General features: G+C 40.3%; 1 protein-coding gene across 6 annotated transcripts; it reads left to right on the top strand.

Annotated features, from left to right (window-relative positions):
- Positions 1-44,210: 44,210 nt before the first annotated feature.
- SMAD2 (SMAD family member 2) lies at positions 44,211-122,120 on the top strand. Of its 6 annotated transcripts, none has more exons than XM_072829510.1 (12): positions 44,215-44,354; positions 44,719-44,802; positions 67,516-67,802; positions 94,136-94,225; positions 95,255-95,448; positions 96,379-96,513; positions 99,323-99,397; positions 108,678-108,731; positions 110,100-110,264; positions 112,950-113,087; positions 113,265-113,409; positions 117,143-122,120. In XM_072829510.1, exons 3-12 carry the CDS (start codon positions 67,567-67,569, stop codon positions 117,264-117,266), a joined length of 1,356 nt encoding a protein of 451 aa, XP_072685611.1. In that variant the 5' UTR covers positions 44,215-44,354; positions 44,719-44,802; positions 67,516-67,566; the 3' UTR covers positions 117,267-122,120. The 6 variants fall into 6 exon arrangements, with proteins under 6 accessions (XP_072685612.1, XP_072685610.1, XP_072685614.1 ...); XM_072829507.1 differs by having other exon boundaries at positions 44,219-44,354; positions 110,052-110,264; XM_072829511.1 differs by lacking the exon at positions 44,719-44,802 and having other exon boundaries at positions 44,211-44,354.
- The last annotated feature ends 22,059 nt before the right edge of the window (positions 122,121-144,179 follow it).

Genomic DNA, 144,179 nt, shown 5'->3' with positions numbered 1-144,179 from the left:
GGGCAGTCTGGAGGCAGGGAGGACACAGAGCAGCACCAACACCCTGCCAGCTCCCATGTCTACCAAAACCCCCAGACTGCAGCGACTTCCAAGTTTCTGCCCTTATTATCATGTGTCAATCTCTGTCACATCCAATCTCCTTAAAACTCTGCGTTCCTTCTCTCTCTTACCCTCTAAACCCATTAGCAGCCTCTGTACCTTGAGTCCTTTGGCCTCCTAGATCTCTCCTGTCCATCAGACTTTCCTGGGAGGAAGGGGGTGAGCCCCATTGTCTGTTCCCCTTGAAAACTTAAGTGCTCAGGGCGTCTTTCTTGTCTAAGACGCTGATCTCTTGGGACACCCTTATCGGGAGGTTAGATATAAAGATACCAAAATGTGTCCTGTTGCTCCAATGCTTAATCCTTGCTTATTTTTAGCCTATTTGAATTCTTAATGAAATTCTGTTTAAATATACATATATATATATTAGAAGCATCTTAAAATATTTAAAATCCAGACTATTGTCAGAGCACTCAACTGAATCTCACTATTTAGCACTAATTATAAACAATCCCGTCTAGCCTTTGTCTTTAATGGTTTTATAAGTGCTAGGCTTGTCTTTCTAATTAGACTATAAACTGGTCTTTTGCTTCCCTAATATCTCTCAGAGCACCTGCCACAGAGCGGGTGTGCACAATAGACATTTAATGACATGTCTCAAGCTACTTCACTCTGTTTGCTTCTCTCTCTGCTTAAGTGGCCCCTTCCCAACCCAGTCCTCACCCTCCATTAAAAACAGGCTCGGTTTTCTCACTCATGGCTTTTAACATCTGTATCCCTCAATGGACAAGTTACACTTTTTAAATTTAATTGGCACGTCATTTAGAATCACACTTTCTTAGCTATTAAGTATGTCCAGAATGAATTCCCACTTCTCTCAAAATGGGGGGCGAGTGGTGAGTCGCCCTGATTTCCTGATGTCTGTGAGAGTGTTTTCAACACTCATTTAGTTATTCACCAATATTGGTGTCTCTAGAAACCTGTAATGGTTCAGATGAATTAGGTTTAAGACACAGAATCCAATGTGGAAATGGAGGAGCCAAGGCTGAGGGGAATTAGGAAACAAGCTGGGGTGGCAAGCAGAGCCACTGATGGTAGGGTGGCCGGAAAATACACAGGGTGCCCAGTTATGCAGAGCAATGCCACACAATGTCATTTAAAGAAATAAAATATACATTCTTCCTAAATACAAAAGTAACACAAACTTTAAAAATACAGAAAAGCCCAGAGGCAAAAAACAAAAACCAAACTTTAATTATCTCTTACCGCAATCATTATTTCATATGTATCTTTCCAATATTTCTCTATTTGGATAGATATGTATCTACATACACATGAATACATGTGCATAAATATATATTTTTTTTATCACAAAGCAAAGGCACACAGAATTTTGTCTGACTTTCTTCATTAAGCAGCATAAAATATTAAGCAAACATTTTCTTGTGACCAGTCCCTTATTATCAAACATTTAGGTTGTTTCCCCTTTTTCTGTGTTATAAGTCATGATGCAATAAAAGTTCCTCCTTCATCTTGTGCCTCTGCGATATTTCCTTAGCAAAGGACTTCTTAGACAGGAAATAGTTGGTAATACATATTTGTAAGGCTTTAAATATTTAGCTAAACTGTCTTAGAGAGAGGATTGGCTAGTTGTTACCCTCTGCCCATGGGAATCTTGGCCAGAAGGTGGATGGTTTTGCATTCCTCAACCTATTTACTCAAGTCACTTGGTGGTGGTGGTAGTAGAGGGGGGTGACAATGGCTCTTTCTGGGGATCCCCAAATGCTTGAGTATTTCTAGCCACCAAATTCCATTCCACCCTTTCCTTTAGGTGCATTGATTCTTCCAGCCAACAAAATTTGTTTTGAGCATTTACTATGTGTCAGGCCCTGTTCCAGGTGCTGGGGACATGGGAGTGAGCAAAACCAAGGGTCAGTATCAACTCTTGTCCTAGCCCACAGAAAGCCCCTATGTCATGATTTCTTTAGGACATTTTCACTGGTTATGAACGGAATACCCAGCACTGTACCAGGCTGGGGGGTCTGGGGGGTGTGGTGCACAGGAAGTTTAGGGTGGGCCTCTGCCCTCTCGAAACCTCCATCAATTTGGAGGAGACAAGCCTATGTCACACATATCAAACAAAATAAATAAGCAACCAAACAAAAAACCACCTAATCTTTGGCAAGAGGATGTAACCGGGTGCTACACCGTTGGGTATGGATTATTAAATGCCGCAGGAGTTCAGGAGAGAAGCGGTACTTGTAGTAACTTTCTTTCTTTTCTTTTGCTTTCTTTCTTTCCTTTTTAAGATTTTATTTACTTATTTGACAGGGAGAGAGAGAGAGTGCACAAGAAGGCAGAGCAGCAGGCAGAGGGATTGGGAGAGCAGGGTCCCCACCGAACAGAAAGCCTGATGCGGGGCTCAATCCCAGGACCCTGGGATCATGACTTGAGCCAAAGGCAGATACCTAATCAACTGAGCTATCCTGATGCCGCCCCCCACCCTAGTAACTTTCTAGATGCATCAAGGGGCCCTTGACATGCTCTATCTGATCTAGTCCTTTCCTTTTCTAGATGGGGACGGTGAGTGCCCAAAAAAGGGAAGGAAGCACATCCTTTACATGTACACCTTTGTCCAAGGCAGGGATTTCTTAAGGGCCAAATACAATAGAGGGATAAAGCAGAGTGTTGAAAATATCTCAGAAATTTAAAAGAAAAGTAACCCTTTGGGAACTGACCGGCACTCCCTTTAGAACATGGACCCCAACGACTGTGGGCCGCCAGCTTTTCCCCATGGGGCCTGCCAGGACATGCCATTGTCATTGCCTATGGTGGGGCCTGAAAGGTCACAGTAGGATTTTGGCCTTAGTTTATAAACGGAAGCAAAAAACAAAGAAACAAAAAAACCACAGCAACAGCAACAACAGCCACAGCAAAGCTGATCCTGTTTCCAGGGCTGTTCTACTCCCCTTTGAAGTGAAAGGGAAAGGAACCATTATCACCTATTTGACACTTGTAACACTTCTTCTTTGAAGTTTCTATCTTTATTCAAAGTTATACACATACAAGATATGTTTTATAACACTTCTAGCTTTGCTCTAAAAAACCCACATATCATTCCATTGCTTGCCTCCCCTCATCTCTCTCTCCCCAGAAGCACTTTTATTCTCTCCACTAATTATTTTTGTATTTTCACCTCCGTCTCTAGTATCCCTGTATTGAACTTTCTGCTTGGAGGTTGGGCCTTTTTTTTTTTTTTTTTTAAGGTTTTACTTACTCATTCATGAGACACAGAGAGACAGACAGAGACATAGGCAGAGGGAGAAGCAGGCTCCTTGCGGGAAGCCCGATCCGGAACCCGGGGATCACGCCCTGAGGTGAAGGCAGATGCTCAACCGCTGAGGCAACCTGGTTTAGCCATTCTTTAATGCCCTATGACCAGGATGGTAAAGACTCTGCGGTCCCCTCCCTACTGCCCCAGCGCAGGTGCGCTCCCTGCCCAGCCCCCGCCTCGCATCTAATACCACCACCTGTTGAGTCGGATCAATGTCCACTCTGGACGTTATCTGGCTCCGCCCAGCTGTGCACTAGGCTGTGATTACCTGTCTGTACTCTCTGTTTTCACTGGAATCGTTATCTTGTTTTTTTCATTTGCGGAGTGGTCTGCTTTTTCCAATTCGAACTCAAATTCTCCCTCCAGTTGTGTAGAAGCTTCTCTCTAGGGGATCACCTGTGTCAGTTTCTCTAGCGCTGGAATCTGCAGGGCCCCAGCGCAGGGCCGTTGCTCCTGCTGCAGCCTGGAGCGGCTGCTCCCCCACCGGGGTCCATCTCTGCTCCATACTCAGGTGATCCTCAGCTCTCCTGTGGCCCGCCTCTCCTTCTCGGTTTACACTCTCATTTTGGTGGAGCACATCCTCTAGCAGCTGCCACTAAACACGGTGTGGGAAATAAATTCCCCTTCAGACTTGTGCGGTGTGAAAACGTCTTTCCCCTTTCATGTTTAATGCGATGTAGTTTTGAATAGCCATGACTAATATTCTCCAGATAAGCTCATAAGCAAGTATTTGGAAAAATATATATTCAACAAAATATCTTTTGTTCCATTATAGACTTACCAAAAATTTTATATGTCATTCCAATTTTTTTTCACGTTTTTTCCCCAGCTTTCTTAAGATATATTTTATGTATTGTATAAGTTGTACAATGTGGTGATTTGATGTACATACTCATGTCTGGTGAACTGATAATCACAGTAAAGTTAGTTAATGCAGAGAATGTCTTGCTTGGTTATTTGGCTAAGCATGGAATTCTAGCTCAGAGACTATTTCCCTCCCAAATTTTGAAGACTTTGCATCATTACTTTCTTGCCTCCAGTGTTACTGTAGGGAGATCATGTGCCTTCTCATTCTCTGCTATTTTACACCTGATTTTCCCCCTCATTGGAACTGGCAGGAGTCACTCTAACCCGGTGTTTTGAAATTACAGGCACATACCCCTGTGTCGGTCCATTGGGACACTCATGGGCTTTCTAGTCTAGAAAATGTCTCAGGTCTCTAGGAAATTTTATTGAATTATTTCTTTGATTTTTCTTCCTTTTTTAAAAATATTTTATTTATCTATTTATTCATGAGCGACCCAGAGAGAAAGGCAGAGACATAGCCAGAGTGAGAAGCAGGCTCCCTGCAGGGAGCCCAAGGTGGGACTCGATCCCAGGACCCCAGGATCACAACCTGAATTGAAGGCAGATACTCAACCACTGAGCCACCCAGGTGCCCCATTCTTTGATCTTTCTATTTTCTCTTTTCTCTCACTTTCTAGAGCTTCTATCCTTGGTTATGAGAACCCCACAACTGGTTTAATTATCTTCTCCTTTCTGTCCAATTTTTCATCTATTTTACATTTTACTTTGCTTTCTCGGAGATTTCCTCAATTTTTACTTCTAAGCTTCTATTATGTTTTTCAGATTTACTCTTGTATTTTCAATTTCCAAGAACTCTGTGTGGATATGTATATATACACAAAATACATACATTTTAATATATTATGTGTTTACATGCATTTCCACAGAAATATATTTTTATATTTTATATAAAAAATGGGGGGGGGATTGCGGGGTTGGGTTTTGTTCTCAGTAGCAGAATCTCCAAGCAGCTTTATTTTGTATTTGTTTTGGTCTTTACTGGTCCTTTTAGAGACTTTCTTTAGATGTCTGATAATCTTTATTTTGTCTGTGTTGCTCTCCATAACAATAACTGACATAAGTCCTCCTATGTGCCAGGCACTGTTCTGAGGACTTCACAAGGACCATCTCATTTTATCTTTACACCACTTCTATGGGGGTAGGGATATTGCTACCTCCACTTTAAGGGGGGTTGTTCATATTTATGTCCAGGAAACAACCTTACTGAAAGCTCTGGGCTAGCGGTGAATTTTTCAAATGTAGACCTCACCTTGGCATGTTTGGGCTCCTTCCTTGTTGAAGTCCAATGTCAGTATCTTTAGGTCTTTCCTTTGGGACTGATCAGATCATCAGAGGTGACTCTATCAAGCTCTTACCTAGAGGGTAAAGGTCTGGCTGCCAGTCTTCCAGGAGCTGGGTGGGGGAGATGGCACCTAGGGAGTTTGGCATCCCCAGGCCTCAGCAGTGCCTGCCTCTCCAGGGCCAGAGATTCCTCCTCCTGCCCTCCCTCTCTTGTCTTTTTCCAGAATGGGAGAGAGGCAGGCACTTGGCTGCGTGGATTTGGGGAAGGAATCTGGAAATGTGACTGCTTCACAAACAGACCTTAAGCCAGTTCTAATTTTAGCACCCCTTGCCCTCACCCACACTCCCAAAGGTACCCACTGCTGCCAGTTCATGATCCTTATGGGGATTCTGGCTTACAAATTGGGGTGGTTTTCCACATTCCACACTGTTAGGTTGGGATTCAATTTTCTCTCCATTTTCTTGGGCCAGCTGGGTAAATTACCCCTTCCCTAGCTGCTTCTCAGCTTTCAAATTTTGTTGCTGTTTTCTGCTCTCCCATTTTCCCCATTCGCGTGGGCTCGTACCTTAAAAAAGTCTCTTTACTGGCATCTTAATGGGGTTTCGGGAGGGAGTGAAATCAAGTGTTTGCATCTTTACACAAAACTCCCTGCTGTTCAAATTCCCCCTTCTTTTCCTCATCCACTTATTCTTCCACCTAGAAATCAAACAGTGAGAACACAAAATGCATAACCTTGGTCATAAGCTGTACAGCATTATATTTAGTGAGAGTAATCAAAGCAGTGAGAGTGAGGACGGACAGGAAGGACATGAATTGTGTGTATATGTATCAGAAAAGTATATTGAGCATGAACATATCATCTTAATCTTGATCCTTTTATAATAATACACATTCTGAAAAGCTGGGTTGAACAATGTCTTGGTTTATGAGATTACACTGAAATTACAGCAGTTCTTCCCTGAGGATTACACACCACTAGAACTTGATTTCAGAATCCCCAGGGAGACATGAGATTTTTTTTTTCTTTGTTTGTTTGTTTTGAGAGAGAGAGAGAGAGAAAGCATGCAGGCACCTGTGTGAGCAGGTGTGTTTTTGGCGGGGGGGGGGGGGGCGCAGAGGGAGAGGAAGAGAGTCTTAAGCAGACTCTGCACTAACCATTGGGCTAGACTGAGGGCTCAGTGTGCGACTCCATCCCAGGACCCTGAGATCATGACCTGAGACAAAAATCAAGAGTCAGACACTTAACTCACTGAGCCACCCAGCTGTCCCAAGAGATGAGATCTTAATTTTGATCTAAAAGGGGCATGAGTTAAACAAAACAAAATAAGACAAAACAAAACAAAACAGGAGGGGGTGCGATTGGACCGAGCCCTGTGCAAATGATGATGCCCTTGGTTACACCCCAGACTCTGGCTCCCCAGGCTAGAGACCTCTTTGGACAGGCCACAGGCCACGCTCAGCCCACTCAGTGCAAACCTCAGCCAGGTGGCTTGTAGGTATGCTTATCTCTCTTCTCCAGCCTTCTATAAATTGTTGTTAATGTAAATTGTCAATAATATAGTCTTTTCCTTTTTGGTCATGTCCATTAAAATTGATGTTTTAAAACCATGGCTCTTAGCTCCGTGCTGTGAATCTCTGGTAGAACTTTAGAAAAGATTCTCAGACTTCAAATGAGAACTAAATTCAACTCTCTGTGGGCTTGGGAACCACTGCTGGACAACAGCTCCATGGGGGGGGGGGGGGTGTGTATAGAGAATCCAGGAACTTCTGGAAATCATAGGCAACATTAAATCTGACTTTTCTCTTTTCTTTCTTTTTTCTTTCTTTCTTTCTTTCTTTCTTTCTTTCTTTCTTTCTTTCTTTCTTTCTTTCTTTCTTCCTTTCTTTTCTTTCTTTCTATAAAAACACCTTAGCTTTTATCATATTCTTGTAAGGAAACTTCATACTACTTTATCAAATACTCTGCATTATATATATTATATGACATCGTATAATTATTTGTTAGCTTTCTGTTTTACTCATTACAAAAAGGTGGAAACTTTGTCTATTGCCTGTATCACCAGAGCAGAAATAACCCTCTTTCCAGTATTAGATAAATAGTGGTTAAACGGATGAAAGAATGAATGAATGGAAGGAATTGATGAGCTGCCCTGCATCCGGAAGGCTAAAATTATTCCCTAGAACAAACTGGCATGGAAGCTCCAGAGGGAAATGAATTCTTTATTCAGATTCCATGGGCACGGCGCTGCCTGGACACTGTGGGGTGCACCCAGGGACCCGTGCCTCCATCCCTTACCCTGAGTCATCTGCAAACTCCTACCTACACTCTCATTCAGGATGTTTCTTTGGTGGGGGTATTTTTCAACAAAGACACGTTCTGACCACTCTTCTGGGCAGTTCACCCTGGCTTTATTTTTAGCTTCTCTGATCTTATCAAATAACAGAAGGGACCCTCTGTCTCTTAAAAAACAAACCATTGTTTCACAGCCCCCGACTCTGGCTGCTGTGCAAATGTTCGTCGTGGTGAGGTGTGCTGCCCTAAGAGACCCTAACAGGGACTCGGTCCCATGTCTGGGGTGAGCTGTTTTGCTGGTTCAGCCCAGCAGAGGTAGGATTTTGCTTATCTCCAGAGTTTCAAGAATGCTGACATAGGGAAGGGGAGGTAAGAAGTAGCGGGGAGAGGGCAAGGGAATTAGCAAGGTGAGTACAGTTTCGTTAAGAGCTTGTATGATAGTGATTTGATCATCAGAGAATATCATTCTAAGAGACCACAGTTCCCACTGCAAATCCTTGAGAATGCCCCAGAAGAAGCAGAAATAACACAAACTGGTATACTTCCTCTTTACTGTCTTCTTAGCTCTCTCTTGACATAGCACAGCTAATACCTTCACTTACTGCTTTTAACCAGCTCTCAGTGACACCCCGACCCCTGAGGACCTCTGAGATGACCAGGCTAGTTCCTTCCTTACAGGGCACCCAGTGCTAGTGGCCTGGACTGAGAAGGCTCCATGCCAGGGGGAGGGGAGGTCACTTGTGGCAGAATTGAGGCAGAGCATAAGGACTGAGGTGCTGGGGGAGTGGTGATAGAAGAGGGGATGGGGAAGATTTTATTTTTTAGGATTTTATTTATTTATTCATGAGAAACACAGAGAGAGGCAGAGACATAGGCAGAGGGAGAAGCAGGCTCCATGCAGGGAGCCCGATGTGGGACTCGATCCCGGGACTCCAGGATCACGCCCTGAGCTGAAGGCAGATGCTCAACCACTGAGCCACCTGGGTGTCCCTAGGGAAGGTTTTCCAAGACCAGTTGGTATGTGGCGTACCTGGGCATGTTAGAGGTGACTGGCTGGGAGTCAGTGTGATGGGGCAGGAGTGGGGGTGGGTGAGAAAGAACTGCCTCAACTGGCCTGTACTTTAAAAAGAGGCCTGGGCAGCCCCAGTGGTGCAGCGGTTTGGTGCCGCCTTCAGCCCAGGGTGTGATCCTGGAGACCCAGGATCGAGTCCCACATGGGGCTCCCTGCTTCTGGAACCTGCTTCTCCCTCTGCCTGTGTCTCTGCCTCTCTCTCTCTCTCTCTCTCTATGTCTCTCACGAATGAGTAAATAAAATCTTAAAAAAAAAAAAAAAAAGAGTTGCGAAACCTGTGTGCTGATCCTGTCTCTGTCCCTCACCAGCTTTTCTGGACCTGGACCTTCTCATCTCTACAATGGGAGGGCTCCCTTCCAGAGAGATGGCAACATGCACATTTGCATCACTGCTGTCTTTGAAACCCACCAGAACAAACCAAGTCCAAAACGAAGACAAAAAATTTCGACCCCATCTCACACAACAAATTAAAAAAAGACTCATTCATTCATTCACACTTCACTTATTCACCAAATATTTACAGAGCGCCTCTGAGGCGCCAGCACTCTTCTAGACGCTGGGGGTTCTAGCTGCCAGATGTTAAGAAAGCTGAGCCTACGGGAAGGCGAGCCCCAAGGTCTGGCACCTTCTCCCCCTAATTTGAAACAGATAGAGATTTAGAAACTACGAGTGTTTGAGTGTTCGTAGGGGCTGCGTGTGAAGAATCTACTGTTGCCCAAAGAGATGTTTGGTCTTTGCCCTCTCCTTCTGGGAGGTAATCTCTAAAGCCCTTGGAATGTCATGCCTGCTAGGAATGTTTTTGTTTGTCTGGGAGCCTTGGGTCACTCCAGAGAGACTAACAATGCGTTTTAGGTGGGGGATTTGGGTCATGAGGTATCAGCCCTCTGGAAGGCCTGGAGGTTGAGAGCAGTCACCTGGGTGGGTGTTCACCCGCGCCCACGTGACCGAGCTCTGCTCAAAGCCCCTGCGTGCTGAGGCTCCTGTGCGCTGCTCTGGTTGGCAGCACTTAGTGTGGGTCATCAAGCAGCAACATTAGGGAAAGTGGCACTGTCCCCAACACCACTGGGACAGGACAACTGGAGACTGTGCGGTGAACTCTCCTGGACTCTGCCCTCTGTGCCTATTCCCTTGGCCGATCTTAATCTGCATCCTTTTGCTGTACTAAACCATAACTCTGATCGTAACAGCTCTAGTTCTGTGAGGACTTCTCATGAATTTTTTTAAAAGATTTTATTTATTTATTCATGAGACACACACAGAGAGAGGCAGAAACACAGGCAGAAGGAGAAGAAAGGTCCTCACAGGGAGCTTGATGTGGGACTTGATCCCAGGACCCCGGGATCACACCCTGAGCCAAAGGCAGATGCTCAACCCCTGAGGCACTCAGGTGTCCTGAAGCCTTCTAATGAATTATTAAACCCACGTTCCATAAGTTTGGGGACCCTCAGACCTGTGATTGTTGCAATTGTTGAAGTGAGGGTGTCATCGTGGGCTGCTGCTCCCTACTGTTAGAGGATCCCTTACCACAGATGCGGAATAGGGGGCAGTGAGCAGACAGAGAGGAAAAAGGGAATGTGTTGCTCCAGGTCCATTTCCACGGCAATGAAAAGTCAGGTGGGCCTCGAGGGAAGCTTCAAGGCTATTGTCTTGCCATTTCACTGAATTTCCTACCTGGGAACACCCTGCAGGATGACTGGCTGGTCCCAAAGTGAGGAAACAGTCCAAACCAGGTCTCATCTTACATGGGATGAGCTATGTGCAAAGGAGGGAATACTGACGGTCTTTTCGGGCCCCTGCCTGCTACCGCTCCCTTCCCGCCTTCCCTGCAGGCAGAGGTCACCCTCAGAGGCTGCCCTTGCTACCCCGAGCTCCCACTCAAATTCTAAGTACACGTGGAGAAAAAGGGAGAACAATTAAGGATGATCCACACACAAAATTCTCAGGCAGGTAATAAGCTGGAATAGAATGTTGTATCTAAAGATGAATTAAGACACTGCCCCGCACTCAGATTCCTATGCATTAATACTACAAGGAAAAGAGAGGGAAAGATCGTAAGGAATATATCAACTACACGTCAGATAAAGAGCAAGAGAAGAATTACTCTAGAAAACAGAACACGGTTTTAGATTCAACCTCTGCAATATTAAAACCATAAAGTTTTCTAAAACAGGCTAGAAAAGAGACCCCACCACAAGATGATAATAATAAAATCTGCGTTTTATGTGTATTAGTCATTTAGCGCCCACAACAATACTATTGTTACCCCCATGTTACAGATGAGAACGGTAAACAACCGTCTCAGGTTTTCTGGTTAGTGGTGGAACTCGGCTTCCACCCCAGATGCTTTGCTCTTAACCTCTGTGCTAGACTACCTGAAAGATTAGCAGATTTTTACCAAATAGGCCACAATGAAAACCTAAGTGACTCTTGAGAGGAACAGGCTTTGTTGACTCTATTATCTGACTGCAATGAAATAGTGTAATGCTTGCAAGAATAACTTTTTGCTCCTCTATCCTAAAAATTGAAAAATCTGAATGAAATAGACAAGTTTCTAAGAAATTTAAATTATTCAAAATGAATGAATAAAAAAGAAGGCCAATTCAAATTAGTGACACGAACAAAAACGATTGGATACACTGAGAAAGAAAGTTGTTGAAGCACCAGGCTGGAGAGTTTTATGGGTGAACACTTCAAGGAACAGAGTATTTAAGTATTCCAGAACATTGCTAGATAATGGCAATTTTTCTGCTGTCCTTTTTACCCCCCACAAATCCAGCATTACAGTGGTGCTCAGAGCTGATGTGTATGGCAGGCGCACACGCTGATGAGATGAGATGCTCTGAGTTACGTGTAATAGAATCCTTGAGTAAAAGTAACTAACGTACCAAGCCATTTATTATTAAACCTTACAGAAGTTGAGGGGTAAGTGTTTTCATTATTGGGTCAGACATTTAATGAGGCCATCGGGGACCACAGTCCCTGTGGTCCTGGCCTCAGAGGTGGAAGAAGGGGAGTCGATTGGTAGAGGTAGATCAAAGAGCCAGAGCCGACCCTGGAATAGATCTGTGTGGCCTGTACCCACCGTATGTTCTGACGTGCTGATGCCCTGTTCTCAGTGATTGGGGGTGTCCAGGTTGCATCTGTTTTAAAATATTTTGAATATCGGGGTCCCTGGGTGGCGCAGCGGTTTAGCGCCTGCCTTTGGCCCAGGGCGCGATGGTGGAGACCCAGGATCGAATCCCACGTTGGGCTCCCGGTGCATGGAGCCTGCTTCTCCTTCTGCCCATGTCTCTGCCTCTCTCTCTCTCTCTCTCTGTGTGACTATCATAAATAAATAAAAATTAAAAAAAATATTTTGAATATCATTCCTGAATATACCAAAGATTTCTGGACATTTAATGTCTTCTAAAAATATTTCAAATCAACAGGGAAAAATATGGCTTCTAGAAACACCCACTTCAGTATTTAGAAGAAAGTAAAGTTGGTTCCTTCTCTCACTTGTCCTAGGGTTCATTACTGATAATTTAAAGATTAAATGTTAGAGAGGACATAAGATTACTAGAAGAAAGTAAGAATGACTTATTTTTATAATCTTGCAATGAGAAAGGATTTTTTCCTTTTCCTTTTCCTTTCTTTCTTTCTTTCTTCTTTCTTTCTTTTTTCTTTCTTTCTTTCTTTCTTTCTTTCTTTCTTTCTTTCTTTCTTTCTTTTTCTTTTTTTTTTTTTAGAGAGAGAGAGGGTGGGGAGGGGCAGAGAGAGAGGGAGACAGAATCCTAAGCAGGTTTCACACCCAGCATGGAGCCCAATGCAGGACTCAATCTCATAACATAACCCTGAGATCATGACCTGAACCAAAGTCAAGAGTCGGTCACTTAACTAACTGACTGAGCCACCCAGGCACCCCAAGAAAGGATTTCTAAGTGTGATAAAAAGCATAAAATTTGATAAATTTGACCACTTAAAAAACTAAAACGTTTTACATGGAAAAAAAAAGAACATTTTCATAAAAACATAGGGGCACCTGGGTAGCTCAGTGGTTGAGCATCTGCCTTCAGCTCAGGGCATGATCCTGGGGTCCTGGGATCGAGTCCCACATCAGGCTCCCCACAGGGAGCCTGCTTCTCTCTCTGCCTATGTCTCTGCCTCTGTCTATGTCTCTCATGAATAAATAAATAAGAATCTTAAAAAAAAAGTCAAAAACATTGAAACACAGCAAAAACTTATTTACAACACATTTGACAGGTAAGGGGATAATTTCCCTTATATAAAAATCAATGAGAGCTCTTACCAATTAAGGTCTAATAATGAAAAAAAAGTATACAAAAAAGGTAGCAGGCCAGACTTGGTCCATGGATGATGTTTTGCCAACTCCTGCTATAAAACTTACACAAACACAAATAGAACAATAATGAGATTGGTTTGTCCATTAGATAATAACCAATGTTGGCTAGGGTGTGGGAAAATGGACATGCTTACATAGTTGTTAATGTAACTTTTTAGGAGGCAAATTTGTCAAGTCTATTAAAACTTTAAATATTTATACCTATTGGCAGACTCATTCCTAGCAACATCATTTGTAGCTTCATGAAATTGAAAACAACTCAAATATCTATTTATATGGGATCAATGAACCAAATAAGAGTACATTTATTAATTCAACAACATGTTGGCTGTCTGCCGGCTGGTGAAGCCTGCATTCTTGTGGGAGGGACGGCAGATCAAATGAGGGAGCAGAGAGCTACCCAAGGTTCGTGATAGACGCTTTAAGGAAAACAAACATGATAATGTTTTATAGCAAGGGTGGGCAAAATATGGCCCCCGGACCAGATCTGGCTGGCCAAATTTTTTGTCTCATTAGGAATATAGCCATGCCTGTTTGTCTGCACAATGGCAGAGTTGGGTCGTTTTCATAGAGCAAAGCCTGGAATATTTGCTATCTGCCCCTTTGCTGGAAAAACATGCTAACCCTTGTATTAGAGGGGAGTAACAGAGGACTCAAGAGAAATGAAAACACGTCCGTACAAACACTTGCTCACAAATGCTCAGAACAGCATTGTTTGGAAAAGCCCCAAAGTGAGAATAACACAAACACCCATCAACTACCAATGTGGGTCAATAAAATGTGGAGCTGCCTACTTGGTGTCCATGCAATATTCTTTACTGACTTAACCCTGAGTAGCACTGTGTCTGCCCCTAAAAGACATTTCTTGGCATCCCCTCCCTCCACCCCCATGCTAAGGGGGGAACCCCCAACATAGAGCCTAGCTCTGAGACCTACGTGAAAGTGTGCTGGGAATTTCTAGGAAAACTTTTTGTTTCTTCATCTAGATGACAACCTTTCTTCCTTGTGGCTTCCTTCTTTTTTGTTCTGCCTGGACAGAGGACAGAGGAGGCAAGAGATTGGATAGTCATTTTGCAACCATGACTCACCAAGCGGATGAAAGCCACATGCTAAGGCTAGGGGTATAGAATGAGGCCACCTGGGAGACTAGGGACACTGGAGAGCCACTGCACAGTCCTGGACTTTTTGCTTCTGCATGACATATGATAGAAGAAAAATGATCTGCATTTTATTCAGTCCTTGTAGTAGGATTACTACTTTGTGAAGCTAAATGTAATTCCTAATCGATGCAGCAAGTTAGAGAAACCAGAGAGAGAAGGGAAGGTCAGATAGCTAAGAGGAGAACTAGAGAGGGTAGCATCCCAAGGGCCAATGGACTAGAGTCTGCACCAAAGAGTGCCACTTGCTGCCAGTCGCCGAGTGGGCCAATGGCGGAGGGGGCTGGCTAAGGCCCAGCTGTGCCCAGAGCAGAGCCGGGAATGAGAACATGCAGCTGGCGGGGTGGCTCCCAGGGACTGGAGGAGCAATCCATGGAGTTGAGTAGGCCAAAGTCAAAGCATTTGTCAGGTTGTTGACGTAAATGTTGAAAGTGACTGGGATGATGGCAGCTCAGAGAGAAAGAATGAGAGTCTGGTGCCAAAGAGTTAAGTGAGGACTTTAGGAAAGGGTCCCGAAGAGCAAGACTGGGCATTGCATTTAAGAAGAGGAAGAGCCAGCATCCAGTCAGGGTTTTGCCAGCCACTCTGGTCTCAGTAGTTTCACAGCAACTCAGTTTGTTTCTACGTATCGATCTATTGGCTAGAGGCTCAGAAATAGGCTCTCACTCTTAATAAATAGGTGGACCTAGAAAGCCAGGTGCCTACTGACTAACTCAGGGGCAAGCACGCCTTGCCTTTGACCATCAAGTGCAGAGTTTGGTCTGTGGCTCTTGGCCCCCTCTACCTGTATCCAGGTAGCTGGGAAACGGAACCCAGATTCAGAAGATCGATGAGCCCAGAACCAGAATAAAAGCATTCCTGCTTGAGTTCATGTGCTTTCCGCAAGAGTGGCAGTGCCAACGACCCCCTTTGGCTTCCCTTCATCTGGGCTGTGTGCGTGTCTCTCAGCTCTGGTCCCCAAGCCTTTCTTGGGTCACACAGAGCCATCACTGCTGCCTGGACTATGGTTTTCCTCATCCTGTGATCCGAGCAGGACACCCCTTGGTCACCTGGGTAGGTCTGATGCAGGTGTGTCCCTTGTCTTTTTGGCAACTAATTTAGAAGCCACCTGTAACTCAGTGGAGAGACTTCTGTGGTTAGTTATTCTTTTTTTTTTTTTTTTAAGATTTTATTTACTTATTTGAGAGAAAGAGAGAGAGAGAGAGAGAACACAAATGGGGGAGGGGAGGGTCAGAGGCAGAAAGGGAAGCAGACTCCCTGGGAGCAGAGAGCCCTGATGTTAGGCTCGATCCCAGGAACCCGGGATCATGACCTCAGCCGAAGGCAGATACTTAACCGACTGAGCCCCTCGGGCACCCCTGTGGTTGGTTATTCTCGTCTGTCATGCATTGATTAGTACCATTTTCACGTTCAGGGAGTGGTAGTTATCCAGCCTCTTCCTCAAAATCGGCAGTGCAATACTTAGACCCCTGGGAACCGATGACAACTGTGGGTAGTTGTCACTTCAATTCTTTCCAAGTCGACATCATAACTTCAAATCACAGAATCAATACAATGCCTCATGGTGGCCACCTGTCTTTTTCAGAGACAAGCTATGAACTTCTAAGAGCCGGGAACCCTTCAGCTGAAGAACCAGCCCACCTGTGCTTGTGCTTGCTCCTTTTCACCTGGTGGACAATGTGTGTACTTTTTTGGCTCAGAAAATATGGCCACTAATGCATGGGATGACGTTTGTTCTAGATGTTTTCAAAGTAAGTAGAGAAATATTTGGAAAAGATGAGCAAGGTCTCAAGCACTATCCTTCTGTCCTTAGGCATAACCCTGCCAACTGCTCTGAGCTGGCCAAGCCCCCTCTGTGTGGCCCTACCTGGTCTGAGCACCTCTTTTTCAGACAATATGGCAGCAAGGCACCTGCTCAGGACAGTGGGGGTGTGGATATCTGGGTGCTTCCAGAGAAGGGCGATCTGAAAACAAGACCTGGGTTGCCATGGTAGCAGTCATCAGATTCCTGAAAGGAAGGCAAGCTTTTCCTTGGTATAAGAAGACTGTAAACACCATGGAGTTAGGATGGCTTATTTTGGGAGGAAATGGGATGTGCATGGAGCTTACCTCAATAGAGATGATGTGACACTGTCAGGAAAAAATGTGTAAGGGATTCTTTTTCTGGGCAAAAAGTCAGACCAAATGACATTTAAAGTCCCTTCAAACACCGAAGTGTGACCTGATATGATGGCAGTTTATAGGACTTGTACAAGAAGCATGGCCAACATTTATGTGTGCGGATGACTTTGTATCCTAACCGTTAATTGTTAAAAATACTCCCAAATCTCATCTTGAAAGGAATAGAAAGAAAGTACTCATATTTGGTATTGAAAATCCACAGCTGCCTTGTTTTGTGCGTGCTAATGCAGAACAATAATCAAGGTATAGCAAGTGAAAACAAAGCAAAGACAGCAGTGTAAATAGTATACTTCCCCCCATTTTCAAATGACATATTTGTATATAAATATGTACATTTGTATATTCATGGAAATATGAAACATGGAAAATATATATATATTCATGGAAAATCTGATAATAGCAGTTGTATCTGAGGATGGGAACTGAGTGTCTGAGCATGAGAAAGAGAATCACTTTCCACTAGATATTTCTTTGTTTTTATGGGTGTTTCTTGTTTCTACATCTGTGTAATGTGCTTATATCATCTATCAAAACAATAATAATAAATCTTAGCTGTCTTACTGAGAGACCCCCATTAATGGCAAGTACTGGGTGGGGGGCTCTGGAAAGAGCAGCCTTTGTGGGGTGGGGGGTTCCCAGGGGGAAGAATGCTTGTATTTTAATCCAATGCCAACAGTGCCCAAGGTTAGAAATGGTTTGTGGTATGTTCCTTGTGGGACTAGATTAGTTTGAACTTGAACTACCCCCAAATGAATCATAAAAATGAAAAAGGGTTTCATGACTGTTGATAGGTAAACAAATAGTATTACCTCGGGTTGTGAGCATTTTCACCTTATTTCTTGTACTCCTGGACGTGCAGGTCAGACACCCGGGCAGGATCTTCATTCCACCACCAGCCAGCGGTGTGACCTTGGGCAAGACATGCGTTGCCTCTAGCCTCCTAGAGAAGTAACAAGCATACGAATTCATTATCTAATTCATTCTGTCTGAGCCAGGGTGTGTGTGTGGAAAAACCACGCAGAGCAATAAAAACCAAAGGCTGGTCTTGGGAAATCAGAGAGCATATCAAGGAAACCACAGCCGAGTTGGGCTAAGCCTCGAGAGAATTACCATATCCTGTTTTCTGTCAGACTCTCGCCAGACTCTTCACCAGGTTCCAGTGAATCACCAAATCTCTGTCCCAGGCTGCTCGAGGCACAGCTCCCTGCACAGATGGCGCTGAGAGCCGAGCAAGCCTCGTTAGATGGTAAATCTCTCCTCCGGCTTTAATCCCAGTAAGCATATGCTTAATTAGGAAGGGTGGGTTGGCCTTCCACAATGCAGATGATTGGAAATCAGTGCAGGGGATGGCTCACTCTCATTTTAAACACTCACTCACACACACACACTGAAAGATACACATATGGATAAGGTGTAACTAAATCAAGGAGGCCAGCTTTGTTAACCTTTGCATTTTTGTTGCATACCTAACTTCACAGAAACTAATTTTCACTGAAACACCGCCCTAGATTCTCTTCTGATCTCGTCTAATGTACAAACTCTTTAAAAATATTTCTTCCACTTTTTAATTTCCGAGGTAATGCGTGCTTTTGTAGAAAGGTGATTGTATTTCCAAGGCAATACAAGCGTTTTATAGGAAAAACATCAGAAAATGCAGACATGGGTCATCGAAAAAAAAAAAAACTTGTGATAGGAAAAGAAAGAAGATAGCGTGTGAGCAGGGTGGCGAATTACTCAAGCTACACTTAGTTGTGTTAAGAGACTGATGTTTCGTTGTGGCTTAAAAATACTCTGATTTTCCTCACAAGTGCTGGATGGTGGGAGCCCTGAGGTTTGCCAGTGAGCAGTATTCCTGTGTCCTCTGGTTAAACATGTACTTTGGATTTACAAATTCAGATTTCTCAGAGGTCAGTTCCCCGCAAGATGTCCGCTGCTTGGGGATTGGAGTGATCTGTTACCTGAGCCTGGTCCTGCTGATGTGCACCTGCCCCACCTGGCCTCTTGGGATTCTGTGCTAGCAACCATTGCTCAGCCCACGAGCCAAGCAATTTAGCCCCACTTTGCTTCTTTGGTCCGTCAGCCCTGTTCCCACTAAGGCATTTGGCTTCCTGTGGATCCTTGGCTTGCAGCAAGCAGGCCGTGGAGAACAAAGAGCTTACAGTTTGCTAACTGCCCATCTGCCTGTCCCACCTCAGCGCCTCTCTGTGCTTGAAGGGGCCACAGGTGGGGATTCCCATACACTTTGCATCTGTAGAAGTGAGCTGCTGGCTCCAATGGCCTTGGGCTTCTCGAAACTCATTTGGAGGTTTCAGTGCCTGCCTGGCATGAGCGGAGAGAAAAAACCAGTCTTTCTCCTGTGTTCTTCCCACCTGAGCAGAACAGGTCTGCCTTTGGGCTCTCTGCTGTCCCTGTAGCATACCCTCCCTGTCCCTCAAGCAGCAGATCTCAGAGTTTAGCCATCACAGGCAGAGGTAGACAATCCTCCTACAGTGGAAGAAACTGTATGCTCTGACCCTTCTTGGATTAGTTCTCTAATCTGGTTAAACAGGCGCTACAGGAATTTAGAAATCCTGTTTTTCCTGACAAAGTGTCTTTCAAGACCTTTTACTGGTATATATCCCTATTTTCCATATCAAAAGCAAATTATTAACTCCTCCTTTTTCTTACACTGAGCACTCCCTGGGCCCCTCCTGCCTCCTAGACCCCCACCTCCTCTCCTTCTGCTCCACCCAACACAGATGGGTTTCACAGGCCAATCAAAGTCGAACTCACAGGACAATGAGGCAAACAAGCATGTTAGTATACTTGGAAATATGACTCCAGTTACACGATTTTTAAAGTGTAATTTTTTTGGTGGCTAGTAAGATTGAACATTTAAAAAAATTTTAATATAATATTTCCTATAAAATAACTTTGGTCCTATAAAATGTTTTATGTAGACAGGTATATCATTCTTGTATTTCTCTTGTAATTTTCTACTTAGAAAATCTGTTCCAAGACCATTTAAAATATTCACTCACGTTTTTCAATCACTGAATTTTTTATGATTTTAGTTTTTCCTTTTGATACTTTGTGAACATACTTTGTTAACGTACTTTAGAATGTAGTATAAGGTGAAGATCTAACTTGACTCTTCCTAAGTTCCCAATTTTTCCAGAATCATTTGGTGAATATTCTAGAAACATAAATATTTATATTGCCGTATTTGGTGCAGATGCATTAGTTTATGCTTTTCATCACTAAACTTCTTTCAAATGGTAAGCATATACAGCCTCTTATACCCAAACGGGTGGTTCCCCTTCTGAGTAATCTCTTTAGAAGACTACATAATTATTTCAAGGATGCTTCCATTTCTGAAAAGTTCTTTGCTGATTTCCTTTGGAAATTGTTTTCAAAAACAGCTTGTGAGCCACATAGAAAACCAGTCTTATAACTTAATAATACTTTTTTTGGACTCAAAGTAGCATACTGCAGCTCGATTACCCACCTTATTTGCCAGATAATGTGGTTCCAAATTGTTCCTTCCTATATCCAGAGAGAAAATGCACTTTTGAAGCATTCTGAAGATGGAGAAAGTTATGCTGTGTTTGTTTTAGAACTAGCCTTATAGCTTTATAGTCGCATTTGATCAAGTTTGTGCGTGCATGTACGCAAATAAGGTTTAAGCTTCCTGCCCTGCCTATTTGTCTGTAACTATAAATTAAGTCCACTCTGACAAAGAGAAGCCTAAAGAAGGGTCATGTGCACTTGGGAAAGAAGATGGCCCATTAAAGATACTGACCTTTAATCTTACCCATTGGTCTTCTTCTCACTCCAGGAAGAGACTCATCAGACCTTGATCCTCCTAGAGTTAGATTCACCAATGGGGATAATAAGCCATTCTTGGAACAGGATGAGCTCTGTATAAACAGGATGAGCTCAGTAGCAAAGCCCATGGTTCCATTTAATTTTTTTCTAGGGCCTTACACATTTCTAAAAACATTGACTAGAGGAGAGAAATGCCAAAATTGATATCCCTCTGGATTTTATACATTTCCCAATTTTCTAATTGCTACAGCTACTGCCAACAAAACGCACTGAAAGAATGCCCCATGAGGAGAGGTCTCAGAACACACCACAGGATAGGATTGCAAATTTCAGTGATTACAAACAATTAAAGTGGGCAGCCAACATGTAATTTTCTTTTTAGGCATGGACATAGAATGAGAAACTACTTACTGGGTTGGAAAAGATAGAAACAGAGCTGTTTCCCTTAGTGTAAAAATCATACTTGATCAAGTTGAGATTAAAGCTAATGTGCTCTCCCCCAATTTGCTTTTAAAATTGAGGGATGTGGAAATTAGTGAAATTAAATTCACAGCTGCATTAGTTGCAAGTCACACACACAAAAAATCTATTTGATCCTGCATAAGCGAAAAAGAGGAATGTTTGGCTTGTGGGGAAAAAAAAAGAGTTGAACATCCAAACAATGAGAGAGGCAGGGATACAGTGGAGCCTCCAGGAACAATTGGAATCATAGCCCCAAATATGACCAGAACCATCTCCCTCTGTTCTGCATTTTGGCGTCTTTCCACACACTGATGTCATCCTGTCTCACTGCACACCAGCCTTCTCCGTGTGTCAGAGCCCGTGTCTGTCCTAAACTCCTGAATGTTATTATCTTTGCTACTGGAGAGACTGCTATCTTACTGTTTTTGGTCTGAGGTTTAAAAATCCTGCCACAGGGAGCCACTGCACAAAGCCAGGGCACCGTTCATACCATGAACTTTGTAGGTTGCAAAAATTTTCTCACAGATGGGCATGAAGTGTGTTGAGGAAGGGAGGCCTTTTCTAATTTCCACAAAGTTGCCATATGGGCCGGTGCAGGGGGCTGCGGGTAGGGTTCTGATTGGCACGAGTCAGGTCGGTCAACTGTGGCTGTAGGATTGAGGTCATTGAAGAATATGGCAACCCCTATGGGATCTTTATACGTGAAAAGGGAACAGTTTGTAGAAAAGGGGGTACAGTTCCATAAAGAAACGGATGTACTGGGGAAGTGATGCATTAATTCTCCACCACACTGCTAAAGCAGTTTCATGAGCCTGTTGTACATTTCCTTCTCCTTTGAAAAACTCCTTGTTTCGACTCTCCTTTGCTAAATTTAAACTCTGGTAGGTTAATGATGGAGGCTCCATGTGTTCCCGGAGCCAGGGAAAACACTACTTGTTAAAAGGATACATCCACTCATTTATTAGGTGGTTAGTCTGAGTATGGAACATTCTCATTGAATTGATTGACCTACTTTCTTTGGCCTCTGTGCGTTCCAAGCAAGGTTTGCTGGCCCATGTTCTTTCTCTTGGGAAGAGAGGCAGTTTAATGGACTTGGGCAGGCAGTGGAGTTCTAGTCTTGGCTTTAACTTAGCATGATACCTACCTTAGGTAATTAGGTAGCTTCCTTAGGATGGGTACTTCAACTCTCCGTGTCTCTATCTACTCTTCTGAAAAATGGGGTGAATCCTACGTGCTCAGATGTACCCCAGAAAGGTGTTGTAAAACCCAAAGAGCAAAATTAACAGATGCGAAAGTGTTGGTAACATAAAAAAAACACAACAATCTGTGTTAGAAAATTAAGATTGATCTTCAGGTATTATTTGGTAACATGATTCCCTTCATCAGTACAAGTAAGATCCCTAATTATAGATTTTTATGCTTTCATCAATGCGGCTCTTGTCAGACAATTGTGATGTGGCCATTGTTACTTGGGAATTAAAAATTGTGAGTGGTTGAATTTGATAATCCTATATCACATCAAAGATGTTCACCTGAGGAAAGAGAAATACTTTCTACTACCAAATCATATTGTTCCTGCTGTTATTCTGGACTTGAGTATCTTGACACATTTTCCAACCAAATTTCCCTTTGTCTTTTCTTCACCTTCCTTTATCATAACTCTACATCATTTTCTATTACTTAATCACATTAATATTATTTATGGTACTAGTTGTCCTTTACTAAATTCTACAGGTAATATTAATAACCACTTACTGAATATTGTGGATGTGTCCAACACTATGTTTAATTTTTATTCCAATCATTTCTTCTAATAACCTCATTTGATAAGTACTATTATTATCTCAATTTAACAAAGTAGAAAAAAAAAGGCATATTAGACAGGAAATGGTAGAGCTGGGTGTGTCTGATACCAAAGCATGTACTTGTCTGGCTAAGTAATAAAGTAAATTGTTGCTGGACCATTGCTAGCATCTCGCTTATTTAATTTAATTAATTAAGTTATTTATTTATTTTTAAAAGATTTTATTTATTTATTCATGAGAGACACACAGAGAGAGAGAGAGAGACAGGCATAGACACAGGCAGAGGGAGAAGCAGGCTCCACGCAGGGAGCTCAACGTGGGACTCAATCCCGGGTCTCCAGGATCAGGCCATGGGCTGAAGGCGCTGCTAAACCACTGAGCCAGCTAGGCTGCCCCCAATCTTGTTTCTTTAAAGGTAGGTTCTATGTCACTGTCTTTGTAATTTTTACAACTACCATTATGTTTTGCACATAGCAGACACTCAATATGGGCCAAGCATTTTGTTAATGTCTTCATAGATATTAACCAACAACTTGATTTTCATAACAAAACCCAGAGATATATATCTTACTATTATCTCAATTTTGTAGAATAAGAGCCTGGAGTTTAAGAAGATCAAAGTGACTTGGCCAAAGTGGCTCAGTCAAGCCAGGGGCCGCTGTCTTGAGCATCTACCCCTTTACTAGGTCCTTGCCCCACAGTACACACCTCTGGGACTCTGTCCTGGAATTCAGAATTGGTGAGGCCTGGTGTGCTGCCTGAGGATGCACCCATACCCCAAAGCTCAGGCCTGTGAGTGTTCTTGTATTCTTCCACAGAGCCTGTAAACCAACCTCCCAATCGGCAGGGTTTCTCAATAATCTATTGAATCAGATTTCTTAATACTATTATTTCAGTCTCCTATATTCTTTCTATTATTTTGTCTGATCAGTCTAGCAGTTTCTAAAACAGGCAGGTAATATTTCACACTATGATTACAGATTTGTTAATTTCTCCTTGTGAATGTATAAGGTTTTACTTTGTATGTTTAAAGGCTGTGTGGTTAGATGATCATGATTAATATATATTCTTGTTAGATTGTTACTTTTATCATTGTGTGGTGTATTCTTATATAGGCCTCATGCCTTAAATTTTATTTTGTTTCATATCATTACTGCTGTCCTTATATTCTTTTGGATAGTATTCACATGGTATATTTTTTCCATACTTCTATTAACTTTTATTTCTTTTTTTTTTTTTTTTTTTAGATTTTATATATTTATTCATGAGAGACACACACACACACAGAGAGAGAGAGAGAGAGAGAGAGGCAGAGACATAGGCAGAGGGAGAAGCAGGCTCCATGTAGGGAGCCCAACATGGGACTCGATCCCAGGACTCCAGGTTCATGCCCTGGGCTGAAGGCAGGCGCTAAACTGCTGAGCCACCCAGGGATCCCCATTATTAACTTTTCTATATGTATTTGTTTAGGTGTATCTTATAAATAGCAACATGTGGATAGATTTTTTTAATCCAATCTGATAATCTCTGCCTTTTAATTTGTAAATATAATCCTTTTCTATATAATAAAATTGTTGATATATTTGACCTTGCTTCCACCATCTTCTTTTGTGCCTTCTGTTTACTTTCTTCTTTGCTATTCTTCTTTGCTTTCTGTTTGCATTCCTTAGTTCTGTATATAGATAAAATTTTCTATTTTTAAGTCTATATTTTAGGAAGCTCTAGGTATTATTTTTATTCTTTAAAGCAGTTATTCTAATTATTTAATTTGGGGCAGCTGGGTGGCTTAATGGTTTGGCCCAGGGTGTGATCCTGGAGACCCAGGATTGAGTCCCACGTAGGCTCCCTGCATGGAATGGAGCCTGCTTCTCCCTCTGCGTGTGTCTCTGCTCCTCTCTCTCTCTCTCTCTGTGTCTCTCATGAATAAATAAACAAAATCTTAAAAAAAATGTTTAATTTGTACATATTTAACTAATTAGCCAATATTTCTATCCCTCTTTAAAGATGGTACAAACATGAATACACTTTACCTATTGAAAAATGTGTTCCCAATCTTCCTATTATTGTCTAGAATATCAATTTACTCTCCCTTTGTAAATATATATCATCATTTATTTTTATTTTTATTACAGCCAGATTTTTATTAAATTTATAAAAACATATCTTCTTGTTCTGTGCTCACAACTTTTTTCTGGTATTCTAAGCTTTGCTTCTCTTTCTTTCATTTTTTTCTTCCTTTTATTCATTTCTTCCTTAAATTAAAAAGTACACTTATTCTCTTTTAATGAGGATTTGTGGGTGGTAAATGCTTGGATTATGTGTGTGTGTCTATATTTTGCAGCTCTTGAATTGCAGTTTAGCTGGGTATAAAATTTGAGCTTGCCAAATATATTTTCTTGCATTTTGAAGCTATTATTCCATTGGTTTTTGGTGCATATTGTTGACAATAAGAAGCCTATTCTTAATCTAATTGTCATTTATTTTTAGGTGACCTTTTTTTCTAATAAGATTTTCTCTAAGACATGCCTGGATGGCTCAGTGGTTGAGCATCTACCTTCAGCTCAGGGCATGATCCTGGGGTCCTGGGATTGAGTCCTGCATTGGGCTCCACAGGGAGCCTGCTTCTCCCTCTGCCTGGGTCTCTGCCTCTCTCTCCGTGTCTCTCATGAATAAATAAATAAAATCTTTTTAAAAAATAAGATTTTCTCTAAAATCTTTTTCTCTAAAAATACTTTTCCTTTATTTTTGATGTTCTGGAGTTCTTACTTGGTACTTGGTACTTTCAAATCAAGGACATGTAACAACCCTTAGTTCTGGTAAATTTTCAGCTACCACCTCTTCAATGATTGTCCTTCATTTCCTGTTTTCATCTGGAACTCTTTTTGACTCTATTGTTTTGCTTCTTAATGTATTCTCCATGTCTCTTCACTATTCTTTAAAATTTTGTGTTCTGGGTGAATTTTGTGATAACGTTATCTAACCCCCTAAGTTGCTCTTTAAAAGTACCCAGTGACCTATGAAGTTTTTATTTTTTATTTTATTTTTTTAAAGATTTTTAAAAAGATTTTTTATTTTTTATTTTATTTTTTTTTAAAGATTTATTTATTTATGATAGACATAGAGAGAGACAGAGGCAGAGACACAGGAGGAGGGAGAAGCAGGCCCACGCCGGGAGCCTGCGTGGGACTCGATCCCGGGACCCAGGATTGGGCCCTGGGCCAAAGGCAGATGCTAAACCGCTGAGCCACCCAGGGATCCCCGCCTATGAAGTTTTTAATTACAAAATCTATTTTTCCTTCAAAATTTCTGATCAATTTCATTGTGTAAAGCTGTTCTTATTTCTACCTGTTCGTTTTTTTGTCTTTATTTTTATGAACCTGGTTTTAGCATACTAAACATACTTACATTTAAGTCTTTCCTTAGAATACCTCTACAATTTATTTCTAATGAAACAAATTTGCATTTTAAATTTGTGGTCATGATTACGGTCTTCTTAACCCTGGATTTCTTCAATGCAGTAATTTTAGTTTGTGAATTCATTTGAAGAGGGAAATTTGTTTCTACCTCTCTTCTCTATTTAGTTCATTTGTGAGTGCTTCCTATTAGTTTTCCCCACCTTCGCCCAGGTATTAGAGTTTAAAACCAGATCTTGTTTATGGATGGAATTTCTTGCTGTATGATGATATTGAGGATTTTCAGATTCTGTAGCTAGACCAGTGGACAGATTGTTCTAGTTTCTGCGTATGGGACTGCGTTTCTGTCTCCTACCTCCCCAGAATTCCTTTCTGCCTTTATAAAGGCTGAAAGCTCATACATTAGCCAAGAACAGTTTTCTTTTCCAGCTTCTCTTGGTGGTCAGGTAGGTATTTCTGGTTTCAATACTTCATCTCATGTGGAGCACACTTTGTCCCCATTATTCTACAGGAACTGACCTCCTAGTCATGGCTGTGCCTCTAGACCAGAAGCCCAGGAAGCCATGGCTTGAGCCCTGTTTACTTTTTGATGTTTTTATTTTGTTTCTGGGTCATGGAAATTTTTATTTTGTTTTTGAACCCAGTTGTGTTATTTTAGTTTTGTTTAGTCATCTATTACTGCCATATTTTAAAGAGGATGTTTCAGATTTGCCATCTCTGCCAGAAATTTTAACTCCATCATTCGACAGTGAAGAGGCAAAGGGATACTTCTCAGGTTGAATACTAGTATGTGTGCTTATTTATTTATGCTTTGCTTTATTCCCCAAACAATTTGAGGAGTTTTTATATAACACTTGTAGAACTGAAGGGTTTATTTTATTTTTATTTTATTTTATTTTATTTTATTTGAGAGAGAGAGAGAGAGAGAGAACAAGCACAAGGAGGAGGAGCAGCAAAGGGAGAGGGAGAAGCAGACTCCCCACTGAGCAGGGAGCCCAATGTGGGGCTCGACCCCAGGACCCTGGGATCATGCCCTGAGCTGAAGGCAGACACTTAACCAACTGAGCCATCCAGGTGCCCCTTTATATAACACTTGTAATTAAATAGTAAGGTATAAGTAAGTCATAAGGAAAATACAAATTAGAATAGAAATTAAGATTAGTAGGAAAACATATTCACAAATTCACATATGCAGATTATATGACACATCATGATTACAATCTTTCTGTACTCTCAGCTCTGAGCTTCCAGGTGACCAAAGTCACTTGGTCACCAAATAAACACAATTGATTACTTAGTTATTTCTTTTGACAAAGAAAACCTTGCCAGTTCTTTGAGAAAAGTGAAGATTTTTGGCCACAAACTCTAAAGTAAGTTTTCCCTGTGTGCATCATAGAGAAGTCACTGAGAGGTGAGTAGATATATCTTCAACAACTTTGCTACAACATAAATTAGCTAGGCTGACTTTTACAGAATCTCCCAATGAAATGCTAAGGCATAATGCTCACTCAACAAGCAAATGGCTGAGTTGAGACAAACTCAGGTACATGTTTTCCTCAGATATTCTTTAAACTGCACAAAACTTCCTTCCCTCTAGGCTTGAAAAGATCTCCATGTATGAACTTTGTATTAGATCCCTTTGGCCAGCATGAGGCAAGAGGTTAATTCCCTTAATTCCCTTCAATTATTTTATTGTTTTTACTGTCATAGAAAGTGATAGGAACTCGACTCAAACTAGCTTAATCGAAGTGAAATTAAAGATTTTACAAAAGTCTAATTGAAACCAACTGAATAATTGTAGAGAAGGCAGGGTAAATCTGACTATGGAGACAACTGTCTTTAGAGAATCACACACTGCCAGGATGTCTCTTTATTCTTCTCTCTCCTCTGCCTTTATGATGCCTTAAGTCCTTCGTTCTCTCTGTGGGGCAGTATAGGTGGCCATAGGCAGCTGTGGCCTTTCCATCTTGCACTCAAAGAGGAAAGAGAGTGTGCGTCTTTCATGGATTGAGTTATAACAATCTTCGGGAGGGATTGCTGGTGCGGTTTGAGTCATATGCCCACCGAGGACCTCTACTATTTGTTAAGCACTTACCATGTGCCAAGTTCTCTACTAGCATCTTTACGGAGATTACATCATTTAATATTCAGAATAATGCTATCAGAGAGGTAGAAGGCATATAAAAAATAATCATTTATGTAGGTCATTTTGCCCTCTTGGGTCCTTGATCACCTGCAGTGACTTACCCTCCACTGCACCAGTCATGTACACTAAAGTTTATCTTTACCTATAACTGCATAATCCCAATTTCAAGTGTCCCACTCTCCAATCACTACTTCAGGTACCCTTACTCCAACGTTCTTGGACTTCATTGGATCTTCCAATCCACTGATCATATCAACTTTCACTATCTTATCAACACTTCCTTTTCTTACTCTGCCGTCATATTCTTAAATCTCTCCTCAGCTTAAAAACTATGGTTCATCATCATCCTAATTTGGTTCTCTCAGAAACTGACCCTGACACAAGGATTTTAGTGTGAGTAGTTCATTTGGGAGGTGATCCCAGGAAGCATTGCTAAGAGTTTAAGAAAGTCATACAGGGAATAAAAGGAAGAGAATAAAGAGAATTTATTGAGCAGATATGCAGAATACTCCTCAGGGTTGTTGTCCCCTCAGGGGCAGAGAGATGAGGATATTCTATCCATCATTGGCTGAAGGTCATTCCTGGGGACACTGAGTTACTAGTACTTCTGGCATGCCTACAACACAGATCAACAGGAAGTCCTCAGAGGGAGAGTTGCAGGTGTTTGGTATAAAGGGCCAACATATTTATTATTATGGGGAGCACGGAGAGTGGGTAAGGCATTGGTGACCATTCTAGGCATCCTTTTGGATACACCTCTGCCCATATCTCCATCCACTGTATTCCCCTAGTAAAATCTCAATCCTGATGAAACCCAATCTCTTCCTGATATTAGCAGCTGTATGCGGTTGGACAAAAGCACACAAACGTGCTGAACCATCGCAGATTGAAAGGTCCACCAATATCAAGTTAATTCTTTTTTTTAATAATTTTTAAAAAATTTTTATTTATGATAGTCACAGAGAAAGAGAGAGAGAGAGAGAGAGAGGCAGAGACACAGAGGGAGAAGCAGGCTCCATGCACCGGGAGCCCGACGTGGGATTCGATCCCGGGTCTCCAGGATCGCGCCCTGGGCCAAAGGCAGGTGCCAAACCGCTGTGCCACCCAGGGATCCCATCAAGTTAATTCTTAATTAATTCCCTCTACTACCCTCCAAAACATTGATTTCAAACTTTCTCATCTCTGGTCAAACCCAAAACACTCCCTTTCTCCTCCTCACATTGGATTCTTCTTGTTTCTTATTTCACAAACAAAAGAGATGTTATCAGAAGACAGTTTCCATATGTTCCCTTCCATAGGAACTCACAGGTGGTTAGAGAAATACCTGCTGGTATCTACTCATACACTCTACCTTCTCTTCAGTTATAATAGGCCAGTATTTCCCAACTGTTTTTTCCCTTACCAACCCCCTTAAGAGGTCTTTTTGGATATATTTTTTACTAATTGCAATGAAATTTTATCCCCAGAGATATACTGCATATCTGTTCATATACTATAGGTATATGAGCTTTATACCTTAAAAGAATAAGAAACAATTTTCGTCCCCGTTGAGAGGTATGTATGTGCCACACATGAGCCATCCATGCTGCCACCTTAGGCTAAACCTTGCCTTGTGCACCGGGGCCCAGCCCCTCTCACCAGCTAAAAGGCATCATTCCCACCATTATGCTCTCTTTCCTCTGCCATTATTTCCCTTCTTCTACTAGATCATTTCCTTCAGCCTACAAAAATGTTATATGTTCTTATTATAATCTTCCCTTAGGGGTGCCTGGGTGGCTCAGTCAGTGAAGCATCTGCCTTTAGCCTGGGTCATGCTCCCAGGGTCCTGGGATCTAGCACTGCATTGGGCTCCCCACTTCACAGGGAGGTTGCTTTTCTTTCACTCTGTTCCTCCCCCTGCTGTGCTCTCTCTGTTTCTCTCTCTCTCTCTCTCTCTCTCTCTCTCTCTTTCTCTCTCTGTCAAATGAATAAATAAAATCTTAAAAAAAAAATCCCCCTTAAATCTGTGTCTCTCTTCACCGGTGTGTCCCATTTCTCTGTTACCCCTTATAAAAACCTCAAAAGATGTGCCTATCTTTGAGGCTTTACTTCTCTCCCTTGTTCTCACTTCAACTCATTGTTATCAGGCTTTCATGGCCATGGCTTTACCAAACCCGTCATTGTCATTATATCAATGTTCTCTACCTTGCCATATCCAAAAGTCATTTCTCAGCCTGCTTGTCCTGACCTCTCAGCAGCAGTAGGCAGAGTGGATCATCCCCTCTTTCTTGAGACAATTGTCACCTTCTCCTGGCTTTCCTCCTACCATCTTATTCTGAGTGGCTAGATTCTCTTCCTCTTCCCTCCTTCTAAATAATGGAGTTGTCTTCCAGGTATGTTCCTATGGCTTTTTCTTTCCCCTTGGATGAGTTCAATTAGTTTTGTGTTTTAAACATCATTCTTCTTTGATGCTTGTCCCATCAAGGCATGGAGGTCTATTCTTTCCCCTTGAATCTTGGGCTCTGCAATTGCTTGACCAGTAGCACATAATGGAAATGGCATTGTGTCAATTTCCAGATGCAGGCCTTAGGACACCACTAGCTTCCACTTTCTCTCACTTAGGACACTCACCTTGAGAACGTTGAGTGGCCATGTATGCTGTCTGAGGCCTCTGGGTGTCTGGGCTGTGGGGAAGCAGGACTGCACGAACAGACCATGTGTAGGTGTGCTGGCCGACAGCCAGCATCACCCGCCAGAGTGAAGATGTCTCCAGACGATGCCAGCACGAGCTGAGTCAGCCCACTCTCCGACATTCAAGTTTCCTAGCAGAGACCCCAGACATCGCAGAGTAGAGACAACCCATCCCCACGGTGTCTTGCCCCAATTCCTGACACATAGAATCTGTAATTATTGTATGCCCTTGTGTTTTGACGTGGCTGGTTACACAACGGCGGTAACTGGAATAAGGCAGCATTGTAATTACTCCTTGACTGCTCTGCCCCTCTTCCAATTCCTTATTTTCACGTGACAACCCCCCCACCCTTGGGACAGTTGGATTAGTTGGCTAATCCAACTCTCCCCTTATTCTACCCCTGCAACATCACAGTCACATGTTGGAAATCTCACTTTACTCAGATAGGGCGGCACAATCCCCAATACATGCCCATGCCCCCCTCTCCCCACACTTTCCTTGCCCACTCTGCCCCTCTTTGCTATGCCTGAACTGTCTTGCCTGGCATGCTCCTGCCTCAGGACCTTTATTATATTCACTGTTTCCACCTCCTGAGAGCCTCCTTCCCCAGCAGGACATGGTGGGCTCCTTCACCGCCTGCAAGTCTTAGTTTTGATGTTACCATCTCAGTACGGACTTTTCTAACCAGCCTGCTAAAACCTGCAGTGGCCCTCCACCCCTGTTCTCCTCTCCTGTTTTATTTCTCTCCACCAAACGTAACACCCCATGATATTTGCTGCTCACTTTCCATATTTTCTATCCCCCCACCCTCCACCCCAGCTAAAATGCAAGCCCCGAGAGGATGGAGATTTTTTTTTGAGCTTCATGTGCTATTTGCTGTTTTCCAGTATGTAGAACAGTGCTTGACACCTAGTGCATGCTTAGTAGATATTTTGGAATGACTCCCATTGGACCTGTCGAAACAGTACAATACCAACTCCCTGGCATTAGTAAGCCTGTCTCAGGCTTCCGTAACTTCTTGCTGGGAACAATTCCGCTCCCAGCCCCTCTGAGATGCGGTCCCTTGGCCACTCGGCACTTTCTGGACCCTCTGAGCAGCATTGCTTCTATATGTAGGCAAAAGCGCTCTGCTTCCGGCTGCAACTCTTGGCCTTCCCTCCATCCTCACCATGCTCCAGTTCCCTGTGCCCCACGATACAGCCCATCTTGGGAACTCACAGGGGCTTAGTTGGTGGGGGTGGAACCCTGGCCTGCAAGCAGTATGCCTGCCCTTGTGCTCCTCCCAGGTGCAGCAGTAGAACCAAGGCCTTACAGAAACACCCTCATTTCCCTGGTGGTCCACTAGCCCAGCCTCAGGTTCTTTCATAACCTTCCCCAGAGCTAAGGAGTGGAGATGCAAATGAGATTCTTGCCCCACTGAACTAGGAGGTTGCCTGAATATCTGCACTTGGTGGGTATTTCCTGGGTTATTATCTCAATTGGAAATGTCTACTGTAGCTTATTGATTTTAGGCAGGTTATTTCCCCTTCCTGGAGACTTTGTTGTTTATATGAAAGATTCCTTCTTTTGGGGGTCATTTGAAGATGAAGTGAGATATGAACTGTAGGAGCCTTGCATGGTGATGGCACTAATAATAAAGGTTCACTCCTTTCCCTCCCCTCTCACACCACCTCCCATATTCTCAGGTGAGCGGAAGTTCATGGAGAGAAGGAACCACACCTGCCACTTTATGTTCTCCACAGCCCACAGAACAGTACTTCGGACATAACGTTTAATAAATGCTTAGTTATTATACCCCCAGTGTTCCATCCTGAATTGGAGTAGAGGATACAAAGATTTCCAAAGAAAAAATATTTCAGAGACTCAGTTGAAGGTCTCTTGGTAGAGAACTCTTCAAAAAAAATTGTATGAATTATAATTGTGCTAATGGGAGAGGTTAGTGCTGATACCGTTTGAATTATTGTGTAATGCTTATTCCTCTAAAGAAATTGTTCCTTAATTATATAATATATATATATTATATATTTTCTTATATATCACTTGACTGGCCACTTCATGCCTGGAAGAAGCCAGCATTATGAGCCATTTTATAGCCTCAGATATCAGTGTGATCTCCTGTACACAGGAGGGCCTAAACACATTTATTAAAGAATAAAATAAAATAATTTTAGACATCACTGTTATGACAGATCAGTACCAAATCCGAAAAGTTTTGTTAAAAGAGAAACCTATTTGCTTCTAACAAGAAAATTAAAAAGTAGCAATCCATGAGTCCTTTTTCACACTGCACATTTTTCAATAAACTCTTGTGTCTGTTTTTTTTAGAGGGTCAAATACTCAGTGAATGTTTAATTTTGGTGAATTTTGAACCCTTCCCCTTCAGGCTATGGATCTTTTTTTTTACCTGGCATTCAATGCCTTGAATGGTATGGCTTTTCTGCCTGGCTCAGTTTCATCTCCTTCGTCTCCCCCCTCCCCACACCCTCCCTTCCCTCTCTCCCATCCACACCTCCTCTTTTCATATCCGAGCCTTTGCAATTGCGTTTTCCTTTGCTTTCTGTATTTTCCAGATGGCTAACTCCTAGCTGTACCATCTTAGCTACAGTTGCTTCTTCTTCTGGAAAGTCTGCCCTGACCACAAGGACCAGGTGAGTGCCTCTCCAAAAGCTCTCTCTTCTAACACAGTAGAAGATTTTGCAGGGCAAAGAATTCTCTTCCTGCACAGTGCACATTCCCTAATACACAGTAGAGAGATTCCTCAGAACATATAACTATTTCGAATGAATGGAAAACCCGACTCCCTGGCACCTTTGAACAGAAGTCAGAAAATGTCACTGGAGAGATAATCATTTTATTATTTCATTAAAATATTTTATATATTGGCAGCCAATTCCAACAGCAGCAAAGTCTTACGTTTGCCAGCCCTTCAATATTCATTAATAACCCTTTGTCAAAAAAAAGAAAAAAAAGTCTGGCAGGATCTTGTAAACTGATAGGCAGCGTACTTAGAGCATCAGAATAGGGGAGGGCATTTTAGAACAGTTATTGTGACCTAGAAAGTGGCAGAGACACTTCCACATGAATGGTCATGACAGCATTATTCATAAGAGCCAAAAAGTGAAAACAACTCAAATGCCCATCAACAATGTGTGGATAAACAAAGTGGGGCATATGGACACAGGGAATATTATTTGGCTGTGAAAAGGAATGGAATCCTGAGACATACTACTGTGTGGATGAACTTTGAAAACAAGCAAAGTGAAAGAAGAGAATCACGAAAGGCCACGTACTATACAAGTCCATTTACATGAGATGTCCAGAATAGGCAAGTCTATAAAGGCAAGAAGGTAGATTGGTGGTTGCCTAGGGCTGAAGTAAGGGGAAGGATGAGGATTGAGTGCTAATGGTATGCTAGGATATGAGTATTCTAAAGCTAGATTGTAAAAAATAAATAAATAAATAAATAAATAAATAAATAAATAAAGCTAGATTGTGATGGTGGTTATGTAGCTCTGTGAATAAACTAAAAACCACTGCATCATGTAGCTTAAATGGGTGAGTTACATGGCGTATGAATTATATCCCAATGACACTGTTTTTACACATTAGTAGAGAATATTTGTTGCAAAGTTATATCTCAGTAGGCTATGACTAATTTTTTTCTGTATTTATACTATTATAAATAGTATAATTTCTACTTGAGGCCTCTTGGTAAGTGAAAAACCAAATCTCTACAACTGAGGCCTTTGAAACCCTATGCTCATAAGCCAGGAATCCCGCTCATTGTTGACCAGGCAATGGGTCAGAAGTCACAATCACAAGATGCTGAAGATGCCAGTGAAGCAGGTGCTGTATAATGAGCTCAAGGGACACAGCTGCACAGGAAATAAGTGAAAAGATTATTCAAGGGGCGTCAGTTAACCGTCCAACTCTGGTTTTGGCTCAGGTCATGATCTAACGGTGGGGAGACTGAGCCCTGCGTGGGGCTCCATGGTGATGTGGAGTCTGCTTGAGACTCTTTCTCCTTCCCTCTCCCTCTGCCCCACTTCCTCACCTTATGTTTTCTTTCTTTCTCTCTCTCTCTGTCTCTCAAAAAAAAAAAAAAAAAGATTATTCAAAGGACACAGCATAATTAAGAAGGAAATAGCAAAATTGTGTGTATAATGTAAAGCATAAACACATACCTGGAAACTGACAGCTGTAGAAATTATGATTGCTTTCATGTGGACTTCTTCCTGGCTAGCTGTCACCTCTGAGGAGTCTTCATTTCAGACACTGATGTGCTTGGTTTAATTGGAAGGAGTGCTAATCTGGGACTTAGGACACCCTATTCTGGTTTTGGCTTTGTCATTTATTCACCATTCAACAAACAGCTATTATAAGCCTTCTTCTGTATGCCAGGCATTGTAATTTAGCTTCATTGACCCGAAGTTCAAAGACACAGGCTCTACCTCAAGCATCTCATTTTTCAGAGAAAGACAATTCAAAAGTATAATAAGTGTTGTAACAGGAAGGAAGGGACCTATTCCCTCTCGAGTAAAGAAGAAGAGATGGGATGAGGAATAGGCTTGTCATTAATTGAAGTTGTTTCTTAGTTAATTGCTGTTGGACGAGCACGTCAGCATCTCGAGGAAAGGGGAGACTTTGTCTTGTTTTTGAAGCCAGCTTTATTGAGACATAATTAACACACTGCACAAGGCATCCATTAGAGTACACAATTCAATAGTTTTTAGTATATTTAGATTTATACATTCATCATCCAATCTAATTTGAGAACATTTTTGCTCTCCCAGAAAGAAACCCCATACCCATTAGCAATCACTCCCCATCCTGCCCTCCTCCAATCCCAGACCTAGATAGCCCCTCTAGTCTACATTTTATAGGTTTGTCTATTCTGGGTGTTTCACATAAAAGGAATCATGCAGTATGGGCTCTCTGTGACAGACTCTTTTCGCTTTGCACAATGTTTTCAGGAGTCATCTATGTGGTAGCCTGAGAACTTCATTCCTTTCTTTTTAAAAAGGAACTTTTTATTTATTTATTTATTTATTTATTTATTTATTTATTTATTTATTTTGAAAAAGGAACTTTTTAAACTTAACTTTTTATCTCTACACCCAACATAGGGCTCAAACTCACAACCCCAAGATCAAGAGTCCCATGCTCTACCAACTGAGCCAGCCAGGCACCCCTAGAACTTCATTCCTTTTCATGGCTGAATAATATCCCATTGTATGGACGTGCCACCGTTTGTCCATTCATCAGTTGAGGGGCATTTGAGTGGTTTCCACTTTTTTGGCTCTGATGAAAAATGCCACTGTAAACACTTGTGTACAAGTTTTTGAGGGGACATATGTTGCCATTCCTCACATATGTTGTATATCTAGGAGTGGAATTGCTGGGTCATATGCTTACAGTTTAATCTTTTGAAAACCTACTAGATTGTTCTCCACAGTGACTGCCCCATTTTATATTCTTCCCATCAATTTCTCTACATCTTGGCCAATGCTTGGTGGGTTTTTTTTTTTTTTTCTTTTGGACCACTGGCATCCTTGTGGGTATGAAGTGGTCACCTTATTCATTTTTGTATCCCTAGTGCCTTGGAGAGAACCTGGCATAGGCAGATGCATAATTTATCTGTTGAGTGAATTTGAGAACATGGTGAATATATGCCATTTGGGGGCTCCCTAGCATCTGACCCACTTTTCTTTGGGGTAATCTAATGATTATTGGAGAGAAACAGATCCCAATTACAATATAGAAGTTAGAAAAAAAAAAAAAAAACTCAGCTCCTTGCTTCCCCAGCCCTGCCTGCAACTAGAACAAGAAACATATGCTAAGCTTAATAAGCCTAATAGATTTGACCCAGGCTTCAAAGAGGGAGCTGTAGTAATGCAAAGCAGGGTTGGTGCAGAATCCATTCTGATGGCAATAAATGGCACTGCAGTGACATCTGGTTCCAGGAGTCACAGAGCTGGTAATGCCAGTGGGAGGTGGTACCAGAGTCCATTGCCATTGAGCTGGAAGCGTGAGCTGAGGGATCCTGTGCTGAATGGTGGTGGCAGCAATGCCCCTTGACATGTTGTGCCATAATCTTGGCTGTGACCCTAGCTGCTGCCCAGACTTCCTTGTTCTTGCTTATCATCTGGTCTGCTTCTGCAGCCTTCTCAACTACTGTGTCAGCCCGCCAATATCCTTTCACAAGTGCCCTTTCTCTTAAGTTTGGTACAATGAATACCGGTGGGGGGGGGGAGGGGGTGTCGGTGGATGGACAGAAGCTGCAACAGCTGAATGGTGCTTCATGGAAATAGTGCTGAAGTATATGAGTAGAGGCTCATCAGGTACAGTTGTACTCCAGGCAGAACCCAGAGCAAGCACAGTATAGGCACAGAGGAGGGAGCCAGCCTGGTGTCCTGCTGGGAGTTCAGTATGGCTGAGGTATGAGGAGCAAGGTGGGGGAGGGGTGAGGTGTAAAGCTAAAGAGACTAGCCTGGCACAGATCATGAAGGACCTTTCAGGCTATGCTAAGGAGTCTTGATTCTATCCTGAAAAAAAAAAAGAAAGAAAAGAAGAAAAGAAAACTACCAATTTAATCAAGATAGTGACATTATCAGATTTGCATTTGGAAAATATGCTATAAAGAAAGCAAATTTTGGCAGCAGGGAGGAGAATGAATTGGAAGGGAATGAGGCTAGAGACAGGAAGACCAGTTAAGGAGCTATAACAATAATTCCAAAGAAAGATGATGAAGTCAGAATCAAGGCAGTGAGCGTGGAATGGAGGCACTGATCTGAGATATATTAAGGAAGTAGAGCCAAGAGGAATTTTGCCCCCATTTCGATATATAAGAATTAAGCAAGAAGGATGATCACAGTGGCACCAAGTCTTCAGTTTTAAATAAGTCAGCAGATGGTGATGTCATTTATACATATATCCACTTATTCAACTAAAATTTGATTAGCAGTAATCATAGGGTACAATGCAGTGAATAAAACAGTCCTGGTCCTACCTTTACTGTAGTCCTCCCTTTGCTTTTTATCAGGTTCTGCTTATGTGTCTTCACAGATTTTCTAGGCCTCTTCTCTGTCTCAGCTGCCATGAGTGACTAAGTTAAGTCTCTTGTGATTTGACTGAGGCCAACCAGCCACATACCCACAGACTCTTCACCCCACTCTTGGACTCTAGGGCAGGGCACCTGGGTTTCCGAGTGGCTATCAAGGAATATGGACAACACAGTGGGAAGTATGGGAAAAAGTGAGCTCGCTATGGGTTAAACTTTGACCAATAGGAGACAGGAGACATGAAGATAAAATTCTTTTCTTTCTCAGATTGCTCCAAGACATGACTTTTCCTTTATTGTCTGTCTGGAGCTGTCCTGTGTGGTCAAGTGGTAGCACCTGTCAGGAGACTGGCTGTATCTTTTTGAGGCTTAGCATGAAGCAGTGTTTAGCAGAGGAATGCATGGAGGAATCCATCGTGCCTTGCTTTTTCTCTCCTGGTCACTGCCCTGGAATAATATCTCCTAAATAAAACATCAGCATCTTTGCATCAAACTCTATTTTCCAGGAAACTGGGCTAAAACACACTGCGAGAGGAAAACAGGAGATGATGGCTTCTGTTTTCATGTGCTGAGTTTGAGTGAACTTGAGTGAAAATTATCCATCTATTCAAAAATATTTATTGAGTGCCTCCATGTATGCTTACATTAGGGATAAGATGGTGAACAAAACAGACATGCCTGAATAGGGATACTGTGGTGAACAAAACAGACGTGTCCTGCTCTTATAGACCTTGCATTTAGTGGGAAGAAGTGACAAAATGATAAATCAGTACAGAAATAAATGGATGTAATTCCACATATTGAGAAGAGTTTTGAAGAGAAATTTAACACAGTGATATGATGGTGTGGCAGGTGTGCGTGTTTGAGGTGGGGGGTGTGTGCTAACCTAGAGTAGGTAGTCAAAGGAACAGAGAATAGGTGGAAGGGAAAGCCTTTTTCAGAATGAAGGGCAGGAAGTTGTAGGAAGGATAAATCGGGAGACAGACCCCCTCTTGTCCTAGGGGTTTGGTGTGGACAGGAAATTTGCCCTGATTTTCACTGTGAAATAGTTGGTCAGTGCACAGAGGGTGATGGGAATGAAAGAGTAGCAAAAGCCTGGGTGAGAGTGCAGATCAGGGACAGGGAAGAGAATTAGTGGGCAGTGTCAGAGCAGGAAAGGTAGATGCCATGTATAATTTCTGGCACTAAGTGGCCATAGGACTTTGGAGAAGCCTGGGACTTGGTTACTCGATCCAAGAATAAGGCACTGATTAGGCTCCATGATTGTATGAAGGCAAGGAAGAGCTGATAGGAAACTTCAATGTAGCTATATAATTGATTCCTTGAAATCCGCCATTGACGCCTTTAGGAACCAATAGCAGTTGGCTCTTTCCCACCATTAAAGATATTCTAGCCACTCATCAGCAAACTCAATTGTCAGACTCCTTCAGCAAAATGTCTTTTTCATAGCTGAGGACTGTTTACAGTAAGGAAAAACAACTGGGGCTCATTAATTCAATCATTAGGACACTGATTATGCATCTATTGTCTACTCTAGTCAGTTATGTTAAGTAAGCTCTTCATTCTTCATCAGAGTAATTATGCTAACATGCTTGAAATTTTCCAAGAGCATTATACCTTTATACACTAATCCTGCCTAGCAGCAGTCTGGCTTAGTCAATATTGTCACAGAGGCAATTATAATCAAGGCATAAGGCCCTGTTGTTGACATATGACTACCAGATTGTCCCTCTTTACAATAGAACTTTAAATAATTTGTACATTGTTCTTTCAGCATTTAAACATGGGCCTTTGTCTATTTTTCCCCAAATACGTAGATCTCAAAATAATATTTAAGTGCCTTTATGGGTGTGCTCATTGCATTAAAATTATATTGTAATTTACCAAGCAATATTTGAGCAATCATTGCATTAGCTCTCCTGATAATCAGTTGATCCAATGAGTATTTATGCTATTAAATGTATAGATACATATAATACTAATTATCAGATGCCTGGACAATAGTAACACTATAACTTTAGTTTTCACTAAATATGTTTTTCTCAACCAACTTCTCAATTCCTTTCTCTCTTTAAATCTAAAAAACCCTAGTGCATATCTTCTTTTCTTGAGAGGTTTTGGCCATAAAATGAGAATTTCCCACCCTGCTTTTATGGTAGACCTATCACAGATACCAGCTAAATCCCAAATTTAATTCTTTGTTCTTATACATACTTTATTCTTGTCTCCAGCATTTCCCATCTGATGTTAAACATATTGTAATTTTTTTAAAAAGATTTTTTATTCATTTATTCATAGAGACACACACACACACACACACACAGGCAGAGACACAGGCAGAGACACAGGCAGAGGGAGAAGCAGGCTCCATGCAGAGAGCCTGACAGGAGATTCAATCCTGGGTCTCCAGGATCACGCCCTGGGCTGCAGGCAGCGCTAAACCGCTGCACCACTGGCGCTGCCCCATACTGTAATTTTTAATAAAAACTATGGGTGAATACAGACTGTGTGCCCAGAGGCAGGTGTACAGATCTTCAACATAAGTTTAAAACATGAAATTTCATTATATTGAGATAAAAATCCAGCTATTGGATTTCTTCATTATCATTTGCAACAAAAATAACCCCACACATTTATCCTTTACGATTTTTACTTAGGTTTTCTCATTGAATCAGTGTCCTTTTAGTTGCAAATAACTGGGTCTTTCTTTAAGATGCAGTAATGCTCATTGCAATTTGGTTCCATTGGGATGAGCAAATATAGAGACTGGATGCTGACAAACAAGATACCTGACACTTGTATGGAGGGCAACTGAATGGGTGGGGCAAACCTGTGTAGAACACCTGCAGACCCGAAACACATAGAGCTCGTTTCTGCTGTACAAATGCTGTATATCCCCTTTCTTTGATTACTTAGTATTTTTTATCTTAGAGTGTGGGAAGACAACTGAGAACAAGATGCTGTCCTCGTCCTTCAGGACTTTACAATCTAAATGGGGAGACAAAACATACACATAAGAAGTTAAACTGCTCAAGACTAAACTAACAGTTCAAGACATTAAAGTGAAGTCATGGTATGTAAATCATTGTGACCATGAGAGAAAATTCATAGGTGAGTGGTATACCCTTTGGGCTCGGGTAACCAGGAAGGGCTTTATAGATTTTTCGGAGAAGAGATAGGAGTTAAATCTTTAGAAAAATCGGTACAAGAATATATTTTCTACAGATTCAAACTGCAGAAGAATTAATGATGAAATTTAAGTTTTCTACTCATAGCTCCAAAACTTCCTAGAACAACCAGCATTACTATCTTTCCTATATATCTCTCCCATAAATTGATTCTGAATTAATTTTGCTTTATTTATTTATTCATGAGAGACACAGAGAGAGAGAGAGGGGGGGGGGGCAGAGACACAGGCAGAGGGAGAAGCAGGCTCCATGCAGGGAGCCCGACGTGGGACTCGATCCTGGGTTTCCAGGATCACACCCTGGGCCAAAGGTGGTGCTAAACCGCTGAGCCACCCAGGCTGCCCCCTGAATTAATTTTGTTTTAAATGATTTGGAAATGTCAAGAGTTAAACCTGTTGTCTATCCACATAAAAATAAGACCCGCTTGATAGGATTTATGCAATAGGGACCTGTCTGTCTAGGTCTATCTTGAGGTACCCTAGTGGACTTCCAAGTTGATTGTCCCCACAGCAATCTCTGCTCCACCTGTCTTTAGTTTCTGTCTTGACCCACTTTGGTTTAGATGCATTTCTAGCAGAGGGACGCAGTAGGCATGCTCCCATTTCTAAGCCCGTTGGGGACATCGTTGAGGAGCAGGTTGTCCCTCTTCCCCTTTCCTCAATCCTAGAGATCCTGGAAAGCTTCCTAAATGGAAGAGTTAGGAAACCAAATTCTGACACCTTGGAGAGATGCTCTAATGTAGACGGGAAACATATTATCTACTGAATTAACCCAAAGCACCTAACACCCATATTGGGAGCAAATTCTTCTGGAATTCCAGCTAGTCCTGCTTTTGTTTCTATTCCTACTCACCCACCCAACATGGACACCCAAATGCACATCGTGGTCACAAAGGAGGAAATATTTGTGGGATCCACGGTAGCTTTTTATAAGCTATTTCATATTAAATCTGTTGGCTTATGTCAGCAGGAAGAAGGGCTAAAAACCAAAAACAGCCTTGCTATTTCTAAATTGAACCACCTTTGCCCTAGACTATTCTCCCTGGTGTCTCTGGGAAGCAGAAACAGAAATCTTAGGAGGTGGAACAGCTCCACCAATTGGCTTCCTGGTTCTCCTCCAGAAGTTTTTTTTTTTTTTGTTTTTTTTTTTTAAGATTTATTTATTTATTTATTCATGAGAGACACACAGAGAGAGGCAGAGACATAGGCAGAGGAAGAAGCGGGTGTAGGACTTGATCCCAGATCCTGGGATCATGCCCTGCACTGAAGGCAGATGCTCAACCGCTGAGCCACCCAGGCGTCCCTAGAAGGTATTTTTTTTCAAAGGGGTGAATATAGCGGGCTGTAAACTGACACTGGAAGAAAGCGCCCTGGACCAGGTGAACTTCTGAAGGATTTTTGCCGAGTAGGTTCATCTTGGCACAAACCCATGAAAGCAACAGAAGAGAAGAGATGATAATGATTATTGACTTTCACTTGAAAGCCCTATGCTGTTGGTGTTCATGTATTATTATTTAATCACCACAGGACTACATTTAAACAGTGTTATTGCAGGCGAGTTCCACTTGTCAAAGCTCACAGATGTGGAACGGAGCGGTATTCAAAACTACAATCTGCCTAACCCCAGGGCTTCCATATTTGAGGAGAGAGATGGCAGAAATGAAGGCGATTTTTGAGAGTAAGTCTGGAAAAGCTGTAAGACACCGAGAATGGCCAAGTATCTACCCAGGTCCATCTGAAGGTGCTGTCTTCCGGGAGGCTTTCGTTTCTGAAAAGAGAGAGTAAGCTTCAAGGCCTCTTGCTGTTTGAAACGGTCATCCGGTATTACCTGTTCCTAAGGACTGATGACGATGCGTGCTGGCCAGGGAGCCAAGAAAATGGTGTTTGTAGTGCTGGCTCTGGCACCGACAGCCTGCCCTAAGACCTAGGTCTCTCTTCATCTGTAGTCCTACGGTGCTCGCCGCCAAACATAGTAGATGCTTAGTAAGTAAATACTTGAACGTGATTAGTCGGGGTCCATGCTTCCGGCCGAGGCTTGGTGTCTGCAGGGTCAAAGCGACAAGGTTACGGCAGTGCGGATGCCCAGCCGTCCCCCCGGCTTTGGGCGGCCTGGACGGCCTGGGCGGCCGGCAGCTTAGGGCCTCCGGGTCGGGGCCTGCGAACACCGCCTGGACGCCGGAGAAACGAGGAGGAAGGGAGGGCCAGAGAGCGGTGAGGAGCATCGTGTTAGGCTCCTAGCGTCTAGACCTGGCGAGGGCCTCTCGGAGCATGCGGCAGTCGCACCACCTTCTGCGAAGGCGGAACCACGTCCCGGCTCTTCAGAAACACCTGGCATCCCCCCGCCCGCCGCGGGGGCCCGGAGAAGAGCCCCGCCAGCGCCGGTTTGCGGCTCGGCCCCCGCCCCGTTCGGCTGCACGAGGGCCCCGCCCACTCACTCGGCGCGGTCGGCCCGGCCCCGGCTCGGCGCGTCCTCGAGGCGGCCCTCGGGCCTCCCCCGGGACGAGCACGTGTCCGCTCGCGGCTGGGTCCGGGCGGTGGGCTCGGCGGCGGCCCACGGGCCCCACCCAATGGCGCGGGCAGGACGGCGGGGCGGGGCCGGGCCGGGGCCGGCAGCGCGGCAGGTCCCGCGCCTTCCCGCCGCGGAGCCGCCCGCGGCAGCGCGCCCCAGACGTCGCCAGCCGAGGCCGCGGGCGTGCCACCCCGCCTCGGCCCCGGCCGCCCGCCCGCCCGCCAGCCCGCCCGGCGGCCGCGCCTCGCCTCACGCTCTACGGGGGAGGCGGGACCAATCAGCGAGCGACGTCTCCCTTCCGATTCGAGGCCCCCGACGCGCGGCTCACACCCCGAGCACCGCGCGCGCTCATTGGCTGCGCGCGCCGCCGGTCCGGCCGGGAGGGCGGGGCGGCCGAAGGGAGCGGAGGTGGGGAGGTAGTGGCCCGCGAGTCTCCGAGCCCCGCTCGCGCCCCGGCCCTTCCCGGGCGCTCGGCCTCCCTCCTTCCCTCCTCCGCTCGCCCCGTCTTCCGTGCGCGCCGGGCGCTGCGCTCGGCCGGCGTGCCTCGCGCCCTAACGGGCGGCCGGGGGCGCCAATCAGCGGGCGGCAGGGTGCCAGCCCCGGGGCTGCGCCGGCGAATCGGCGGGGCTCGCGGCCCGGGGTGGGAGGCGGGTCTACCGCGCGGCCGCGGCGGCGGCGGAGCAGCTCCCAGCCAGCAGCCAGCGAGCGCCGAGCCAGCCGCCCGAAGGTGGGTGCGCCGCGCCGCGCCGCTGCGGCCGGCGGCGGAGGGCGCAGGGCGGAAGCGGAGGTGGGCCGGCGGGCGCGGCGGGGGAGGGCTCGGCCGTCCGGGCGGCCCGGGGCGGGGGGCGGGGGATGCGGGCGGGCTCGCGCCCGAGGGGAGGAGGGGCGGCGGCGCGGCGGCGGCGGCGGCGGCGGCGGGACGCGCGTCCCCACCCCCTCCCTCCCGCGGGCGGTGGCCGAGCCCGCGTCCCCTCCCCGCGCGCGGGGCCGCGGGCCGGGCACTGGCTGGGGGGCGGGGCGGGCCGGGCCGGGCGGCCGCGGGAGTGTTTTCAGTTCCGCCTCCAGTCGCCCCTTCCCCTCTCCCCTCCCAGCCCCTCATCCCATTCGGAAGAGGAAGGAACAAAAGGTCCCGGACCCCCGGCTCTGACGGGGCGGGACCCGGAGCCCCGGTGCAGGTAAAGCGGCGGCGCCCGGCGGGCCCTCGGGGTAGGGGTGTGTTTGCGTCGGGCTCGGGTCTCGGCGAGGCTCGGCGCGTCGCACGGCCCTGGGGGCCGGGGTGTGGCGGGGTCGGGGCCGGGGGCGCGGGGGGGCGCGGTGGGGCGCGGGGCCTGGGTCGGCGCCGGAGCTGCCCGGCCGTGGCCCGTCTCCCCTGCCGCGAACACGCTTCGTACTTTGTGGTTCTGATTTTCAAAGCCGGAGGGACCGAGCTCTTCTTGTTTCGGGAGTTGTTGGCAAGCCCTGGTAGGAGCGTGCGATACTTCGCTTCCACTTTTTTTTTTTTTTTTTTTGGTCCTGTAACCTTTGTTAACCATTCTAAACCCGGGGTTCGGAACTGCTCGCGTGTACTCTGCACAAGCAGGCACACGGCTGATCCTCCGTGGAGATCCTGCACTCACTTGTGAAAGTTGCCCTGGGAGTGGAGCCTGTTGGTTTTTATCACACGCCTTTTAGAAAGCACGCTAATTGATTTCACGTATTTCAAACTTGGTTTACACATTTGCAACCTTAATGGTTTTGTTCTCTCTTGGGGGATACTGTCCTTGGGGTTGGGTACTTTTGCCTTTTACTTACTTAACCTTTCTGTGGTTATGGTTTCCTTTTGATCCTAAACAAAAGAAAAAACAATACCTAGGTTGGTTTTGGTGTTCCTTCCTCTTGACCCCTTAAAAGCTAAATACTACCGGCTGGTTGTTCATTAAACCATTATTTTAAAAACCATCTCCGGGTGGAACGATTCTGGAAGTAGCATTTTCCGTGAAAACCGTGTCTTGTTTGTTACACTTTTAAGTGTCCTCAATTTTGCTGTCTTGAACTTCTAAAGTAACACATGTAAAGTAACTATTAATGAATAAATAAATGGTCACTGCAGACCTGCTTGGAGTTATTCCATTTTTCGAAAGTGCCCCCCCCCCCCAAAATCTGAGTTAATTTACAGAATTTTTAATGATTCTGCAGTCTTAGTTCCTTTCCATTTTCCTTCTGAATTTTGTGTGAATTGAACCTGTACCACTGATTGTAAGGAAGTTTTTCCTTGAGCAGAATAAGAAAACAAATTTGCTACCACTCTGAAAATACATTTGCTATTGTTCTACTTTTGATTTTGACTCCCTTTAAAAAGTTTTTCTTAGGTAGAAGTGTAAGTTAAATAGTTAAATGAAGTTTGAGGAGTTTTAATGTAAATAAAGAGATAAGGGAAGCAAATGTAACAGTTGGGAGAGATAACGTGAAACGGATTTCATAAATGTGTCCTAGTTTGAAGATTTTATTTTTTCATTTGCTTTGAAAAAAACCATACAGGATATTGGTGGAATTTTTCTGAATCAGACGGTCATTTACCAAACATTTACATTAAATTTAGAAAGTAACGCTGACTTTATTTTTAAGGTTCCTTAGTTTTTGCCATAAAACTAGTTACGGTAGTAAATAAGAATATTTTGAGTCCAGGTGCTCACTTAGTTCTCTTAAAGTTGAGTTTAAGGTAGTTCAGTGGCCAGTTTTTATAAATGTGATAGGAAACATCCATTTCTGGGCTTGTTTAGTAAGAAATCGCTCTTTGGGCTTCGCTTTTGTACTTTGTAGCTATGCCTTCTATAGTGCTTTCACATTGTAGGTGTTCAGCAAGAGTTAGGTTTTCGTGGCTGTAACTTCTTACCTGTGCCTAGGCATAAGTGATCAAATCTCTACACAGTCTGTAAGGTTCATGTAATAATAGTCTTGTAAGAAACCATGCAGGGTAATTTCCTGTTGTTTGTGGCTTGTCAGGCCCGGTATGTGTTTTAACTAAGTAGGGATTTGGGGATGGTTTTGTGTATTTCAGCAGTCCTTTCTCTTTAATAGGAACAAAGCTGGTTTCTACTTCAAGATGGCAAAAGGTCCCCTTTTCATTTTCCTACTGTAAATACTAGAATCATATTGCCATAATCTTGTTACTTCACGTTGGGGGGAGATATGTGAGTGAAAAACAGTTGAGCTGCATCATCCACTGATCAAAGACCCATTTTTATATTTAGCAAATATTTTCAGTTTGGGCTTTTATAAATGTCTGAAAGCTCCCCTTATTCTTGTTTGGTTTTTATTCTGTTGGTTTTGTGCTTTAGGGCTCCAAAGGCCTTGTTTTGTAGCAGCTTTTTATACAGGTGTTTTTGTAATGCATATAAAAGCTGTATTTAGTGCAGTCTGGCAGATGGGGGCTTATTCATGTTCTTGGGACAAGTCCCTTTTAAAGGATGGAGAGGGGCATGTCTTTTAGATCCCTTGTCTTCTGATGGGAGGAGAGGAACCATTTTTAAGCTTTTAGTTTTTGTAAGATGAAAGCTGTTTTCCACTAAGTATTGCAAGGGTATGTCAGAAATGAGAAGTCCAAAGATTTCAAAAGCAATTCAGGCGAGGTTCTACATTTATTCAACAAAATAACTTGTATATATTGAACAAGTAGCATTTATTCATTTATTCAACAAATAAAATAGTCTTTGCTCTGTGTCAGGCCCTGGACTCAGCAATGAAGGATCTAACAGGGAACAAGTATACCCCTGTTCCCTAATAGAATTGGAAAAGTGGAAACTCCTCCTATCTCCTGCCTGTCCTTCAGTCTTTGGAGTAAGAAAATCATGTTATTGTACAAATTGAGGGAGCTTGTGATGCATTACTGGCCAGTTCCTAAAGTATGCTTGCATTGCTTTCTGTCAAATGTGGAGGGCTTCAGGAGGGAAGATGTCAAGTGTTAATTTATAGCATCACTGGGAACAGTCTGTATTGGGGTGGGGGAGGGGAAGAGGGGAACTTGTCACTGTTTTTGTATAATCCATACAAACTGAGGACATGGCCAGTGTTTCAGAAACATACTTGTTGCTGAACAGATGAACACTTGTAGCTTGTAAGCTTAATCAGGCCTTAGTTTGATTATCCATTGCCCTTTAGTTGTAGAAACTGGCTGGAGAAAGAAAGCAAATCCGCATCAGACGGGTCCTACTGAAAGAATTGGAAATAAAATGCAAAGACACTCAACTGCATCGAGATTAAGGATTTGGCTTCAATCTCACGTAGTGGAGCAGCCGTGGGTTGTGGAGTCAGAGAAACCTAGGTAATGGTTGGTTTCCCAGTTACTATGTTTGGCAAATTGCTTAACTCATGAGCCTCGGTTTTCTGACTGAAAACAGAGGTAGTGACACCTGCCTCTTCCCCTTATTGCAAGGATTAAGTGTTGTGATTGAATACCTAGCACATTGCCTCAGATATCCAGGGTCCTCCTGGATGATCTCTTCCTGTCTTCTTGTGGCTTTCAGTTGTTTTCTTTCTAATCCCAGATGATTTCCCTACACTCTGATTCTTGACCTATTATAAAATGCATTTGAGAACTAGACACCAAGCAAAAAATGCCTGGGGCAGCCAGACTGTCTTAAGTCCACACCTAAAGTTACAGTCATTAGGAGAGCCATCGAGACCCTTCATCAAAACCTATTGGCATATATATATTTTAGATTTTTTTTTTTTAATGCCCCAGATGTTTCTAACAAAGTTATCTAGCTTCTAAGCCACAGTAGATTAGAAAGAAGTAGGTTGTGGGTAATGTGGGAGGTTAAGGGGAATATAGTGGGGGGTTGGGTAGGAGGATGGGGAACTGTTAGCCTACTGTCTGTTGTAAGAAAAAACAGATAACAGCCTGGTGAGGATAATAGAGATAATCTACAAGACACAAACCAAATATTCAAAGCCTAACTAGCATGTCTGGGACCATTCAGTGCAGGACCAGACCTGAAAGCATAGTAATGAATGTTCATCAATTAGCTTAAACCATGTTTGGGAAAATCTTTTTAAGAGTGCAGTAATCTACATAATATACTTTAGATTGTCATTCGGGATGATTAACAAATGTTCCTAAAGGGGTAGAACATTGTGCTTTATCAGATGACTTATTTTATGAAAGATGCATAGTACCTGCTATGACCAAGATGGTATTCATTTGTTTTGCCATTTAGAGCAGCACCACGATTTCAGACTGAGAAGCCTCTCATGTTAGGCCAGTAGTAAAGGTGATCTAAGTGGTGTAGAACCCCATGCCACCCCTTTTCTTCAGAGTAAGTCATTCTTTGTCAGTCTGCAGGGGTGTCATGTAAAACATTTCACTCCAGCTTTAAGACTGAGTGTGCTAGAGATTTCAAGGACCAAACAAGTGTGGATAGTTGGCTTGTCTGTTGAGGACTTCTTGCCTCTTATGTGTGACTTTGACCCGGTATTGGCCTTAATAATGTTTTTGGGTTATTCTCCCTCCTATCTCTGAGTTACTTTCTAAATCATCTACTCTATTAAATGCTTATTGGTGACATTGTAATTTTTTAAAGTTTTTTTTTTTTTTCCAACTAGTAGTACAAAAGTACTTCAGTCTTAAAAATGCAGTTTGAGGCTTATTGGTTGTCTCTGATCAATTTTGATTGTTACTCCAAATTGTTATAATTGTAATATATTCAATTAGGACATATTTCAGTGCTGATTCTAGATAGTCATATCAAGGATAGCTCTATTTCAGTTTCAATTTCAGTAATTTCATGTGGGGAGAATATAATTTTGCCAGGCTGGTTGGATTTAGACTGCTTCTGATTTGGCCAGATAGCCAGAAATATTAGGGTAATTCTGTGATTTACATACTTGCCCTTACATTCTACAGTGTAGAGGTTCCTCTTAGTGTCACTGAGCCACAGTAGTGGAACCAGTGCCTGGCCAGTAGACATATCTTTAGTTTGTGTTTGTAAGAAAACAGAAATCCTAAAGTCAGTGATTTTAATCCTGTTAAAAGTTGTGAGTTGATTGTGAAATGGCCACTAATTCTTCTAGGTTCAAAATCTGGAATTACTTTGGCCTCGAGACAAAAGCAGTAGAAAGTGAGTGTAGACGTTTGTTGCTAACTTTTCAGTTTGCATCTGAAAACCTTCATTTCCTCCAAACTAGTGTCCTACTAACTTTTTAGGGGAAGGGCATAGTTTCAGGCTTAATGTATTCAGTTAGTAAGGAAGAATAATCATCGGGGAAGCCACTGGAAGTCCATCAAGTTCATTACCTTGAGTCTTCCAATTCAAAAAAGACTAGATCTGAGGAAGTAACACGGGAAATCTGTGATCTTGTAATTCTCCTGTGCTTAAGGTAAAGTACATTTTCATACACTGCTTCGGCTCTTCCAAAAATTCTATAATAAGATAATGGTTAAGCTTTTTTAAATATTAAGGAAATGGCTCTATCTTAATCCCATCCTTCATTACAGAATATGGGGTGGTGGATCTGATTTGCAGAGTTCACAGACTAAACTCCTGATAAAGGCTACAATGGGAGCTGGGCCTATGAGCTTTCTCCCTTGATTTGAATGAACTATGGAAACTTTTTTGTTGACCAGAGATGTTCTATCTGTGGCAGTGAATGCAAATTTTCCATGTTTAGACCAACCTTTTACTTCCTAGACAGGTGGTTAGGGTGTAGTTCATGTAAACTGGCCAATTAAACTTTTATTTATAAAATGTTTTAAGTATCAGGAAGGTCCAGCTTTGGCCTGAGATTTGTACATTGATCATTTCTGCTCTAAACCCTTAGTTTTCAGACTGAAAGCACGGCACACACACCTGTGCACACAACGACAACCAGAAGGCTTTTGCAAAAAATAAAATAAATAAAAAATAAAACATGATGTAGAGTCTCAAAGCATAAGGGGAAAGGGCCGTTGCCTGCTTGCTTCTCCTCTTCCCCTGGAAACCTCTTGAAGCTCTGCTGAATATTAGATAGTGGAGAAAAACCTTGGTTGTAGACCCGAACTAACACGGTAGATACTAGCTAGCTACATGTGGTTTAGCACTTGAACTGTCACTACAGTAACTGAGGAAATAAATGTTAAATTTAATTTTAATAGAAAGTTCTATGGAACAACCACTACCCTGGACTTGGCTTTGATTGCACTTTCACGGCCTAAGGACTGTACCCACTTGACATGGCTGGAAGTGGCCGCCTGAGCAGAAGGTCAGCACAGCCTCTGGGATTTTGGATTGGAGGGCAGTTGGAATACTGAGTATTCATGCTGAGTTGAGGCAGGCCTGGGCCTGTGCGATCTCCTAATAATTAGATGCTTTTCTTCTTTTCTTTCTTTTTTTTTTTTTTTTTTTTAATGATCTGGGAATGATAAACCAGCATGCAGTTTTATGTTTACAAGCTGATTATAGACACAGAGATTCCACACAACTCATTCAAGGTAAAGGGTACCAAAACCAGGTAGTCTCTTGACACAGCAGTCCCTATAAATGTGGACTTTCACTGAACTAATGACCTACTTTCAGGGTTAAATTCAAGCTCTCACATTAGGTTTTAACAGTCCATAAAATTGAACACACGAATGTTTTCTATTTGCTTTAGTTTTAAAGGCACCCATCATTCTCCATCCAGTGGGGCCACCTTAGGTTTCCAATGGCAGTGTCTTTGCTCTCTCGCTTAAAACTTTGGAAAAAAGCATAGTAACAATAGAATTGAGAAATCTGTTTTTCAATTAGTTTCCATGTATCTTTATTCTTTTTTAATGCTTTCTGTTATCCTCATTTTTTTGACTAAAACCATTGTGAAAATCCAGATCATTAGTGATTTGCTTTTTTCTATACCTGTGTAGTATATGTTTGAACATGTATTGCCAAAAATCCAATAGTGATTTTATTGCTATTTCTAGAAGGACCTGAGGTGTTCTTTGAGATAGTACCATCACACTTCAAGTGTTTTATGTTGAAGTATCTGACTTGATTTTCATTTGAAATAAAAAAAATCATATAGGTATTTGGGAAATATTTTGTATTTGCAGTTTGAAGATATTTGAAACCTACATTTGCTTTCTATATTTAATCACTTCCTTTGTTCTAGACTTGAACATCATGAAATGTTTTTTGCCACCCTTTCATATTCCATTTACTACCTCTGTTTCCGAAGTCACCAGTGAATTCTGAATAGCCCAGTTTAGCAGTCTTTTTTCAGTTATCATACTACTGTTTTCAGTGTTTGCCATTATTGACTATACTCTTCTTAACCTAGGTTTCTTAAAATCTCACAGACATGTTAAAATAGACATAGATTAGGCCCATTCCACCTGCTACACGTATTGAATAAAATGTAGGACTCTTTTTTTTTTTTCCCTCTTATGTATTTGGTTGATCCAGAGAGGGAAGGGGAAGAGGAAGGGAGAAGGAGAGGTAGAAAAATGTTCCTACATATGAAAAACTTGGAAATCAGTCTGTGTTAAGGAAAAACTGGCTTTGGGGAATTTAATAGATAACAGCCCAGTAGCTAGGGATGGAGTTGTAATGATAGGACTCTCGGAACTGTATGCTAAATGTGTGTGTGTTTGAATAAAAACTATTCCAATATCATTGAAACATCTGTGGCCTCTGGGAAAAACACGACTCAGACCTCCCTATGAAGGAACTAGAAAAACACTAGTCTTTATAGATGGACTTAATTTCACATGAAGGCCAAGCATGGTGAATAAAAGGAGACACCAGCTAGATGTAGAATGATGGGCTTTTAAAATAGGTAATCGATTATTGTCATTCAAAAGGCACAAAAGGATATATGGGGAAAAGTCTTTGCTGGCATGTTCCTTAGAACCCAGTTGCCTTTCCAAAGGCTAGTAGCATTACTAGGTTTTTGTGTAATGCTGCAGAAGTTCTGTGCATATATGAGCAACTTTGTGCATATGTTACCTTTTAGTACAGTCATATTTTACATAACAGTGCATTTGTAGATTATAGCATGTCAGTACATAGTAAGTATTCTTTTATTCTGGTTTTATAGTATTCTGTTGTATGGGCCTATAGTGTATTTTTTTTTTTTAAGATTTTATTCATTTATTCATAGAAAGAGAGGTGGAGACAGAGGCAGAGGGAGAAGCAGGCTCCCTGCAGGAAGCCCGATGCGGGACTCGATCCCAGACTCCAGGATCACGACCTGATTCAAAGGCAGGGCTCAGCCACTGAGCCACCCAGGTGTCCCCCTAGAATGTATTTGACCAGTCATTCATTGACGGACATGTGGGTTATTTCCAGTTTGTGATATTAAAAACAGTTGTCACAACAAGTAAGCTTTGTTTATTCATAATTCTGCACGTGCATGAGGTAGATTTCTAGAAGCAGGTTAAAGGATATCCACATTTGTATGTTTTGGGAATGTACTTTTTTTTTTTTTTTTTTTTTAAGTAGGTAGTACATACATGGTGCAAAATTCAAAAGGAACAAAATAGTATGAAATGTAATGAACGTAATGAAAAGTAAGTCTCTCTTAGATCTGCCTCCTGCTTCATAGTCCAGAAATGGAACCACTGTTAGTGAGCTGCTTTCCTGTGTACTCTTCTAGAGCTCGTCCAACATGTGGCCACTAGCCGCTTGTGGCCATTGAATACTTGAAATGTAGCTAGTCAGAACTGAGATGGCCTGCAAGTGTAAAATGCACAGGAGATTTATAACAGAACAAAAAATAGAATGTGTTTTGATTTTTAATGCTGATTGCACGTTGAAATAATATTTTGGATATAGTGGGGTAAATTAAATTATTTAAATGATTAACCTCACATTTTTACTTTAGTTTTTTAATATGGCTAGTAGAAAATGTACAGTTACATGTGTGGATAGCATCCTATTTCTGTTGGGCAGCACTGGCCTAACAAATTCCATGTGTATACAAACGTAGGAATATATGAGAATTTCTCTTCTCAGGCACTTTTTTTTTCCCCTTTTGCACTGTAGTCTGTGGGAGCAGAAATGTCTTGCTCAGATGATGGTTAAAAGAAATGTGTCAGGCGGTTCTTCACTGTCTTGTTTACTCCTAACCATTTGCCACAATAATTGTGGGTCTCATCAATGAAAGTCGTGTTTCCATTGACTTTTATGGTGTTTGTACACTTCGGAGAGAAGCCTGGCATTATTCTTGGCTCTGTGTTCTTGAACCTGCTCCAGTTTGCACTAATTGCCTCTACACCTAGGACACAGCAGTCATCCTGGCATTCCCCTTCATGGTCATCTTACCGAGTTCCTTCACTTTCTCCTTTGTTAGATCTCGTATTCTTTTGGCTCTCTCTCTCTTTTGGGTAAATATCTGGAGATGTTATATTCCTGAAAATACCTTTATTCTACCCTGGTTGGGTAATAGAATTATAGTTTGGAAGTAATTTTTTCCCCCTCCAGAATTATGAAGGCATTGATCTTTTGAACTTCACTTACAATGTTGCTCGTGAGAAAACCAAAGCTCTTCTGATTCTTCTCCAAGTGACCTGCTCTTTCTCCAAAGAGACTTAGGCTTTTCCTTTGTCTTCAGCATTCTGAAGTTTTACCCCCACCAGCCTGGATGTGGGTATGTTTTCTTCTGTTGTCCTGAGGTCTTGAGCCTTAATGGCCCTTTAGATCTGGAAACTTCCATCTTTCAGTTCAGGGGTTATTTTTTGAATTCTTTGACACTCTCCCTCCCTCACCCCAATCTCTGATGATTTTTTGAAGTCCTGTTTGGACATTGGACCTCCTGAATTGGTCCTCCAGTTTTCTTCACCTTTTTTTTTTTTTTTTTTCTATTTTCCATCCTACTCTTTTTTTACCTTCTGGAAGATTTCCTCTACCTTACTTCCCAACCTTTCTGTTGGTTCTCCTCCCCCTTCTTCTGCTATCAAAAACTGCCCAGCTATCCAAGAACTCTTCTTTTATTCTTTGAATGTTTCTTTTGTAGAGCAAGCTGCTCTTGCTTCAGGGTTGCTCTCCCTTCTCCTGTTTTCTCTAGCTATGGTGATGATTCTTACGATGTTTTCTTTTCTCTGTAGGGTCTCAAACTTCTTGAGTTGCATTTTTGTTTTTGGCCATTTTTTCTCTCAGGTAATGAGAGTCATCCTTGATTACAAAAGTAAGGGTCCAGAAAGCTGCTTGGAAACTGAGTATGTGGGTGAGTCTTGTCTCCTTTCAGTTTCAGTGTAGAGTGATCTGTGATCTGTGTGGGCTGTTTGTTGGTAAACTCTCAGTATTAGTATCTGTGTGTCTTCCCTCCTGGGTTGGGTCAGGTACCCCTTAGAAGAGTCTTGATCTGACTAAATGGGTAAAGGTCTGGCTGCTAGTGTTTGGGAGCTAGAACTCAGTGGAGGAAGGGGTTGGGAGTCCGCATGTAGCATACCATTTACTCATTCTTTTACTCCGTCTCTTTTCCTAGTGGTTCCCAGACCATCTCCTAGTCTGGTGAGCCTGTTTTACTCTCTGCTGAGAATAAACATTTAGTCTTTTGGAGAGGGAGAGGAACAGGTACCCAGGGACATAGAGTTGGGAAGCAGATCTGAGGATGTTATTGCTTCTCAAATATCTTTCACTCAATCTTGCCTGTTTTCATCTCTTCCTCTCTCAGCCTTCAGTTTTTGCTGTAACTGGTGCTGTCTTTTACTTGACCCTTTGAGGATTTTGCTGTGAAATCAGGATGTTTCCCCACACCTCGCTTAGAGTTAGTGGTTCTCTAATCTGTTCACAGTGACTGCTCCATTCATTTCCCAGTTATCAAAATTTTGCTTGTTTTCTTTTTTATTCTTCTCTATCCTTATGAGATTGTCTTTTTTCTATTTCATTTATTATAGTTTTTAATAGGGTGTTGTTTTCACCTGCAGACTACTGACTAAAGTTTTCCATTAAAAATTTTTTAAGGATCACCCTCTGAAAGAATTGGAATAGTGTGTATAACTTCAAAGTGGGATGAGGGAGTGGAAATGAAGAAATGTGATCATTCCAACAGAAGGCAGAAAAGAGACAAAAGAGCAGAGATGCTTAGGAATTAGAAAACACAGGGCAGCCCGGGTGGCTCAGCGGTTCAGCGCCTGCCTTCGGCTCAGGGCATGATCCTGGAGTCCCGGGATCAAGTCCCACGTCGGGCTCCCTGCATGGAGCCTGCTTCTCCCTCTGCCTGTGTCTCTGCCTCTCTCTCTCTCTTTCTCTCTCTCTCTTTCTCTCTCTCTCTGTGTCTCTCATGAATAAACAAATAAATCTTAAAAAAAAAAAAAGCCCCAAAAACCACAAAATAAGATGATAGAAAATTAGCTAAAGTATTTTCATAAGCCCAATACATAATTTCAGGTAAAGCTTGCTGGTTAAAGGAGAATGAAACTTAAACAAAAACTCAATTAAATGCTTTTAGTAGTAGACACACCTAAAAGTATGATGACATAGTTTCAAAATAAAGAAATAAATACACAGTAGGCATAATCTGTGTCTTAATCCATCTTGGGCTGCCATAACAAAATTCCATAGACTTGGGGGACTTAAAAACAACAGAAATTTGTTTCACACAGTTCTAGAACCTGCGAAATCCAAGTTCAGGGCACCAGCAGATTTGGTGTCTGGTGAGGACCTGCTTCCTACTTCATAGATAGCTGTCTTTTTGCTGTCACCTCATGTGGAAGGGGGCAGGGGATTCCCTAGGGTCTCTTTTATAAGGGCACTAATCCCACTCATGAGGGAATGTTTATTAGTAAAGAGCTAAAAATTAATGAGCTAACTGTACAATGTAATGAGTTAGAAAAAGGAAGGAACTAAAGTTGAGAAACGGTAATGAAAAAGAGTGTTCTAATCGGATCAACTAAATGAAAAGTGCTAAGTTGAAAAGACTACGTTTGCCAAGATTGATAAAGGAAGAAAAAAGGACACAAATATATTAGAAATCACCAAAGGATATGACTACAGACAAATTGAGATATTAAAACAACTGAGAACAGTGTGAACATCATCTTTTTGCCTTATAAATTTGAAAACAGTGCACAAATTCTTGCAAAATAAATGACCAAAATTGGCTTAAGAATAAAGAAAACTGGGGATCCCTGGGTGGCTCAGCAGTTGAGCATCTGCCTTTGGCTTAGAGCATGATCCTGGGGTCCCGGGATCGAGTCCCACGTCGGGCTCCCAGCATGGAGCCTGATTCTCCCTCTGCCTATCTCTGCCTCTCTCTCTGTCTCTCTCATGAATAAATGAATAAAATCTAAAAAAAAAAAAAAAAAAAAAAAGAATAAAGAAACCTGACAAGGTTATAATTTAAAGACTTAGGCACCTACCTCCTACAAAATAAAATTAAATAAAACCAAAAATCCAAATCCCAAGCGAAAACTCTAGGTGGGCAAGTTGTATAAAACATATGAAGAATAAAAAACAAAAAACCCCCAAAAACAAACATATGAAGAATCATTAATTCCAGTCTTATACAAAATGTTATAGGAAATAACAAAAAAATTGTTAGGCTACTGTAATCTAGATAGTCTGGGTGGAACAAGTGTAGTATGCAAAGGGAGATGAATAGGTCACAGCTCACTAATGAACGTGGCAATAGAAATTTTAGGTACAATGTTAGTATTTGCTTAAAAAATACCATGACTAATAAGGGTGTGTCTCAGGAATGTAAAGATGATTAAACATTAGAAAACCTGTAAATGAAATCAAAGGAGAAAAGCCGTATGATTATCTTGATGGTTGAAGGAGGAAAAAAGCATATGATTAAATTCTGTACTCATTCTTAGAAAACTAGGAGTATAAGAGAACTTGCTTAATTTGAGTAAAGGGTGCTGGTTAAAAAAACAAGACACAGAAGTGTACATATGGCATGATTCCAATTATATTAATTTCTAGAAATGGTAAAATTACTTTGCTAGAAATCCTATCAGTAACTGCCTGGGGTGTGGAAGGTAGATTGAAAAAGGACACAAAGAAACTTTTTGGGATGATGGTTATGTGGATGTATACATGTGTCAGAATTTATCAAGCTATACATTTAACAGCTGTGCGTTTTGTATGTAACCTATGCCTCAATAAAGTGGAGTTTTTTAAACAGTCACTATGTAAAAACCATGCATTTCTGTATGCCAGCAAGAAAATTTAAATTTAAAAAAGTTACCATTTAAAATGGCGACTCAAACTTTAAAATGCCTAGGCAAAAATAAAGTAGAAACATATGTGAGACCTTAATGGAGAAAATTTTAACACTTGTATAATTCAAATTATAAGAAGATACACATGTTTAGAAATGGAAGACACTATCATAAATATGTCAGTTTTCTTCCACTTATTTATGTATCTGGTGTCATTCCAGTTAGAATCCCAGGAAGTGAAAGAGAATTCACTTGATCAGATATCAAGATCTACTCTTGTTTAGTAGTTAAGATGTGCTAGTATTTGCCTCAGATTCAGATTAATGGAAGAAAAAAAGAGCCTGGGGAAACATACAGCATTGTAATTATTAGGGAAGTTGTAATATATGGTACTGGTATATTTGTTTATCTTTGTTAGGGAGGGAAAGATCCCTGTCTCACACATTATATACAAAAATAAGTTACAAGGATGAAAAGTAAAACTTTAGACTTTATGACTTTTAAAAGATGACAGCATGGATTTTTTTTTTTTAAAGATTTTATTTATTTATTCATGAGAGACAGAGAGAGAGAGGCAGAGACACAGGCAGAGGGAGAAGCAGGCTCCATGCAGGGAACCTGACATGGGACTCGATCCTGGGTCTCCAGGATCACACCCTGGACTGAAGGTGGTGCCAAACCGCTGGGCCATCTGGGCTGCCTGACAACATGGATTTTTAAGAAGATCTCAATGTACACATAATATTTAAAATATTGGTTAAGTATGAGCTTATTAAAGTGAAATCTTAAGTATAAAAAGCCACCAAAAGTCACTTGACGGTGAAGATATGTGTAATTAACCAGACTTATCCAGGATATGTAAATGAACACTGTGAATTACGGAAAAGATGGTGAATATGAACAGATGATTCAAAGGAATAGAATCCTGAAAAGTCAATGAACATGAAAATATTCTCAAACTTAGTAGTCAGGGAAGTGCAAAACATCAGCAACCCTCTTTGTGTCACATCCATCCTTTTGGCAAAAGCTTGAGGGACCAAATAATGTCAAATATTGGCGATGTTGGACAAAGTAGGAACTCCTACTGCCCTAGTGGGAATGAATGACCATTGCTACAGCCAGGTTGACAGTATTTGGTAAAGTACCTGTGCCTGTTCTACTATGCAGCATTTCTCTTCCTGGGCAGATTTCCTCAGGCAGTGGCTTTCATATGTTTTTTATGACCCCGGTGGAAAAATACAGTTTACATGTGACAAACAAACACTGAATTAAAATTTTTAAAATAAATGCACTTTTGTTTTCTGCTGTATTCTGGCTTATTTTCTGTTCTTAATTTTTGTCTATTTTTTTCTTTTGCTCTTTGAAAGGTGTTTTTCAGAATCGACTAAGTTGGTTTCATGTTCACCAATGGTTCACAACCCTGAATTTAGAGAAATAGCAGAGAATAACCTACAGTACACGTCTGTTTTAATTGAGAATTAGGTTGCAGTGTACAATGTATTTCTTACTGCAGATACTCTTTTGATCAAGAAGTTTGAAAGTTTCTGCCCTTAAACAACTCTCATATACATATAAGAAGATACACTTCAGACTACTTATGGCAGCTTGTAAGAGTAGAGAATTGTAAACAATCTTTTTTTTAAAGATTTTATTGAGAGAGAGAGAGCACGAGTCAGGGGGAAGGGAGGTGGCAGAAGGGGAGGGAGTTGCAGATTCCCTGCTGTGCAGGGAGCCCAATGCAGGGTCAATCCCAGGACCCTAGGATCATGATATCATGACCTGAGCTAAAGGCAGACCTGAACTTAACTGACTGAACCACCCAGGCACCCCTGGAAACAATCTAAATAGGAATCAAAAGGAGAATGGGCAGTGAGCCGTAATAGTCACACAGTGGAATGCTGTATGGACAACAGAAATGCATGAACTAGAGTTCAAGATTCTATATTGTATCAGCGTGGATAGTTATGATAAAAAAGCAACATGAGCAGTATTAAAAGTTTCACAGAAATTTATAAAATGTGCTAAGATTTATGAATACAATATGTAGCAAACCCATTAAATGACGGGAGAATCAGTGATTATCTCTGAGAAGCAAGGAGAAGCAAGGAGGAAGTGAATGGGAGTGGAAAGGGTATATGTAGGGGACGTGAGCTAGATCCACTTATCATGTCTTATTTCTTATATCTGATCAAATACCATAGAATGCTAAGAATTGACAGAGCTGAGTGGGAGGCCCAAGGTTGCTTCCGTATTTCTTTGGTATGACTGAAATATTTAACTATGTAAGATGAGTAAGTAAACCCCCCAAGATACTTGGAAGAATAAGTTCAGCAAGATGTGGGAGACCTTTCCAGAGAAAATGATACAACTTAAAGATGGATATTCAAAATAAGTAGAAACATCTCACTTTCGTAAATAGGGATGCTCAGTATTATAAATATGTTGGTTCTCCAGAAATTAATGTAAATTCATTGCACTTGTAATCAAAATCCTATGGAGTTTTGGTGGAACTTAATAAACTAAACTTAAGATCTAACATCAATTTGAGAAATAAGGAGAGGGAGACTCACCCTGCAGTTAATCAGCTTACTAGAAAGCAGGAGTAAGTAAAATCCTGTGATACTGGTATAGGTCTGAATAAGTACAATGAACAGAATACAAAGCCCACAATCTGACATTGGTTTATAGGGATTAGATATGTGACAGGAGCTGCATAAATTACTAGTGAGGAGATGAACTATATTTAGTACTTGGTGTGGACAAAGTAGGCCATCCTTCTAGGAGGTGTTTAGGTCACTATTCCACCCCTTAACCAAAAACAAATCCTCATATTTTAGAAACCTAAATGTGAAAAGCAGAACTAAAACATCCACAAGAATACCTAGGGAGGAGTATCTATAACATCTGGATCCTCCTTCAAGCCTCAGATTACTCATGTGTACATACGGGAACCTACCCCCCAGTGGATGCTTGTGAGGATTGAGTTGATGTTTACCTGGACTCCGAGGCTAACCTGCTCTGTCACAGAGTAAGCACTCAAGCAGTGTTTTCTCCTGTGTTTGGGGGCAGACAGGGATTTCTTTAGAAAGAAGCGAAGTGCATCAGAAAAGATTATGTAAAGTATAAATCTGTGTACTCTAAAGGTATAAGAAAATGAGAAACTATTCTAAAGCTTTGGGAGATTTCTCAATACATATTCAGTGATAGGGTCTGTGTTAGAATAAGAACAAGAAACAAAGAACAGCAGGGCTGAAGACAACATGAATTGTAGGTTAAGAAAATATGTAGAGAATCCAATTTGTAGAACTATGTTATACAGTGATTAATAACTTGCAGGCTTTATTTGTGAGTTCAGGATAATCCGACCTCTTACTTAACTGAAACTTTCCAGTGAGTAATTTTTGAATCCCAATTTTACTGATCTGTCACTTGATAAGCTTTCTTATTGAGCTGTACAGATAAAGTCTTCCTATTCTAATGAATCCTACCTTGTATGTCTCACTTATTGCTGAAATTATGAACAGAATTAGTATTTGAACTTGTTTTTCAGTTCTTGCAGATGTTGAAAAAAAAATTCTAACTTCGGTACAGCCCTTACTGCCACACTGTGGAAGGAAATCTGTATATTCTGTAAATGACTCATTCATATTTCAATAACTTGATCATCAATCTAGTTTTCTTATTCCTTTTTTTTTTTTTTTTTTAGTTTTCTTATTCCATTTTATCTTTACTTTGGAGTATATTGACATGGATTCCTTGTAAAAGTCTAAATTCAGTCTATTAACATTTCAAGACTGTTGGTTAAATATGTCTTAGCTATTTAAAACGCTCAACTGGTTGAAATGTATTATCAGCATTACTGAAAAATATTTTACTGAATAATTTAGAAATTCTCCAGAAGATAATTAGCTAGGTGTCAGCCAGCCGTAGCTACAGAGACATGACAAGTTGAGACTGGTAACTTTCAGTGATTACATCGTTCCAGAGTGGTCATAAGTGCTGTTCTAAGACATGGGACACTGAGATCATGTGGTACGAGGCCATGAGGTCACTCAGATGACCCAAAGTAGGCTTAAAGTTTTCATGTGTTTATTTCCACGAAGAAAAAAAATTAAAGGTTTCATAGAAAACTTCCAGATCCCCAAGAATACCTCTGAACTCCTAAGAAACATTTCTCCTAACAGGTATCACAGAGAACCTAATAACTCAGATTGTTCCTACGACTGAAAATCCCTTTCAGTGTTGCTGATTATATGGAAGTTTAATTTTTACTCATTTTCTTAGGTCAAGTTCTCATACATGGATTTTTTTTTTTTTTCATACATGGATTAATTGAACCAAAGGGGTAGGCACTTTTGGAGAAATACTTGTTATATTTTGCTTGTTCTATCAGTTTTTCACAAGGAACAGGGATCCTGATGGGACCCACAGAGGGTTTTTGTTCTAAGGCTGAAATGGGTGTGGTGCTGGAACTGGACCTGGAGCGTCCTCAGAAACCAAGCCTGGAGACGGTCTGCCTCTGCTTTTCAGCAGGACTGGGTGCCTTGCTCGGGCACATTGTTACTTGTGTGCTGACTACCCTCACCCAAGCCTCTGTGGTCTTCTGCTCATGTGATGAACACGGTGACTTACATAAAGGCCTGTATAATGCTGACACTGTAACAGCCTTCGGATTTGCTTCTCTTTCTCTTTTCCAGATAGTGATTGGTATACGACTACATGCTGTTCAGTCATGTTCCTTAGTGACAGTTGTGTTTGAATCCTCCTCTTCTCTAAAATGTCTATATCCAGTTGGTCAATAACAGGTGAATGGTCTCAAAAATAACTGAAGGAATACTATGGTCATTTGCTCTGACTTCTGTCTTTAGCTCTGTAATCTGAGCTTTGGCCCTACCACATTGCTTCCTTTTACCCCATATGGTAGCAATACCTAGGTTTTTTTTTTTTTTTTTTTTGTAACTCCTGAAATGTTACCTTCTAGAAGACATGCTGAGCTTTCCTCCCTCTCTCTTTTCAGGCTTCTGCTCTGGTGTCCCTTTTGTGACACCTCTCCCTTCTAAAGATTGAATTAATGTGCATGTTCTCTGTGCTCGGGTAAGACGGTGTCATGTGGTACTGAGGTTTCTACAGCTGGCTCCCCTTCAGCATGCTTTGTGGCAGAGTGGGATTGAGCAGAAGCCCAAGGTAGCCAGCTACACCTTTTGCTGCCTGGTAGTCCCAAACATCGACTTTGCTGGATTCTTACATGTGTGGGATGGAATTTTGTGTGTTTGCTTTATTTTTCAAGTTGTAGTTTATGTACTAGAGTGCTTATTTATTTGCATTATTACAGAGTCTGCGCTGTAGACAGCTTGACAGTGCTACTCCCAAGTTCCCCCTTGTTCTTTACTTACCCTGCACATCTCCAGCTCTGAGCGAACCTCACTTTCTCACCAGTTCTGCTGTATTGCTAAAGAAAGGCACATAATCCTGCTTATTGGCTCCTTTCAGATTTTTAGTGTCTAAAGCACAGCTGGGCTATCAAGAATGCCAGGGCAACATTGTGAGATAGAGCTCCAGGAGATGTCTCTTCAGAAGTGTATCTGTGGCCAAAATATATTGATGAAATTTGGCGTACTATATTGCCTCTTCTGGGAGACCCTTGGAACAGTCCTGAATTGAGGCTGGGGACTGTAACCTCATATCTGTTCTTCCCTTTTGACGGAATGGGTAAGATTATTTATTAGGTTGTGACTTCCCCCCCCTTTTTTTTTCTAGCAAACTATACCAGGGCCTAAGTATCTTTAGTTGAGACCATTTTGAGAATGGTCTTTTGAGAATCCAAAGTTCTTTTTTTTTTGAGAATCCGAAGTTCTTTTTCGAGAATTATACTTCTGTTTCTTTTTCTCAGTAAATATAGCTTTATTACAACAACCTTACCACCATGCAGATTCCATGCAATTTTCCATGGAGACCATCATATCACCAGAGAATGTGCCTCTTTCTTTCCAGTCTTTATGCCTTTGTTTTTTCTCTTTCTTGCCTTCCTGTGCTGGTTAGAACATCCAATGCATTATTAAATAGAAGTGGCAACAGTGGACATCCTTGTCTTATTTCCAGTTATAAGGGAAGGGGATTTAATGTTTCATCATTACATATGTTTGCTAGCTCTAGGTTTTTCATAGATGTCCTTTTTCAGAGTAAAGAACTTCCTCTTTTCTATTTCCAGTTTGCTGAGACTTTTAAATCATAGATGGGTATTAAATTAACATTGTCAAATGCTTTCTTTTTTTCTGCTTTGGTTAAGAGAAATCATAAGGATTTTCTCCTTTATACTGTAAATGAGGTGCTTGATTTTTTTAAATGTCATATTAGTTTTGCTCCCAGGGATAAGCCCCACTTGGCCATGATATATTACCTTTTATATATATGTTACTGATTGTGACTTGCTGATACTTGTTACAGATTTTTCCACCTAGGAGGAGCAGATCTTTGCTTTGTGTTAGTGCAGGATCTTGGGTCCAAGCCACTTTTTTGCTCCTGTTCCAGGATCAGATAGCTTTTTCTTCTACTCATTCCTCAGCATCAGTGCATCCTTACCTGAGACTGGTGGTGGCAGTGTCTCCTGCCTTCCTCCAGCAGAGTAAACTGTGGTTACACTTATGTGGTGAAAGGCTTATTTGTGTGTGGGTAGGTGGGCAAGTAGGTTCTGCCCTGCCCAACAGTACCATAGCTTTTGCCCTACTCTTTTCCTTGGGCCCTGGGTGTGGGAGGCTCTGCTGATCCTCCCCTCCTAGTTGAAGGCTCTTGTTTCATAGAACATGCCCTTAAGGGGGAAGAGCTGTCTCCCATCTCTTACCCCATGCCAGTCTTTTTCAAGAGATCTCCGTTGGGGCCTTGGAGAAGAGCTTATGAATGAGTGTAGGTTCCTCCTGTCTGGATCTTCCACAAATTCTTTACTATCATCCTAGCCGATACTCTACCTTTATCTTTACTTCTGTCTTCAACATTGAGCCCATTGACTAAGACTCTGTTCCCTTTGTATTTGTGGGTTGATATCTGTCATCATTTCTGATAAGTTTTTGCCCAGTATCTCTTCATATATTTTTTTTCTGCTGTGGTCTCTCTTTCCTCCTCTTCTGGGACTCCAGTTAAACCCAGTAGACATTTGATCTTGGATATTCAGGGTGAATTTTTTTCCCCCATGCTTTTTTTTCCTCTTTGTGTTTCAATTTGTGTTTTAATTTGACCTGTTTTCAAGTTCACTGTTCATTACTGTCTGTTATTAAATCTATCAAAAGAAATCTTTAATTTCTGATGTCGTATTTTTCATTTCTAACATTTCCCTGTGATCGTTTTTTCTAGCTTCGGTGTCTATAATGAAATTCTCCATTTCTTCATGCTTGTTGTCTCTGTCTTCCGTCAGGTCCTTTAAATGTTTCTGTCCCAGCCATTTTAGTCAGTTTAATAATTTTGACATCTGAGCCCTCTCTAATCTGATTATATTCGTAATTTCATCTTTTGCCCATGTCTTGCTATTCCCTGTATCTTGTAATTTTTGATTGAATGCTGAATATTTGTATAAGAACTGTACAGATTGAAGCAAATAGTATTTACTTCCAAGAAAACTGCCCATCATTTCCTGTGTTAGCTTAGTAGATGGTGGGGTTAAATCAATAAGCTGTGTTGTTGGGCTAGTTCATGGTTTTTGTTGCACTTTAGATTGATTTAGTTCAAGTGTTTTGAGAGCAAAATTGAGACTCTGCTTTCAGAAGATTTGTTGTCTGAGTGTAATTCCCATTACCTCTTTGTGCTGTACATCTGAGCCTTCAGCTTTCTTGACCTGACGTGATTTCTCTGCTTGACAGCCCAGTTGTCATTCCCTTGGTCATTCTGGAGTTCTTTTGGCTCTGGACCTGCCCCTGGCTTCTGTGCAGAGTGAGATCTCCCTCTGCAGTAACACCTTCCAGGGGTTTCTTGCAGCAACCCTTCCTTAATCCAGCCTTGGTAGTTCAGTGTCAGAGTATCTGGGTGGAAGTTTCTCTCTCGGCTCTCCTGTTCCACCTCAGCCTTTGGCAGTTGAATGTCTGAGATCTCTTGGGTTGATATCTCACACTTGTCCTGCCCATTCTTTCTCCTCCTTGTCAGAGGACAGATTACTTGAATTTGAGGGAGACCATAGGCTTCTTAAGGCATTTCTCAGCTTTCCAGGCTGGTCTCCCTACATTAGGCAAGCATGCAGCGGAGCCCTGTGGGAATGAGTGGCTGGATGGTACAGGTTTGTTCTGTGAAACCCTTGGAATTTTTGTCTTGTTAGTGTACATGTTGCTGTTAAAATTTATTAAAGAGTAGATTGGTTTCTCCTTAGCCATTCCACCAGGAAAGAAACCATTCTTGGGCCTCTCTTCCTTCATAGCTTGGCACTTTCTGGAATTTAGTTCCACTTAGGTTACTTGGCATCCTCCTGAACTCTGATGGGTTCAGAAAAACCCATGGTTTTGTAGCTTTCTCTGGCTTGTTTTGATTGTTATAGTGAAAATGAGGATCTGTCGTCATTTCTACATTCCTGATTAGAAGTGGGGCTCCTCCCGTGTAGCCTGGAAATACATGATCATGTTTGCTGCTTCATTCTAGCTATTTTCTGTAGATCTTAGAGCTACATTTCTAAATCTTCATTCTTCTCAAGTCTCCACTCTCCAGTTCCGTCCTCAAGTGGTAACTGATTTTGTCTCTTATTTTGAGATTAAAGTCATCCACGTTAAAATTTAGTTATGGGGCTTGTGAAGAGTGTGTGAAAAATTTATGGTAGATGCACAGAAAACTAAGCACATGACAAACTGAGATCATTAACTGGGGGAAAAGAAAGAGTTGTACAAAAAGGGGAACATTATATAGTAGTTTACTACTGACCTCATCAGACACAGAACTACTTCTGGGAGATAATTATGAATGTTGGAGGAAAGTGAGTGGTTGAGTGTAAATCCTCATTTTCTGAAATCAGTAGATAATATCTCAACTTAATATTTTAAGGGATACCATCATGAGCCTCTTACTTAGAGGATAAATAGCAAGAATCACAGTTAAAAGATTTTGAGGAATTGTACCTCAGTGTGCGAAGAGGAAATAGTTATGACTTTAGTTATGACACATATTGTTTGTTATGTTACTTAGAGAAAAATGAAAAAATATTCTTGAAAAGAGGCCCAATAAAGTCTTCTCAAGGGATTGGAAAAGTGAACCAAACCTTTTCTTCACAGACTCTATTTGCCTTTGTTTTTTAAAATTCTTGCTGTTTATTTCACATGTGATGCCTCTTCCCTTTTTACGAGTTTAGATTTTACTTTATGATTCTTATTTACGAAAATTTAAAACTTCAGGGAGAATGGACTTAATGCATTTTAAAAATATTTTTGCTAGGTGTTTGGAGACTAGACTGAAGTCCTAAAAAGCGAGAAGAACTTTCTAGTGAAAGTTTTAATTATTGGCAAATTGGTTTTCATTATTTGGTGAAAATGTTTTAATTGTTGACACTAGTAAAAGTTAGAAATGAAATTGTGTTGGTGGTGATAAGTTTGCCCAGTGCCAGTAAAGATTTTATTTGCAAAATTATTACCTTTTTCCACTCATGCCACAGTTTTCTGTTTTTTAGAATTTTTTTCCACAATTCCTTTAAAGTAGTAAAGGCATAGTCGGGGGAGGAGATGACCTCTGGAAGTCTGCTGGGATGATGTGAATTTCTGTCTGATCTTCACATGTACGTTGAAGGTATGCCTGGGTCTGCGAGTGAGCCTCACGTCCCTCCTGTCTTTTCCAGGTCAGGTAGCAGCGCGGCCTCTCATTGCGGGTCGTGGCCCCTGGCAAGAGCATGTCATCTATCCTGCCGTTCACTCCGCCTGTTGTGAAGAGGCTGCTGGGATGGAAGAAATCAGCCGGTGGGTCCGGAGGAGCAGGCGGCGGAGAGCAGAACGGACAAGAAGAAAAGTGGTGTGAGAAAGCGGTTAAAAGTTTGGTGAAGAAGCTAAAGAAAACAGGACGATTAGATGAGCTTGAGAAAGCCATCACCACTCAAAATTGTAATACTAAATGTGTCACCATACCAAGGTAAGTGTCACTAGAGCAGAACTCCTGATGTTCCTACTGTTGAAAATTGCTTAAAGGAAGCCAAAGGGAAAGTGACTGAAATTTTGTTATTGTCACGTTACCTGTACATAGTCATTATTAAAACAGAATAGCTCTCTTTAACCTGGCGTTTCAATTTCGCTTGCCTAGTTCAGGCTTGTTTGTTTTACAAGTCATTTTCTCTCAAACAATGAGGTTTAATCAAGCAAAATAAAATACTTAGTTGTATTATCTTCACCGCGTTCATTTACCTTCATTGCCGAAATGCTTCACTGTAGCTGATTCTGATTTCTGTGACTGAACAACATTTGAATAAAGAGTCAAAGCTTTTCCTCTGGTAAGTGCAGTGGTGGCTGACAGTTCTCTCCCACCTTGATCAAAAGTCTGGCCAATAAAGAGTTAACAGGCAGCTAACACAAATGAATTTTATTTATGTAATTTTTGTCTTGAGTTGCAACATGACTCCTTAGAAAGAACAGTCTGGGGGCAGCTTATTTGCAGATAAATACCACTGTCAGAAATGCTGTTTCTTTAACAAAGTAGCAAGTGGTTTTTAAGTGTTTCACTACTATTTGTAGACCTTCTGGGGTTTGGGGGGAGCGGCAGCATATAGCATTTTCTGAAATGACCTCTGACTGTGTCAGATTTGTGTGTTAGCATATAGTACATGAAACCATGCTACTTGATTGATGAGTTTCCAGTGAGCTTTGGGGAATACAGTCTAGATGCTTGTTGATAATAGATCCCAGGAACACCAGCCTATCTACTTGCAAACACTCAGTAGAATGTTCCTGCCTTATTTGGTAGATTAATAATCTGTTTCTTTTACTTGATTCACTTAAGTCTTAAACAAGATTGACTTCTTTGGCTTATGCTTTTGTTTTCCAAAAGTTTATGAGGGCCTGCTGAATCCAGGGAACTCTTTCTAGGCTCTTGAGGATACAATCTGATCAAAACAAAGTTCCTCCTTTTCTGATGCATTGATTTACACAGTAAGCAAGTGAACAAATTGATATAATTTGATATAGTAATGAGTGCAAAGAAGACCATGCCTGAGAGATAAAAAAGCTGCTTTGGATTGGATTGTGGCACTTAAACTGAGCTTTGAGAAATAGCAGCTAGCTGAAGGAAGAGTCTTCTAGGAGAGGAAGGAGCCAGTGTAAAGACAGGTGAGAAATAGCTTCTTTTGGAGGATTTTAAAAGGCACTCAGTAGAGATGAAGGAATACAAAATGAATATAAAACTTGGAAGGAATCAGATAATACAGCATTGTGTAAGGCACAGTGGGGGTTTGAGTTTTAGTCTAAATATAATAGAAAACAAGAATTTTTATTTTTTTATTTTTTATTTTTTTTAACAAGAATTTTTAAACAGGTATTTTTATTTAAGTAGTGGGATGTGTGTGTGTGTGTGAGGGGGAGAGAGAGAGAGAGAGAGAGAGAGAGAGAGACTGGATCGTGTGTCTGGAAGGAGGGAGATTGGGAAGCTCGTAGGGTAGTCTAAATGAGAGATGCAGGAGGCTGGCCGGCACGGTGGCTGTGCTAATACACGAAGTGGACACACTTGGGTGGAGTGAGTGGAACTGAAAGGGCTTGGTAACGAATTGGATAAGAATAAGTCAAGCTACATTTGCTAAGTTTTCATTGTATAGTGCCTGGTATTTCAGTTCGGTAAACATTTATTAAACACCCACTACACGTATGATACACTCTTCCTCGCTGGAGTTAAAATACAGTCTTTGTTCTGGAGTTGCTTTCTAGCAAGGGAGATAAACTTTACAAAATAAGATTTATGAAGTACCAGAGGTGTTAAGGGAGCTCAGGGAGTTATGTGCAAAGGAGAATCTTGCCTACCCTGCAACTTGTGAAAAGTTTCCTTCCAGAAAAGGATTGGTACCAGAGCTGAATCTTGATGAGTATAGAGGAGGGATTTAAGTGAGAAGAGGCCGGATCCTTCTGAGCAGCCCTGCAGTGTTGGGAGTGCTAGTGAAGGGTTCTGAGTCAACTAGTGTCCAGGGAGGCTGTAAAACGGAGGCTGGCTGAGGCTGGGCTGAGGCTGTGCAGATAGTAAGGAGCCACAACATGAGCTTGAACCTGAGCGTGGGTGAGGGTGGCGTCCCTGAACAGTCTCAGCACAGCGTCTGGCTGCAGTGAGAATGATTAGGAGACTGTCCAGAGTGGAGGCAAGAAGACCGGTTAGTAGGTGCTCTTCCTCCTCCCCGGAGCTTTGGGTGCCAGGGGACAGGGAGCCGCGGGGCTCACAGAGCTTCCTCTAAGGCTTATTACATTGCAGAGCAGAGCTGAAAGGGGAGCTGTGCGAGCCCTTTTTTTTTTTTTTTTTTTTAAGATTTTATTTTTATTTATTTACTCATGAGAGACACAGAGAGAGGCAGAACACAGGCAGAGGGAGAAGCAGGCTCCCTGCGGGGAGCCCGATGTGGGACTCGATCCCAGGATCCTGGGGTCATGCCCTGAGCCGAAGGCAGACGCTTCACCACTGAGCCAGCCAGGCATCCCATCGCTTCCTTTAGAGAGACAATACTACAGTAGGTAGCAACCTGATGATTAAAATGTGTGCAGGTCACTTTGGCCAACATTTTTTTCCTATCTTTTTTATGGCCTATTTAAAAATTTTTTTTCCATATACTAGGGCTTTTTGATCATTAAATTTTTTTTTTTTTTAAACCTCTTCCTGCTGTGAAAGTGTGGTGGTGATAGACCATTATATTTTTTTTAACTGTTAGAAGTTCTTTGAAGCTTAGAAACTTGGCTTGTCTAATTTGGTGAGGTTTTTTGGCTAAGAAATGTAGATTTGTTAATATTGGTTGTTGTCTGTCAAGGAGTTTAAGCTTCTTTTTCCACTATAGTTTGGCCCCATATATTTTCTAGAGTTTGCTTTGTTTTTAGTAGTAGAAGAGTTAATGTGTCGATTATTAGTTATTTCTTAACTATTAAATGTTCTTAAACATTCAATCAACTAATTATGTCTGCTATAATGGTTTAGGAATGGGGGCAGGAAAGGTCCATTATGGATAAATTCAAATGGTAGTTTAGGCAAAATTATTTAATGTATGATACAAAATGGATTTATTGTATAAGTTTATGTACTTAAAATTGCAAGGAATTTGTTAATAAAAAGTCTTAGGTTTTACAAACCTAAAAATACAAATAAGTTCATCCAATGAAGAACATGACACGTAAATTACTTAATTTTTAGAAATGGCAAATATTTTCTGTTAAAACATCTGTTGTATTATTAACAGTTTCTGCCTCCTTGACCCTCTTTCTTTTATTCTTAGAGTGGGACTAAATTGGGGGCAGAAAGAGTCCCGGCTCCATGTCCCTTCCACCCTTCATATAATTACTCAGCCTTCATAGCTTTGTCTCTGAAGAGATAGAAGCTCTAGGTACACATGTCACTACTTTTTCTCCGTTGTTGAATGTGGTGACATGAAGTGATTCATTGGTAGAATTTAACCTGTCAAGCTGCAATGAGCTGAATAGTATTAATAAAGTTTCATGAGGCTTTTATATCTCAACCATTTTTGATACTAAGGAATGGAAGATAGCTCAGTCGTAAAATGAGAATGCAATTTGGTATTTGGATAATGAATTGATCAGAAGAAGATAAAAGGCTTTCAATGCATATTAGCTACTATAAAGCAAAATCTAAACTGCTGTAGGGTTGGAGACTCCAAAGTTAAAAGTAAGGGGCTGTGAGGTCTAATATGGCAATTTTATAGTGCCCATTATATATAAATGTGTAGAAATGAAGAATTCATTTTCATAAACATAAATTATAAGGCCTTTCCTCTGGTAAAGCTTTCACCTTAAAATCACATTTTTGATGTTTCATCCTAAGGAAACTGTTAGGAATATGGTCAAAGATTGCTGGTCTTTATTTCAGTTTTGTTTGTAATAGCAAAGAAATAGAAAACTCCCAGTCCTGACTCTTAGTTTTCTTAACTCTAGTAATAGAGGAAAGTAACCAACTCCTCTTAAACCAGAACTGAACATGAATAGTAAAAGTTTATACTAGTGTTACTTATAACACCAGTTGCAAAAATTATAAGTAAATATCAGTAACTTGAGTTATTAAAGTGACAAAATCATGATTAGGAAAGGTTTATTGCAGGAATGCAAGTATGATTTAATTACAGAAAAAATATTAATATGAGATACCCCATAGTCCTATTTAAGAACAACTCTGATCATCTTGATGGATCTAGAAAGAATTGTTTTTTTAAAGGTTTATTTATTTATTCATGAGAGACACAGAGACAGGCAGAGACACAGGGAGAAGCAGGCACCCTGTGGGGAGCCCGATGCGGGACTTGATCCCAGGACCCCAGGATCACACCCTGAGCTGAAGGCAGACGCTCAACTGCTGAGCTACGCAGGCGTCCCAAGCATTTTTTTTTTTTTAAGATTATATTTGTTTATTTGAGAGAGATGGAAAGCTTGTACATGGGCGATGTGGGGGAGGAACAGAGGCAGCCGGAGAGAATCTCCAGCAGACTGCAGTGAACACAGAGCCCAATGCTGGGCTCGAATCTCAGGACCCTGAGATCTTGACCTGAGCTGAAACCAAGTGTTGGATGCTTAACCAGCTAAGCCACCCACGTGCCCTCTAGAAAGAGATATTTATAAAATTCCATATTTTTTCATGTTAACAAATTAGAGATAGGGATTTTCTTAACTTGATAAAGCATACTTCTAAAGATATTAACACTTAACCATAAATCTTTAGACAGAATACACCGAATTAATAGTTGTTCTTTACGGGTAATCTGAAAAGGGGAATGTCTTATAATTTTTTCCTAATATGTGTGTATATATAAAAGTGTGTTTTACTTATACAGCCAGCACAATTAAATGTTTAAATAGAACTTTTGGGCAATACTTAAAACTTTTTTTTCCCCCCCAGTACTTAAACTGTTCTTGTCTGTACTTTTTTTTTTTTGCCCTTTGAAATCAATTTTTCTGTTAAAGGGGACAATTATATTTTCATTTTGTTAACATTCTTTTAGAAATATATACATTTATAGCTGTATTTTCCTTTGAAAAGTATGTTCCTTAAAAACAAAAAATAGTATATATGCATGATCTAGAATTCACCTCCATATGATACAGTGGGAATGTTTTGCCTACTCTAGTGTTCCCCCATCTCCTCGCCCACTTTCCCTCTTTAGAAATCATTGTACTACAAGCTTCTTATGTATCCTTCCAGGATAATATGTTTCTTTTTGAATGCTGTTACTGATTTATGGTTTTGTTTTCCATCTTCTGAAGTTTTAAACATCAGAATACTTAAAGTAAATATGGATTTTCAACTTTTATTTCTAACTTCATATTCCTATCCTTTTACTTCTCTGTATAATCCAGGAAAAATGAAAGAGAAATCTTTTTAAACCCAAGCAATGGTATCCTTCTATTCTTCTTAAACTAGTTCCTTTTAATTTGTCAAAAGAAAGTAAGAAGAATCCTTTCTCCCTCATTCATAGATACATACAACTTGTTGGTATCTCTGTGTGTATGTGTGTGTATGTGAGAGAGACAATACATGTGAGAGAATTCTGAGTTTGAAGTTTGGTAACCTGTTTTGAATCCGCTTCAGTACTGGATGAATGTGGAACCTGAGGCACATGACTATATTTTTCACTATTTCTTTTTTTTTTAATTTTTTATTTATTTTTATTTTTTTTCCCACTATTTCTATAACTATGAAAAGGGGTGGTAGGTACTACCCTAAGTCTGTCCTCTACTACTGTTGGGTCTTTTGCAATAATGTAAGTTTAGTTTGTGACTTGTGAAGGACTCTACTCATGAATGTGATATATTTGAGATATTCACAGATATTCCATGCCTTCATTTTCCTTCCAGTTTCTCCAAGAGTACTTAAATTTAGACATTAAATTGTATTGTCTCTGCTTAGAAAAAATTTCTGCCAGGTGACATTGCATTATGTATAATTTAGTTTATTTAAATATATAACATTTATTCATAAAATCAGAACAGTGAAACTTACTATAGATGCAAATTGTGGGTTATGGATACCTTCTCTCAGCCCCAGCCTCCCATTTGTCATTTTCTCTGTGTTCTGTGCAGAAGTTTTGAGAGCGCTTCTGATGAGGTGTAGGGCCATGTGAAACAAGTTTGCAAGATGCTTTGCCAGACCCTTAACCTTTATCTGGTATCTACACTTAGAGTTAGGTGTTTTGAGGGTGGTCTTGCTGTAGGATACTGGTGTTCAGAGGTCTTTTGTGTAGGGGACATATTCTTACAGAGGACATTTTTATCATTTATCTTATCAGGGAAAACATCCTGCTCTTGGACTTCTGTCTCTTCATAAAATTACTGAATTGTACCCAGATTAATTAACGTCTGTAAATGTAACATTTAACACCTAATAGTGAAAATAGGTGTATAAGTGCACCTGATGCACTAAGCATCCTCTCCACTTTTTTTTTGTCCCATTAGCATAATGTCTTGGCTTTAAAGAACACATTCATCAACCTAGCTAAAATAATAGGCATTTAAGAAATTACAACCATCTTTTGTTTTGCCAGCATCCTTGGTCTGTTTCCAGTTATATCTGGAGCTGTTCCAGCTTGCCCAGACCGTTTCTGTGTTGCTAACAACATTCTGGGAAGATTAGAATTATTGGGGACAACATTTAACCATACTGTTTACTCCTCTTTCCTGTCTTGTGTTTCCAGGCCTATGGGGTCCCCACTAGTGATACACGAGTAAATGTACCACTATCTAAAGAACCTGAAATAGAACACACCAGAGACCATGGAGATGGAAAATAATAGTAAAACATCAGTTTAGGATAACCTGCAATCTTGTTTCAAAACCTGTCTGATACTTGGGCTAAAATGACTGGATATCACATGTTTCTTTTCATTTTTTTTCCCCGCCCTTTTTCAATTTGGATATTTTCTGCCTAACTTTGCGTTCACTGATCCTGTTTTATGCTATGTTTAGTCTGTTGTTAAACACATTCAGTAAGTTCTTAATTTAAGATAATGTAGTTTTTTTTGTTCTACTATGTTCTTTTGATATTGTAGGTTTCAACTTTCATTTGAAATTCATCAAACATTTCTATTTTCTTGAATTTTCTTTAATATATTTATAATATTTTAAAGTCCTCTGCTGACTCTAAAGCTGGATCATCTGTCAGCCTGCTTCCGTCATGGTCTGTTCATTCTTTTGATTATCACATTTTGATGCTATGCCAGATATTTTGTATAAGGAAATTACAGTTGCTGCAAATCTTTTCCCAAAATGTATTTGACCTTTCATGTGTCAGATGGATAGAGGGGCTGATTGCCTTAATCTAAGTGGGGATTGAGCAGGGTTGAGGCTTGGTTGCCATTTATTGCAATTCAGTCTACCACTGGCTCATACCTTTTCCTTGAATAGGGCTCTCCTGGGATTGTGATTTAAAGCCTTAGCAGGCAGGCCTCTGTCTCCTACTCCCCAAACACCATGGGAGTTTCATTTTTATCGTTATTTCCATGGTTTGAGCTTGGCTCTTGAGCCTCCTATGGATGGCAGCTTTAGTCTGGCAAAAATCTTTTTTTTTTTTTTTTTTTTTTTATGATAGTCACACAGAGAGAGCGAGAGAGGCAGAGACACAGGCAGAGGGAGAAGCAGGCTCCATGCACCGGGAGCCCGATGTGGGACTCGATCCCGGGTCTCCAGGATCGCGCCCTGGGCCAAAGGCAGGCGCTAAACCGCTGCGCCACCCAGGGATCCCTAGTCTGGCAAAAATCTTTGAGGGAGGAGAATCCTGTGATTGTCTAGGGTTCTGTTATTTTCTTCAGTAGAGATTCTCTTCCCAGACCAAGCCTGACCCTCACGATATTCCTAGAATCTGCATACGAGCCCTGGGAAAGGAATGACAGGCAGTCTTCAGTTCACCTAGAATGTTTTCCTTACAACTTCAACCTGTCCTGGCCTTGTTACCTCAGCAGCTCTCCTGTCTCCGCACTTTTTTTTTTTTTTTTTTGTTATCTTTCTTCCTCTAGTTGTTGCAGCAGTCACATTAGCCTGCTATGACCTGCTTGTATCTTACCTGGAAGTAGAATTGTAACAGATTGCTCAAGTGAGAGCTCTTCTGGTATTTATTCAGAGACCCCCCAAATCTGAGATCAGTAGATTGCAGGTAACTCACATTCAAAACTGAGGTGCAGCCGACCATTCAGATGCAGGACTTGCAGACAGGATTCCACGAGACGGTATGGCTGTGGTTAACCCGTCACTCACTTCTAGGCTATATAAAAAAATGCAGGAGCTTGTAAGAGGGATCCTGTATGAGAACAACTTTGCAGAGAATAGTATATCCTGTGGCATTTCCACTTTCCTTCATCCATGTTGAGGGGCTTTTGGGGGAACTTATCCATTTGACTTGCTGAGGTTTGGGAAGTAAATAGGTACCTGCCCTCCACCTGAAAATGGCTAACAAGTGAGACGCCAGGTGGAGCTGCCCCTACATTGGTAGAGTGGAGAGCAGGCATGGTGAGAACGGTTTAGAGTTTGGTGGATCAAAGATGCACGAGTTTTCTCATGGTCCAGACTTCACTAAGGTAGGTGAAGTTGTCTTGAAATGATCGAGAGGCCCAACCTGGAGTGTCACAGTGACCCAGGCAGACTAGGCAGGGAAGTCCCTGCAGCAGGAGCTAACTGTAGGCAGGAAAGAAAGGCAGCACTGGCCTTCTGAGCCTCACTGGACCTCACCACCACATTACTGTCACATCAAATCTCTACCTGCTCGGCCCCATAAGGCTGCTTCCCTTGCCTCTAAAACCTCCCTTTCCAGTTGCTCCAGAACCTCAGGGGCCCTTAAAAGTAACAGCTGCATAGTCTTGGGGATGGGGGAGCTAGCCAAATTGAGAGATGACAGTTTCCACTGAGAGCCAGCTAACCTGTTAATTCCTGCAGCGAGATCTATCGTTCATCCGCAGGTCTGGGTAGGACTAGAGCAGCCCCGGGAGCCTTTGGAAATGTGACGCAGGAGGGAGGAGAGCAGTTGGAAGAGCACTTGTTGGAGGGTGGAAGGCCGTGAGTGAGGGTGGGGCTCATCAAATCCACCAGGCTGCCCCATGTTTGTTCTTGTTCTGAAGGCTTGAGAGTCTGAGGTTAGTGGTGCTGGCAAGGGGTAGAATATATGAGGATGGAGGGATGGTGCGTACCATTTTCACAACACATGAAACTTCTCTTCTAAACACAGTATTGACCATGATACCTGTCAGATGATTCAATGAGGCTTTATTTCCCAAGAGACTATTTTATTGGAGTTGTCTTTTACCGTCTTCCCCCCGCCCCTTGAACAGTTAGTGTTTCAGAATCCACCTGTAGCTCTGCTTTTGATTAATTGTGGGAAAAACTGCGGAATGGTGGTCTTCAGGCTCTTAGGAACTGTGATCATGAATAATGCTTACATTAGAACTGAAATATGTAAGATTTTTAGCCCTCTCCTCTTATGCTTTTTTCTTTCATGAACTTTGCTTATTTGTATGATTTTATATGTTTGTAAGAGGATATCATTTCTCCTTACTTGGTTTACTTCCAAGTTTCCTAAGCCATTGTGGGAGACTGGGTAAAGGGAGGCTATATTTATGTTAAGGACAATGTGAAAGTTCAGAGTTCGATACTGAACAAAATTTTATAATGAAAAATAAGAACTCTAGAGAACTTTTTCCTCAGTTTTTATGTGATGGCTTGTATAGTTTGCATTAACAGTTATAACTAATACGTTCATCTATGTATGTTACCTGCACGTTATAACTTCTACATGTAAAAGCGCATTGTCAACTTTAAAGTTTTGTACAAATGTGAGTTCATTTTTATTTTCTGGGATGCTAATTAACATTGTCAGATTAAAAACCTTTCTATATAGCCAGATACAAGCACCACAAAAATCTATGACTTAGAAAGTTGAGATTTTATAGAGTTCTATTCTGTATTGCAATCCTTGTTTTAAGCATTTAATTTATTTTCTTAAATTTTTTTGAAAAGACTTTATTTGACGGAGAAAGAATGCAAGCAGATGGAGTGGCAGGCAGAGGGAGAGGGTGAAGCAGGCTCTCCACTGAGCAGGAAGCCCTATATGGGGCTCTATCCAGGATCCTGGGATCATGACCTGAGCCAAAGGCAGATGCTTAACCAACCGAGCCACCCAGGTGCCCCTAGGCATTTAATTTAAAAGATTAGAATGATATGTACTTATATTTCCCATTAGGATTTTTTTTTGTCATTTAGGATAAATGTTTAAATTGTTAAAAGCAAGTTATATATTAAATTAGAAAATCCATTAGCTACATTATTAAAATAAATATTCCTGAGCTCATCTTCTTGTTAGCTTTTTTTTTTTTTAAAGTAAAACGTTTGTTTTTGGATGGACTTGAAATGTTTTGAACAACTATTTTTAGAATTTATATTTATTTAAAAACATTTTTTTTAAAAGATTTATTTATTTCAGAGAGATTACGAGTGTGAGCAGAGGGATGCCTGGGTGGCTCAGTGGTTGAGCACCTGCCTTGGCCCAGGGCATGATCCTGGAGTCTCGGGATCGAGTCCTACATTGGGCTCCCTGTGTGGAGCCTGCTTCTCTCTCTGCCTCTCTATCTCTGTGTCTCTCATGAATAAATAAATAAAATATTAAAAAAAAAAAAAAGATGTGAGCTGGGATGGCGGGGATGCAGAAGGAGAGAGAGAATCTCATGCAGACTCCCTGCCGAATACAGACCCAGACGCAGGACTCCGTGTCAACGTTGGGACTCAGTGTCACAACGCTGAGATCATAACCTGAGCCAAAATCAAGAATCCAACCCTTAACTGACTGAGCGCCTCAGGTGCCCCTAGAATTGATATTTAGTCAATTGTAGGGACTTCAGTGGTAGGTACTATTTTATTTGTGTGGGAGATATTTTTCAAAGATAGTTGAAACATCTAGCAGGGTCCCAAAGTAGTGCTTTCAATATAACATTTAGAGGTAAAGTTGAAATATTTTTTCAATCCTTACTTGATCCTTCTAAGAGGAGCTCTAACAAACCAAAGAAGAATAAGTATCAATTTTATCCTTATGGGACTCTGACCATAGGGATTCTGTTGTCTCCTATTTTGATTTGGAAGTGGCTATGCCAACTTAATTTGTCTAAAGAAGTTTTTTCCCTGGAAAAATAATTCTTATAGTGAAATCTCTAGTTTTTATAATTAAGCACATTCTGTGAAGATTTTACTTAGCTGGGATACTATACCCAACTTATTGTTTTAGTTTTGTCTTGCTTTGTTTTTATTGTTTTTAATAACTATGTAAGAGAATAGCATAGGTAATTAAGAATGCAACCTTTCCTGGTCACTTGCTGTATGATGAATATGTTACTTATCTCTGTGCTTCTACTACCTCATTTGTCCAGTGGAGATAACAGTGCCTGATTCATGGGTTGTTGGAGGGTTAAGTGATTTAATATGTGTAAGGGGTTAGTGCTGATACGTACATTGTAAAATGACATCTGAAGTACTGACATCGAGAAGCCATTAAATGTGAAATGTGTACCTGCCTAATAAAAAAGCTTCAAAATCCATGTAAAACTTGGTAGAATTAATGGGTCAAAATAACAAATCCATAGTTATAGTTGGAGAGTTCAGTTAGGCCAAAAAAAATCAGTAAAGACATAGAAGATCTAGATTATACTATTAACCACTGACTTGATATTTACAGACTGCTAAATCTAATATTAGTATAATACACAGTCTTTTCGAGTGCACATGGTAACTACACCAAGGAAGACTATTTGTAAGGCACAAATCTCAATAAATTTTAAAAGATTGAAATCAACAGTACATTCTCTCCCAACAACAGAATGAAATTAGAAATCAATACCAATAAAACATCTATTAAAAAGTGGAGATTAAACAACACAATTCTTCAATGGGTTATTTAGAAGAAAACCATGAGAGAAATTAGAATATAATTCAAACTAAGTGGTAATGAAATTACAGCATATTAGATATGTGGGATGCAGCTGAAACAGTGCTTAAAGGGAAATTTATAGCTTTAAATAACTATATTAGAAAACTTACCTAAGACTTCATGTAAGAAAGTAGGAAAAAAGGTCAAAGAAAATGGAAAGTAAGTAGAAGGGAAAAATAATAAATATAAGAAATCAATGACTAGAAGAGAGACTGTAGAGATAATTATCAATGCCAAAAACTGGTTATTTAGAAAGATAAAAAGTTGGTAAACCCCTCTTAGACTGATGATGAGAACATGATAGAGACCTTAAGCATAAATGGCTTCTGTTAGAAATGAAAGAGGGATCTTCCTGCTTAGATCCTCCAGACATTAAAAGTATAATATGCATTTATTTTAAATAACGTTATGCTATTAAGTTTGAAATGGTCAACTTTTCTTTAAAAATATGTTACCCTAGGTCATACAAGAAGAAATGGAAAATTTGGTAGCTTTAGATCAATAAAAGAAACTGAATTCATAATTAAAATCTTTACCACAAAGAAAACTCCTGGCTTTCCTGGTAATTTCAAATATTTAAGCAAGAAATAACATCAGTTTTAACAGAAACTCAGAGAAAAAGTTATGAGGCCAACGTAACCCCAATGCCAAAACCTGGCAAAGATGGTGCCCAAAGAAGAAAATTGATAGATTAGTATTTGTCATGAACATAGATGAAAGAAATTGTTAATAAAATATACTGCAGTAGCAATATATAAAAGGATCCATCATAGGTGAGATTTATTCCAAAAATGCAAGGTTAAATGCCTGAAGAGCAAGGGGAGAATCCTAGCAGGGAAAGAGCTACAGAACAGAATAAGAGCCCCAGATTCTGTTTAAGAACTTCACCAAAATTGCTAGGCTGACCCCTAAACCCATACATTTGTGGGGTAGACTTAGTGCAGCCTAGGTAAAAGTAAAAATGTTTTTGAATTGTTCAAAGAATTTGCAGTTTGAGACAAATTAATTGCCTGCCAAGACAAAAACAGTTAACACTTATTGGAGAAATATAACAGAATCTAGCATCTCTATCAGATACCAGTTACAGTGTCTAGTATACAGTCCCAAATTACTCAACAAACGAAAAACAAAGAAAATGTGATCCTCTCTCAGTGAGAGATCAATGGAGACCAACCCTGAGATGACCTACATGTTGGAACTACCATGCAATAAATTGACAGATATATTTATGAGTTGGAACACTCAATAATAGTCAGTTTCTTCTAATTTAGTCTGATCCAAATCAGTCTCCTAAAAAAAAAAAAGTTTTTTTTTAAATGGAAATACAGACCCCAAAAATTTACATGGAAGTGCACAGGGCCTAGAGTATCCAGAGTAAACTTGAGAAAGAAAAGCAAAGTTAGAGGACTTAAATTATTTGACTTTAAGACTTTCCATGAAGCCATAGTAATCAGTACAGTGTGGTTCTGGCATAAAAACAAACAGATAAATGGGATAGAATAGATAACCCCAAAGAGATAGAGTTATTTGATTTTTGACAGAGATGCCTAAGTAATTCAGTAGGAACAGGAAAGTCTTTTCAACATACAATGTTGGAAGAATGAAATTTAACCCCACCTTATGCCATTCAAAGAAATCAATTCCAGATAGATCATAGTTCTCATCTAAAAAGCCTGTATAGGAGAATATATTTGTGAGTTGAAGATCAGCCAAAGTTTCTTTTTCTTTTCTTGTTTAAGGATATAGAGAGCAATAAGAGGAATTAGGTAAGTTAGACTTCATTAATAATAAAAGGATCTTCTCAGAAAACATTGTTAAATGAATAAGCAAATCACAAAGTAGAAGAAAATATTTGCAAAACATTTCTGAGCAGAGTACTGTATCTAGAATTTATAAAGAATTTCTGGAACTCATTAGTAAAAAGAAGCTAATTTTAAAAATGTGGAAAAGACAGATACTTCACAAGAGAAGCTATACCAAGGGCCAGTAAACAAATGGAAAGTGTTCAGTATTGTTAGTCATCAGTAAAATGCAAATTGAAACCACTGTGAAATAACCACCCCACAACCACCAGAATGACTATAATCAAGTAAACTGACCACACCAAACATTGGGGTGGCTGTGGAACAACCAAAAACTCTCCTGTATTGAAGGAGGGAGTATAAAATGGTACTTCCCACTTGGGAGAAAAGGTCTGGCAGTTTCCTCTAAACCTAAACCTGTATTTACCCAATAACTTCTAAGAATTTCACTTCTAGTTACTTACCCAAGACAGCATGTGTCCACAAAAAGGCATGCACTTACCTGAATGCTCTTGGCAGTTTTGTTCATGATGTCCCAGATCTGGCAACAGGTCAGGTGTCCCTGGGTAAAAAATGACTAAACAGATTGTGGTCTGTTGATGTAATGGAAAATACAGCACTAAAAAGAATGGACTACTGTCACATGAGTGACTCTTAAAATCATTATGCTGAGTCAAAGAAGCCAGATCCAAAGCAGAATATACTGTATGGTTAAACATATGGTGAGAAAGATCCATGATTGCCTCTGAGGGTGGAAGAAGGTATGACAGGGACTGACTCATAAAAGAGCACAAGGGGTTTTCTGGGTGGATATTCTTGACGGGATTGAGGATTAACACATTAATGTAATGGATAAAACAAGGTGGCACCATTGAGATTTGTTTCATGTTATGTAAATTTTACCTAAAACAAACAAACAAACAAACAAACAAACCAAAAGTGAGTAGTGAATTCTGGCTAATATATGCATGTTTGTCTAGATTTGAAGAATCTGCAACTTAAATTTTAATGTATCAAAAAATATGATGGGTTGATATGAGGGGTAAGGACCAAGCACAGCTGAGAACCTTTGTTGAAGTTTTGCAGGGAAGGAATGGGCAATGTCAGGTAGATCTGCTGAGTGGGATTAGGACTGGGTAGTTTGTAATTTCAGCAAGCTCTGGACTAGGAGTCCTTCCTGGTTGTCCATTACCTAGCTCTAGGGTGACTTACAGCAGGAAGAACATTGGCATGATGTGTGAGAATTTATTAGTTAGGGGTGTGGGCTGTGGAGTGGTTGGTTTTTATGTGAGAAAGATACAGTCTCCAGGGAGTCTCTTTCTAGCTCTAGGAATTAGCCGTGGGAGGGACAACCTCCCTATCAAGGCCCCAAAGCCAGAGTATTAAGAATACAGAACATAAGAAAATCTAGTCAGTGCATACCTCTATAAAAGTTTGAAACCATTCATTTACACCATCATTCTGCAGAAGTGTGTATCTTGAAAAATTTAGGCCCTTAAGCCAGTCAGAAATGGATATAAGTCCTGGCTCTTACTTCAGTAGCTCTGTGACCTTTTTAAGTTAATTTAACTGCTCAATGTTTATTTCTTTATATGAAAATAATGGTAATGTTAATTCACTTTATAGAGTTGATACGAGTATAAATCAGTAGTATGTGTAAAGCAGTTTGAATATGCCAGGAACATAGCAAATGCTTAAAATAAGTATTGGCAAATTTTCTTTTTTAAAGATTTATTTATATGACAGAGAGCGTGCATTATCCATACATGTGGTGGGAAAGGGCACAGGGAGAGAAAATATGTTTAAGCCGACTCCGAAATGAGCACAGACCCAGATGTGGGGCTCGGTCTTTCCACCCTGAGAACATGACCTGAGCTTAAATCAAGAGTCAGATTGTTTAATTAAGGTGCCCCTGAGTGTTGGCAATTTTTAAAGTTTTCTATAGCCAATGAAAATTTAATTCTTCAATTGTTCACTTAGACCCTTTGCTTGTTAAGGACAAGGTTGTTCCTAAAGAAGGAAGGCAAAACAAAAAACTAAACACACAGAAAACAACTCTCTGGAGATAAGTATTTTTTCTTTCTTTTTCTTCCCTTCTCTCTCTTCTCTTCTTTCCTCTCCTCTCCTCTCCTCTCCTCTCCTCTCCTCTCCTCTCCTCTCCTCTCCTCTCCTCTCCTCTCCTCCCCTCCCCTCCCCTCCCCTCCCCTCCCCTCCCCTCCCCTCCCCTCCCCTCCCCTCCCCTCCCCTCCCCTCCTCCCCTCCCCTCCCCTCCCCTCCCCTCCCCTCCCCTCCCCTCTCTTTTCCTTTCCCCTTTCCTCTTTCCTCTTTCTTTCCTCTTTCTTTCCTCTTTCCTTTCCTTTTTCGTTTCGTTTCGTTTCGTTTCCCCCCCCCTTAGCTGTAAAGTGGTGATGAAGTACACAGACAGATATACAGAATGTGTAATTATAGAGATATGATCTTTTTTTTTATTACAGTGATCAGTTCTTGATTCCTGGGCTATTTAAAATACGAACGTTAGTCCTTGTTAGTCATATATGAAATGAAAGGGGTGTTTTGTTGTAAGGAGAAATAATTACAGATGGGTAGTTACAGATTGTTCCATGGAAGTCTGTATTTCATGAGTACATCTGTAATCAAGAGCTGGAGTGAAGTTTCCTTTGTTGATACCATTCTGCTCATTTGTTTAACCCCTTTAATTTTACTCTGTGTTGAACATGCTTTATAATCTTTCTAACTGTGACAAGCTGGATTCTTACTCCTTTTGATTTGTAGAAGTAGACTCTTTAGGCAAGAAGGTAATGAAAAAACTAAATTTGTAAAACAATGTAAGGTGTATTACTTTTGACATGGGTAGTTGGACTGCTGCAGTAAATCATGCAAATATGGCAAGAACAGTAAAACTCATTTAATAGTTTTTAGCATTCTATGGTATGAGCCTTCAAAGTCTTGAACTTAATTTTCATCCCTTTTGTCTGTTGATAACAAATATAAGCATAAATATACATGTCCTTAATGCAGACAGTATGTTAATTAACAAACTTAATAACTGCTTGAAAATGTAAAATGTATAAAATACCCTTGCATGTATATGTAATTGTTAATAAGGAGTGACAAGTTATAATTTCAAGTATGGACAGTTCCCAAAAAATATTAAAAGAAAGAAATGCAGGAAAAATGTTAAATAGCACTAATTGTGACTATAATCTTTTATACATCTCCAATGTCAATAGATCTAGAAAGCTACCTATTTAAAATCCGTTATTTTGTGTTACACGTAAAAGAATTTTTTTTTCAAGATGCATCCCAAAGTGGAAATAAGTTCATCTTAGAATCTGTGAAAATACATAGTAACAGTTATCTTTATGAGTTAGCTACTATATGTCAGGTACCCTGTAAGACTTTTCATAGGCCTTTATTTATATGTAAGACATCATAGACCTTTATAATAACCTGCAAATTGTGGATTACTATTTCATTTTAAATGTTTTTAAAAAGATTTTATTTATTTATTTGAGAGAAAGAAAGCAAGAGTGAGGTGAGGTGCAGAGGGAGAGGGAGAAGGAGACTCTTTGCTGAGCTGGGAGCCCGATGTGGGATCATGACCTGAGCCTAGGCAGACACATAACTGACTGAGCCATCCAGGCGCCCCTAGCCATTTAATTTAAAAGATTGGAATGGTAATGTACTCACATTTTCTGTTAGGATTTTTTTTTTTTTTGGTCATTTAGGATAAATGTTTAAATTGTTAAAAGCTAAAATTATATATTTAAATTTTTTTAAGGAACTGTCCATACTTGAAATTATAACTTGCCAATCCTTATTAACAAACTGAAAACCTGAGAGATCCATTTTTCTGCATTGTTATTTAAAATATATTTATTAGCGTGACTAGGAGTATTATGATCCAGTTTTTTTTTTTTTTTGTTTTTTTTTTTTTTTTATTTATGATAAGCACACAGTGAGAGAGAGAGAGAGGCAGAGACATAGGTAGAGGGAGAAGCAGGCTCCATGCACTGGGAGCCTGATGTGGGATTCGATCCCGGGTCTCCAGGATCGCGCCCTGGGCCAAAGGCAGGCGCCAAACCGCTGCGCCACCCAGGGATCCCTATGATCCAGTTTTTAATGCTGTAAAAATACTAATTTAGTCACCAGTACCTTGTTGCTGGTTGGTATGTGTATGTATATAGAAATCTTTGGGAACTCAGGGTCTTATGGGCAAAATAAAATGTGGTTATAGGAAATCAATGTTTAAGGAAGGAAGGGGTGATTAAAATTGCCTGGTTTAAATCCCCTGGACTGTTAGGTCTTAAAAATTGACCTGAATTGGTAGACCTATCTAAAGAATTAGTAGTTAAGTCAAAAGGTGGATAGGAAGGGGGCTGTTGACATAAATGCTCGTGGAAGAAAATGGGTCCCAAAGTCCTATGTTAAGAGAGAGAAGACATTGTGCCAGGGGAGAAGGAACAGGGCTCTGGCTGGCACTTTATTGTCTCCTACAGTAATGCCTGAAGTGAGCTGAAATGACGCAGAATAGGAAATAACAGTCTGTACTTCTTATGCTTAGTTATCTAAGGTTAGAAGCCTATCTTTTTATAGAAATGGCAAGATAACTTGACCTGCATTTAATTCTGTGGCAATATTTTCTTTTGTTTCATTTATTTGATTTTGGAAAAAGGCAATATAGTCACATGGCTTAAAAATCTGTATCTAGGGATACCTGGGTGGCTCAGCGGTTGGGCGCCTACCTTCGGCTCAGGTCATGATCCTGAGATCCAGGATTGAGTACCGCATTGGGGTCCCTGCGAGAAGCCTGCTTCTTCCTCTGCCTGTGTCTCTGCCTCTCTCATTCTGTGTCTCTCATAAAGAAATAAAGAAATCTTAAAAAAAAAAAAACTGTATATGTATACATGCAGATGTGCATGCATACACACAAAGAGAACAAACGTTAGAAAATCTTCCTTCTCTTTACCTCAGATAACCTCTGCTCATGCTGTGTGTGTGTTTCCTGATGCATACACACGTATATAGATGTTTCTATTCTTTTTTCTAAGAGAGTTTACTATACATATTGTGATTGATTTTTTTTTTTCACAATATATTTATTTTTTGAAGGTTTTATTTATTTGAGAGTGAGAGAGCACGAATGAGGCAAGGGGCAGAGGGAGAAGCAGACTCCTGCTGAGCGGGGAGTCCGATGTGGAGCTCGAACCCGGGACTCCAGGCTCATGACCTGAGCTGAAGGCTGACACTCAACTGACTGAGCCACCCAGGTGCCCCTTAATATGATAGTTCATAGGGAGCTTTATCATATACTAAATTAACTATATGGATTTTTTTTTTTAATTTTTAAAGATTTATTTATTCATGAGAGAGAGAGGGGGGCAGTGACACAGGCAGAGGGAGAAGCAGGCTTGATGCAGGGAGCCCGATGTGGGACTCCATCCTGAGACTCCAGGATCACACCCTGGGCCAAAGGGAGGTGCTCAACTACTGAGCCACTCAGGCGTTCCTTGTTGCTGATTTCCATTCTGAGTTTTGTTTCATTGGTTGAGTTCTTTTGTTTTTTTCTTGGGGGTTTTTGTTTTTGATGTTAATTTTTTTAGGTACAGTTTTCAAATGGTGAAGTACACGAATCATAAATGCCTAGTAAGATGATATTTGACAAATGCATATACAGTGTATCAAGACAGTAGAACTTTTTCATCATCTGGAAGTTTCTTTTCTATCTTTCCCAGTGGTTTTTGAGGCAAACACTGGTTGAATTTCTTTTGTTTAGTTTAGTTTTCAGTTTGTTTTTTTACCCCTTCTAGAACTTCATGTGAATGGAATCATTCAGTATCTAATCTTCTATATTCAGCTTCTTTCAGCCAACAAAATATTTTTGAGATAAATACATCTCATCTGTGTTGTGTCAGTAATTCTTCTTTTTCAGGATTGTTTTGCTATTCAAGATCCTGTGCATTTCTAATCAGCTTGTCAATTGTTATAAAAATTACCTTGCTGAAATCATGATTACTAAGGATTTGGATTAAAAAAGACCAGCTATTAGGTAACTAGGGAAGATGGAAATATTAAATATTGAGTCATTTAATTTTTAGATACAGTTCATATCTTTAAGTTTATTTAGTATCTTTCAGCAAAGTTTTTAGATGTTTGTGTATATAGGCCTTACACATCTTGGTTTAAACATTTTGCCTAAATATTTTGGGTTTTGGTACTATTGTAATGGAATTTAAAATTTTAATCTTCAAATTGTTTATTGCTATTATATAGAAATATAGTGGATTTTTATAAGTTGTCCCTGCATCCTGCCGCATTGCTAAATGTACTAATGAAGTTGTTTCAGAGAGTTTTTTATGTAAGCAATTATATCATTATCCAAAAAATGCAAGGTTTTTGTTTCAGCTTTCTTGAGGTTATTACCAATATAACATATAAGTTTTTTTTTAACATATAAGTTTAACGTGTATAGTGTGATGATTTGATATATATATACTGCAAAATGATTAACACAATAAAGTTAACATCTCCATCCCCTCACATACCCTTTTTTGTATGAGTAGTGATAACTTTTTAAGATCTATTATCTTAATTTTCCAGTATATAGTACAGTATTGTTAATTATAGTCACCATGTTGTACATCAGATCCCCAGAATTTATTCATCTTATAGCTGGAAGTTTGTATCCTTTGACCAGTATATTTGCCCATTTTTCCCCATTCTCTAGCCTCTGGTAAACAAAATTCTACTCTCTATTTCTTTGAGTTCAGCTTTTTTCAAAAAAAGTAATTACATTTCTTCCCTTTCCAATATTTTCTTTTTACTTTTTCTTGCCATATTGCAATGGCTAGGACCCCCATTACAACGTTATTAGAATGATACCATTGTTTATTAGGTCATTAAAGTATTTCTTCTAGCATAATTGTTAAGCAATAGATTTCCCTTTAAGCACTAGTTTATATTTAGCACACCCTCCCCAGTTTCTCCTATAGTAGATTCATTATCATGTATTTCCCTAATTTATTTTGTGATTTCTTCTTTGACTCATGGGTTATTTAGAAATGCGTTGTTAATTTCCAAATATTTAAGACATTTCTAAGAATCTTTCAGTTGTTTCTAATTTAATTCTCTTGTGACCAAAGAACTTCATCTATAAGAGTTCAATGTTTTAAAATTAATTGACCCTTATTTATGGTCCTAGTATGTGGTCTCTTTTTCTTAATGTTTCCTGTACACTGAAAAGGATTCTGATATGTCTGATCAAGTGGTTGATAGTATCGTGCAGCTCTTCTTTGATACATGGGATGGGGGGGGGGAGCAGTGTAACTATCCAGAGAGTTACTGGAGCTTCTGATTGTTGGTAAGTTCATTTCTTCCTTTAGATCTGTTAGTTTTTGTTTAATATCTTTTAAAACTATTTTTAAATGCATTCAGGATTGTTAGTGTTTGTTAATGTTACTTTTTCAGGAATGTTAATGTTTTTAGGAAATGTTTACTTTTATCCTTGGTAATATTTTTAGTCTTAAGGCCTTATTATTTCTGATTTTATGTTTTACTAAGTTTATTGCTTGCATGAACTGTGCATTTCCATTCTTAAATATTCATCTTATCAGTGTGTTATATTTGAAGTATTTGTTTTGTAGATATTTTACATGTTGTATTCATTCTGACAAGTCTCTGCCACTTACTGGAATATGTGGTATATTTAGTGTAAAGTTGTTATTGATATGGTTGGATTTACCCTTGCTTTACTCTTTACACTTTATTCTCTGTTTTCTAGTATCATCTGATATTTCTTCCTTTTCTATCCTTCCTTTGGGGTTATTTTTTAGTGTTTCATTTTAATTTTTTGTATGCTTTTTTGCTTTGTCTCTTCTCCTCTTTTTAGGCAGCGGTTGCTTTCCCAATGATAATATTAATCCTTAGCTTTGCAACAGTGTAGCTGTTTTTAACACAAATTGCATCCACATACTTTTAGAGTTACAGTTTTTGCTGTAACTGGTCATCTCCTTTTTGTAGAAAGAGAAAAATATTGTCTTTAACATTTACCTGCATACTTAATGCTTTCTAGTTCTCTTAATTTTTCTCAATGACTTAAGAATTTACATTTGTTGCCATTTCTCTTTACTTTCCTTTAGCTTAAAGTTCTTAAAGAACTTTCCTTTAGCTTTTCTTTGAGCAAAGTCTGCTACAAATGAATTCTCAATTTTTGTTTACCTGAACATGTTTTTGTTTTGACTTCTTAGATGAAAGATATTTTTGTTGGATGTTGATTTTAGGTTGAGTTTGTTTTTTTTTCTGTCAGCTCTTTAAAGATGTTCTGTTGTCTTCTGGCTTCTATTGTTTATGATGAGAAATTGTTACTCATGTGTTCCCCATGCCTGTACATACATGGGTTGTTCTACTCTGGCTACTGTTAAAGTTAAAGCCAGACATTGTTTAAAGGTGGTAAAAACAGACTGTATTAAATAATCACGGGGGTAGAACCGAGCTCAATTTCGGTTTGCACAAAGTTGGGAGAATGTAGGAGTGGAGCTGGGAGAATGAGTAGAGGCTTGCAGAGAGTCAAGGAAGTGAAAATTGCCCAAAAAATGGGTAAGAGGGTTAGTCAGTATCAATATGTTTGAGCCATCTGTGGCTACTAAATGCTATTTCTTGAGGTTAGGCTTCTAGACCATTCCTCTGAGGGTAGTCTGGGAGATTCTGTCCTTTCTGATGACCAATTAGGAATTGGTCAAAGGAATGGATTTCAAGTCCTTGAGAAAGACTCCTGAGTTTCAAAGGAATAGATTTCAAGTCCTTGAGAAAGACTCCTGAGTTGTAGGAGGCACATGGTACATCTCAGACTGGGGAAGGATTTATAAGTGCAAGCTGACCTCCTCTAAGTAAAGGAGGTCAAGGGTCTACAGAAAAGTATTGGCAGGAACAAATGGAAAATTCTTTTGGCCGCCTTGATCTTTTCCAGACAGGAACTCAAAAGAGTCTGGGTCCTACCAGGACTCTTGGCCTTAGGCTCCTAGAAGCCATGCTAGAGCTTGATCATGTCTCTTAGTGCAGGGGTTTAGATGGAGTCCTTTGTGCCAAGAGTTTTTGTAGTTCTCACCACTTTGAAGATTTTCTTTTCATCTTTTGTTTTTCGTATTTTGTAAATGATGTGCCCAAGTGTGATTTTCTGTGTTTTTAAACTGCTTGGTATTAAATGAGTTTCTTAGAAGTATAAATTTAGTTTCAACTGAAGTTGAAAATGTTTCAGCCATTACTATTTCAAATATTTCTTCTGGTTGGTTCTTGCTGCTTGTCAGATTGCATATGTTATTGAGACTGTTCTTTTTCATTTTTCCTTCTTCTGCTTAGAAATTTCTCTTGACTCATATTCAAATGGACTCCTCTGTCTTCTCCAACCATCAGCTTAATTTTTTATTTCTGATTTTATAATTTTCAGTTCTAGAATTTCCATTTGATTGATTTTTATAGTTTAGATTAATCAGCTGAGATTCCATCTGTTCATTAAGTCCATCAACATATTCACAGTAGTTACTTTAAAATCCTTGTCAGTTCATTTTGGGGATCTGTTTCTACTGGCTATTCTTTCTGTTGACTAGGGGGTAACATATTCCTCTTTTTTTATAGGTTTAGTAATTTGTGCTTTTTTAAGAGTTTAAATTCTGTTACCTTCCTCTAAAGAGTTGATTTTTGTTCTAGCAGATACTTTTGGTCAGCCTCAAAGTCCAAATTGCTTGCCTCTGATATAAACAACAGCTGAGATTTCAGGACTTTGTTCTTTTGTTCTTTTAGACTTCCAAATGCTCATTTTCAGCAGGTTGTGTAGTCTCTCCCACATATATCATTGAGAGGTCATGATTTGAGCAGAGTTCTCACTCATATTTTGATATTTTTCCCCCTCGTGGCTCCTTCTTTACAAGATCTTCCCCTTTCTTTTTCCAGCCCCTCTGCCAGCCCCATATCCATTCTCTGATTGTTTGTGCCAGTCAGTAAAACTGCAATTTTCTGCTTCAGGTCTAGGTGTCCTGCCTAGCTTAGACTGTGGGCTGTCCTTAGATACAAAGCCACCTAACTGTGGCTCATCTAGTCTAGTTCCTCCCTTACAGTGGTTGTATTCCTTTTGATTTTTGTCCTGTTGGTCTCTCTCCATTGTTCTCAAATAATTGATTTTATATCTTGTTCAGAGGCTGTCATTTTTATCTGAAGGAATGTTTGCATAATTGAGGGTACTCTACAGGACTTCTGTTTGTGTCCTCTTGCTAATTGCAAACTGTTTCTATTGAGAATTTATAATGCATTTCAGAATTTGATAGAGCCGTTCTCTCCTCTTTGTTCAAGTTTTCCTGGTCGTTCTTATTTATTTTGGTATGTTATACTTGGAGTAATTTTGTCTGAAATTTTTATTGAGGTTGAATCAAAAGCATAACTTTGGCAGAATTCATGTCACTATGATGTCTTCCTGAATAGGAAGATAGATACTTTTCTCTGTGCTGACTTTGCTTTTATATTCTTTAGTAACAATTAAAATGTTTCTTTTTGTAGTTTTGACACATTTATCCTTACATTTATTCCAGGTGCTTTGTGTATTTTATTATAAATTGATTCCTTAAAATAAGTATTTTTTCTAATATAAACAGGCAAAAATTTTACTAATTAGAAGCAAATTTAATATTTCTAAGTAAACCTTCTAATTTTGGAGAGTGATGTTACAGTAAACAGTAGGACTCCTGCTTAAACATAGCCTGTGATGGAAGTTGGAAAGTGGCTGAGTTAGCATGGGGATCTAGGTCCACTTGCCCAGATTGATTGCATGTTCTGAACAACAACTGTTTATTGTTTTCTGATTTATTTCAAGGCTTGATTCAAGCTGAACTTAAGCTCTTTGTGCTCTCTTTTAGATTCTGGTTCTGTGTCCATGTCAGAATTAATTGAGTGAAATCTTCATTAAGCTCTCATAATAGCAGAATAGCCTCTTGATCTAATATTTTGTTAATTATTTTTGCAAGATGAAGAGTAAGCTGTATACTTTTCTTTATGAGGTTTCAATGCTGCGGATTCATCACATTCCAGAATGTAGTTGATTTTATCACAATTTAAACTACTTGGTGCTCTGTGTTTTTGGTAGATATTCGATAAATATCTTTAAAAGAACCATGTATGCCATGGGTGTATTAGTATATCTTTGGAGAAAAGAGATTTAAATTATCCTCCAGTTTCCTGACTGTTTCTTTCTTGGGTTGTTTAGGAAATGAAAGATTTCTACAGCCTAAAAAGCAAGAGACTGTAAATACCTTAAAAGGGTACTGGATAGTGTCTGAAAATGCATTTGTAAAAACCACCAAGTATAGTTGCTGTAGCCCCCAGGGCATGGCATGGGGAGTTATGTCTGCAGCCAGGTGCCTCTGCAAGAGGCCCACTAGCCCCTTCTAGGTGTGTTGCCAGGCCACAGGAAGACAGCACTTGTCACTAGTATCCTTTGAGATGTTGATTAAGTTAGCTCATTAGTAATATATACATCTGGAGTTTAATCAGTTGCTTGATTTTATTTTAAAAAATTGTTTTGAAACGGTTCTTCCTCCTCTTTGAAATTTTGATGGTTTTGGAATATGTGAGAAATGGAGTTTGAATTTGTTTTCAGAATTACCTTTTGACTCTGATTGTAAAGGCACAGCTTGTGACCTGAGACGCGTTGACAGGCAAAAGTTTGCCCACCGATGAGAAGTTACTGTGAAATAAAGTCATGGCAAGGAAATAGGGAGAATTATCTTTAGGCTGCCCATGTTCTGGAAAGAAATGTAGAAGAAAAAGTTTGAGGTCTTCCTGGTCTGTTGCCTTCAGATGTATTGATTTTTGAAAACTAGATGTAGCAGATTTTTCATATTCATACTGTCTTTTAAGAATTTGGTGCTTTCACGTATCTTTTGTCCTCCAGCAATTTCTTAAAGCTTTTAAGGTGATATGTTATGTTTGAATGACTTCAGAATGCACTTCCTTCTCCTATGTAGTAATAGGAGAGCAATAATAACTTTAATAAAACTGAATATGTAAGTTTCTCAGACAAATAGTGTGAAAATCTTAACTGTGGATATGTATCTAATTTAAGTGAAAATTTTCCTGTATTAAAAAGACCAGTTGACATCCATTTTTAGATAAGTTTTTAAAAAAAACTAGATTATAAAATGAAGCAGTCTTAGTAAGGCTAATGGCATAGGTATTAGTCTTTTGTTACGAGTAGAGGAAATTGGAAGGGGCATTATAAATATGATTTCATGAAGCTAGAGAGCATTGGTGTTCACATTTTTAAAACATAATCATAACTTATCTGGAGTCACATGTTCCATTTTATTGGCTTCCTTCATGTGGAAAATATAGAAACCAGCACTAAAAGCCCGTGAAAAAGTGAAGCAATATATATATTTTCTGGGTGAAGGAAGTATTCTGTACATTTTCCATGTTTTACATCATGGTATTTTGAATAACCATGCTTCCATGTTCACATCAATTTTTTGTTTTTCAATTTATGCACAGCACTTGCTCTGAAATTTGGGGACTGAGTACACCAAATACGATAGATCAGTGGGATACAACAGGCCTTTACAGCTTCTCTGAACAAACCAGGTGAATATTCTGCCCTCTATGGAATCCTAGCCATCTTGGGGCGGGGGGCTGTTTTGGAAGACCTGTTAACGGGTTGCCTAGGATGTTTCCTTAATGTAAATAAGGCATGCATTTAAAATACCTGCCTGCCAGTATTAACGATATATGAAATGTGTCAGCTGATGTTTTGATCAATGAAATTCTAGCTTTGAATCTTCTTTAAATTATTGCATCCCCTGAAGAATAGGAACTTTGATAACTATATTCTCATTTGAGTTTGAGATTAGGTTATAATCTGTTGTTGGCCTAATTTTCAAGTAGAGCTATAACCAGTTTTTGCTAAATTTCTTGCTATCATCTAAATCTCATCTTCTTTATACTAATAAATGCATAGTTATTTACCAAACCCCTTTTATCACAGTTAACGCTAGGCTAACTCATTTTATGTTCTCTTTTATTTTAAAAATCACCTTATTCTCTTTTGGAACATACTGGTATTGTCCATTTCATCTCATTGTATTCATCACCATCTGCATTACTGTGTGAGCTCTAGAACTACACCTTGGTACTCAAAACAATCACAACTGGGTAGTGAGCTACATTAGTTTGAGTAAGTTACTTTACATCATTGTTGGTACTCACCATTCTTCACACTAGTTCCTTTTTTTGATAATTCAGTCACCTAGAGTATTAATGCCCTTCAAAGCATCCCTAGATAAAGTTTGATTTACTCAAGAATAGAAATTGACAAAAAGTTTTTCAAGTATGCTATATGGTCCTTTTTTAAAAAATCAATTTCTTCCCAAGTGGTTAGCCATTCATTGACATTCGAGTCATTTATGTAGCATATTTATGAGAAACCTCTGCTAGTGCTGCTTACTTTGTAGCAGACCCATCAAATAGTACATTTTTCTTCCTTTGTACTCACTAAAACTAACTAAATGTCTGTCATTCCTTTCTTTATGCTCTTATTGTATTAATGTAGCCCAATCAACTGCATCTACTTTGTTTCTAAACCTCCCACCTTTCTTTCCCCTTGCTTCTCAACAGGTCTCTGGATGGCCGTCTGCAAGTGTCTCATCGGAAAGGACTACCACACGTGATATATTGCCGATTGTGGCGCTGGCCTGACCTTCACAGTCACCATGAACTCAAAGCAATTGAAAACTGCGAATATGCTTTTAATCTTAAAAAGGATGAAGTATGTGTAAACCCTTACCACTACCAGAGAGTTGAGACACCAGGTAGAAAAATTGGGGCTTTTTCCCTTTTTTTGAAAAGTGCGAATATGCTTTTAATCTTAAAAAGGATGAAGTATGTGTAAACCCTTACCACTACCAGAGAGTTGAGACACCAGGTAGAAAAATTGGGGCTTTTCCCTTGTTTTAAATTAAATGCTTAAACTTAAGTATATTAGATGCTCATATGTAATTGCCCCTGGGAAACTTTGGTGTAAAATTCTAATAAATTACCTGAAATTCAGTGTCTCATTCACTAGTAGTTTAAAGTACTTTTTAAATGTTTTAATTATGAAAAATGAACCTTAGGTTCATTCAACCTTAGGTCAGGTATGTCCGTTTCTTGGGAGAACACACCATTTGACCTCAGAGTTACATATCTAGGAAGTTCTAATCCCTAGATTCACAGTCTGCTCGGAACTAAACCGATGGACTGCTTTACCTATGTGCTGCCCAAGCTGCATTCACTCGTTTTGTTCTTTGAGCCTCTTTTTGAAGTATTTTAATGTCATTGTTTGCATGAAAGCAAATGAGTGAAGCTCATGGCAAGACTTTTAGTTTAGTTAGCTGTGTACTTGAAACTTTTAAAGAGCACACAGCTATATTTTTAGAAATGTCCTAAATCTGACTTCCTGTGAAGGAGGGTCTGTCCACACCTCCCAGAATGACCTTGCTCCTCAAAGTACAGGATAAATGGGAACTTGGAAATTTAGATGCTGAACTACATGGCGAGTTAAATCAGATTTGTCAATTTCTCAGTAACTGGTATAATGCCAAGTTGGTAAACCCTAAATTTTAAAAAAATTAAACAGGCCACTTTCTTCTTTTTTTTAAATGTGTGTGAAATTTTTCAGTAAAGGTCTGGTGTGGCCCCCTCTCCCCCGGTGCCCATCCTTTGTTCTTTGCTGTTAACTTGGATCCCTTTTATTCTTTTAGTTTTGCCTCCGGTATTAGTGCCACGGCACACTGAGATCCTAACAGAACTGCCTCCTCTGGATGATTATACCCACTCCATTCCAGAAAACACTAATTTCCCAGCGGGAATCGAGCCACAGAGTAATTACATTCCAGGTATTTTTGCCTTCCCGAGTCTCCTAAAAATTGGGATGGATACAAATTTTATTCATAAACTTTCAAGTATTCATAAATTGTGGTTTGACTTTTTAAAAAAATGTTTCTTGATTTTGAATAGAACAGTCTACTTTGTTGGTTGATGATGATGTGACCTGTATAAGCCTCATATCTGAAACAGATAGGCCTGGAGAAGTTATACTTTATATTTCATTTTCTTTTGCAGTGGCTTTAATCAAAGTACTGTGAGAAGCAGAAAAGCAAAGATCTTAGTAAGTTCGTCTTAGTTGTTGAAGCTAAGAGAGATGCAGAATGTAAGCAAAATAAGTTGAACATGAAAGCCATGTTCCTGGAACAAGTATCACTAAAAATCGACCAAATAATCATTTTCATAGATAGTTTGATAATGGTCAAGAGAAATGGAACATTTCTGTAGGAGATGGAATATTTGATTTCTAAGATACAGCAGCACTGCTGTACTGAAAATCATAAATCCTCTAATTTAGTTCTTTTTCATCTGGGCTTCAGTAACCTCTGCTGAAAAATAGATGAATTTAACCACATGGTTCTCAAATCCCACTCTAATTACTATTTTGTGTGATCTAGTAGTATGCCATGAGGCAGTTTTAGTTTTCACTATTTTTTTTTTAGAAGAACAGCTAACATTTTCTTACTTTCTTTGTGTTTTCCTTTTCTGTTTTTTTTTTTGTTGTTTTTTGTTTTTCCTAGCAGAAACTAAATGAATAATAGTAGGATGAGGATTAAGTTATACATTGGATAGTTTATAGTGTCTCAGTTTTTTTATTCTATTGTAATATTTCTCCATTCTACTCTTACTTGCTGTAAGGAACTTAGTTTCAGATACATTTAAAAAAGATCAATGTGTCTCATGGAAATAGTGCTTGTTCATTGAAGACCATTTTAAAAACATAACCAAAAAAAAGGATTTTTAAAAATAGCTCATTTTAAAGGTAGAAAGCATTTCCTGATTGTTTTAATGTGCATTTTTTCCAACTATTATTTTACTCCAAAAGAGAGTTTAAGACTTCCTTTTAAGTTGACAGGAAGCAAACTTTTTGAGAAGTCAGGAGAGAAAGGCATAGAGTGGAGTGGAGTGTGGACTAGCAGGGGAGGGCAGGACTGGACCAGGCCACTTGCTTGGGAGAAGACTTGGGTGGAGGTAGCTATGTGTGTGTGGTGTAGGTGGTGCAAATTAAGTCTTTGGTGTGGGAATTTGTATTATTCAACAATACTCAGAAACCATGGTGTATGCGTATAGTCTTGTAAGACACCTCCCCAGTAATTATTTGGAAGGATGTTAAAGTGATTAATGGCTTTTACTTGTGGTGGAGATGTTTGGATTTATTTTCCTTTCTTTCTTTGTTTAGATTTGGTTTATTTTACAAAGTTGGAAATCAAAAGTGGGTCACAACTATTTGCTTTTCTGGGCAATGGGGCTTTACTTGGTGCCGAATGACAGTAAAAGCTAAAAAACGGACACTTTTTGTTCCACTTTCAAAGAAATTTTAGTATTTTCTCCAAAATGCTTAATAGCTTTATTATTTATTATTTTGTAGATAATAATGGAGAAAAGTAAAACAGGATAAAGCATTTAAAAATTCAGTATTTCTTCCTGTTTAGATCTTTGAGATATGGGTGGTTAAACTGACAAAACCTAGCCCTGTTTAATTTTGTTAGCTCTAACCTTTAAGATCATTCATATTGATATGTATTCATCTTGTTTTTGTGTTCTTTATTGTTTGAGCATATGAAGGTATTTTATCTTATTCTTAGAATTTCATAAGGATTTAGGGTACTGACACTAAATGAAGACTTCTCTACTTAAAGTTCAGATTTGCACTCAGTGTATTGAAGGGAGAATGTGAAGGCTTTGGGGAAGGAGCCCTCTCACCCACATTTCTCCCTCTCTGTTTTGATAATTACTTATCTTGAATTTTCTTACAACTGCCCAGCCATGTAAATGTTAAACTGTTGATAATCACTTAAACTTATTTTTCTTCCTTAAAATTATAATTGGTAAAATTATATACGCATGTATTTATTTTACATGAAGTTCATTCAGCTATTCAGACGCCTCCTGAATATAAACATTTTATTCATTAAGCATGTTGGAAGTGGCACACTGGAATCTTCTTTTCAGGGAGTATTTTGCCTCAGGTTTGTGCAGTAGTTTGTGTTTGAATTTAAATTTCTGTTTCAAACACTCAGGATTTACTGGTTAGAAATCCCTGGAGAAATATACTTTTTAGGAGGAATTCAAGCTAGACTTGTCCTGAAATATATTACTGTATTTTGCTCTGAGAACCCAATGTAAGCCCATATTACTTTGTGACCCGAAATCTCATGAATGTTGTGTGTCCTTCAGTCATCTCCTAGGTGTATGCATCCATGATGGCCATTATTTAAAAAAAAAAAAAAAAAAAATGTAGGTACTAATTCCTTTGAAGCATACTGAGTCAGAACTGAGGCATCTTGGAAGTTCTATTTTTGGCTCTTGCCCCAGAAAATATACATATGGGAATGAGCCAGATATGTAAATACTAGCTAAGAAAATATGCCTAGAGAGCTTGATTATATTACAAGTAGGCTTTATGGATTCACCTGTAAGATTTGGATCAGAACCTGAATCCTAAGCCCTCAGAACCAAATAATTGCATTTTATAATAATGCTATATAATATTCATATTTATTATTCATATTGATTCTTTGGTTATCTTTGATAGCTAGGAAAAAGGTGGTGCTATTGATTCATTTGCAACTCTGCTTGATTTGTTCTAAACTTTTGTAGAAACGCCCCCTCCTGGATATATCAGTGAGGATGGAGAAACAAGTGATCAACAGTTGAACCAAAGTATGGATACAGGTAAAACCTATCTTTCCAAATTCCACCATAATGAGATACACATTTATGCCCAGTTTGAGACCCCCAAGAATTACCTGTGACTCTTTAATGTAGAAAAGTTGGGACATATATTACAAAAAGAACCTTCTATATTGATGTAATTATATTTGAACCATCTAAGGGAGGGACCTGTTGTCAATGAAAAAGTAACACATGCTACTCTGCAGAATAATTGTTACAGTTTTCTCTCATTAGATTATATGAAAATTTGAGAGCACTCCAGTACTTTTCTGTTTAAGTATTCTGTGCTTCTGTTCAAAGTTTTAGTTACCCAATGAATAAATGTCTTTGTGATGAAAAACCATAATGAGCCCAGTAACAGATTTTCTGAGAAATACGGAGGTGGGAGATAGGGATCAGATTTTCAGTGCTCTTTTAACTTAAGAGTGAGTTCTCAAGGGTAGGAAATTGTTTACACAAAATACCTTGTACCTGACCTAATTCAATTAATTTCTAATTTTTAGCTATGGGCTCCAGACACAGTGGAGAAAAAGTTTTTAGCAGCATGTCAAAGCTTTCAAACAGTTATTATGTAATAAAATGTATAATCTGCCAGAACTAATTAGGTTACCAGGGAAGTAGCTGTGGTGTCATTGTAATTGTCTGGTTTGCTCTGTACCACCTGTCTGTAATCTTAAGGATTGGATATTTTAATATCACAGCCTGTCATTACACCATCAGCTTTCCTACACAGTTTATACTAGAACATTCTATAATTATGATAATCTAAGTTATTCTTAAATGAATTAACATTGACAGGAGTGGGGGGGCTGGGCACCAACTTTTACAATAATTCTGTTGTTTAAATCTTTCTGCTATTAGACTTCCAGATAAACTTCTGCTGTAGCTTATCATACTTGTAACTGTTCAGAGTAGTAGATAACCAAGAAATGCAAATAATCTAATGATCATTAGAAATAACATGTACATATTAATGCAGATGTCCTAACTGCAGATGATATTTGACTTTCCAAATATATCTTCCTAACACACCTGTATCGCATAGATCAGTATTCCTGAACCAGCCATGTTCCTTTTTGGACCACTGCCATTGTGACATTCAAAAGTGAATGCCAGAAAAAGATGCTCAACATCATTAGCCATCAGGGAAATGCAAATCAAAACCACAGTGCCATACCACTTCATACCCACAACAATGGCTATGATCAGAAAAGGACAGTGGCAGGTGTTGGTGAGGATGTGGACAACTTGGAGTTTCATTTGTTGCTGTTGGGAATGCAAAATGGTTGGGTTGCTTTGGAAAAGTTTGTTGTTCTTTAAAAAGATAAATCTAGAATAACTGTGTGACCTAGCAGTTTCACTCCTAGCTATATACCATGAAAATTGAAAATATGTTCACACTGAACTTGTACATAAATGTTCACTGAAGTTTTACCCTTCTAGTCCAAAAGTAAAAGGAACCCAGTTGTGCATCAAATGATGAATGGAAAATGAAGTATATTTCTATGTCAAAATATTATTTAACCAGATAAAAGAACGATGTACTGATACATGGTACAACATAGATGAACCCTGAAAGCATTATATTAAGTGAAAGAAGCGAGTCACAGAAGGCCACAAGGATTCCAGTTAGTGCATAAATCCCTGTTTGATCATAGAACTGTGATGCAGGGGAGGAGCAATAAGGTTGAGATAATCAGTGGTTATGCTAAAGGGTCAAATTTGAGAAGGGGAAACTAAATGGAATCAACTAAAATGGATTCAGTGTTCTGGGGCTTGCTTTGAACCTAACATATTTCTTATTCTGTTTCAGTGGGGAAATGTTACTTTTTTGAAAGAATACATGTAAATTATTTCCTGTAATGACAGTGTGCATATTTGATTCATGAGAGGCTAAAAGTTGGTTTAACTACCAGTCTTCTACCTGCTATCCATTCCTCTCTCAGTGCCATGGCAAAGTTCTGATGTAGGACCACAATTTAGAATTAAATTTTAAACTTTAAACTCTGGTTTTTTAGAATTGTAGGGATTTTCTAGATACTTTATTGATTTCTAACTGAATTCTATTATGCTCCAAAATATACTATGCATGATTTCAGTCTGGCGATTTACTAAAACTCTAAAAATCATTTTATGCCATAGCATGGCTTATTTGTGTTGAGAAGAGTCCCATGTAAGATCTAAAAGAATGTTCTGTGTTTACAGGGTTCTCTATGTCATTTAGGGCATGTTGAACAGAGGTTTTAGATCTTCTAATCTCATTTTTTTCTACTTTCCCCGTCTGTAATGGAGAGCAGTGTTAATGTCTCCAGCTCTGGTGTTGGCCCTATCAGCTTTGGCTTCACGTATTTTGAGTCTGTCATTAGCTGGCACACACTCAGAATACTTATGTCCTTCTGATGGTATAAAGTGTGTCTCCTGGTCACATCACCATATCTTACTTATTTCAATGGTTGTGTGGTAGAGTTCTCATCCTTTTACTTTTGCTGTCTGTAGCTTTATATGGAAAGTGTGTCCCTTGTAGACAGCATTGCATGTCTTTATCATGCATGTCTTTATCAATCTCTGTCTTTTAATTGGAATATTTTGTCTATTTTTATGTAATGTCATTATTGATATCATTGGGTTTGGGTTACTATTTTACTGTTTCTCTTCTGTTTGTCCCATCTAATTTTTGTTCCTCTGTTCCTAATTTTCTGGAATTCCTTCAGATTAATCAAATATATTTATATTTGAATCCATTCTGTTCACTCTCTTGACTTTTCAACAGTACCACTTAGTAGTTTTCTCTCGGTGGGTGATCTCGTTATTACAAGGTATGTTCCAGGTTTGTTGCCTTCTGCTTACATTATTAAGTTGTAATATTTTACAACTTCATGCACAGCTAACACCAGCTTCATCCCCTGCCTGTTGTCTGTGCTGCCCTTGTCATTTGTCTTACCTACACGTGTCTGTAAACCCCACAGTATCTTATTTTTGCCTTAGACTCTGAGAGGTGTTTTTGTTTTGTTTTGTTTTGTTTTGTTTTTAATTTTTAATGGATTAACAAGTAACTTTTTGTATTGACCTGCATATTTACTTTTCTGCTCTTCCTTCCATTCCTCTAGACATTTGTCCAGTTGTCTTGGGACCACTTGTTGAAGAGCCCTTTCTTTCTCCATTGACTTACCTTGGCTCCTTTGTTGAAAAATCAAGTGATATAAGTGGGTCTAACTTTTGGTCCCTTTTAAACCAGTTCAGTGAATTCATTTCAGATTATCTATTTTTCAGTTTTACAATTTCCATTTTAAAGTCTTTATCTGTTAATTGCAGTATTAGCTTCATATGTAGTTTGCTTCTGTTCACTTATTTTTCCATTAAGGGTCAGTTTTTCCTACTACTTTGCATGTTTCATATCGTTTTTTGTTTTTGTTTTTGTTTGAATTGGATGCTGGGTATTGTGTCTAATATAATACTAGAGAGTAATATAGATAATATTCTCCCGTGGAAAGCCTTCCCCTTTTCTCTTTCTAGTTGCTAAGTTGAAGAGCTGATCTGTTCCACATGATTAGGAGTTGAGTTGGTTAGGGGTGATGATTTGATGTTTTAATTAATGTCAGATCACTACAGGCTTGAAGATAGGGGCAACCTCCTACCTCAGCAGGTTTTCGGATACAAGTATGGCAAGACTGCAGGATCTCCTAAAACTTTCTGTGCCACCTTGTACTCAGCTAAAAACATGTGGGTTGGAATTAGCTGATGAAGAGCAGGACTGCCTCCATGCTTGGGCTTCTCAGATTCCATTTACCTGCACTTGGCCATTAAAATGTTAGTTGATTTTTTTCTTTGGCAAGCCCAGTCCTGTGTGTATCTGTGTCCTAATTTGGCAGGTGCTCACAGGGATGAAGATGGTCCCCACTTTCTGCTTCTATAGGAAGACTTCACCCTCTTCTGCAAACTAGTTCACTTAGACTTAAATAGATCTATAGCTTTTCGGTAACTCTAAAGAAAAACAAAATTGTTTTAGTGTTTCTGATATTTTCTTATGATTATTTTAGGAGCCAGGGTTTTTCTCTGTCTTCTACATTCTAGTTACAAGGGAACTCTGTAGAAATTGTTAATAAAAAGAGAAGAAAAGCACCTTTATTCTCATTATAAACAGAATTCATGCTCATTGCAAATTTGAAAATGCAGGGGACATAGTAAGAAACACAAGAAAAAAATATTTTTTGAGCTGGAATTGACAAATTACATATAATTTGTCTTTTATTTATTTATTTTTTTTGCTTTATCTAGTATTTCTACCATTCTGTGTCAAAAGGGATTTTTTGCAGATGAAATTATGCTGAAACATTTTGAATTCTACTCTAAGTGAATATTCATTATAAAAAATAAGGTAAAACAAGAAAATATAAGATTCCATTAATTTCCATTATCTAGCAGTAATTATACTCTTAATTTTAAAAGACTCAGTGTTTACAAAAAATAAAAATAAAACACAACGCTGAAATAGACATCATAGAAAAAGAGCTAAAAAGTGACAAATTTGGACTTAGGATGTCAGATTCTGTACATCCTTTTTTTTTAAGATTTTATTTATTTATTCATGAGAGACACACAGAGGCAGAGACACAGGCAGAGGGAGAAGCAGACTCTGTGCAGGGAGCCTGATGTGGGACTCAATCCTGGGACCCCAGGATCATGCCCTGGGCCGAAGGGAGGTGTTCAACTGCTGAGCTACCCAGGTGTCCCTATACATTCTTTTCGTGACTACTGCAGTAGACTTCCTCTGGCTGATTTCAGAACATAGGGAGAAATGCATGCTTTTAAGATACATTGCTGAGGTAGGACTTGCTTGGTGATTAGGTAGGGCCAAAGCTGAAGGAGTACCCCAGCATGATTCCAAGTTTTTTTTGAAAGGTTTGTAAAAGCACTTGGTCTGTATTCAGTAAATTAGATTTTTTAAAGCTTGCTTTTTAAAGCTTTTTTTTTGGTCTAAAAACGAAATAGTAGATGATTTCAGTTCTTCAGGATTTTCTCTAATATGAAAGCAAAGGTATACATTTAAGACCTGGAACTGTCCTTTTGTATATACCTTACAAAAGAATAATTCTCTTTTTATTGCTTTCATTTGCATGCTATTAATCTATGGTTGGCTGATTTACTCAAACTTATTAATATATTTTTAGCCATTAATTTTGCTCAAGAAATTCAAACTAATTTTAATACTCCTTGAAAAAGTCCTAACATTAAATACTAAACATGTAATTCATCTCATACTAAATGAATTCCACTTGGAGCAAACATTTAAATATAAAAAATGAAACCCTGTAATTTTTAGTCTTTGACAATGAGGAGTTTTTAAAATAACCCGAGCAAGAAATAAGTAAAATATAAAACCATCAGAGAAAATATTGACAAATTTGAATAAATAAGATTTGAAATGTTACCACCACACCTATTAAAATGGCCACAGTCCAAACACTGGCAAGGCCTAATGCTTGTGAGGATGTAGAATGACAGGAACTCTCATTCACTGCTGGTGTACAGCTCCTCTGGAAGACACATTGGCAACTTCTTACAAAACTAAACATTCTCTCACTATATGATCCAACAGTCATACTCCATAGTGTTTACCCAAAAGAGCTGAAAATTTATGGACACACAGAAGCATGAAATGGTTGTGTATATATAGCAGCTTTTTCATAAATGCCAAAACTTGGAAGCACCCAGGTGAGTGGACAGATAAACAGTACATCCAGAGAATGGACTACTACTCAGCACTAAAAAGAGATGAGCTACCACGTCATGAAAAGACATGGAGGAACCTTAAATACATATTGCAAGTGAAAGAAGCCAGTCTTTGTAAAGGCTACATACTGTATGATTCCAACTGTATGACATTTTGGAAAGGGGGAGACTATAGACATAATTAAAATATCTGTGATTTCCAGGGGCCAAAGGGGAGGAAGAAATAAAGAGAGCACAGGGGATTTTTAGAGTAGTGAAGCTATTTTGTATGATACTACATTGTGAATATATGTTATTATGTGTTTGTCAAAATCCATAGAATGTACAACACCAAGAATGAACTCTGATGTAAACTATGGGCTCTGAATGATAATAATGTGTCCACGTCAGTTTCTTGATAGCAACAAATGAAACATTGTGGTGTTAAATACTCATTGCTGGGGACATTGTACATGTATAAATACATGGGTATATGGCATTTCTTGGTACTTTCTGCTAACTTTTTGCTGTGGACCTAGAACTGCTAAAAGTATTGTCTCATTTAAAAAATTAATGTTGGGGCATCCAGGTGGCTCAGTGGTTGAGCATCTGCCTTTGGCTCAGGTCTTGTTCCGGGGTCCTGGGATCAAGTCCTGCATCGGGCTCCCCACAGGGAGCCTGCCTCTCCTCTGCTATGTCTTTACCTCTGCTGTGTCTCTGCCTCTCCCTGTGTGTCTCTTATGAATAAATAAATAAAATAAAAACATCTTTAAAACTAAAAAAAAATTAATGTCACCTTGAAGGCTATATCAAAAGAAACAAAAACTCAGAGAAATATTTGCAAAGGAATGACCAGTCTAATTGATTTCAAAATTTAAAACCAATTATAAATCAGGAAGAAAAAGATAATAGATAATAGAAAAATAGACAAAACGTGTATGAATGCACTATAACAAAAATTAAAATTAAAAAATAGAGTAAGCAAATGTCAAAAGGTAGAGGTAGTGCACAGTGTGAAGAAACAGGAGCTCATCAGTTGTTGGTGGGACTAAACATTTTGGGAGGTGGGAAGTACTTTGGCACTTATAAAAAATTTAATACACATTCCTTTTGATCTAAAGCTTCCTTGTTGAAAAATGAATCCTCCAACTAAATGCAAATTTGTATGCTATGATATACGAGGATTCCTCTAGATGTTTTAGCTGCCAGTACTACTAGTAACCACTGCCTAAATACTGAGGATATTTATTACTTCTCATTACCAGAAGTTTCAGACTTCAGTAGTAGCATGAATATATGAGTAACTAATAGTTTAATTATCAATTAACCTGCCTCTCTACAAAAAAGTTTCAAATAAATTGTTAGCTTTATTTAACTTTGTAAAATTTTATGTATGATTATAATGAAACATTCTTCTAAATCTGTAATTCTAACTGATCATTTCTATTAAGTGATAAGTATTTAATAGAGGGATCAGTAGTTAAGAGATGTGAATAATTGGGCAGTTTCCTCCATTTCTCACAGTAGCTTTGTTTATTCTATATCAGCTTCAGGAAATGGTGAGTTTTATTTCATTGTTCTAAATATATTTTGACCTTTCTTAGTTGGATCTGTTATGACTTGCCAACAGATTTTTCAAACTGAGGAACAAAAAAAGAACTTAAGAACTTAATTTTATTATGGAAGATTGTTCTGTCTTCTAAAAAATAATTATCACCTGTTCTGTATTTTTGGGTCATCTGTGTACTGAGGGTTGCCATTCCATGTGTGTCACCTGGTATTTTATGTCATGGTTATCATGATGTGGGGAGGCTGGGGTCTGATCTGTCATGCTACATCTACACTATTGCTATCATGTTTTTTTTTACATAACTTTCCTAAAACATGTAAAAAAGATCAGAAAACGAAATGTACTCTGTAATTACAGCATTAATTAACAACATTTGCAACAAATGTGTTTTGAAAATTATGGAATTCAGTGGAATAGTCTCTGAGTAATTGTTTTTTCTCTGTGTGTTTTTTTTTCTTATTTTTATATATTTCTGTCCCCTCTCTTTATTTTCTTGACTAGGTTTGACCTGTTTACCTAAAACTGGAACAAATGGATAATTTTCTAAGAAAATAGAATTCACCAAAACTGACTTTAGAAAATAGAGCTATCTTAACAATAAATGTTCATTGAAGAAACAGAGAAATGTCTTAGGGTAAACCCTAGAAAATTACTAACTGCAAACAATTTTGCACAGGAATTCTACCAAACTATTAAGAAATATTTTATTACAGAGCTATTTATACTTTTTATAGAATATAAAAAAGATAAAGCTTTTAGATTGTCTTCTTGGGGCGGTGTAACATTGCACTTACAATGTAAGTCTACAGACCAGCATCGTTTGAGATTATTGATGCAAAAATGCTACATAGGGAATTTTATCTCTCATCCCCAAATCCACATCATATTTAATGGGTAAATACTAGAAATATCCCCTTAATTTAAGACTAAGTCAAGAATATCCAACTGTCATGATCGTTTTATCAAAGTGTGACACACCCCAAAAATGGATAAAACACATGAAAGATTTTTAAAATTCTGCTTAATCAAAATTATGAGGAGTCGTAAGACAGATGACCAAATATTTACAACCAATAACATAAAAGGACTAATAGCTCCAGTACATAAAGAGCCTCCTGTAAATCGGTGAGAAGAGTGACCTGCATCACTGTAGAAACGAGCAAAAAGACTATTCACAGAAAGGAAATAAAATATCAAGAGGTATAAAGCTGCTTGCTCCATGTCATTTATAAGTGAAAAACGAATTAAAACTGCTTGTTAAAACCATGTTTTTACCTGTTAATGATAAAACATAAGCATCCCCTCACATTTATGTTGCCACAGGGAATGTAAACTGGTACAACCTCTATAGGTGACAGTTTAGGCAAAATCTTTCAAAATCATAGATGTTTATAGCTTTTTGACTTGGCAGTTTCTCTTTTAAATGGTCAATACTATGATTGAAAAAGTATGTAAAATGTACAAGATTAGTCACTGCAGTCTTGGTTCATAAAGCAGAAGATTGAAAATAGTCTGAGTATCCATCAGTATAGGATCATAATACGCCATAATGTGAGGTTACGTGGCTAATGTGTGAAGAGAGAGAAATAGGGACACATCAACATTCTTGATAGAGTAAGGAACATAAAATTATGCTAAGTTAGAACTGTTACATTTGTATATAAAAAGCAAGGTGGGGAGCACAGAAAACATATTTGTTTATGTGGTTCGAATATTTCTGGAAGGATATACAAGAAACTGGTAACATAGGCAGCCTTTGGGAAGGGGAAGCTAGGACCGTTTATACTCTTGTACCTTTTATATATCAAAGTCTTTATATTTCAAAATTAAATTCTCATATAGCAGTTGCATATTTAGAATTCTTAGGATGTAAACTTATCTGTATTATTTGTTTTAGTTAATTACAACCAGATGTAACTCCTCCCCCCCAATTATATTATTTGGTCAGAAGTTCTGGAAATTCTTGCACATCTATTACAAGATTGAATCCTTTTGTTTCAGGATCTCCAGCAGAACTATCTCCTACTACTCTTTCCCCGGTTAATCATAGTTTGGGTAAGTTGCAAATACTCCTCCCACTCCCCACCGTTTTACTCTGTTACTCTGAGGTTATATTTCATGTATATGATAAACAGATTCCAGTGAATAGTCAAATGATTGTTTAAATTCGTGCTTCTTAAAAATAATAATTTGTCTTGATACTACTAAAACTGTTTTCAACTGGCATATATGAGCATAAAAACCTAATCTTTCTATTCATGGAAATCATTCTTTCTGGAAAGTTTTATGACCTATTATGGCTAGATTTATATGGACATGTTTATTTTAGGATATATTTTGTAATCACAATTATTTTAAGAGGTATATATCCATACATATACACACATGTATGAGGTATGGGAGAGGGGTGTGTGTGTGTGTGTGTGTGTGTACATTGTGTAGTCCATTCCTGGACTTCATTTTACCTCAGTATTTCAGAATGTCACTTCAGTTTCTACACATTAGGAATTTATTCTAAAAATTATCATTTTTTTCATGATATTCCTTGTGTCTTTAATTTTATTTGAGAGCACAGAGAGAGAGAATACAAGCAGTGGGAGGGGCAGAGGGAGAAACAGACTCCCCACTTTGCAGAGAGCAGGACATCATAGGGCTTGATCCCAAGTCTCCAGGATCATGACCTGAGCTGAAGGCAGACTCTTAACCAACTAAGCCACCTAGGCAACCCCCCTTGTGTCTTTTAATCAATGATAGAAGTTAAATTTATGTGGTCCTAGTTTTCCCATGAAATATGTAGATTCTTTTGATTCCATATTCTGTCTCCACTTGCATGCTTTTTGTGTTTTATTACTTTCTGTTCTTTGTGTATGCGTGGGTTTTCTATTTTTGTAACTAGGGTAACTCACGGAAAATCTCCTGTTAAAATAGACAATGTCAAAAATATGTCGTATTTTGTATCCTATTATATAGAATTTTGCTTCTTGTGGCTTTTGACTCAATCCTTGCTCTAGCTTTATTCCACTCCCATCCTATCCCAAAATTAGTTTTATTATGCAAGTTGATTGACTTTGCCTACCATGGTTTTATATTTGAACAGGAACTTGGATAAAACTACTAGTAGAACATGACCCACCATAAAGTAAAAAAGATGGCTTGAAGATTAGATGACTTAATGAGATGGGGGATATTTGAAACATTGAAAATCTGGTATGATCTAATGGAAACTGGCGTTTGTGCTGTAGTCAGCTTCCTGAGCAGTAGCCAGTGTAGGCTGGCATAGAACATGTACAGATATATGATGATATTCAATCTCTTTTTGGCTTGAACTGTTCACACAACATTTCTTGCTTTTATGGGTTTGGTTTTTTTCCCCAGATTTGCAGCCAGTTACTTACTCAGAACCTGCATTTTGGTGTTCAATAGCATATTATGAATTAAACCAGAGGGTTGGCGAGACCTTCCACGCATCACAGCCCTCACTCACTGTAGACGGTTTCACAGATCCATCCAACTCAGAGAGGTTCTGCCTAGGGTTGCTCTCCAACGTCAACCGAAATGCGACTGTAGAAATGACAAGAAGACATATAGGTATGTTTTTCCCTTTGTGAAGAACCAGTGCCATATATACTCATAATGTGAGCGCTGTGTGGTTTACCACATCAAGAGAGGGTGTGCAATGTCCCCTGCCTCATCTTTGGCAGGTGAAGTGCATGGCTTCGCTGCTTTAATAGATCTGCAGGATCTTCAGCCTCTCTTTATTTGGCACCCTTGATACTGGGAAGTCCTTCAGTAAATGTGTTAAAATTACTTTGCTGAGTCTCTACCAGTCATAAGATTATCATGTTCAGATTTCAGAATTATAATTTTAGCAAATCATGACTTTTTTTCAGTTTGTTGGCATCTCCTAGTTTTTCCCCTTTCAATGAGTTCATATATTAAAGAGTTAAATCTACTCACCATTAATCTGAAGCAAGAGATTTTAAACAAGAACAGCTATTTAGCACATAGCTCAAAAAATAATTCAGAGGATCTCCAGACATCGTAGTCTCAGTACCCTTTTAGCAATTTTGTGAGGTCAAACGATTTTCATAATGTTACTAAGATCCTGTTTTCCTTTTTCACTCTGGTTCACTCATGAATGTACAGTGAAATATTCCAGAAGCTACAAGGCATGTGATTTTACAAGCAACTACATGTAGAGTCTGACAAGAATCCAACTCTCTTCTGTTAAAGCCAGACATTAGAGAGAGTTATAAAATATGAAGCATTGCTGTTCCCACTAATTTGAGGGGGAAGGGAAATAGTTATTTTTCATAACCTTGTTATTTTTGTTAATATGTAATAGGTCTATTATTTAGATTTCTAAATGAATTAATGCATTTTTAAATCTCAGTTTTAGTATCAAATGTGGTAAGTTTCCATAGATATAATCCACACAAACAACGACTCTTTGGGGTCTCCTGTATTTTTGTTGGCAGTGGGGTAAAAAAAAGTTTGAGTGCCACTAATATAATTGGACATAGTTCTCATTACCTTAAAGTAACCCTTTGTAACAATAGTTTGCTTCTGTTTCTGATGAATTAAACCATCACTTCTCGTGAGAAGTAAAACTGGTCACTAAAGAGTGAGTGCAATTCTGCACAATGCTGTGACTTTGCTCTGGGTGGAATTTCTGAAGTCTTGCTTGATGTGTAAAGTTTGGATAATCTTAGGTGTCTTGTGGGTCAGGAAGGCTTCTGAATACCCACCCGACCCTTAACTAAAATACTTCTCTTTTTGCCTGTGTTTTAATTGGGGTGCTACATGCAGGTTTAATGGAGGATTTCCTCTACCATATATACTTCTCTGCACAATTTTAGATTGCTGTAATTATTGGATTGTCTTTTTCCTTTGATTTCTAACTTATTGGGTGGTTTCAATTAGAGCCTGGAAAATCTCTACTTTCTGGATTTAATCTTTTCCTGATGGTCAGGTACATATTTGATGGTCTTACAATATTCTAGGGTCATGAGATCAGGGTGTCAGGTTCTGTGTTGATGTATTAAATCTGGCCTGTAGGTGATTCTGTTAGTTTTCTTGTGCTGGATAACACGTTAATACACACCTACCAGCCTGAAACAACAAAAATTTGTGATGTCACAGTTACTGCAGGTCAGGAGTCTAGGCATGGGTTAGAAATCTCCTCTGGGTCTCATGAGGGGAGACCATGGTGTTGACTGAGCTGTGTTCTTGTCTGGAGCTTTAAGTCCTCTCCAAGCTCACATGATTGTTGCAGAGTCCGCTTCTCTGAAGTTGTAGCCCCAAGGTCCTCATTTCTTGCACTGTTCATTGAAAGCTTCTCTGAGTAGCTAGAGGCCATTGGCATTCCTTGCCACAAGCCGCAGAGAATCTCTGCTGTTGAACCCTCCCTCTCACATTTTGAATCCACTTTAACCAGGGACAATCCACTCTGTTCTAAGATACATCACCTGATTAAGTCAGGCCCTTTTCTTGAGGTCAGCTGATTTGAGACCTTAATTACATCTGGAAAACTCCTTATTAACAGCAGATTCATGCTTGACTGAATAATAGAGATGCATATACACCAAGGGTGAGAATCTTAGGTGCTGTCTCAGATCTCTGCCTTTCACAGTTGGCTTTTTAAAATTCTTATGTCTCTAATTAATTTTGTGTGTGTTTGATTTGTTAGATTCTGAAAGAAGTCTATTAAAATCTCCCAGCATAATTTTTTCTCACCTAATTCTGCTTATCTATATAGGGATTTGGTCATCACCTTAACATGTAATTTTATTTTATTTTTTATTTTATTTATTTTATAACGTAATTTTAAAAAGGGCAAATGACTCTAACCTCTTGATTTATATTTGCTTTTTTCTTAACGTTGGTGGGATTGTTAAGGAAATACAGTTTATTACAGTGAATGCATGTTTATCCAAAGAGTTTTAATTCCTTCAAACATAATTTCTTTTACTTATTTTAGAATATATAATTTGTATGAAATTCTTTGTTTTACTAGCCATGTGTTTTTCTGCATTTTCTCAATACTTTGGGCAAGCATTTATTATTTTTTGAAATCAATAAAATCATTGTTAAAAAATACTTAGAACGATATAGAGTGGTATATTTCAAAGTTAGACTTCAGAAAACCATTACTGTGGAAAAGGTTATCAAAATACCTTCTATCACTTTAAGACTCGTCCAAGAGAGACTCTTCCAAAGCGATGCTGAAACAGGAAATGTTATAAAACTGATCCCATATGTATTTTGTTTTAGGAAGAGGAGTACGCTTATATTACATAGGTGGAGAGGTTTTTGCTGAGTGCCTAAGTGATAGTGCAATCTTTGTGCAGAGCCCCAACTGTAACCAGAGATACGGCTGGCACCCTGCGACAGTGTGTAAAATTCCACCAGGTATGGATCCACCAGTGTTAATAAACCCTCAATGTGCCGAATTTTTCTGGTTGCTGTTAATTTTAGGAATCAGGAGATGATTTGCATACTTGTATTTTAAGACAAGTAGCCCTTTAAAAATTCTTGTCTTATAATGATACTCTTTTTTTACACAGTTTTTACTTTTTTCAATCCTAGGCTGTAATCTGAAGATCTTCAACAATCAGGAATTTGCTGCTCTCCTGGCTCAGTCTGTTAATCAGGGTTTTGAAGCCGTGTATCAGCTAACTAGAATGTGCACCATAAGAATGAGTTTTGTGAAAGGATGGGGAGCAGAATACCGGTATGAAAAACATACTCAGTTCTTCAATTTCCACAATGTAATTCTTTTTTCTTCTATCCTTTGGTTCTCGTGGAGTTTCCACGTATCCCTAAGCTTATGGAGTCAGAAGAGCATATGCAAAGTAACATGAGGAACTTGGAGGTCTCTGCCTTTGAAACCCCTGCAAATGCCTGTGCTGGCATTGTAGAGGACAGAATTAAACCCTGTTCAGACATGCACTGTAATGTAGTGCAGAGTATTAAATACCATAAAAGAGGTATATTTGAAGGCTAATGTCAGTTTGTAGAAGGAGAGACATTTTCCCAGGGGCTCAGGGAAGGCTTCCAGTAGAGATGGCACATGATCTAGGTTGTGAAAGATGCCTAGGATTTCAGGTTGGTATGAGGGGTTGCGAAACTATGATGCTGACACTAGCATACAGTTCAGTTCAGCTGGAGTACAGAAAGTAAGAATATATCTGGACAGATCATTAGAGACCAGTGGAATGTAAGGTTAAGAGGTAGAGCTTCATTCAGTAATAGAAGGGCATACTTGGCAGATGTCAGGTGCTGTGCCGTGTTTTCAGTGCAGGACATCACACATTGCGGCCTGGCTAAGAATCACTATTTCTATTGTCTCTTTTTATATGGTTGCAAAAAGTAGTTCAGACTAATACTTAGTTGGAAATAGGCGTAGAAAAGATTTGAGAATTTGCCCAGGGGCACTCTCTACATGGTGGAGAGGAGTCCATGGAGATGGACTTGAGGAGAGCTTTCCTTGCCTCTTAACGCCCTCTCCAAGGGTGGTAGTAACATTACAAAACTGAGTTCTACAGAAGTTAGGTTGTCAGCGGAGGATAAAGCAAGTTAGGTTATTACCAAATTAAAGCATGGACTGGATTCCACATGAGAGGAACAGAAGACTCCCTTAGCATATTTAAGGCTGGAACCATGAGTAAAGTACTTAGTCCTCCTCCAGCTAGTTTTGCTCACTGTGAGCACTCGCATGCAAAGGTATTCATGTACAGTAGTCATCATATTCCTGTTTCTTACCTGGCAGTTTGAGCCTCTTCTTCAGAATGTGTTTCATTTCATTTGGACTTGATTCTCTACCTTCAACAAATTTGGGGAGGTGTGTGTCTCTTGAGATGGTGAAACCTGAGGTCTGCTGGGTGAATACTTTTATAAAAATCAATACTGTTTCGTATATTTGTATCCTAGAATAAAGACTTGTCTTTATTTTGGCCAGGTTATAATTGTAGAAAAATTCATTTAATCATTTCCCTTTTAAGGTGTGATGCTTTAAAAGAGCACAGAGCTCCTTTTTGCTTTGGGCTTGAATTGGCCTGAGTTGATATTAAAAATTAGATTGAGGTGGCACCATCTGATACCAGGCTTTTAGGTCACAGGTTTTTTTTCTTCAAAAGATGAGAATTACAGAACACGATAGTAGAAATTTAGTGCCATTAAACATGAACTGCCGAGAGCGGGGAGACTTACACGTGTGTTTATAGCTCTCCTGCCAAGGGCAGTTTTACTTGGTGGAAGAGAGGTGCTGCCCTGGGTGCACTGTGCACTCTGCCATTCTTAAACCTGGGGAGAATTTAAAAACTGTAATGATGAGAAGTGGTAACATACAGTATGTTTTTATTGGTATATAGTCAGATAGATCTACTTTGGGTAGTAAACTAGTTTCCTTTAACATCTATAGATCAGAATAATGTCAGGTACCTGCTCTCTGTGAACTGTTGGTGGTTACCAGGAACCTTTTATCCTTAATGATGCTGGAGCTGTGGGGGTAGATCTCAGGGCAAGATTTCTCAAACTGTTTTTCAGTTTCTTTATTACCAGCATATTTGCCAGCATAAAAATCAGGAAATGTAGTAAGCAATATAGATGTGCAAAGAGTTTATATATTTAACTGAAGAAATATGTCTGAGTTAAGTGAATTGTTACTGAAGTGAATAAATAGGTAGGGGATAAATAATGTTTTGGGTGCATTTCTGTGCCCAAACAAGACCACTGACAGTATTCTGAAACCTACTCCCCATTCAGTGACTGGATTAGGAATGATTCCCAAAGGTTCATCTGATGAACCTTCTGACTGAAATGATCTGACCGAAAACAAACTGAGAAGTACCCAGAATTCAGCAAATGACAGAATCAAAATTCAAAGAGATCTTGGCAAAAGCCTGCAGAAGGCCTGATCTGAGGGAGAGCTAGAAAGCAGGAGAAACTTCTTTGAGAAACAACAGGAAGAACAGAGGGTGGCAGATGGAGAAGGGTCAGTCTGGCCTCTGCCTCCTGGATTACATGAGCTAACTTGTACAGTGTGCCAGTGCAATGCTAAGCTGCATAAGCCAAAATGTACTGTCCGAATCAAAATACGACCATGGGTTTGTACAGGTCAGATTTGAGACTGTTCCTCAAATCTGTCATGTTTTAGGAATGATCCCATATCAACATCTTAGTGTATGTCTCAGACCCCGAGACAAGGATTCAAATGCTAGGAGTTGGTTCAGGAAATGGAGGACGCACTGGTAAGGAAGGAGGAAATAGAGAAGTGAGGTAGGGGAGGGAAGGCAGCCAAAACCATTATTAAGCCTGCTGCTGTGTTGGGTGGGTCATTAGAGCTTATTCCCCTAGGAAAACATGGGAAACTGTAATGAACGTACAGAATTATCCCACCCAGAAGGAAAGGAAACCGGGTGTTTAAATGCCAGTTCCCATGTCATTGGGTAAGAGCTGCTCCTGGGGAGGTAATTTCCTAGCATTTGTGGTCTGCACATGTGGCCCGAGCAGAGAAGTTGTTAGGCACAGGAATTCAGAGATACGCGATTGTTAGTCGGCAAGAGAATGCTGAAAACTCCAGAGGGTACAGTGCGGCACTGACACCATCTGCTATAGAAAACCACAACCTTTGAGATGCAGTTTTAAGTTATAGTGAGCATGTGTCACTTGGAGCTGAAGGTTTGATAATGGCCTTTTCTTGTGTTTGTAGGGCGGTCACAGTGAAGCAGCAAGCAGACTCGCTGACTTACTGTAGATAATAAATAAGACAGAACTCAGATCAGTATGTGAGCAAGTGACGGGACGTCACTAAACAGTTTGTAGTTCCCAGAGTCCCATTATGTCGAAATGCTGGAGGTGTTTCTATTAAAAGCTTGCACCCATGTTTCTAACAGAGATGTTTCATTGGCCTTGTCAGGGAAGGCCGACCTCTAGCTCTGAACATTCTGTGATAAGCTTCGGTCAGAATTCTGTTTTGTTTTGGTACACTTGAAATTTGAACCCTGTTCTATTTAGACTTGACTTGGTATTTGAGGATCCTCTGCTCTGCGATTGATTAATCAGTAGGGTGACTGTGTTTTTTGGTTTGCTTGGGACAGTCCTGGTTTGAGTCCCTTGTTCCTGGCCTGATTATTAATAGTGACTATTCATTCACTCTGAAAGGTGTCTCGTTTTAGTTGGTAAGTAGTCAGGTCACCCTCCTAATTTTAATTTGAAGAGAAATGAATGTTTTTGTTAATTTCTTTAAAAGCAAAAAAAAAATAAAAGTCACTAGAAGTATTTTGTTAGACTTGGAGGATTAAATAATTTTCAGAGTAATAGCTATTCAGACTTCATACTTGTCCTAAAGAATGTAGGCTTTAGTATATACAGCCTTTTAATTTAACTAAATTCTTAATGCATGTTGTTGAACATCGCCATATTCTTTTAATTTCATAATTATTTTCTTGTATTCTTTTAAATAGAAGGCAGACGGTAACGAGCACTCCTTGCTGGATTGAACTTCATCTGAATGGACCTCTACAGTGGTTGGACAAAGTATTAACTCAGATGGGATCCCCTTCAGTGCGTTGCTCAAGCATGTCATAAAGCTTCGTCACCACTCAGATCCCATCAAAAGACTTAATGTAACAACTCTTCTGTCATAGTATTTGTGTGTGGTCCCCATGGACTGGTTACTGTCCAAAAATTCAAGAAAGAAAAACAGCACTTGAGGTCTCATCAATTGAAGCACCTTGTGGAATCGGTTTCCTATATTCAAATATTAGATGGGAAAATTAGTGTCTAGAAATACCCTCCCATACAGGAGAAAAAGAAGATTTTAAAGACTTAACTGATGTCTTGGTGGGCATAAAACTGAATGTCCCAAAGGTCTATTAATAACAGTAGTAGTTATGTGTACAGGTAACGTATCATGATCCAGTATCACAGTATTGTGCTGTTTATATACATTTTTAGTTTGCATAAATTAGGTGTGTGTGTGTGTGCTGCTTCTTGATTTAGGCAAGCCTTTATAAAGTTACAGTACCTAATCTGTTATTCCCACCTCTCCGTTATTTTTGTGTGTCTTTTTTAATATATAATATATATCAAGATTTTCAAATTATCATTTAGAAGCAGAGTTCCCTTGTAGAAAAACTAATTTTTTTGCCTTTTACCAAAAATAAACCCTTGGGGGAAGAAAAGTGGATTAACTTTTGAAATCCTTGACCTTAATGTGTTCAATGGGTCTTATAAACATTCATCTTGTGTTATTTACTGCTACATCTCACTGTATGGAAACTTTGCAGAAAATCTTTCCAGACCTCTTCTCCTTCCACTTTTGCCCTGATACCAAAACTGTGTAGCATGATATCCATCACTAGTAATGGTGGCACTGATACTGCCAGCACCAGTTAATTCTGGGGCACAGTGCAAGTTCCTATGGAGTAAGTCCCTTTGTCTTAACAACAGATTTCAATGGATAGTAATAGACTTGTGTAACCAAGCAGTCTGTTGATTTATCCTTACACCTCATAAAAACACAAATGGCAGTATAATTATTTTCAGGGATATGCTACAATTGCTTCAGTATATTTATCCTTTTTTTAAAGCCAATCTATAGATATAAACACTCTTTTTTAAAAGCTATTTTAAAATATTTCAATAGCAGACCTAGTGCTCTCTGAGTTTCATTTGATTTAATTACCAGATTGTATTATGAAATGGACCTTTTGTAATTGTAATTGTGTCTGCAAAATACCTACAAGAGTGATGCTGAGGTATGATCAGCAGATAAGGGTCATCTGTTTTTAAAGTATGTTGTATTAAATTTATAAAAAATCTATGTTATTTTACCTAATTATGAATTCAGAATTTTAAAAATTGGGGAGAAGCAGTTTAGCAAGTTTTTTAGCTTCTAATTACCTACAGTCTGAGCTGTTCTTAACTAATCCTGAATGTGTGGTTGACTATTATAACCAATGACATTTTATGCTCTGTGGTGAGAGAAGATTCCAGAAGCTCTGTTGGTAGTCCATTTGGTGGCAGACAATCCTTGTTTGATGTTGACTCTGCAGTTTAAATGCTTCTTGTTTGCATCTCTTTAGAAATGGGGATAGCCACTCCCAACCCCCTTCTAGTAAATTTTCAGGTTTTTGGAGATAGACACTTTTGGTACTTACTTTTTGAAACCATGTTCAGCTGTCTCTACAGGTATCATTTTCAATATTCACAGCATTTGAATGTTTTCTACTAGATACTGCCCTGTTTTCCTATATTTGTGAGTACATGTTAGTGTTCATGCAGACTTGGTAGTCATTTTTAATTCTTTCAGCAAATATTTACTGTTCACCTGTTATGTGCACCAGGAACTTTCTTGACGTTGGGTAAAAGTGAACAAGACAGATCCAGTCCCAGCCCTGGCCAAGACTTCAGTTACTGTTGTAACCCTTAGTTAGTTCATTTGTCTATGAGGGAGATAAGCAGGTAGAGCTTATGGTAGAGCACAGCAAGAAAGGCTTCTCTAAAGAAGCGATGCTTGAGCGGACATCTGATGTGAGAAGGGAGCAAGCCACGGGGAGACCCCCAGGAGATTGGTGTTCCTGGCATGGAGAAAGGCACCAAATGCCAAGGCTCATTGTGAAAGAAACTCATTATTAGTTATTAATGCTTACCCCGAAGTCTCTACAGAGATCCAAACTCGAGGACCAAAAGCATTCTATAATTTCTAATAGTTGAGGGTGGCCTTACTTTGTCGGTTCATATGTCCTAGGTATGACTGTCAGACCAGCAGCCTCTGCCCTTTGGAAGGCTTGAACTTCTGTGAGAACTGGTGGTGATGCTGGGAACGGTTGTGGGTGCAGAAAACAACTTTGAAAGTGGCAGAAGGGCCTGGCAGTCACTCACTCTTGGATTGAGGTGGTAGGTGAAGCAGTGCCAACGACAGCATTCCAGTAGTGATTACATCTCCATAACTGTGTTGAGGTTCTTCCCTACAGTATTGAACTGGGACTCAACTCTTTAGAAATACCTGTTGTACTGAGCACTTAGACCTGTCGAGCAGTTGCCCTGGTGTTTAACGATCTTACGTGTTTTTTTGGAGATGCTATTTCTTACATCTGTCCTGTCTACTGTGGCCTACATTTTGTTGATTTTCCCCCCTCTTTATTGGGGCTTTCATTCTTCTAAATGATGAGTTCTCTTTGATGTTGAATTTTGCTTCTATTTAAATTAGCAACATTATTTAGAATTCCCCTCCCACAGTGGTCACTTTCTTTGTTTCACATGAGAAGTGATAAACATGTTTCAGTCCCATTTCTAAACTGGATGGTGGTCTGCACAGTCAAATCTATAGATGCCGTGGGGAATCGGGAGGCTGGTGGTGTTCCCATGTTCCCATTGACTTTGGTTTAACTAGTGGCAGCTTCGTTTTTACCCTGTAATGGAGTTATATAGAGATTTCTTTCTTCCTTTTTTTTTTTTTTAAGAGTTTTACTGCTTTTTTAGAAAAAAAAAGTTTGAAAAGTCTGTGTAAGTACTGTTTAGGATTAGAACATATGAGTGGACTTCGGCCCCCCCTTTGGAACAACCCTGCTTGTGTTCTTTCCTTCTATTTCAGAGAAACTTCCTGATTATATTTGAACTACACCAGTTATACTAATTACACATTATGTCATCCATTCACTCAGTAAACATTTATTGATGTATCCCTTTATCCGGCCACGGTGGTAGGTGCTGAGTAATGAAGAGATGGCTAGGATTTAGTCTGGCCCTCAAGCTGTGGGGTTATTCCTCACTCAGGACCTGCCACTTTGCCAGAAGGAATCTTCCCTAATTTTTCTTGAAAGCTAAATATTCTTATTCAGTACTCCTAGTCTGTATTCCAAGTACATAATTGCGAATTGTTTAATATCTAGGGTTTTTTTTTTTTTAATCTTAAACTGTATCGGTTTTGCTTGATTCATCTGCCTTTACACTTGTCATATTTTCTCCTTTGTCAAAATTATTTTAATTCCAGTTTATTTGTGCCTTTTAGGTCGGTTTCAATCAAGACCAAGACTTTGAAGGTGAAAAACAATCAGTCTGGTCTCTCGCTAATTGAAATCAAGTAAAAGACTATATGTGCCCAGATGGTTTCTCTACCTCTTCCAAAAGCTGTCCAAATACACCTTTAAGATCTTTTTGTGTTTTGTTGTTTCTCTTCTCTCTTCTCTCCTGTCTCCTCTCTCCTCTCTCCTCTTCTCTTCTCCCTTTCTTTCTACACTTGGAGCATTTATTCAGTACTCACTACTCTCCTGGTCTGGTTGATGGTGAGTTATAAAGTAAAAGAATGTTCACCTTATTTAAAATTTGTCTTTGTGTTCATCTTTTGTAGCTGCACATGATGATTTCATAGACTGCCTCCTTCCACACCATTGATAACTAGATAGTCTGTGGACATAAGCAGCACAGGATCTTTTCTCTTACTCTGATCCAACTCATCGATGTTCAGACATGACAAATTATTGCCCAGTTTCTTTGCTTCATGAGCGTTTCTCTGCTAAATTCTTAATATTTATCAACTGAATTGTATTTTTCCTCTCCTCATCACAGAATGTATCCCTTGTGGTCTTACTGGTTGCCCTCCTCCGTGCCAGCCATGTTTTATCTGCAGACATCAGAATGTTTTCTCTCCATTGAACTCTACTAAAGATGAAAAAGATGGTGCTTTTCATACCCAGGGTCCTAATTTCTTCACCATGAAGGTTGATTTTGTTCCCATTGGTCAGTCACCTAAATCTTAAAAATGGCTCTTCAGTTAAATGTCTTTGTGACTAGCAAATAGCATGAATTACAGATTCTATTTTAAATTACGTTTAGGATTAGGAACTTTTCCAGCAGTTGCAGCCAATGGTTTCCTGTAATACTAGCCCATTTCCACCTTGGAGCATATTGGATTGTTGTATTTAGTACAGGCAAGAGTAACGATGGTAGTGAGTGGTCTCTAGGTAGTCAGAATCCTACTAATGAGTTCCTTTTATTTCTTCCTTTTCAAGTTTTCATGAATATTCTATCTGTTCAGACTACCTTTTATGTATGGAGATTGAGGGGCAGATCATCTCTTGGAGTGGAATTCCTGTGTTTGGAGCCTCAACCAGGAAATGTCAGCTATACTAGATATAGACAGCTTCATAATAACCTTTGTAATAAGAACTTGTCTAATGTGTTCATATAATTTCTTGAGAAGAACCGTTTTATCTTGGATATTATAGGTAACTTTATATATAGCAAAACTGCCTTAAATCTTTTTAGTAGGAAATAAATTATATAAAGTGTGTGTATGCATTATGTATACCTACGCACTCCTAGAAAAACCTGAACACAGCGTAGGGGTCATTTATCTGCTTACGTTTTAACACCATTGAATGATTCTGTTGTTTAAAATCTCTAACCTCAGTAAAAGTTCCCTAATTTGCTTGTGGACATTTTCCTTTCAGATCTTCAGAGTTATTTATTTATTCTGCCAGAGTTGTGATTTGGTGGTTCAGTTAGTATGCCATTTTTAAGGCAGCTTGATAATTAAGAATGATAACTGGAATTCATTAACATCAAAAAGAGCTGCAGTAGACACTCATTCATTAAATTATTATATATCCAGTGGTCTCTGAAAGGTACTAGTTGAGGGTTAACTTTTTTGTTGTTATTAGATTGCCCCCCCCCCCCCCCACTTTTCCCTCTTGCTTTAAGATTGCTAAGCTGCTTAAGATACTGTGGCAAGTAGCACCACTGAGTCAAGTTCTCCTGTAGTCATGGGCAGCCTAAGGTGGCTGAGACCTAATTTTTTTTTAGCTGTGCTCAACAGAAATGGATTTTCCCAAGTTCTTTGGGTCATCTCCGGTTCATAGAGGATCTGTCCAGAGTGTGTTAGCCTTACTTAGTTAACTTGAGTGTTGATTGGTTTGCTGCCATGAGATCCATAGCAGATCCCAAATTTCAGCCACTGGTTGCGATGTAAGGGCCCTTGGAAGAAAAATGCTGCTGCTGATGGGAATGAGGATTCATGAATACCACACAAAGGACTTTTAGATTTTTCTTCAAAACAATTCCTGGAAGATGATGTTCTCTCCTACCCTCCAGAAAGAAGAAAAAAGCTCTTAGTCTTCTTCAGAATTTTCACTTTGCTCTTTTGGGTGGGTGGGGGGCGATTAGGGATTTACTTCCTATTTCTACTTAAAGATGGTGATTTATTGAGCCAGGAAATTCATAATATGTTGATAAAATGATGAAAGTGAAGTTTTAGAATTCTAAAAATACTTCATTATGTACTTCCCATTTCACACTCCACTTTTCTTCTTTCTGTGGCTTTAAAGCTTTTGGCTATTTTACACTTAGTCACTAGATAACTTGCCATATTTCTGGTTCTATATTAAGTTCTACCCTTTACAATGCCATAGCAGAAAGTTGATTCTCAGCATCTGTCTGTAGGGATAGAAATCTTACTAAAGTCTCTTCTCCCAAAGAGATTTTACCTTTTTCAATAAGTCCCTTAAGAACTACATTTGTCCATCTTATTTACAGTTTTGGATTGTTCAAACAAAAAACATACATTAGTGAGAAAGGATGGGGTGCTTTTCTGGTGAATGTATGTACCTGCTTTAAGAATGTAGTCATTTGTTGGTTTATGTAACTATACATACAGATTAATTAAAATTGGGGAAAATAATCACATATGTAGCAAGTAGGTAAACCTGCATGGATTTAGGTTTTTTTTTTGTTTTTTTTTTTTTTTTTTAAATCCTATTTGTTGGCAAAATGCAGAACCCAAATTGGTCACTTTTTAGACCAACTTTACCTCAGGTTTCCTTTTTGCTTTTCTGACCCTGACCTTTAAGGCATAAATATTTGTATCTTTTTATTAGTGATAGTGAAGCTGTGACACTAACCATTTTTATACAAGAGGGCAAAACAAGGAAAACTAGAGTAAGATGAAAGCAGTTCTTCAGTTGTTGAACTAGATCCCAGCATTGTAGGCAAAATAAAAATGTGCACATCTGAGAATACTCCTTGCCGTCTCTTCCCAAGGCCATCTCTTCTGGCAGAAGGCTGTTATAAGTAACAATTCAGGGCCTTTGTAATCTGAGGAGAATATCTCCAGTTGGCAATCTTTTCAATAGATGAAGCAAGAATGTGGGAAATAGTTGGCAATGAGTGTTTTCACCTAAAAAAAGAAAATGAAAAGACATATAAAATTGAATTATTCATTTGGCTCTGAAAATCTCATAAAGATTCAGTGAAATACTATATAACTGGACAAAACCAGGAGAACCTTTAGAGCATTTGTCTGAAAACAGGTTTCAAGAATGAACTTTTATATACACCAATCACTCATTTGCTTAGGTACCACTGACTGTTCTTAGAATTGACACCGTTAAATAAGGTGTGTGTGGACTTCCCAGGAGCTAGCCATTAGCAAGTGTCCTCAAAAAATTTTTTGAGCTGATGCCCTCGTAGGTAGCTTTACGCTCTTGAAAATTTTTACCATTTTCTTAGTGATCCGAAGGGAAGAGTGAGTGCTGTGCTCAGGGTGACCGACGGCCCCAGGGTGCTTGGGTCTGGGCCATTTCCTGGACGCAGGACTTTGACTTTCAGACCCGGGGAAGTCCTGGGCACAGCAGGAACGGTCACCCTAGGTGTTCTTGTGATTGACCCTCACTCCCTTAAACGTTGTGATGTTGCAGTTAACGTTCAGCTGTCTTAGGGCTGTCAACATTGCTGATACCTGGATGTGTGTCCTCCAATTATTTACTGTGGGTGAATTGTGAGATTCACAACCAACAACTGCTAAGGCACCAGCATGATGGTGAGACTAACCCTTAGTAATTCAGGGAAGGTAAGCGGGGGCTTAATGAAACACAGAAGAGGCAAGAGAGTGAAGTTCCTCAGAACCTGTGTGTGTATGTAAGTACAAATCATTTGTTGATGGGGTTAAGTCTAATAGGAAGTTGACCTTTTTCACATCGCAGTAAGAGAAAACCAAGTGGGATTGTGGATTCCTTCTTGCTTGAGGGAGAATCTGGCCTTTGATGCTCTACCCTCCTCTACACTCCCCAGACTGTCCTGCTCAGGAAGCTGAACGCAGTGTCCATTCTCAGTGATTGTTGTATTGAGATTACTGCATGTATCAGCCAACGGCAGGTGAAGGAATTGGATGTCCTGATCCAGACTGAGCAGTGGCCTCAGTACCCGTAGCCCCCTGCCCTTCAGGTGCTTACCAGCCAGAACAGCAACCCCAGGAGCTGAGATTTTTCTAGTATAGCATTAATTTTGTAATGCAATATGCTGGATGCAGAGTCTGTTGTTGTTTGCCTGTGGTCCTCAGAGACTGCATTCTCCGTGCACTGTGATGTAGATGGTAGATGTGTTCTTTGTAAGCTTTAATCCTATGGTTGTCAAGAGTACCATGTGGTTCCACTGTTTTGTTTTGTTTTTTTAAACGATGAGCTGAGGCTTTATTGCAGCTGGTTTTCAAGTTAAAATTGTGAAATACTGGTTTCCTTCCCCACCTCCCTCCCCGCCCACACCAAATATTTTAGTCTATTTAAAGTACAAAAAAAAAAAATAGTTCTACTTAAGAAAACATTGCTTAAATGTCCTGTGATTTCTGGTCAATTTTTATATATATTTGTGTGTGTCTGTATGTGCTTTCACTTTTTACCTTGTTTGCTCTCTACCTGTGTTAACAGTACTTTCACCATTGAAAGGTGAACATTTTTCCTAGCATTAAAAAAAAAAAAAAGCCATTTGAGTTGTTTACCATGTTATTATGGGACTAATTTTTAATTGTTTTAATTGATTTTCTTTTAAACTGGTCTTTTTTAGAGGGGGTTTATATTTTGCTGTCCATGCCCTAAGTTATATGGAAACAGAAATTTGTATGTATTTCACATACTGGTGCAGTATGATATTAAGAGCTCATCTTTTTTTTAAGTTTTGTGCTATATAAAAAGTTTACTGCCCCCCGACCCCCACCCCGCAGACAGCACTGCTTAATACTACCACATCCTCCAACACACATAAGGCCTACCCCACAGTGCTGGGAAGTTACACATTATAGTTTATTCTGGAGCCTGCTTGTGTCAAATTAATGGTCTCTGATACACATCTGTGCTACAGACAAAAATAGACTAGAAAGTGAAATTCACATTTACTCTCTAATGCACTCTTAGCAAAACAAACTTTTGTAAGATTCCATTGAAAAAATCTTAGGTAAGAGGCAGCTTACTCATAAGTAGTTACATTGTCATGAAGTCATTGAAAACACTAAAAAAACTATTAGACCAGCTAGTTCCCTTGTGCCTTGCAGGAGAGGAATCAGTACTTCTCTGGTTAGCCGACTGCTCTCTTCTAATCACTGAAAACAGACACACTTTAGGATGTAACACAAGGGGTCTCAGAAGCCGAAGTCTGCTCCTCTTGCTTGGCATTGAAGGGCCCAGGCACTGGCAAGGCTTCATCAGCGATGGTGCATTGGTAGAAACCTATGTGAGCAAATCCTACTCCAATTACTCTAAAAAGTATATAACTCTATAAACAATCCATAGGGAGCCTTCCTCTGACCAGCACCTCACTGCGCTTGGCTCTAGAGGAGCTGGTGCACCCTTTAGACGGCTAGAGGAGATGCTTTTCCACTGTCACCTCACCCTGGGAACATTCCTGCTCATTAACCTGTTAGTGATACTGGTTATCAGCATGGGGAGATTCTCATTAGAACCAATGTCCGTAATTGCACATACTCATCAAGAGGCTAAAGAGTAGGGGAGTCATATGTGGTATGTTTGGGTTTTATCCCCATTGGCAAATCCTTTTTTCCCCCTCACTTCAAAATAGATTGAAAGCCCCTTAATTTGGGAAGCAGGCGTATTACCATCAAACTGGTCTGTTCTAGTGGGGATATTTTAAGTGCCTAGTGTGTCCAAGGTGAAGACCGTGTTCATTTGCTACTCAGGAACATACCTGCACCATGCAATTGTCCTGCTTCCTTCCTAACAGACTCACCCTTTTCATCAAAATGTAAAGATGAGCCCAGTGTGAAAATTAAAAGTTGACAAATGTAGGAATCCAAAAGAAATCAAAGACATACATAAAAGCTACTTTCTGCTACGATGACTAGGTTTGGGAATGTTTGGTAGAATTGGTTTAAGTGATGGTTATTTTCTAAAAAAAAAAGCAAATGCCATGCCGGTTTGCACATAGGAAGACAATTTACATTTTTCAAGTTGGTCACATTATTAGAAGGCAAGAATACTGAATCCCACCTGTGTGGGTAACAAGGTCAATGATAAGCCACAACAGACTAAGCCTGCCTTTGGGAAGCTGCAAGTCCCAGAATGAGTGCCTGTGCTCACCAGGGCAAGCCACATGACTTTGTGCTTGGTTATGGGATAAGTGGAGCTTGAAGTAGGGGTTGGTCACTGCTCTTACATTCTGGCTTCAGTAGTTTTGTTAGCTTGCCTCTGCACCTACCTTAATCCCAAGAGGCAATAAGATAGCTCGGGAAGTGTCGAATGTAGTTTAGGAAAAATGATCACAGAGGAAGGGGAAGGTGCTTCTGAATAATGTGCAGTAAGAGGGTGGACAAAATCCCATCAAAGCATGGTATCCAAAAACGCATGGAATGTGGATGGATGGAGAGGACTTGAGAAGCTGCTCAAAATGAGATCTTGGAGCCAGACTCGCTCGTGGCTTTGAATGTGTGTGAAAGCTGGGCGACATCACTGGGCTACTGCTATGTATGGTGAGCAGAAAACTGACTGCCACCAGCTAGGTGGATGCTAGCCCACATCCCATGGGAGAGCCTGGGTCTCCAGGGGGTAGAAGCCAGGGATAGCTGTGTAACACCTGGAGTTTCTTCATGGACAGTGAGCCTCGTGTGCTACCCTGCAGGCAGTCTGGGAGAATTCTGAGCCCTAGCCGAGGCTTGTTTGGGTGTGGGAAGTTGAAACACATTGGTGTGTGTATTAACTGAAACAACTTTCTGCTCCCTTACAGCTGGAAATGATTAACATGGAATTTTATGCAGAATTCTGTGTATATGTAGAATTCTGTGTATATGTAGATTTTTCTGATGAAAAATAGCCATCATCAGAGGCCTTAACCACTGCCCAACAGCGATTCTCCGTTGAGACTACCTATGTTGAACCTTAGCTAGAATTTACTCTGATTTTAAATCTTGTTCAGGTTTTACTCCTGAGATACCTTATCTCTAAACTATACTTGATCCCACTTTTAAATAAAAATGCCATGTAAATAAGATTTTAATGCAAATGGTGACCCACTTCAAAATGTTTGAAGTTTTTCAGTGTGTTTGCTGCAGTGGCAGAAATGAAGAATTAAACAACTCTCACTTAACATCTGGGATAAAAGTATTCTAGGTCCTTTTTATGTTGAAAATATTTCTCTCGAAAAACCAACAACCAGATTTGTTGTCTTTATTTTACCCAAGAACCACAAACTACATCGTTCCAACTTTTAAATCAAGATCTTGAATAATAGCATGTGGTAGCACCACATTTTAAAAACGTACTTAGTCCATCACAAACACATTTTCTAAGGAATTGAATTTTATAGAGATAATTGAATGCTTTCATCTGTAACAGAATTAGTGGCCTGCAAACCGCTGTGGTTTCTTCCTAGGCTCTGAAGTTGTCAAAGGGGATTTTCCACTGCAAGTTACTTGTATAAAGGAAGTACCAGGCAGTTTTTAAACTCAGTTTAAAAACTTAAATTCAGTTTTTAAACTCTCAAATGACGGCCGCTGACAAACAGTTATACTCTAAAAACTGAACTATTTTATGAACTAAAGCATTATTTTCTTATCTTCTTTCAGTATCCAATAGGTGCTTATGTTTTACATAAATATAAAATCAAATATGTTAATAAAATCGAGTGAGATTTGACAAACTAAATTTGGAGTTTCTAGCAATGTCTTTTTATAACCTCTCTCATGGTGCGATTGTTCATCTGCCAGACGTCAGCTTCCTTCTCTCTGTGTCCTGTTTGCTGTTTTTCTGCTCTACCCCTAGAAACCCTTAGAAAACTGCCGTTATCTTAGAATATCTCACCGATTTATTTCTTAATTTTTAAAGAACTGAAATCACAAACAGGAGAAATCACAAACACCCTAAGAACCTGGGTGGTTACTACGTGTTTTAAAGTATCACCTTTGAAAATTGGCACATGTTTTGTGTGTCCACGATTCCCTGATTTATGTTTGCGTTGGGTGCACTTTGCCCCCTGATCCATACAACTGCCAAGGGATGACGGATCTGCAGATTCACAATTTGCTGATTTGGCAATGGGCAGAGGACGGGTGTTGAATGTTAAGTCCTTTAAGATAACCGTGGAAAACGGAAGGTCTATATGCTTCAGGTTAGCTAGGTGCTTCTCAGCTGAAGTAGCAGTATGCAAGGGCCACTCGAGCCTCAAGAGTGCTAAGGAACAGCCCTGTCACGGTCAAATACTTGAGTTATCTCAGATGGTGGAATAAAAACTCAGTTGCGTTCTTTAAACAATCTTTTTGTCTTTAACTAGACTTCGGACAGAATAACATTCTGCTGCTTTGAAGCCTCGTTTTTTTCTGATGTAACGGAAAATGCAACTAGACTCAGGATCTGAGATCCAGGGCTTGGGCCCTGATTGTGCCAGTGGATGGTGGCTTCGGATAAGCCGAGCCTTCGGGCCGCCTCCAGTTCCTCATTTCCCCAGATCCCCCGAAATGAGGAAGTGACTTTTCAGGCCGCCTGGGAGGATTAGATGGGAGCCCTTGGCCCAAAGCAGGCGCCCGGAGCAGACGACTGAATCTTTGTGGCCCACCAGACAGAGGAGCGAGTTACGGGGAGGTCTTTACCACTGTCGCAGGCCAGGCGCCACAGAGGTCACTGTTTGAGGTGTCAAATGAATGAGGACCTATTGTCACGTTGATCTGTTGCCCCCAAAGCAGTGGGTAACAACCACAACAGTAAACATGATTGGTGCCCTAGGCTGGACGTCTCTGGGCGGACCTTCTAGTCCTTGCCTTGCCTGCGGTGACCCAGCCCCCTTCCACACCCCTCTCCCCGCCATCCACTAGCCCACGCCAGTTTTGGTGGGGGTGGCAGCAGCGGGGGCCCAGAACCCAAGCCCAGGGCCCCTTCCGAGGCCACGTGCTTCCTGCTGACAGTGTCCCCCAGGAGCAAGCCACAGGCTAAGCACAGAGTGGAGAGCGCCTGGGAGTGAGATGGCCAAGGGGCAGGCGACAAGGGGCCATGGAGCATGGGGGCTGAGGGCGCTGTGTCCGCCACCCCCATGCTCTGCGCTGCCCGACAGTCGACAGTCATGCTCATCTGCCAGTGCAAAGTGGGAGATGTAGACAAGCTGACGCGATCCCAAGCTGGGTCTGTTTGTTCCTTTTTTTTTTTTTTTTTTTTTAATTCCTGGAGTGTTCAGTAGAAGCCCTTTTTTAATGTACCCCAGGAAGTCAGGTTAAACCCAAATGAGTGTGATTTCTTTCTGCTCTTCAGGCTCCTCATTGGGCTTGCTCGTGCCACTGTCACGTGACTGGAATTAACACCCACTAGACTCTGAGCCTTGGACAGGCCTAGAGGAGGCCCCGTCATAGAGGGTGTGAAAGGAAGCATTCAGAGGAGACTAGTGATGAGCATTTACGTGCATTAGTACCACCTCCAAAACACACCTGGGACCTCTTAAATGCAAAGATGGGTCTGTACACCTGCTGTACTCCATGGTGGCCATTCTTAGAAGCATGGAATGGTAGGGGAAGCTTCGCCAGTACGAATGTTTTAGCAATGATCACGGTGTGTGGTGACCCTGACACAAATTTTTAAGAAAAACTCGGCAATTATCTGTGTCATGTTTCTATATTACACATCAAAAATTGTCTGAGTAAAGAGTCTGAGTCTGCTCTGGAGGAAGTCTTTGGTGGCACAGCTATCCCTGGTCGCCCTAGAAGGTGGAGTTGACCTCAGCCTTCAGCATTGGTTTGCCCCACAATTATTTACCACATTTTTCAGAGCACTGAATATTTGCTTAAATGAGTTCCCCTCCCCCACACCTCCCTTTTAAGGTCACACAACTCTTTTTGATTATCACATTTGTGTAAATAAAAGTATTTCATAGTCTTACTGGCAACCCAGGGAATGGGGCTTTTTGCAATCTTTTTTTTTTTTTTAATATACCCATTATTTTTGTGAAATACAAAAACACTCCCTCCCAAAATCCCAATGATAACAATCAGAGAAAAACACTGGTGTATATTTTTCCCACTTTTTACTTTGTGTGTATGTACATTTAATAGGAAATGTTTGAACCTTCTCTAACAGCACATTCAGTTAGAGAAAGCTCTTAGAAATCATTTAAAAAGTCTCTAAAATGCATTAATCCACTCAGCAAGCCATAATGGACATGTAATATAATTTATTTTTACTGCTTTTGAGGAACACAAAAGATCTGTGATGTTCTACTTAAAATTTGGAGTTTGTGGCGCTCCTGGGTGGCTCAGTCGATTAAGCATCTGACTCTTGGTTTTGGCTCAGGTTGTGATCTCATGGGTTGTGAGATCAAGCCCTTCATTGGGCTCTGTGCTCAGTGAGGAGTCCCCTTGAAGATTCTCTCCACTTTCCGCATAAATACACACTTTCTCTCTCTCTCTCAAATGAATAAAGCTTTTTTTTTTTTTTTTTTAATTTGGAGGGTATTTTTTTTTAAAGATTTATTTATCCATTTGAGAGGGAGATCATGCAGAGAGGGGCAGAAGGAGAGGGAGAGAGAATCTTAAGCAGATTCCCCACTCCTCGACTTGGGGCTGGATCCCACGACCCTGAGATCGTGACCTGAGCCAAAATCAAGAGTCAGAGGCCTAACCAATTGAGCCATCCAGGTGCCCTGAGAAAAAATTAGGAGTTTGAATTAAATAAAAAGTTTTAGGCATCCTTTTCATGCATGATTTCTTTTATGAACCTAAATTGAGTATATACTTTGATTAGTGTATTTGGAAGCAAACATTCCTTCGCCTTGTCTTTCTAAGGATCCTAAAATAGAAGTGTGCAGTGGATCCAAAGAATTTTATTGATCAGCTAGCATTAAGTGTTCAGATATAATGAGTATAGAGAAAGTCTGATGGACATTTGGAGTATTAAAGATGCCAAGTTGATCAGTTAGTAATATTACATTAAAACATTTGTGATTACTTCCTTGTTAATGTTGATAAATTGTTAGGCACCTATTGAGTCAAGATCTGTCTTTTCTTTTTTCCAACGTATAAAATGTCTTACACATTAAGTATTACACATTTCACATATAATCGAATAATCCAAAATGTGATGAGATCCTTAGATTTTTTTTTTTAAACTACATGGTTATACAAGGGACATTTTTTTTTTTTTTTGTAAAAATGGAAACTTCTGAACTGTCCATAGGTACAGGTTAAAGAAGAAATTAAATTTCCTTCCATTCCAGCCCATCTCTACTGGCCCATCTCTACTGCCCTCCCAGAAGAATGACTTTTCAGTATTTTTGTCTTAGTGCTAAATGTAGAATGGGAGCTAAATGTTTCAAAGGAAGCTGAACTGGCCTCCAGGTTCCGAGAAGCCCTAATGGGAGCTGTGTCTTTGCCATCCCCTAGGTGACCCTCCTGCTGTTCCCACGGTGACGCTCCAAACCCATTCTCCTCACCAGCACTTCCTGCTCACCTGTCAGCCTGACAGCAGAGCAAAAAGTGTCTTATGTCAGGGCTAAACCATGTGCTCTAAGCCATGGTTCTGCAAGACTTCTCTAGAACCCTGCCAGGCAGACGTCCCTTCTCAGATCTTCATTCTCTGTGCCACTTGCCTGTCCCTGCAGCTATACAGCCTCCTTAACTCTCACTTTAAAAGGCAATAGGAACATGAAGACAGTTCCCGCAAACTGCATGACTACTTCCTGTCTCATCTGTGTGTAGTCCAGTGGCCTGAGACCATTTGACCCCAGCTGCCTCTCTTTTCTGTCCTCCCTCCTTACTGCACTCAACCTCTGCTTGCTGTAGTCGCCCTTGGGCCCTGCCCTCGTCTTTTTCCCTGGAAGAAATGTTCTGTCCCAGGCTGATATTTGCACCAGTTGCTTCCCTGTGCTTTCCATGAGGGAGTCACAAGGAGAGCCGTTCAAATGCAGTTTCCTGGGCCTCCCCTCCAGGATTCTGTGGCGGGCTGGAGTTGAAACACTGGGGTCTGCATTTTTAGAAAGCCCGAAGTGATTGTCACCCAGCAAACCACTGCATGAGGCCATGTTCCCAGTGGGCTTTCAGACCTTGCTCCTTTTCCCACCTCCCACACCATACGACTTTGATGGTGCAAAGTGGCAGTTTCTCCATTTCACACCACTGATTGAAAATCCCTCCTGAGGGCCATCAAGCTATGCGGAGGATGTGAGAAGGGGTAGATGACCTTAAACTTGCAAATCAAAGATAACTCATTCTCTTTGTCTTGGGCTTCAGACAGCCTCTTTATTTTTTTATTTTTTAAAGATTTTATTTATTTATTCATGAGACACACACACAGAGGCAGAGACACAGGCAGAGGGAAAAGCAGGTTCCCTGCGTGGAGCCGGATGCGGGACTCTATCCCTGGGATCACGACCTGAGTGGAAGGCAGATGTTCAACCACTGAGCCACCCTGGAGTCCCCAGACAGCCTCTTTAGAATAAATGCCCAGCTTCTCGGAGCCTCTTCCTCTTTTCCTCTGGGGACGACATCTAACAGAAGGCAGGAAGAGTAGAGGTTATGGGAAGTGGGTTCTCCAACCCTGGGGCTCAGGTCTTCGGAGGGTCTTGTTGCGTTCCCTGCCCTTGGGCTCTGGCTGTGCTGAATCTGCTGCTTGATGTCAGGGGCTCCGTGGCCCTTGCTCACAGCACGTTGGCGTGTCCTGCCACTGACACAGCTCTGCCACCACCTCTGGTCTCAAGGTCTCCGCCTTTGACAGTCTTCATTTTCCAACGTTAGGCCCCGTGGTGGGGGTGGGGTGGGGGGGAAAGAGCTCGGAAGGGTGCGATGTCCTGAACATCTTGCTCCAGCTTTGGGAAAAGCCGGTAGTGCTTTCTCAGAGCAGGTGGACAGTTCCCTCCAGCGGAGCTGAGCTGGGGCCTCCGTGCCGCACGACGTGTGCCTCTGAGACTCGGGGAGCACTTCTCCAGCGGCTCCCAGCCGCCCAGGACCCCACCCTGCACTTTCTGCCTCACTCTCCACCCCTCCTGTGCGTGCCCCTACCGCCCCCACCCCCCACCGCCTGCATGAGATTTGGCCTCGGGATGGAGTTCTTACTTCATTACAACCCACTCTTCCTTTCTGAGTCTCTCCCCACGTCCTGGGAGCCATTCCCCTTTCTCCCTAGGAGAGGAGGAGCTCTGCTTTGCTGCAGGCCGGTTCCTCTGGCTACAGCTTCAAGTCAGTGTGCTCCTTTCAGGCCGCCAAGCTTTGCTTTTAGTACGTGAATGGGGCTCTTAAAATGTAAGCCTCCCTTCTCATTCTCAAGGCAACCCGACTTCCAGGCCTCCCTATCATCTTCCTAGAGATGCTGAAGAATAATAAAACAATAAAGGGCTCTGAGGGGCACAGCTGAATAGTGGCTCCTTGCCCTAGGGTACCTCCTTTCCTTTGCATATGAACCTGCTCATGTCTTCATGGCCCAGCTATAGGGGGCAGACTGCGGGGGTCCGAGGGACATCTACTAGGAACCTGGGGTCTGTAATATTGTCAATGTATTGGCCCCACGTAGACACCCTTGCCCTGGACTTGCTCTTTCTGGCCTCTGCATTAGCCCGTTCTGGTCTCAGGGCCTTGATGTCCTTCCCCTGATGGCTTGCTGTAACTCTGGCTGCTCTCAAAGCCCAGCTCCCGTGTCACCCCCAGCATGGACCTTTGCCCATCTTCCCTTACTTTGAGGCCGCTTCGCAGCACTCCTCTCAGAATCTGTTGATCCAGGGACGCCTGGATGGCTCAGTCAGGTAAGCGTCTGCCTTCGGCTCAGGTCATGATGTCAGGGCTCTGGGATGGAGCCCCGAGTCAGGCTCCCTGCTCAGCAGGGTCTGCTCCTCCCTCCCCCTCCCCACTAACCACCGCTATTGAAGGTGTCCTGCCCAAAGAGCAGTCAAGGGCAGCACACTTGGGTGCTCCCGTGGGAGCACTGAAAGACTGGAGGCTCTGGGAAACAGAGGTGCCGGTGTCTAAGGGACCCCAGACAGCGAGTGTGTGATAGGGGACCTTTGGGAAGAGCAGTTTAGATTTGATCACACCACTTATATTAATGCTCCTTCAGGGCAGAAGCCAAAATCCGTTTTCCCCAAACGTTTTTATACATATGCTCCATCATCACGTGCATGTCAGCATCTCCAGCAGCACCTTATGCATCAGCAGGCAGCCGGTGAATGTTTTTGATCGACTGACAGGGGCTCAGAAAACCTAGCCTGATTGATTTTCTTGTGATGCCTTCCTTTCCCGGGTACCCATTAATTTTTAAGTTGTTTTCCTTGAAATGTTCGGTAGGCTTCCCCCCACACCACTTTTCCTTTTCCCCTTCCACAGGATTCCATCTTTATCAGTTGCTCTCATCCTCTCTTTTGTGATCACAGGTTTTGGCAAGCCTTAAAAATGCATGCTTGGGGTGGGAGCAGTGGGGAGAGGCAGGATTGGGGACCAACCCAATTTAGCTCATAGAAGTGAAGTGGCGCCTTCAGGCTGCAGGAGCGCTCCTGTGGATTTCAGAGCAGGGCAGGCTTCCCGCCACAGGAGGCTACAAGGTCTGTGGTTCTCAGCCTGCCCTGGAAGCCAAACAGACAGCAAGGAGTTCTTACCTTCTCTATTGTACATTTGGGTCTAGGGACTAGAGAGGTTAGACCTGTCTCAGCTGAAGCTCTTAATACTGCAGAGGGGACCAAACACACACCGCTTGGCGCTCTAATCCTTGGGGGATGGTACTGCTCATTCTGAAAGGAACACCTCTAAGTCAACCAGACTGTCTTTAGAGAACAAGGCAGGCACAGAAGTCATCTTGGCATGAGAAAAACCAAGATTTACATCCCCCAAATCATGTGCAGGGACGGAGATTCTGAACACGGATGATGGCGTGAAAGTCGCAAGGTTCAGCCACGGCTGCTCTTGCTGATGCATGGAGTTCTGTTATTTTCATTTTTTTTTAAAAGATTTTATTTATTTACTTGAGAGAGAGACAGAGAGGGACAGAGAGAGAGAGAGAGAGAGACAGAGAGAGAGAGCATGTGCATGTGAGCAAGAGGAGGGGCAAAGGAGAGGCAGAGAATCTCAAGCAGACTCCATGCTGAGCACGGAGCCTGCTGCTGGGCTTGATCTCATGACCCTGAGGTCATGACCCAAGCCAAAACCAAGAGCCAGACACTCAACTGACAGTACCACCTAGGTGCCTTTATTATTTGCATTTCTAAATCAAATATATTGGAGCATCAACCAGTCTTTATTAACCACTGATTTTGTGCTCGCCCTCTGGTACTGGGAGAAGGGCCTACGTGCCAGGGAGGACCTTGATCCGCTCTCCTGGATGTACCCATGAGATTGTAGAGCAGCGTGGGATCAGATCACAGCCCCAGCAGGAACAATTACAGCAGGCCAGGGTGGGCAGAGAGGTGTCACATTTGACTCTGAGAACACAGCCTGAGCAGAGGCATGGTGGCAGTGTGAGCCTGGAGGAGGCTGGGTGCAGGGGTGAGTGGTGGAGAATGGGAAGAAGTGGAGAAGGAGAAAGCCCAAGAGGTTCCAGAATGAATGGGGACAGGCCTTGAAGGGTGCCCACTTCGTTTCTTGTCCTGTGTATACAGCTTGGATCCCAGTGTTCCTGGGTCAGGTAACTTGTTTCTAGGACGAGAAGGCAGCCCATAGGCCCTGTTGACCTGGCCGTGGTATCCTCCGGGGGCTCCCCTGTGACTTTGCTGGGAGGAACTGTCTAGGAGGCCAGGATGGCAGGAGCCCTGTGGCTTCATGTCTGCAAGGGGACGTGTTTCCACTCTATAATTAGCGTTTAACAGACTATATCATCCCTTTTAGGATGGCTTTGGGCAAATGGGATAGAAATCTATTATGCATTTAAATTATACCCAGTCTTCTCTTTAAAAGGTTTTCGGCAGCAAGTCTATTCCACTCCACGTCCAAGTATAGCTCAGACCTTGAGTCAAAAGGAAGTAGGTAGCTTGTCCTCTTGGCGTGAAGAATTAAGAAATCTCCACCCAAATAACAGGTATGTGGTGGGAAGAAAAATAACATCTTCCATGCTTAATCATCAGGCAAGAAGAGGGTCAGGGAAGTGCTCAGTAATGGGGAACCCTCAGAAGATTTAAAGAGAATTAACAGCCAGACAAGGCTAAACATTGGATGCCATCCAACAAAGCTCTTAAAAGATTGAAGTCACTGCCCTGTTCTTGAGCTCTGACCTGGAGGAAAGAGGAGTCTGGGAGGCCTGGCATGGATGCAAGAGTGCTTAATTATCTTTCTGGTTCTGAGTCCTCTTTAGCTCCCTGGGAAGGGGGGCGGGTGTGGGCCGTTCTTCCTGAGTGCACGTATCTGGACCTGCTAGGCTCATTTACAACCCCCCGTGGGTTTCCTCAACCTCTGCCTGGTTCAGTTTCCAAACTGGAGGGGTAATACAGTGGCACCCCCTATCCCCAATCCTGCCGGCCTCTGGCCTGGAAAACTGTGACATCTCTTTTTACCACCAACTGACATCTGCCACACACTTTAGGTGGGGTGGGGGTGGGATGAGGTATGACCAGGGAAACGAGGCTGCATAAGTTGTGAGCCCACAGGATAGAGACTGCCTATTTCCATAATCGTGCAGAGCTCCTCCACCCCCCTGAGCACCATCTTCCGCAGAGGTGCCAGAGGAAAGTGCTTTTTCCCAAGACGCGATGCCAGTGTTGAGAGCATTACGGAGAACTCTTGAGTCCAGCCTTTGACATCTTTAGTCCTTCTTTACACGGGCTGGGTCGGTGGCAGACTGTTGGAAGCAGCCACAAATTCCTGGGTTGATTACCACATAAGATTTTATGTGGTGTTAGCAGTCAAGGTGGAACCAAAGCAATGAAGCTGTTTTTCCTTGTGGTTTGTAAATTGATTCCAATATCAATTCTTAAAAGAGAAGTCCAGAAAGCAAGGCTCACTGAGATGTGTAGATAGTCTTGGGTGTAGCAAGTGTGCCAGGCATTATACCAAGGGCTTTATACACATTATTTCCCTTCATTCTTACAATGCACCTAGTAATAGCCCCATTTCTCAGAAGGGGAAACTGAGTCACATGTAGATCGAGCATCTTGCCCAGGGCCACTCAGCTGGTAAGTGGTGGAGTGAGGATTTGAATCCAGGGCTTTTCGATGTTGGAGCTTGAGCTCTCAATCCTGACACTGCATTGCCTTTCTTTACTTTGAAAGGCATCTCTCATTGGAAAATAATAGAGCCATTGATTTTAAGAACTTTTACTCAAGTCACACTTCCTGTACTCCATGAGGGCAGAGATTGCCTTCTAATTAGTATCTCTATGGAAGCAGATGCTCAGCCAGGTTGAATAACTCTCCCAAAGTCACCTGGTTTTAAGTGACAGACCTGGGATTTGAACTAGAAGCTTTCTGGCTCTGCTCAGCCCCTTCACTACCCTTCACTACTATCTGGGGTATTTGGTTCCTGTTTGCACGGGAAGGAAGGAGGATCAAAAGGCGGGTTTTCCCAGCTGTCCCCTGGTACAACCCCTTGCCCACCTCCTTCATCTTGCCCATCGCTCCACTGGCCTTCCCTGCTCTATAGTTTCATCTCCCTTGGAGAGATGAGGTTAGTTGGTGATCAGAATAGCCTCAAGTTTAGGATGGAGGATGGACATGGCTTCACAGAGGAGACGGAAGCAAGATCAGTATGTTTTTTTTTACTCTTTTCCAACAGAACAGCTCTTTGGACTGTTGTATTTGGGGCACTTTCTATGGTGAGTTGGGATCTCTTCTCTTGGGCTATAGCTGTTGGGAGGGAAACACCAGGAATAACAGGTAATGATTGCAAAGTGCTCTACAGACTAGAAAAGGGCCATCAAGTTTGACAATGTAGATGATGTTATTTATTCACTTTTTCACTCATTCATCTATTTTTCCAGATTGAGCCCTCTGGAGATGATATCTTTGGTATATACTATAGACAAAGATTCAGTCCGGGGAAACCAGAGATACAAATGATCTGAGGCAATATATCACGAACACATTGGGAAGGATCGATGGAAATGTTGCATTAGAGCACTATGTTGGTTGTGACTTTGCACAGCACTTTGAACTCTTCATTTCTAATGAAGGACAACACATTGGTTGAGTCATGTGTTGAATTACCAATAAATCCTTTAGTTATGCATATTTGCCTATGTTACTTTGTGGCCACCCTGTATAACACACTGAACAAAGGAAGATGGCTGTGGAGCCCAGAGCCCGAGTCCCTGTGAGCACACAGCAAGTCATTTCCACCTTGAGGTCTGTGGCTTCTTATTTGGCCTAAGATCTGTCCATTCTACTTTTCTTCATGGTGTCATGAGGTCAAAGTACATGGTGTCATGGAATCAAAGAGTTGTCCATGCATGAGCAAGACAGAGTCTATATAAGAAGGTGGTTGGAGTACAAAATCTTACCTAAACCCCAAGACATCTTCTAGCAAGCAAGATTCCAGGAAAAGAGTGGAGAGACGGATTTGATATCCCTGGAATTAGGTGAAAGCCTGTCCCGGAAAAAACACTCCTGTCTGCTTGCAAAGTGATTGTCATTCCCATAATTAGTCATTCTTGTTAGTAGCTCCCAAGGAGCTATTAATCCCCTGACTTCTTAGTTTAATATTAGAGTAAGAATGAGTAGAATAGAAAGCATCAGACTAGCATAGGGTCTAGAGACCTGGGTCCCATTCCGAGAGTCTTAGAGGGCAGTGGTGATGTAGTAGGAAGTGCCCTAGCATGTATGCTCAGTGGATCTGAAAGGAATGGCTTGAAAAGCTTGCCCCTTATGCTTCTCACCCAGGGCAGTGATGAAACAAACACCCCATTACCAATGCAAGGTGCAGTTGTTATTAATTAGATCATTTAGCAAAAAGAACTAAAAGTAATAGAGACATAGAATGGTCAACTCTTGAGCCTGGTGGGTAGAAAAGAATGTAGGTGGGTGTATGACAGAGAGAGAGAGAGGCTAGGGATCTAATGGGTCACCCTAGGAGGTCACATGGATGGAGACGCTGTGGGGGTGGTCCTTGAGAGAGCTTAGTGTTGTGTGTGAATGTGTGGGGGTGTGCATGTGCATGTGTGTTTGCATATGTGTAGGGGGATCTCAGAGAAGGAGGGGTGGGATAATTGAATTTCACAGCAGGGGTGAGAAGCAGGCAAGAGGGAAAGCTAATGAGACAAAAGACACAGGCAAGACCCTTCTCCTCTCTGGGCCTGACAAAAGCATTTTTACTGGGATGGTTTCTTCTTTAGACACGTTCTTGAGAGAAAGTAGCACACAGAGGTTCTGGAGCAAAACGGGTTCAAATGGCCATGGAGGACGCACTACTTTTCACGTTGCCACCCAGGCTCAGCTACCACCATCTCTCTGTCAAAATATATAACCCAAATCTAATCATGATAAACAGTTGAAAAGCTCAAATTTGGAGACATTCTACAAACTCATTATCAGCAAGAAGGTAGAAGAGTAAGTAAGATAAACACAGAGATAACAATGAGCCTTGGAGACTATTCTAACGTCCTTGTGGGTTTTTTTTTTTTTTAAGGTAAATATGCCTGAAAGCCAGTGGCATATCTGTATGGAGGCAAGGACAGAAGCCATGTGAAATAATCGAGACAGGAGATAGTGAGGACTTGGACCAGGGTGGTAATGATAGAGGTGGTGAGAAGTGGTTATATATATATATATATAATATATATATATAATATATATATATATAATATTTTGAAGATTTATAAAATAGAATAGAATACCAAGTAACCATATACCCATCACCCAGCAGCAACAAATACGATCTTATGGCTGATTTTGTTTCATTTAGACTCCTACCCACCTTCCCTTTCCATTTTATTTTTATACAAATCTCATATGTTTTATTTCATTCTGGATATGCATTTAAGAATTTGCTGATGGATTGGCTCTGGAATGTGAGGAAAAAATAGGAGCATGGACATCTCCAAAGTTTGCTATGAAGGATAGAGGTACCATTTACTGAGATGGGGAAGACTATAGATGGAGTAATTTTGTGAGGGAAATGATTGAGGGATTATTCATGTTCATGTATAGTTTGAAATTCTTATTTGACATTATAGAAGCTGTTGGATACACAAGTCTGGATATCAAGGAGAGATTGGGATATAGATATAAATTTGAGAGTTGTCAGATGATAACTAGTATCTAAAGCCAAAAGATTGTACCTCCAGCCTCTGGTAATCACAGAGTATCTTGTAGCAAACTATCTCTTGTGCCGATGATAATGATACCTCTGGAGGCATGGGAGAGTGACCTAAAGCAAACAGCTACTGGAAGAGATTCAACTCTTGAGAGAAGGGAAACACAATGAATGAGATCCACGTTTATACAAGAGTTTTCCTGAGGGTACTCACTGGTCCATGCAATGCACAGTGAAAGAACTCAAGTCGAGTACTTACTGGGTTGAAGCTTCTAGACAAGCTGGGAATAGTGAGGGAAAGGGGGAGTCATAGGGCAGGGAACCTTAGAATCCGTATATAAACTCTTCTCAAATTCTTGTCTGACTCCTTAACTGCGCATGTGCGGCTCAAAACTTCAAGGTACCTCAAGGAAAGCACTAACGGGAAGGCTGAAAACTGAGCAGAAATTTCAGCTTCCCATTGCACTCAAGTTAGTGGGTACTTGGTTTCAGACTTTCCATGGAAACTCCAGAAAGCCCACAATTTAGGAAGAAAGATATATCCCAGGACTAAGGGATTCACTTTACAACTAAGGACAAAACTGAAATAAACCCATAATAATAGATCATAAAATTAAGCCATCTCAGGATTAAGATGATCTGCCAGTAATTTGACAGTTTGTTAGAATTACACACTACACTCTTCAGAGGAAGATAACAGAATCTAGAGCCTTACAATAAATCACTCATAATGTCTAACCTACAATCCTGAATTACAAGGAATTTTTAAAAATAGAAAGATATAACCCATAGTCAAAGAAAAAACAGTCAACAGATGCAGACACAGATATAACACAGATGTTGGAATCAGCAGACAAGGACTCTAAAATAAATGTGATAAGTCTTTTGAAGAACTAATAGGAATAATGGATTAATTGGTAATGAGATAGAAAATTTCAGGAGAAATATGAAAATGCCAAAAAAGAACCAAATGGAAGCCCTGGACCTGGATTATACAACATATACAATAAAAAAATTTAGAAGATTGTATTTAACCATGTACTTGAAGACCAGTCAATATTCAAATGAAGCACTCAGGGAAAAAGATATTGAAAAAAAAAATGAATAGAGCTTCAACGATCTGTATCAAAAAGTGTGCCTTTCAAGTAGCTAGAATTCCAGGAGAGGAGAGAATAGGACAGAAAAATATTTGAAAAAATAGTAGCCAACATTTTCCAAGTTTCCTCAGAAACAACAACCCACAAATCCATGAATATCAATGAATCCTAAGCAAGATAAATATTTTTTAAAAGTACTAGATATACATAGTTAATGTTGAGCAAACAGCTACTGGAGAAGATTCAACCCTTGAGAGAAGGGAAACTGAGGTATGTTGCTGCTGAGCCAACATACCAAAGATGAGGGGGGAGAAATCTTAAAAATAGCAAGAGAAAAAAAAGGCACACGACAGGAGGAATGATAACTGACTCCTCATCAGAAAAATAAGTTACTAGACAATGAATGAATCTTCAAAGTCCTGAAAGAAAAAAGCCTGTCAACCTAGAATTCTATATCCTGCAAAAAATATCTCAAAATAAATATGAATATTGGTATTTTCTGATAAACCAAAACTGAAAATTTGTTAACAGCAGACACACACAAGGGAAGATATATTCAGGCAAGTTCTTCAGGCTGAGAGGAAATGATACCAGAATGGAAATGATATCATGTAGAAAGGGATGAAGAACATTGGATGGGTAAGTATGAGGCTGCCTTAACAAAATACCATAGTTTGGGTGGCTCAAACAATAGAAATTTATTTCTCCCAGTTCTGGAAGCTGAGAAGTCCAAAATCAAGGTGCCACCAGGGTTAGGTTCTGGTGAGAGCTCTCTTCTTGGCTTGTGGATGGCCACCTTTTGTCATATCCTCACATGGTAGAGAGAGAGAGGGCCATGGTCTCTTCCGCTTTTTATAAGGACACTAGAAGCCCCCATACTCATTATCTGATCACTTCCCAGATAGCACCACACAGGGGATTAGAGCTTCAACATATGAGTGTGGCTTGTGGGGAAGGGACATGTCCATTCAGTCTATAGCAGTAGATAAAGATAAAGTCATGGGATGGATGAGATCTCCAAGGAAGTGGTATGAATATATACAGAGAAGACACAAAGACTGAGCTTCTGGATACTCTTCTCTCAAGTGGTTGGGAATATGAGGAGGAGCCTGCAAAGGAGACTGGTGGGGAGCAGCCTGACAGAAAACGGGAAGAACAGGTGAATGTGGCATCAAGGGAAGTGCATGGTCAACTTGTCAAATACTGCTGGGACTATGAGATCAAGTTAGATGAGGACCGAGAAGGCATCGCTGGGTTTAGCACCCTGGAGGCCATCGATGAATGCATCAGGAGTTTATTTGATGGAGCAATGGGGGTGAAGGCCTGATCTGAGTGAGTTTAAGAGAATTTTGACAATGGAAAAAAGAAGGCTAGTGTCAGGAGAGATGAGGATCAAATAGTTGAAGGGGGAGAGTACCAGAACTCTCTGGTGACTTTTTCACTCTCCAAGCTCTTTACCCAGGGTTCCAGGGTGATTGTGGGTTTTTGTGGTGCACTGCTAGCATGGTGCTGGAATCTGAGGCACTGTCCCACCGTATTGGATATGAACCTGGGTGTGAGGGCCATAAAGCCACATCCAAAGTGGCAGCTCCCTGACCCCCTGCTGCCACGGATGGACTTCTACTCGGCTTGGCTGCTGGCAGGGTTCTCCCACCTGGGTCCTTGAACTCTTGCTCCCTGTCCAGTGGCCTGTATGGCAGTGATTCAGTTAGGATGCTGTTGGCTGAAAAGAACAGAAACCTCATTCAAAATAGACCAAATTGGGACATCTGGGTGGCTCAGTGGTTGAGTGCCACACCCTTCAGCCCAGGGTGTGATCCTGGAGTCCCAACCAAGATCGAGTCCCACATTGGGCTCCCTGCATGGAGCCTGCTTCTCCCTCTGCCTATGTCTCTATGTCTTTCACGAATAAATAAATAAATAAATAAATAAATAAAATCTTTAAACAAACAAACAAACAAACAAACAAACAAAACCCCAAATAGCCCAAGTACT

This window comes from Canis lupus, chromosome 6, assembly GCF_048164855.1.
Source record: "Canis lupus baileyi chromosome 6, mCanLup2.hap1, whole genome shotgun sequence".
Lineage (NCBI taxonomy): Eukaryota > Metazoa > Chordata > Mammalia > Carnivora > Canidae > Canis > Canis lupus.
The sequence above is the reverse complement of the archived record's forward strand: the minus strand, read 5'-3'. Positions and strand labels throughout refer to the sequence as shown.

Coding starts and splice junctions, on each gene's coding strand:
- SMAD2 (XM_072829509.1), top strand. CDS start 67,567: ATGTCATCTATCCTGCCGTTCACTCCGCCTGTTGTGAAGAGGCTGCTG. Junction 99,398..108,677: donor GAACCAAAGTATGGATACAG/GTAAAACCTATC, acceptor CTTTTGTTTCAG/GATCTCCAGCAGAACTATCT. Junction 113,410..117,142: donor GGATGGGGAGCAGAATACCG/GTATGAAAAACA, acceptor TCTTTTAAATAG/AAGGCAGACGGTAACGAGCA.